Below are 144,179 nucleotides of genomic sequence, written 5' to 3'. Positions count from 1 at the left end.
TTAGCCCAGTCCCAGATCTGTTTGTGCTGTATTAATTCCAACATAAGAATTTGTGCTTTCCAGCGCAAACAGATCTGCGACCAGGCTAGTAAAATGTCCCTTAAGGCATAAATTCTGGTGTCAATTTCCTAGTGTCAAGTTTTTTAAATCTGGAATGTCCACTCTATTGCTGATCAAATGGCTTCAATTAATATCAATTATCAAATTAATCGATACTCTAGCCAGCTATTGTGCTCTGCAAATATTCTACCAACTCGATGGAGTCACATGGAACTGAACTAGATTTTGTCCCATTCCTCGTAAACGTCTAATTTGTTCTGTAAATATTGAAGGTATCAACTTGAATAAAGTTGGAAGATATGTACATACTGAGCGCGTGAAGTACATTTCAGTCATCTGTCCCTCTATTACGAAAGGCACAAAAACTGCTTGTTTGTATTTATGCCGTTTTATTATGTGTCCATAAGAAACACATTGGATATTGAATGTAACACAATGTAACAAATAAAGATTTTAATTAACTTTTTATGCTGTGTGGTTCTCGTCTTACACAGTTGTAGTTAAAATAGTCTGTTTCTATCACTTTTTATGTATGATCAGACTTTAAATAAACAGAACGGGATGAGCAGAAAACAGACAATGATGAACTCATGTTATTTCATACCTTTCTGTGTGGCCTCAGCCTGAGAGTTGACCGACCACGCTTAAACACATTTTTTTAACCTTTCCAAAACGAATAATTGTATTTCACCTGAACTGCCCTACTCAGACTTAGTGGTAGTCACGCCCATAAAAATGTAATTACAGTAGAATTATAGTAATTGTTTCACATAGTCACATGGGGATATATGTTCTCATATGAATAGGCCAATAAAAGTGTAGGCCAGTTGGAATTTATGTTAATCTCCCATTCCAAATAAAGATAGGAATTATAAACCCGTATGCAAAAAACTAGGGTGAGAGTGTCCTGATCTTGATCCTGGGTCAGTTTTGCATTTTCCCACTAAGGATTAAGGTTAGTAATGCTAGAGAAAAGCTGATCCTAGGGGAAACGTTACCCCTGAGGCAACGATCTATCTTTGTGTGACTGGAGCCAGTGGGGGGCAGCAGAGAATCAAGTTGTATTGGTCATTCTTTGTAAACAACATTGAAATGCTTACTTTTGGTCCTTTTACAACACTTCAAGATAGAAATACAAATTAGAAATAGTGAGATGAGGAATAAATACACAGTTAATAAAAACGAGTAAAAATAACATGGCTACAGTGCTTTCGGAAAGTATTCAGACCCCTTGATTAACAGTTTGTTACTTCAAATTTTTATTTATTTAACCTTTAACTAGGCAAGTCAGTTAAGAACATTTTTTTTTTACAATGACGGCCAAACCTTCCCCTAACCCGGACAACGCTGGGCCAATTGTGCGCCGCCCTATGGGACTTCCGATCACAGCTGGTTGTGATACAGTCCGGAATCGAACCAGGGTCTGTAGTGACGCCTAGCACTGAGATGCAGTTCCTTAGACCGCCGCGCCACTCATGAGCAGTCTTATTCTAAAATTGATTAAATTATGTTTTTTCCTCATCAATCTACACACTACCCTATCATGACAAAATGAAAACAGGTTTTTAGACATTTTTGCAAATGTATTGAAAAAACAAAACAGAAACCTTATTTACATAAGTATTCAGACATTTTGCTATGAGGGTGTATCCTGTTTCCATTGATTATCCTTCAGATGTTTCTACAACTTGATTGGCATCCTGTGGTAAATTCAATTGATTGGACAATTGAAGGCACACACCTGTCTATATAAGGTCCCACAGTTGACAGTACATGTCAGAACAAAAACTAAGCCATAAGGTCGAAGGAATTGTCTGTCGAGCTTCGAGACAGGATTGTGTCGAGGCACAGATCTGGGGAAGGGTTCCAAAATAAATCTGCAGCATTGAAGGTCCCCAAGAACACAGTGGCCTCCATCATTCTTAAATGGAAGAAGTTTGGAACAACCAAGACTCTTCCTAGAGCTGGCCACCCGGGGCAAACTCGGCAACAAAAAAAAGCTTGCGTTGAGAGTTTCAGGTTCCTTAGTGTCCACATCACCAACAAACTATCATGGTCCAAACACACCAAGAGAGTCATGAAGAGGACACCACAACCTCTATTCCCCTCAGGAGACTGAAAATATTTGAAATGGTTCCACAGATCCTCAAAAAGTTATACTGCTGCACCATCGAGAGCATCCTGACCGGTTGCATCACCGGCAACAGAGGCGCTAATCAAATGGCCATCAGGACCATTTACATTGACCCCCCCCCCCTCCAACTACTCGCTGTTTATTATCACTTTACCCCTACCTACCTGTACAAATTACCTTTACTAACCTGTACCCACGCAAAAATACTCGGTACCGGTACCCCCTGTAAAAGGCCTCATTTTAGTTTTTTTATTGTGTTTACTTTTTATTATTTTTTAATTTAGTTTATTTACAAAATATTTTCTTAACTCCATTTCTTGATCTGCATTGTTGGTTACAGGCTTGTAAGTAAGCATTTCACGGTGAGGTCTACACCTGTTGTATTCGGTCAATGTGACAAATAAAATGTTATTTGAAAAGTCTTCAATAGACATGTATAAAAGCAACAGATTCCATTAATAAGAAGTGGCTAGAAGCGTCTTATATGGTGAGCTACTGAGTGGCTAGGACAGGCAAGCACCATACATTGTGAAGGACTTAATTCTTCCTGCTGCTGCGGATATGGCTGGGAAATGCCCAAACAAAACTACACAGACAATATCTTCATCAAACACTTTCACGACGCATCAGTGACATGACAGGAGATGTTTTGAAACAATTACTGCTTCAGCTGGATGAGTCAACAGACGTGGCAGGCCTGGCACAGCTCCTGGTATATGTCTGTTACATTTATGGGGGGTCAATTAAGGAAGACATCCTCTTCTGCAAACCACTGGAAACCAGGACAACAGGAAAATGGACTTTGGTGGTCAAGATGTGTTGGTATCTGTACTGATGGCAGTGGAGTGGTAACGCGCGTGCAAGCAGTTGCTACCGACGCCAATTGGGTACGCTACAACATCGACCGAGAGGCTCTTGCTGCCAAGGGAATGCCTGACAGCTTGAAACACGTTTTGGACACGACAGTGAAAATGGTTAACTTTGTTAAAGCAAGGCCCCTGAACTCTTGTGTATTTTCTGCATTATGCAATGATATGGGTAGTGACCATGTATCGCTTTTACAACATACAGAAGTGCGCTGGTTATCAAGGGGCAAGGTATTGACATGCCTTTTGAAATGAGACACAAGCTTAAAGTTTTTTTTACTGACCATAATTTTCACTTATTTGACCGCTTGCATGATGACAAGTTTCTCACACGATTGGCCTATCTGGGTGATGTTTTTTCTCGCCTGAATGATCTGAATCTAGGATTACAGGGACTCTCTGCAACTATATTCAATGTGCGGGACAAAATTGAGGCTATGACTAAGAAGTTGGAGCACTTCTCTGTCTGCAAGGACAACACACAGGTCGTTACATCATTGCATGATTTTTTGTGCGCAAATGAACTCAAGCTTATGGACAATGTCAAATATGATATAGCGAAGCAACTGAGTGAGCTGGGTACGCAATTACACAGGTACTTTCCAAAAAGGGACGACACGAACAACTGGATTCGCTATCCGTTTCAAGCCCTGCCTCCAGTCCACTTATCGATATCTGAACAAGAGAGCCTCATCAAAATTGCAACCTACGGTTCTGTGAAAATGTAATTTAATCAGAAGCCATTGCAGATTTCTGGACAGGGCTGTGCTCAGAGTTTCTTCCCTTGGCAAATCGGGGTGTTAAGACACTGATGCCCTTTGCAGCCACGTACCTAAACTCAGCAAAAAAAGAAACGTCCTCTCACTGTCAACTGCATTTATTTTCAGAAAACTTAACATGTGTAAATATTTGTATGAACATAACAAGATTTGTCAACTGAGACAAACTGAACAAGTTCCACAGACATGTGACTCACAGAAATGGAATAATGTTTCCCTGAACAAAGGGGGGGGGGGGTAAAAAGTAACAGTCAGTATCTGGTGTGGCCACCAGCTGCATTAAGTACTGCAGTGCATCTCCTCCTCATGGACTGCACCAGATTTGCCAGATCTTGCTGTGAGATGTTACCTCACTTTTCCACCAAGGCACCTGCAAGTTATTGGACATTTCCAGGGGTGAATGGCCCTAGCCCTCACTCTCCGATCCAACATGTCCCAGACGTGCTCAATGGGATTGAGCACGACCATGACGGACCCTCCACCTCCAATCAAACCCGTTCCAGAGTACAGGCCTCGGTGTAATGCTCATTCCTTCGACAATAAACGCAAATCCGACCATCACCCCTGGTGAGACAAAACCCGCGACTCGTCAGTGAAGAGCACTTTTTGCCAGTCCTGTCTGGTCCAGCGATGGTGAGTTTGTGCCCATAGGCGACGTTGTTGCCGGTGATGTCTGGTGATGTCTGGTCCTGTCTCCCTGTAGCACTGTTTTAGGCGTCTCACAGTACGGACATTGCAATCATGCCTCCTTGCAGCATGCCTAAGGCACGTTCACGCAGATGAGCAGGGATCCTGGGCATCTTTCTTTTGGTGTTTTTCAGAATCAGGTGTATGTTCATTAATTTTGTATGGTTCATTAAACAAGCATGGGAAACCCTTTACAATGAAGATCTGTGAAGTTTTTACAAATGATCTTTGAAAGACAGGGTCCTGAAAAAGGTCAATTTTTGTGAGAGTGGATTCTCGGCCCTCACTAGCATGAAAACTAAATACAGGCACAGACTGTGTGTGAAAAATGATTTAAGACCGAGACTCTCTCCAATACAACCCAACATTGCAGAGATACAGTGCCTTGCGAAAGTATTCGGCCCCCTTGAACTTTGCGACCTTTTGCCACATTTCAGGCTTCAAACATAGATATAAAACTGTATTTTTTTGTGAAGAATCAACAACAAGTGGGACACAATCATGAAGTGGAACGACATTTATTGGATATTTCAAACTTTTTTAACAAATCAAAAACTGAAAAATTGGGCGTGCAAAATTATTCAGCCCCCTTAAGTTAATACTTTGTAGCGCCACCTTTTGCTGCGATTACAGCTGTAAGTCGCTTGGGGTATGTCTCTATCAGTTTTGCACATCGAGAGACTGAAATGTTTTCCCATTCCTCCTTGCAAAACAGCTCGAGCTCAGTGAGGTTGGATGGAGAGCATTTGTGAACAGCAGTTTTCAGTTCTTTCCACAGATTCTCAATTGGATTCAGGTCTGGACATTGACTTGGCCATTCTAACACCTGGATATGTTTATTTTTGAACCATTCCATTGTAGATTTTGCTTTATATTTTGGATCATTGTCTTGTTGGAAGACAAATCTCCGTCCCAGTCTCAGGTCTTTTGCAGACTCCATCAGGTTTTCTTCCAGAATGGTCCTGTATTTGGCTCCATCCATCTTCCCATCAATTTTTACCATCTTCCCTGTCCCTGCTGAAGAAAAGCAGGCCCAAACCATGATGCTGCCCCCACCATGTTTGACAGTGGGGATGGTGTGTTCAGCTGTGTTGCTTTTACGCCAAATATAACATTTTGCATTGTTGCCAAAAAGTTCAATTTTGGTTTCATCTGACCAGAGCACCTTCTTCCACATGTTTGGTGTGTCTCCCAGGTGGCTTGTGGCAAACTTTAAACGACACTTTTTATGGATATCTTTAAGAAATGGCTTTCTTCTTGCCACTCTTCCATAAAGGCCAGATTTGTGCAATATACGACTGATTGTTGTCCTATGGACAGAGTCTCCCACCTCAGCTGTAGATCTCTGCAGTTCATCCAGAGTGATCATGGGCCTCTTGGCTGCATCTCTGATCAGTCTTCTCCTTGTATGAGCTGAAAGTTTAGAGGGACGGCCAGGTCTTGGTAGATTTGCAGTGGTCTGATACTCCTTCCATTTCAATATTAGCGCTTGCACAGTGCTCCTTGGGATGTTTAAAGCTTGGGAAATATTTTTGTATCCAAATCCGGCTTTAAACTTCTTCACAACAGTATCTCGGACCTGCCTGGTGTGTTCCTTGTTCTTCATGATGCTCTCTGCTCCTTTAACGGACCTCTGAGACTATCACAGTGCAGGTGCATTTATACGGAGACTTGATTACACACAGGTGGATTGCATTTATCATCATTAGTCATTTAGGTCAACATTGGATCATTCAGAGATCCTCACTGAACTTCTGGAGAGAGTTTGCTGCACTGAAAGTAAAGGGGCTGAATAATTTTGCACGCCCAATTTTTACGTTTTTGATTTGTTAAAAAAGTTTGAAATATCTAATAAATGTCGTTCCACTTCATGATTGTGTCCCACTTGTTGTTGATTCTTCACAAAAAAATACAGTTTTATATCTTTATGTTTGAAGCCTGAAATGTGGCAAAAGGTCGCAAAGTTCAAGGGGGCCGAATGCTTTCGCAAGGCACTGTATGTGCATCCTTTCCAAAACACCCTTCTCATTAACCTGTTGTGAGTTATTCACAATTTTAAATGAACAAATAAGGTGTTATATGTAAGATGGTTAAATTATTATTTGTGCCCTGGTCCTATAAGAGCTCTTTGTCACTTCCCACGAGCCGGGTTGTGACAAACACTCATTCTTAAGTTTAATAAATATATCGTATAGTGTGTGTTTGGCAGGCTTACAATGATGACAAAAAACAACATTTGAGAGTGCACTGACCCTGGTGCTAGAGGGGGGTACGCAGACTATACAAGGTTAGGGAACCACTGGTCTATTGGTATAAGACATGCTTAAAAAATGATGTCCAGCAAGTTATTCTAGTCTATCTTTTCCTGCCTGGAACTCCAAGAGCTAAGGAGCGTTTTTTAAGGTTAGGCCAGCGGAGAGTCAAAGGCAATAAGTTAGAAGCCTATTATGCATAACCCATCATTAATTTGACAAATATAAGGCTAATCCTGCATTGAATGCATTACCTGAAAGAGGTAGGCTAGAACATCTATATATAGGGCTATATATCAATCTAGAACAGGAGTGTCTATTTTGGATGCAATTTGAATGGAGTTGACAGAAAGACTGCGAGAGAGTGAACATGCGTGCACTGATTTAAAGCAATGATAGGCTGTTTTAAAACTCTGCAGCTATTATAAAAAAAATATATATAATCTTTGCAATTAAAAAAACAAGGTGACACCTGAAAGTCAGATGGAGATGGATAAATTACACTCAAATGTGGTCTTTATATTACTGTAGCATAGGCTATCACAAGAAAAAAAAGTTACCATGATGAGATGATACTGTAGGTCTACATGCATTGTGAACAGCGCTCCATACAGAGATGGATGTCCCCACCCTGCGCATTGATTCATCATGCATAGAGAAGCCAGATTTAGACATTGCATGTGTTTTAACAGTTACATTTCACGCAATGCTGTTCATATAAATAATTTATTATAATTAACCAGTTTTTCACAGTTATTTATCCGGCAAAAAGGGTTTGTTTTTGAGCGGTAAATCCCGTGGGATCAAGTGAAATGTGAGCTGACACCATAACTGCAATGTATCTAAACAACACGACTTTGTCCTCCAAACAACGCCCCTAACGCATGTTTCTCTTCTCTATGGTTTTTAAGTGGTCCCCGCGGCCTTCTCACACAGCCCTATGCAGCTCAAGAGTGTTAATTCACACTCACAGCAGCTCATAACGCCTAGAATTGGTGTGAGCGGGGGGGTGGCTAACTATGCAGGTAACCTTCAAATAACTACATTCCTTTTTTTATCATTAATTCTGAGCCAGTTGGAATATCGCCAAATAGAAAGACGTAGCATATTATACCGCACAGTTATTTATAAAGCGTTAAAAGGCCTCGTGCTCAATGCATTAATACTGTATGCTCAAAGTAAAGTGTTACCATTAAGGCCATATAACATAGCTGGTAGTTATGTGACAGACAGAATGTGACAGTGTTTGTAGATTAATATAGATGATGAGAGACAGGGAGGCTGCACAAAATGACATTGAGCAGGTACTGTCAAAGGTAAGATTTGAACAAAGCTAAATTGGTAAGATTTAAATCTTTTCATCTTTAGCTGCAATTTTAGTGGCTTATATTTAAGCAATAAGGCCCGAGGGGTGTGGTAAATGGCCAATATACCACGGCTAAGGGCTGTTCTTAGGCACGATGCAACACGGAGTGCTAGGACACAGCCCTTAGCCATGGAATATTGGCCATATATCACAAACCCCCAAGGTGCCTTATTGCTATTATAAACTGGTTACCAACGTAATTAGAGTAGTAAATATAAATGTTTTGTCACATGGTACATGGTCTGATATACCACGGCTTTCAGCCAATCAGCAGGGACCGAACCACGCAGTTTATAATGCATAACATACTCTCTAGCTGTACTTAAAAGCATGGCAATGCTTTCTGTAGCGGAGTTTGGCGAGAAATACTAGAAGATATACAGTCTGTGTCTCAAATATACAGTCTCTATCCCCTATATAGTGCACTACTTTTGACCAGAGCAAGTGCACTATACAGGGAATAGTTAGCTAAATAACTGAATGTTTTTTGCACAGTCAATCTCCAGTGAAACTGATGCCGGAGGAATTTTTATCCACTATTCTTCATATTCTACATGAATACCGGTAACCAAGGTAAACATTGTCAGAGACAACAACTCCCCCTAATTGGGTAAGAAGATGCTGTATCATTTGCTTTTTCAATTTAGGTATTGAACAATCCACCTGGGGACTTCACTATTCCACAGTAGTCTTTACCACCAAATCCAGATTAAAATCCAGAATGTTTCTGTTATACTCCTTATTAGGCTGTGAACAGTACACCTACCTACAGTATCTATCCCAAGGGACATTCAGGCGAAGCTGCTGAGTCATGGTCTGCCTCTTGGGGAGTAGTTTATCGTTATTTACGTTCCTCCTCCACCTCCCTACCCCCCACTGTACGCTCCTGCTGAATGTGCACACCCCTCACCCCGTCTTTCCTGACCCGGTCAACCTCTGTGGCTTGATGTGGCCCCTTCGTCAATGTCAAAACCCCACATTAACTGGCAACCCGCAGTCGACTCCCACAATACCTGGCAACCACAGCAGTGATATAGCTGCAGTGGCGGTGCCTTGCTTTCTCTCTCCCAGTGTGGGGATGGGTCAGCATCTTGGCAAGGTCTGCAAAGGCCTGGGCCAGTTCCATGCCACATCATCTTAGCCCTCCGAAGCACTGCTGCAACCCGTTATGCTACACTTTTCTACCCCCAAATCACCCCTTTTCTTCGCAATGTCAGCAGTGTTTTAGAGGATTTTAAAACTAAGAAGGGGGTGGAAAAATGCCCTCTTTTCAGTTTTATGGGCATAGCTGAAAAGTGGAGGACCACCGTGTTGATAAAACCAGGAGGACAGAGAGGATGGAGGGAAAGGACTGCAATATTACATGTTATAAGCAGCCTTTATAATGTCTTATAATAAGGTTAATATGATACATTTTATGCACCAATTCCTTAAAGTAGAACTGACAGCATTTTAATAACATCAAATCTGTTCATATACTACACCCCCCAGGAAGAATGACACTTTTTATTAAAAAAATTCTGGCAAGCAAGCGCTTAAATATGGTAATTTTCATAAATTCTTAATGTTTGGGAATTATGTATACTAAGACATTTGTGAAAATTCTACAGCAATATAGAGTGGGAAAGCGGCAGTGCGTTTGGACAATTAATAGAAACTGAACTGGGCTGTGTGTTTACAGGCAGTTGCAACAGCGCGACTTCAGATCATTAGAACGCATTCGTCAAAAGCCACAAAATACACCTGAATAGATTTATGTAAATATGTCAGTAACATTTATGCAAAAATGTCAATAACATTTGGGAACTTTACAGTCAATGAAAAGGTAGGCTCTCTCTCCCTCAGTAACGCACAACAAGATCAACAACTAATGCCAGTCAAAGCAAGATGAGCTAAAATCTAATGAAGGAACATTATATAACCTTTTCAGCTAGTTGACCATCAAAATTACACTGATTAACGGTGGGGAAGTGTAGCCTACTCCTCCTTCTGCAGCTTGCCTGCACCCAAGCTAACTAGCTAAAATTGTCTAGCTTGCTAGCTAGCTACTGCCAGACGAATGAGAGAACACCTCACTCTGAACTGTTGTTGCTGTTTACATGTTATTTTTTATTTATTTTTATTTTTTCACCTTTATTTAACCAGGTAGGCAAGTTGAGAACAAGTTCTCATTTACAATTGCGACCTGGCCAAGATAAAGCAAAGCAGTTCGACACATACAACGACACACATGGAGTAAAACAAACATACAGTCAATAATACAGTATAAACAAGTCTATATACGATGTGAGCAAATGAGGTGAGATAAGGGAGGTAAAGGCAAAAAAGGCCATGGTGGCAAAGTAAATACAATATAGCAAGTAAAACACTGGAATGGTACATTTGCAATGGAAGAAATGTGCAAAGTAGAAATAAAAATAATGGGGTGCAAAGGAGCAAAATAAATACATTCATTAAATACAGTAGGGAAAGAGGTAGTTGTTTGGCCTAAATTATAGGTGGGCTATGTACAGGTGCAGTAATCTGTGAGCTGCTCTGACAGTTGGTGCTTAAAGCTAGTGAGGGAGATAAGTGTTTCCAGTTTGAGTTATCTAGAGCGTTTGTGACTAACTATATAAAAAAATTGCCTACATTTACTGACACCTGTCATATTCAACAGGTGTTGCGCGTTCGTAAATTCATTGTCTCTTCCTTGCCCTTTGTGCTGTTGTCTGTGCCCAATAATGTTTGTATCCTGTTTTGTGCTGCTACCATGTGCTGCTACCATGCTGTGTTGTCATGTGTTGCTGCCTTGCTATGTTGTTGTCTGAGGTCTCTCTTTATGTAGTGTTGTCTCTCTTGTCCTGATGTGTTTTGGCCTATATTTTTATTTCATGTATTTTCATTTTAATCCCAGCCCCCCCCCCCCGCCCGCCCCCGCAGGAGGCCTTTTGGTAGGCCGTCATTGAAAATCAGAATTTGTTCTTAACTGACTTGCCTAGTTAAATAAAGATTAAATAAAAATGCATTTTAAAAAATCAGTTATTCTACGCTCAGACAGACAAGAGTTCTCTGAAATCGGAGTAGATAGCCAGAGTGAATTTACAAATGCAGGAGATATGTTAACTGGATAACAGTCTTTCAAGTTCTTGCTAGTTATTAACCAAATGACACCTGCATCTCTAGCTGTGTATACCCACCAAAAAGAGATATTGGGAGGAAAAAAGTCACTCAACCACTCCTCCAATGACATGACATCCTCCTAGCAGCTAGCTAGCTAACGTTAGGCTCTGTGTTTTTAGCTTGCTACATAAATAGATACTCTAGTCTATTAGCCACATTATGACTACTTGTGATCAATGCCCTTACTAGTTTGATTATATTGACATTCCCAGTCTTAGTTACATTTGTCCGTTTTTGTCCAAAATATTGAGTCATTGAAAATGAAACAGTGCATCCCGAATGGAGGCAGCAAACAATTTCAGGCCAGCTGTGATTTACAACCTGATAGCAATATTTTTTGGACTACCAAGAAATGTATTGGTGAGTTATATTAAATCATGCATTGAACTGCATCCATCTATTCTTCCAACAATGCCTTGGTGTACGTCATGGAATGTTGAGTCAAATAGAACTTATTTTTAAAACCTCTTATGTAGTTGGTTTTGTAGCATAAACTGGGAATTTGATATTTTTGACTGATATTACAAGTGTTTGTTTCATATCTGCAAAGTAGTTAAACCGCTGTCAGTTCCACTTGAACTTTTTACATGTTTTTATATATAGATAAGGCAGTATATGGGCTCAAAGGTGGGTCATAGGTGCTTATGACAAGTCTCACAATGCATTATAACGCAGTACACCTGCCTACATTAAAGGGGCCATATGAGTGAAGTGTTACCGTTCCCTTTTCTTTCACTTCTCTATTTTTGTGCCAGCATGGTTAATTAAAGCGCAGCTTCTATTCGTGAGGCCAAACCCTTCTATTTTCTTCATCTCCATTTTATTACATTTGAAAACAGAAGTTCTATGCCTGCCCAAGTTTTTTTGCCTGCCCAAGTATTTTTCTGACACTGAAAGAGGTCCACTGATATTTTATTGAATTACTTATTTGGATTCATTACTGCAATATATGCTTCCCAATGTGTTCATTATAGCAATTCTTGCACCATTACTAGAAGTTTACAATATCTAACAACATTTGAGTAAATAACATATGTGAGGTCTAGATTCATTCATATTCGCGCGGCTCCCGGCGTTATACGCGTCACAGACAATTGGCTGCATGGAGTCGCATGAACACTGGAATGTCTGGTGTAATCTAAACCTCTACTAGGCTGATAGAAATACCTCGTTATTTAGTTCAACCATTTTCAATGTGAGTGTCATTATTTGGTAGAAGCCCACACTTTCTCGTTCTGAACTTCTAGCTGGAGGTGGACTGCTGTGGCTTCGTGACAATGACCATAGAGCAGCCGCTCACTGATTTGACAGCTCCAACGTAGTTACACCTCGGTCATCTCGCCTAAATAAAAGCAATGATCTGCAGGTACCGGTTATCGCGGGTTAAAGCTGAACTGATTGAATCTAGGCCTGAGTGTTTTATGCCTGTTCAAAATAAAGCCATTGAATGCATGTATGTTGTACTATTTATTCTAACTACACACACACATCCACAAGTCCAGTCTCACCTACTGTAAGCCCAAATATGACCACTCTTGCGCATCGTGGCTTCCATTGCAAATGTGAGAACATTTTGGTTTTTTCACCCTGTAAACAGCCTGTCTATTTTACTCCTTCATGTGCACTCTGGCTATGTTGGAGCAGAACAGTATCCTGGCAAAGGATTCTGGGAAAGCAGGGAGGCCATTGGCACCAGCCAGACCCAGCCTGCCACAGAAACAAGAGTATACAATGTGAACATTGGTATTATTCATGTCTTATGGATGTTATTTCCTAAGGCCCCTATTCAATCAAACACTTTGAAACCCATCTACAATAAATACATTTACAGTACTGGGTTTCAGGGAGAAGTCAACAACAATATTCCTCTTGAGCTGCAAAAATGATTGTTTGGATCCATGTTGCCTACGCAACAAAATCATGCTTATTGTGTGACATACAGCTACATACATTCAAACATGTTTTCCTACTGTACAATATCCTGACAATCAGATTGAACCCTGGAACTCCGTTATCTCTATAATAATATGACAGACTATCCACTCAATACCATCGTAATCACAAAATACGTAAATGAGGCATGTATATATAGGCCTACTTGGACTGTTCGGGAACATACAACAGGTTACAGTGAAATGCTTAAGACCTTAACCAACAATGCAGATAAGAAAATACAAAAAAGAGAGACAAAAGTAACAAATAATTAAAGAGCAGCAGTAAATTAACAATAGCGAGGCTATATCTAGGGGGTACTGGTACAGAGTCAATGTGCGGGGGTGTCGAGGTAATATGTACATGTAGGTAGAGTTTTTAAAGTGACTACGTATAAATAATAACAGAATAGCAGCATTGTAGAAGGGGGGGAGCAATGCAATTAGTCTGGGTATTAGATGTTTAGATGTTCAGTAGTCTTATGGGGGATCCCTAGTCAATTGTACAACTGAATGCATTCAACTGAAATGTGTCATTTAGCCCAACCCGTATGAATCAGAGAGGCGCAGGGGGCTGCCATAATCAACATCCATGTCTTCAGAGTCTGGGGAACAGTGGGTTAACTGCCTTTCTCAGGGGCAGAATGACAGATTTTTACCTTGTCAGCTCTGGGATTTGATCCAGCAACCTTTCGGTTACTGGCCCAACACTAACCACTAGGCTTGGGGGTAGAAGCTGTTTGGAAGCCTCTTGGACCTAGACTTGGCGCTCCGGTATCTTGCCATGCAGTACTGTGGTGGAGAAAACAGTCTATGACTAGGGTGGCAGGAGTCTTTGACAATTTTTAGGGCCTTCCTCTGACACCGCCTGGTATAGAGGTTCTGGATGGCAGGAAGCTTGGCCCCGGTGATGTACTTGGCCATGCGGTTGGAGGCCGAGCAGTTGCCATACCAGGCAGTAATGCAACCTGTCAGGATTCTCTCGATGGTGCAGCTGTAAAACCTTTTGAGGATCTGAGGACCCATGACAAATATTTTCAGTCTCCTGAGGGGGAATAGGTTTGGTTGTGCCTTCTTCACGACTTTAGTGTTCATACGCACAAAAAGCTTATTTCTCCAATTTTGTGCACAAATTTGTTTACATCCCTGTTAGTGAGCATTTCTCTTTGCGAAGATAATCCATCCACCTGACAGGTGTGGCATATCAAGAAGCCGATTAAACAGCATGATCATTACAAAGGTGCACCTTGTGCTGGGGAAAATAAAAGGCCACACTGCAGTTTTGTCACAGATGTCTCAAGTTTTGAGAGATAGTTCAATTGGCATGCTGACTGCAGGAATATCCATCAGAACAGTTGCCAGAGAATATAATGTTCATTTCTCTCCCATAAGCCACCTCCAACGTCATTTTAGATCATTTGGCAGTACGTCCAACCGGCCTCACAACCGCAGACCACATGTAACCACACCAGCCCAGGACCTCCACATCCGGCTTCTTCACCTGCAGGATTGTCTGAGACCAGCCACCCAAACAGCTTATGAAACTGAGGAGTGTTTCTGTCTGTTGTAAAGCCCTTTTGTGGGGAAAAACTAATTCTGATTGGCTGTGCCTGGCTCCCCAGTGGAGGGGCCTATGCCCAGCCATGGCTATGCCCCTGCCCAGTCATGTGAAAGCCATGGATTAGGGCCTAATGAATTCATTTCAATTGACTGATTTCCTTATTTGAACTGTATAACTCAGTAAAATCATTGAAATTGTTCCATGTTGTGTTTATACTTTTTTCAATATAGTTTAATCATTACCTGAAGCTGAAGTGGTGATGGCGAATGAGGCATACATAGTTTCCATGGTTACCACCCCCAACCAGCTTTGTATCCAATCTGGAAGAAAAAAACGAACATCATATTCTATTCGATCATTCTCTATCAGTGGCTCAGTACATACAGAGGATCTTCTCAACTCGACTGTGAATCATCACAACCAACGTTCTCTCGCAAAAGAGACTATATGAGCAGACACCTCTTTTCACCAGGCTGTGAAAAGAGGTGTCTACTTAGTAGTTATATAATTGAAAAATGGTTCTGGGAACAGCGTAATTGACTATTACAGGTATAGACGTTATTGTCAGTCCTGTTAGAAAGGCAGTCTGTGGAAAGCAGCTGGTGCATCTGTGGACTGTGTATTGACATGATGGACACCAGTGTGGGTTGGAGTGGAGTCTCACCTCGTCACATCTGGCTGTCAGGGACAAGAGGCACAGAGAGGAAGAGGCCTTATTGTTCACTGGGTTAGTTGTCATGGAAACACAGCCTTACTAGATGAAAACCAAACCCAGCACCTTAAAACCAGGGTGGCTCAAATATCTCAATTTCTCTCTATCACCATCTGTCTTTCCTTTTCTTTCTCTTCACTAGTTACATTTTCATCTCATAGGCGACAGATTGTGAATATTCTAAAATCCGCATAAAAGCAATATGCACATTTTCCCAACAGAGGGGTGTTTCCATCAAACTGACTTGTTGCAGATAAAAGCCTGTGCGTGATGACATAGTGCACATAAAAATTTAAATTTCCATGTGATGAATAAAAAATGGTTCTGCATCGCATTTTCAACTCTACTGATGATTTTGTCGGTACAAATGTGTTATATAGCGAATGTGCCCACTCTGGTCTTGGCAGGTGCACTCTAACAGCTCGCAGATACACTGCAGATATAGCTTACATGATGAGATCGATCATCATGTCACCAGAATAAGACCCTCTGTAGTTATTGGAAAGAAGCGTCAAGCTCATCACTGTGCACTTTCACCACCCTGTGAAGTTCATCATCATTTATTTAATCTGTAGCCTAATAAACTGCATGCTTTCCCCGAGTCGAAGTGGGAGGACCACACAGCATGTAATCCCCTGACTTCAAATTCACTTCGATATGATGGTTATTATATCAACATTTGTGCATAAAGGCGTTTGCACTGCCATTTTTCGCAAAATACATTTTACAGAAAAATAAAATAAAATGTCTAGTGCATTTTGTTTTGTCGACATTTGGAAAGTTTACTGACTAATTAGCTGTTTCCACCAGGAAACAGCTAATTAGTTTCCTTTTTATCCGACGTACTTTACTCGCAGAATAAAGTTGGATGGAAACCTGGTCTTGTCTTTTCTTTCTCCTACTCGGTCTCTCTCTCTTTCGCTCTCTCTATGTGATAAGATACATGTGTGTAGCTACAGTAGGAGGCCTACTATTACCATTAATTGCTGAATAATGCATTACTACTTCATCTACATTTGCATACACTACCGGTCAAACATTTTAGAACACCTACTCAATCAAGGGTTTTTCTTTTTTTGTACTATTTTCTACATTGTAGAATAATCGTGAAGACATCAAAACTATTAAATAACACATATGGAGTCATGTAGTAACTAAAAAGGTGTTATAAAATGTTATACTTGAGATTCTTCAAATAGCCACCCTTTGGCTTGATGACAGCTTTGCAAATTCTTGGCATTCTCTCAACCAGCTTCATGAGGCAGTCACCTGGAATGCATTTCAATTAACAGGTGTGCCGTGTTAAAAGTTCATTTGTGGAATTACTTTCCTTAATGTGTTTGAGCCAATCAGCTGTGTTGTGACAAGGTATGGGGGTATACAGAAGATAGCCCTATTTGGTAAAATATCAAGTCCATATATTGGCAAGAACGGCTCAAATAAGCAAAGAGAAATTAAAGTCATTACATTAAGACATAATTGTCAGTCAATCCGGAAAATGTCAAGAACTTTCAAAACCAGTCGCAAAAACCATCAAGCGCTATGATGAAACTGGAGAGTTCCAAGCCTCAGAAATTGCAGCCTAAATAAATGCTTCACAGAGTTCATGTAACAGACACATCTCAACATCAACTGTTCAGAGGAGACTGCGTGAATCAGGCCTTCATGGTCAAATTTCCGCAAACAAGCCACTACTAAAGAACATCAATAATAAGAAGAGACTTGCTTGGGCCAAGAAACACTAGCAATGGACATTAGACCAGAGGAAATTTGAGAGTCCAAATTTGAGATTTTTGGTTCCAACCGGCGTATCTTTGTGAGAGGTGTGGGTGAACGGATGATCTCCGCATGTGTATTTCCCACTGTAAAGCATGGAGGAGGAGGTGTTATGGTGTGGTGATGCTTTGCTGGTGACACTGAGATTTATTTAGAATTCAAGGCACACTTCACCAGCATGGCTAAGACAGCATTCTGCAACGATATGCCATCTCATCTGATTTAGGATGGACAATGACCAAACACAGTTCCAGGCTGTGTTAGGGCTATTTTACTAAGAAGGAGAGTGATGGAGTGCTGCATCAGATGACCTGGCCTCCACAATCCCCCGACCTCAATCAAATTGAGATGGTTTGGGATGAGTCGGATCGCAGAGTGAAAGAAAAGCAGCCAACGAAGTGCTCAGCATATGTGGGAACTCCTTCAAGACTGTTGGAAAAACATTCCAGGTGAAGATGGTTGAGAGAATGCCAAGAGTGTGCAAAGCTGTCATAAAGACAAATGGTGGCTGTTTGAAGAACCTCAAATATAAAATACAGTTGAAGTCGAAAGTTTACATACACTTAGGTTGGAGTCATTAAAACTCATTTTTCAACCACTCAACAAATTTCTTGTTAACAAACTATAGTTTTGGCAAGTCGGTTAGGACATCTACTTTGTGCATGACAAGTCATTTTTCCAACAATTGTAATTCACTATCACAATTCCAGTGGGTCAGAAGTTTCCATACACGAAGTTGACTATGCTTTTAAACAGCTTGGAAAATACCATAAATATTGTCATGGCTTTAGAAACCTCTGATAGGCTAATTTACATAATTTGAGTCAATTGGAGGTGTACATGTGGATGTATTTCAAGGCCTACCTTCAAACTCAGGGCCTCTTTGCTTGACATCATGGGAAAATCAAAAGAAATCAGCCAAGACCTCAGAAAAAAGTGTAGACCTCCAAATTTCATCCTTTGGAGAAATTTCCAACCTCCCGAAAGAGTTTGTACAAACAATAGTATGCAAGTATAAACACCATGGGACCATGCAGCCGTCATACCACTCAGGAAGGAGACACGCTCGTCTCTCCTAGAGACGTACTTGGTGTGAAATGTGCAAATCAATCCCAGAACAACAGCAAATGACCTTGTGAAGATGCTGGAGGAAACAGGTACAAAAGTATCTATTCTATATCTACAGTAAAATAAGTCCTATATCGACATAACCTGAAAGGCCGTTCAGCAAGGAAGAAGCCACTGCTCCAAAACCGCCATAAAAAAAGCCAGACTACAGTTTGCAACTGCACATGTGGACAAAGATCATACTTTTTGGAGAAATGTCCTCTGGTTTGATGAAACAAAAATTAGACTGTTTGGCCATAATGACCATCGTTATGTTTGGAGGAAAAGGGCTTGCAAGCCGAAGAACACCATCCCAACCGTGAAGCACGGGGGTGGCAACATCATGTTGTGGGGGTGCTTTGCTGCAGGAGGGACTGGTGCACTTCACAAAATAGATGGCATCATGAGGCAGAAAAATTATGTGGATATATTGAAGCAACATCTTAAGACATCAGTAAGGAAGTTAAAGCATGGTCGCAAATGGGTCTTCCAAATGGACAATGACCCCAAGAGAATTGTTGTGGCAAAATGGCTTAAGGACAACAAAGTCAAGGTATTGGAGTGGCCATCACGAAGCCCTGACCTCAATCCTATAGAACATTTGTGCTCAGAACTGAAAAAGCATGTGCCAGCAAGGAAGCCTACAAACCTGACTGTTACACCAGCTTTGTCAGGAGGAATTGGCCACAATTTACCAAACTTATTGTGGGAAGCTTGTGGAAGGCTATCCAAAATGTTTGACCCAATGTTAAACAATTTATAGGCACTGCTACCAAATAATAATTGAGTGTATGTAAACTTCTGACCCACTGGGAATGTGATGAAAGAAATAAAAGCTGAAATAAATAATTCTCTCTACTATTATTCTGATATTTCACATTCTTAAAATAAAGTGGTGATCCTGACCTAAAACAGGGCATTCTTACTAGGATTAAATGTCAGGAATTGTGAAAAACTGAGTTTAAATGTATTTGGCTAAGGTGTATGTAAACTTCTGACTTCAAATGTATATTTAGTTTAAAACTTTTTTGGTTACTACATGATTCCATGTGTTATTTCCTAGTTTTGATGTCTTCACTATTATTCTACACTGTAGAAAATAGTAAAAAATAAAGAAAAACCCTTTAATGAATAGGGGTTCTAAAACTTCTGACCGGTAGTGTATATTCAAAGTTATGAATGACTTTACTCCAAATATGATCTACATTTGCTTGTAATAAATATGCATATTTCTGTAAGACAGGTTTTATGTATGTTACGATATATCATGCTCCATATAGTTTTACTAAAGGATTACCAAATCACAAGTCAGTATTTACCGCATGTGAGCTGATTCCGTCCTTTACCCTTTGGAGATAATTACAAATGATTAAAAAAAAATTGGTTCAACAAAACAATAAGGACTATATCATTAATTAAAAATGCATATATATGTACCAATCACAGATTGCCTCTTTAAGGTCTTAAAGGTAAACAACAATGTTGGGGTGGCAGGTAGCCTAGTGGTTAGCGATTTGGGCCAGCAACTGAAAGGTAGCTGGATCAAATCCCTGAGCTGACAAGGTAAAAATCTGTCATTCTGCCCCTGATCAAGGCAGTTAACCCACTCCCGGTTTGCTGTCATTGAAAAAAAAAAATTGTTCTTAACTGACTTGCCTAGTTAAATAAATGGCTCAATGTAAAAAAAAATGTTATTACTGGTTATTACTAATATTTACTAATAACTAACTTCCCTTTTTATCGTGGTATTATTGCCATATTACATGGTTGGAAGTACAGTATTCCAGATATATCTATAACTATACTTATTCCATTTCAAGTTGTAAAGTTTGACCACAGAGAACATAAATCCATATTTATGCAGAATATATGCATGTAAAAGTCTTGTTCAATTGTTGGTTTTCAGTCCTCAGTTTATGTGCCCACCACAAAACAAACATAATGAATATCGATTGAAGCCCTGGGTCTTTGGTTGTGGTTTATTTTAGAGAAGAGGTCAGGGATGGACTGGGACCAGAAATTGGCACAGGCATTTTTAATATACTGGTCTTATTTTTTTCCTCCAGGCCTCCATTATTAGCCAAATAAATATCATTCTGCTCATCTGGCCTTTGCCCGGAAGGCCACTCAGCCTCTGGAAGAGAGTGATTAAATGTAAAAGGTTGATATAAATTATATTGGCTGACAAAAAAGGTTTAGTACACACACACACGCACACACGCACGCACACACACACACACACACACACACACACACACACACACACACACACACACACACACACACACACACACACACACACACACACTGTGAATTACACCCCTGAGAGACACTGTATCAACCTATAGTAGAAGACTCGGTAGAATAAATTGAATAAAATGCCTCAACTAGCTTACTCTTAGCTTTAACCTCCATTCTACAGTGTATTAGTGCTAACAAATTATGAGTGTGTGGAGGAGATTCCTAGAGGAACACTGTTTTTGGCTGTCCTAGAGCCTGGTGTTTAAATTCAAAGTCATCAACCCCCCTGCCACTGCCGTTTTTGTGACATGACAACAACAAAGATGTTACTACAAACAACAAAACTATTTTAATTCCTCTGACATTATTGGACACCATTGCAGGCGAGATACAACATGAGAGTATGTACTTACTATATGATTATGTCTTTTTTAGTCTTGGGCGAACTGTGGTGCTGTTTCACCTTTTGGGGATCTCAGCTTTAACCATTATTGGTGAAAATGCAAAATTAATCCAAGATCACCCTACTCCAGCTTATACCTCTGGGGGGATGGGTTCTTAAAGAGACTTTCCAGAAGATTTGCATACTTTTAGCCAGTAGTTCTGAAAGTAGCGCTCGAGCTAAAACGGGTCCCAGAAAATTGCATATATATCTGCAAATACTATATATGTGCAGTATGAAACTTTTCTCTCTCTCTTTCTCTCTGCTGTGTTACTGAGCCGTTGGGCCCGACCTGGAACATCATTGGATAATGCGGGGTAGGCCTGGGCCAGCCTTCTTTCACTGTGCAACTGTCAATGTGCATCATGCTAGCTGTCACTCAAATGGCAAGTGACTGAAGCTCATTGGCTGGAACTTGAATTGATAGGGGTCTGGACCACGTGGGCCATGCTTGCAGTACTCAAAATGGCGCTGCACAGCTTCCAGTAAACAGTCGCTTTCAAACTAGGGATTTTGTTGCTAGATGAAACTGTAATGGCGCCCCTATTTTGACGCATTTCCTGCCCTAGAGTGTAAATAATTGTTTAGGTTTCACCTCCAGGCTCCTTATACAGTACCAGTCAAAAGTTTGGACAAACTCTACTCATTCCAGGGTTTTTCTTTATTTTGACTATTTTCTACATTGTAGAATAATAGTGAAGACATCAACACTATGAAATAACACATATGGAATCATGTAGTAACCAAGAAAGTGTTAAACAAATCAACATATATTTTCTATTTTAGATTCTTCGAAGTAGCCACCCTTTGGCTTGATGACAGCTTTGCACACTTTCCCACCCCTCATGAATTTGTGTGGGAAAGAATGTCCTGGTGATTCCCATGTGGACCAGAGAAACATCAACAAATAGGGAACTGGCAGCTGTCAGTGTAGCTAGCTAGCATGCTAACCATAGCTAGCTATATTCCTAACCTTATCTAGCTAGCTAATATCGTCTGTTGTTGCTGTTTTTCTTTTTTAAGTACGTACACCCCATTCAAAAATTAGTCAGCTGGCTACTGGTTCTGGAGCTGGATCTGTCATAAATATAATAAGGAAAACTTTGCCACAAATGGAAACCAGTATCTTTGTCTTCTCCATCTATGGTTATCTCATGTTTTGGCATCTTCCATAAGAGATGTGTTTTTGTACATTGTAAATAATACGCTGTCATCTTTGGTATGTAGGCTGCTGGCAGGCTTCGGCAATAGTGCAGCAAAGCCAAGTCAGCCCATGCTAATGGTTCTCACAGGAAGTGAAATGATAGGCTACAATGACTTTGCTTATGATGCACGTCGCAAATGACATGTGACAACATCTTGAGCGCATCGGACAGAAAACAACATTGCAAATGTAACAATAGTACAACAAAATAAATAAACATGTTCCTTGAATTTTCTTTAGTGGGTGCCTGGTCATTATATGATAGACACTTGGGGCGATGGGGGGAGCAGGGTTGCAAAATACAATAATATCATGCAATTATACCTTTTGTAAAATTGTCATTTTGTGAACATTTACACATTTTAAAATGGATGGTTCATTTTTAGGTAAAAAAGTGGAGGTGTGGGCCTCCCGAGTGTTGCAGCGGTCTAAGGCACTGCATTGCAGTGTTAGAGGTGTTACTATAACCCCGGGTTTGATTCCTGGCTGTATCACAACCGGCCGTGATCGGGAGTCCCATAGGGTGGCGCACAATTGGCCCAGAGTCGTCCAGGTTAGAGGAGGGTTTGGCCGGGGGGCTTTACTTGGCTCATTGCGCTCTATGGACTCCTTGTGGCTGGCCGGGCGCCTGCAGGCTGACCTCAGTAGTCAGTTGAATGGTGTTTCCTCTGACACATTGGTGCAGCTGGCTTCCGGGTTAAGCGGGCGGGTGTTAAGAAGTGCGGTTTGGTGGGTCATGTTTTGGATGATGCATGATTTGACCATCGCCTTAGGCTCATTTGCGACTCGCGAAGATCAACAACTTTGCAGGTGTTTCTGATAAATAAACAATACCATGCTGGTGGGTGATAACATTCAAATAAAACCCAGCCCTGAAAGAAAACGTAGCCTAAAAATAATTTCCACATCATCTCATAGGAAAAGACACAACATTGACATGGATTTGCACGAAGTGGACAGTTCGAATTTGTCACTTCAAGCCCAAATACCTGGTACTTTGACTAAACCGATGACTTATTGACAAATCATTGTGCAACATCATGAGTAAGCTCTGGACATCGTCTTTCAGCTCGAAAAAAGTGGATTTCTTCTGGTGTTAAAAAAAAGTATACTTACAAAGTAGCCAAAGTTCCCAAACATCTCTTTAAGGGCCGTGAATACGGGCAATGACTGTAATTCAAGCACTATAGAATAGTTGTATTATTTGCTTATGGCATTAGTTTGGAGCTTTAGGCAAATTGGGACAGTAACCTACCACATGAACACTAACTTATGAAGTACTTTGCTATTATTGCTTGAAAAAGACTTGTGATGAGTGGTTCTAACCTTGAACATAGTCTATTTCATTCGGTAATATAATTTTTAAAGATAGATTGCCAAACGTGGAGGAAATCATATGTACACTTTTTGTTTGTAGCCTTTAGGCTACACTGCAAATCAAACTATTGACTGTCAGTGTTTACATTGTTTATATATAGGCTATAAGAAAAACATTTGTTTTCACCTAATTTCCTTTTTGTTGTCAGGTGGCCGGAAGACGCTGAGGTAGGAGAATTGTGTTCATTGCAGATTCTTCTCTGCATTTCAATTGGCTTCTCAGAGAGGCAGGGTAGCCTCAGCAACGTGCACAGTCAGGGTCTCCGGCGCTCTACGAATCATTATATACGCCCAGCACTGCGATGATGTTACCTGGTAAAGGGCGGAAAAAATCTCCAAGCTCCACATGACAGTATTTCGGCAGAATGGTCAAGAAATCCGGCAACGGTGGTGTTTACCCGGGTCCAGTTGCGGAGAAAAAACTCAAAGTAGGCTTTGTCGGGATAGAACCTGGGGCTACGGACTCAAACAAAGATGCGGCGCTGCTCATAGCAGGTGCGGACGCCAAGGCAACAGCACGGGGCAGCATCCTTAGCAAACCGAGATCCAGCCTCTCCGGCAAACCCAAGCCTCCAAAGAGAACTGTATTCTACAGAAGACTGCAGAATTTTCTTTACAATGTTTTGGAGAGACCAAGAGGATGGGCATTCATTTACCACGCATACGTGTAAGTATTTGTTTAAATGGGTTAAAAGCAAGACCAGGGTGATAAAAAATAATGCCCCCAGCCACCAACACGGCCTCGAGAGGCGTCTGAAACATCGTTTCATTATTGTCTTCTTTATATAGGCGGTGAAGACATTCAAACGACGGACTCACCGGGAAGTATAGCGCGAGGGTTGTTGGGCGTGCAGTCATTCATGTATAGTTTCCCAACTGGGCATACCACGGTCATTTCAACGTGTATATTGGGTAATATCTGGTTAAGACATTGAGCAATGAGATTACAATTTACAGGTAACTGCCAAAATAAAGGAAACATTCCAGTTAATGAGGGATACAAAGTATTTTGAAAGCATGTGCTTCCTGAGTTAATTAAGCAATTAACATCCCTTCGTGAATAGGGTTGTGTATAAAGATGTCCAGTTGCCCATTATTTTTGTTACCATGGCTAGAAGAAGAGATCTCAGTGACATTGAAAGGGGGGTCTCAAGGAAATGTAGGGGGTTTAAAGGGTGTGTGTGTGTGTGTGTGTATGTGTGTGTGTACAGTACTAAACCTTTTTTTCAACCAATATAATTTATATCAACCTTTTACATTTAATCACTCTCTTCCAGAGGCTGAGTGGCCTTCCGGGCAAAGGCCAGATGATTTAGGGGGTTTTAAGGGTGTGTGTGTGTGTGTGTGCCACCAGATCTCAACCCAACTGAACACTTATGGGAGATTTCTGGTGCAGCAACTGAGATGGTGTTTTCCACCACCATAAACAAAACACCAAATTATAGAATTTCTTGCGGAAGAATGGTGTCGCATCCCCCCAGTAGAGTTCCAGACACTTGTAGAATCTATGCCAAGGAGCATTGAAGGTCTTCTGGTAGCTCGTAGTGGCCAAATGTCCTATTAAGACACTTTGTTTGTGTTTCCTTTATTTTAGCAGTTATCTGTATATTCACCCAATCAAAAAGACAGCTAAAAGTTAGTTGAATTGCCAATGAGTTATCACTATGCTTTCAACCATCTAAAAGCTCAACCAAATTCCAATGGAAAAACAATGTCTGATTTTAGGTTTAGTCTCACTGCACTTTCAACCATTTAAAAGCACAGCAAAGTTTAAATGGGAATACAAAGTCAGATAGTTTGTTTATTTATACAACAGATGTTATAACAGTGCTGCATCTAATAGCAGAACCAATTACCTGGATTGTGGTTGAGGTTCCCTGGGTGGAAGGGATCAATGCCGTTTAAGATTCTGCACATTATTATTATTGCAGCAATTATGAAGGTCCCCACAGACCTGCGACAACCTATGCATGCGATCTTGAACTTATCTTGAATATGATTACAGAAGAAATGTGTAGTTACAGTAACCTAAATGTGGCCATGAATGTGTTACTCATTTTAAGGTTGAATGTTACATTAGTTTGTAAGACTAATTCACTGTATTACAAAAGTAATATTGAAATTGTGTTTGGTTGACAACGCAACCAAATATCAACATTTTAAAGGAGAAGCAGTAGATTCAGTGCATTCGGAAAGTATTCAGACCCCTTGACTTTTTCCACATTTTGTTACGTTACAGCCTTATTCTAAAATTGATTCAATAATCACACCACCTCCACCATGCTTCACGGTGGGAACCACACACGCAGAGATCATCCGTTCACCTACTCTACGTCTCACAAAGACACGGCGGTTGGAACCAAAAATCTAAAATTTGGACTCATCATATCAAAGGACAGATTTCCACCGGTCTAATGTCCATTACTCGTGTTTCTTGGCCCAAGCAAGTCTCTTCTTATTATTGGTGTACTTCAGTCATGTGTTTTTTTTGCAGCAATTCGACCATGGTGGCCTGATTCACGCAGTCTCCTCTGAACAGTTGATGTTGAGATGTGTCTGTTACTTGAACTCTTTGAAGCATTTATTTTGGTTCCAATTTCTGGGGCTGGTAACTAATGAACTGATCCTCTGCAATCCTCTGTGGCAGTCCTCATGAGAGCCAGTTTCATCATAGCGTTTGATGGTTTTTGCGACTGGACTTGAAGAAACATTCAAAGTTCTAGAAATGTACTCGATTGACTGACCTTCGTGTCTTAAAGTAATGATGAACTGTCGTTTCTCTTTGCTTATTTCAGCTGTTCTTGCCATAAAATGGACTTGGTATTTTACCAAATAGGGCTATCTTCTGTATAACACCCTTACCTTGTCACAACACAATTGATTGGCTCAAGGAAAGAAAGAAATTCCACAAATTAACTTTTAACAAAGCACACCTGTTGATTGAAATCATGAAGCTGATTGCAAGAATGCCAAGAGTGTGCAAAACTGTCATCAAGGCAAAGGGTGGCTACTTTGAAGAATCTTAAATATAAAATATATGTTGATTTGTTTAACACTTTCTTGGATACTACATGATTCCAAATGTGTTATTTCACAGTTTTAATGTCTTCAGTAATATTCTACAGTCTAGATAATATTGTTTTACATTTAAAAAAAACTTGAATGAGTAGGTGTGTCCAAACTTTTGACTGGTACTGTGCATTATGCTCCATACATACATACATACAACATACACTGTATGCTACAGTTGAAACGAAAACACGATATACAGAAAATAAGGCACTTACTTTGATAGCAATGCACAGATGTCCAAAGTTATTATTTGTAAGGAAAACTTCAATGGAACAATGTGAGCGCCAGCCAGAAAATGTGCCAGTTCATGAAAGATTGCGCAAATGTCTGCATACTTGATGTGCGGAAGAAATGGGGAAGAGCTCTCCTCAAAAAGGGAAGTTTGTCCGGCTCAGTAAAGCCTCAAACATAAATTGTCCGTGAACACTGAAATGGGCTACTTCCATGTGAATTAATGAGGAGGCGGAACACACCTCAATTCAAACTGTTGTTAGAAAATACAACTTGTTAGAAAATAATTAGAAATGAACAAGTTGAAACATAGCCTATAGATAATGAGCATGCAGCGCTTGTTAACTAACATGTTGCGTAACAATCACGTTTTGGAATAGTGAGTGCGTTCTCACATCACGTGCTTAAAACAACTCATGCTGGGGCGACCATTAGAAATATTTGGAACTCACTTATGAAAAGGTTAAATGAAAGATGTTTGGAACCACCAGGACTCTTCCTAGAGCTGGCTGCCGAGTGGAACTGAGCAATCAAGGGAGAAGGGCCTTGGTCAGGGTGGTGACCAAGAACCCAATGGTCACTCTGACAGAGCTCCAGAGTTCATCTGTGGAGATGGGAGAACCTTCCAGAAGGACAACTATCTCTGTAGCACTCCGCCAATCAGGCCTTTATGGTAGTGGCCAGACGGAAGCCACTCCTCAGTAAAAGGCACATGAAAGTCTGCTTGGAGGCATCTAAAGGACTCTCAGACCATGAGAAACAAGATTCTCTGGTCTGATGAAACCAAAATGTAACTCTTTGGCCTGAATGCCAAGCGCCATGTCTGAAGGAAACCTGGCATCATCCCTACGATGAAGCATGGTAGTGGCAGCATCATGCGGTGGAGATGTTTTTGGCAGGGACTGTGAGACTAGTCAGGATCCAGGGTAATATGAACAGAGAAAAGTACAGAGAGATCCTTGATGAAAATCTGCTGCAGAGCACTCAGGATCTCAGGTCTGGGTGAAAAGGTTCACCTTCCAACAGGAAAACGACCCTAAGCACACAGCCAATACAATGCACGAGTGGCTTTAGGACAAGTCTCTTAATGTCCTTGAGTGGCCCAGCCAGAGTCCGGACTTGAACCTGATCGAACATCTTTGGAGAGACCTAAAACTAGCTTTGCAGCAACGCTCCCCATCCAACCTGACAGAGCTTGAGAAGAGTTGCAGAGAAGAATGGGAGAAACTCCCCAAATACAGGTGTGCCAAGCATGTAGAGTCATACCCAAGAAGACTGCCAAAGGTGCTTCAACAAAGTACTGAGTAAAGGGTCTGAATACTTATGTAAATGTCATATTTCATTTTTTAAAATATTTTTTTTATACATTTGCAAACATTTCTAAAATACATTTTATAAAAAAAATGTATATACATTTGCAAACATTTCTAAAATGCTTTGTCATTATGGGGTATTGTGTGTAGATTGAGGGGGGAAAAAACAATTTAATCCATTTTAAAATAAAATGATAACGTCACAGCCAGTGCGCGTACAGTAGCTAGTTGTGTGATGCAGCACTCGGCACACTTATCACGGCCGAACAGATACTGCCTGATCATGAAAACTCATTTGTGCTATTAGCTAGAATGTCACTACACTAGCTAGCTAGAGGGAGTATTCAGCATTGTGTGTGAACTGGCATTTTTAGCATCCCTTTCATTTTCATTATGGATTGATATGAGACTGGTTCAGCCAGCAAGCAGATGCAGGGTTGGGGAGTAACTGTTTACATGTAATCTGATTACAAAAAAAACTTTAACTGTAATCAGTTATGTTACAGCAAAAATATTGCAATCAAATTACAGATACTTTTGAAAAACTAGATGATTACTTCTTGGATCACTTTTAAATGTTTGCGAAAAAAACAAATACATTATCACACCTTTCTGTTTTCTCAATGACTTTGAATTCAGCTTTGAAAAAAGGTGCAAGTTTAAGTTTGTTAAGTTTTTGTCTTCTTCTAATGCACCTTAAGGGGAAAGTAATCAAAAAGTAACAAAATAATCCGATTACATTACTGAATTTGGGTAATCCAAAAATTACCTTACTGATTACAATTTTGGACAGGTAACGAACTAGTATAGTTTACATTTAGAAAGTAACCTACCCAACAGATGCTAACGTTAGCTAGGTAGCACATAAATACTGATTCTACAACCACCAAACACCTTAGCTAAATGTAGGATTAAGTAGTGAATTTGCTCATGAAAAAAAAATGTTTTTGTGAAGATTAACTCTGACTTTTTTGATGATGAAAGGGGTTTCAGAGGATGATGTTGCCTTGGTGATATTTTTTAGTGTTAGAACAGCACATTGTAGCCACCCTCCTTATGAGCTACCCCATGAGTGTTTGCGAGTTATCAGACAGATCAGTGCAGATGGCCATGAGACAATGACCCTGGATGGGAGACCCAAAGGGTAGCTATAGATCCAGTAGGAGGTACTGCCCAAGTTATAGTTTAAAAAATATATATACTGGAAATAACGTTGAAGATCTGACGTTGTTTCAAAGGTACAAATTCAACATATTTTATACAAGGATTGTCTCTGTTGAAATTTAGTTACAATGATGACATAATGTGGTTAAAATGTCACACTCAAAACAACGGTTTTGACTTTGGATGACTTTTTTTCAAATCCAATGTATTTTCCACTTAGATTCCACGTCACAATACGTTGACAAATGACATTGAAACAACAATTGATCCAACCAGTTTGTGCCCAGTGGGATGGCATGAGCAGAAATCATTTAAATATCATCATACTTTAATTAGGCATGTATGTAGCCTATTCCATACATATCCTTTATACGGGTGTGAATGGTGGTATGGGCTACATTGTTATTAGTTTGTAATAACAATCTAATCTGGGCTACTTGGCATCACTTTGAAATCTGTCATTCCTTGACATTTTTGTTAATGTTGTTGACATAGCCTTTTGATAGTACTTTATCCATTTAAATGGCAACCTAGGCGATCCATGCGATTATGCTTTTAGGAACGTGGATTATGCATTTTTACATCAGATCATAGGCTACTGCTGTGTCAGTGTGAATTCCTTAAATTACACAGATATGTCTCATGTTGAATTGTCAACACTTTACCAGTGGCAGTCACGCCAGAATTTCCCCTCTAACTATAGTTAATAGTCTGTTGATTTAATGTGATTCTAACTGAGCTAATTGAGTGTACTGCTGTAACCCTTCAAGGGCTTTTCCTAATTCAGCACCAAAAGCAACTGGACAGCTCCTCTAGCTCCTACTTTGTGTTCCTGTAAAGCAAAGCACATGGCTCGAACACTATTGCATTTGCGCCTAGAGGCAAATGGTTCCTATGTTAGGAACCAAATGATTGAATCATGATATTAGGCTTTTTTTTCTGTTTGGCTGTTTTCATTTGTTTTTCAATGCAGTATGGATATTTTTTGTAACAGAGTAGAGCGTCTGATCAATGAGCATTTATACACTTTGTCTCTCTGTCTTGCCATCGCTCACATCCTATTTCCTCTATAAGTACTGTTGTGGCCTAAGTCAGAAATATGAGATTCACATCCTTAGGCAGTTTTTCTCTTTCTCTTTACCAATGAATACAGTAGGCTTTTGTCAAGTACTGATATCCAATAATACGCCTATGCTGTTTATCTCTCTTCCTCCTTCCTGTAGATTGAACATAGTATACTTTTATCAAGTCATATGCAGTTAGTCTCTCTCTTTCTCCTTCCCATAGACAATCACAGTAATAGGCTTTTATCAACATTATTTCCTGCAAAAGCACTACGTCTACTCATTTGCAATCTTGGTCCTAGCAAATGGAGTGTACAGCCAATGCATTAGAGTCAGTCTGGGGATGAATAAAACATTGATTAGAGACAAATTAAAAGTCTTGCAAATGATATGGGCGTTTTCACACTGGCACAGAGTTCACCCTGTGGTGAACAGGCTAGTAGGTTCAGACCAATGATTTATATACACACTAGATCCGTGGTTCTAGTGTAGCCCTGAACTAGCACACCTGATTCACTAATCAAGGGCTTATAATAATTTTTAGACAAGTTGAATCAGGTGTGCTACCTCTGGAATAGTTCAAATACATGGAATGGCTGGGGGTCCCCAAGGAGAGGTTTGAGCACCACTGCACTAGACTGACGCTGTTTTAAAGCCACCGTGCCTCCAACTTGGCACTCGCCCACCATTGTAAAAAAATATTTTGCAAGCTCTAGAAATGCATTTATTAATGTCTACATTTGTTTTTGCCACATGTATTATATTGCAGACAGCTTAATTCATACTTTTAAATTATATTATGTCAGCTAAACATAGATATAAAAAATATATATATAACATTTTCCTTAAAGTATAATTTTCAGAGATTGCTAATGTTATTGTCCCCACTACAACAGGAAAATGATTAAAAACATGTAATTTTGTCATTGAAGAATTTCATTGAAATACTATAGAATTCAACGGAAGTTGATGGCACCTTAATTGGGGAAGAAGGGCATGTGGTAATGGCTAGAGTGGAATAAGTGGAAAGGTATCAACAACCTCAAACACATGGATTCCATGTGTTTTGATGCCATTCCATTCGCTCCTTTCCAGCCATTATTAAGAGCTGTCCTCCACTTAGCAGCCTCAACTGGTAGAATTCCATTCAATCCTATGCAGGACTGCTTCTACTTGGGAGTGCCAATGTGGCCTCTCAATGTCCAATACATGGCATCAGCAATCCATGGTTTATATATGTCATTGGTTCAGACTCCTTGGCATTTTCGCTTTGAACCCAGGTTAACCTGCCCAGGGGTGAAATGGTCCATGCGGAAATGCTTATCAAACAGAAAATCTAATGACAAGAATACAGGCTGTATCACAACCGCCCGCGTTTGGGAGTCCCATAGGGCGGCACTCAATTGGCCCAGCGTCGTCTGGGTTTGGCATGTGTAGGCCGTCATTGTAAATAAGAATTTGTTCTTAACTGACTTGCCTAGTTAAATAAATAAAAAACAAACAACATGCCTTTATCTAGCATAAAACTGCTATCGATTCCAAGCTGACAATAACATAACTGTGAATGTTGTGTTGTTTTGTTTTAGTTTTCTTTTGCCAGAACTCTGTGTTGCCGCTTACACTCGTGTGCAAGCGGCAACATGGACCCTTTGCATTGACCAAACAAACACCTATGTATAGCTAGGCGTGTGCGCATACTGTACATGCATGAATTTGTATTGGGTGCTTGCTGTGACCAACCCAATGTCGCCGCATGGTTTATTTTACAGTGCTGGCGCAGTTATGGTCCCAGGGGGCCTTGAGGTCTATCTTGGGCTGTGCTGGGTCTGAGCTAGTGGCGCCTCAGCACTCTACTGATTAATGAGTCATTCGGGAGGTAGATAGTGAGCTCACCTGAGTAGAACTGATAAGACCAAGGCACTGCCTGCCAGCCTGACTATTACATCTGGCTGCCTGGAACACTAACACACCGCCTAGGAGATAACGACGGGACACATTGATTCCCCCTTCAACATGAGAACCGTGCCTGAAAGCCTGATTGGCGTTTGCAGTGATAAAGCAAGAGGAGAAAGAGAGAGATAAGGAATTGTCTGACAAGATTGTTGAGGGATGAGAGGAGAGTTTCACAGCAGTCTCGATACAGGAGACTATTACTGCATCCACAATTAAAGCTTTGAGTGATATAAATCTCTGTGTCCAGGTACTCCTGTCAAATTAGTCCAGGCACTCGATCAGATTAGATGTATTTCTGTTTTTGTTTCCTGATCACCCAATACTGATAAGTATTTTAAAACTTTTTAATGCACACTCAGTCATCCCAAAATATACATTTTGCCCCATTCTGCCTTAAGCTAAAAAAAAAAAAGGAGCTCAAAAGAACATTCAATGAACCCGACTTAGGTTTCATGTCCTTTTTCCACCTTTGGGATTTACATCGGTGCTTGGCCTAAAGATTCAGCCTTTTGTGTTTCCATGACTGAGGCTGGGGCCAAAGAAAAGTATTAGACGGGCCCACATTGGTCCTACTTTAATTTAGTGCCATTGGGAAGTCTTATTATAATGTAGCCGAAGTGTGATTCATTTCAACTAAATTACCAAAATGTACAACAAAAATCTTCATGGGAACCAGGAGGTAGCATTGAGAAGGCGTAATAGCAGCTTGTAGAGGCAACATCTGTCTGGCAAAAGGCTGTGGGCCAAGTGCCTAATGAGGCTGAAAAACAGTGACTGCCATTGGGTAAGGGTGCTACCAGCTCCAGTCTCCCAGTTGGACTGGTGTGCTTGCCGAGCCCAGACTCCAGGCACTCTCACTGCTAACAAGGAAGATGTGTGCAGTATGTTGCAGGTGGTAGTGTGGCAATCCCGTTCCCAGACACTTCTGCCAAATGCTTTGCCCAATAGCCTGGGGACAAGGTTTTGTAGTGTGACAACACTTTACTTAAAGCCAACAGGTAGGTTATAATGCATTATGATGTGGTTATGTTTTGTAAGACTTGTCCTTCGCATATATGACCCTTTTATAATGACTTAGTATCTTTTCATAATAACTAAATGCCGGTCATTTTGAATAACTTAGCAGACGATTTTATCCAAAGTGATTTACAGTCATACATTTTACGAATGGATTGTCCCGGGAATCAAACCCGCTACCCTGGCGTTACAAGCACCATGCTCTACCAACTGAGCTACAAAGGACCACTTTCATTGGTGGACTTGTCGTTAACATGCATGACCGTTTTATAATGACTTAGTGTCTTCTCATAATAACTAAATGGCGGCCATTTTGAATCAGTTGAAGTGCTGATACATACACAGACCAAACCATACAGTATAAGCTTTATTATAACAAGTTCTAAACTATGATAGCTGAAGGCTTTAAGTAAGTGTTAGTGGTAGTTTTACTATACGTAGTTGTGTGTTTGTGCGTATGTTTGAGAGCATGTACAGTCTATGTGCGAGGCTGTACCTCTGAGTGTGCAACCATACTGACATTCGTGTGTTAATGTGTGCGTTCATGTGCGTGATGGCCACAATTTGGACCGCGTGGTAAAACCCAGGCCATTTTAATTTCATGCACGTTAACACTCACTTTGCACTATACACATGGCGATACACATAACATATAAAACACATATATGAATGCATACAATTTATCGGTATGGTCCCGTTTTTGTTTGTTGTAACGCTTTCTCCATACATAACTTTATTGCAGAATGACAAGTCATGACATTTGTTATCATTGTTTCTCTATGTTGAGTGTACGCTTCATTGTTTACGTGGTAACAGTCACTGGTGTAATTTAACGCATCTAACTTTATCATTTAACCATTATTCTTCTCAAACAAACAGTCAAAGTTCTATGTGATGTCTTGTTTACCTCTGTGTTTCAGCAGAGTTACCGGCACCATGCCTGTAGCATGTATGCCGCTGTGTTCTGTCTAGTAAAGGAGGTCCGACCGGAATCCCATTGCCTCTGTTCACCGCAGGGAAATGTGGATAATGAAGATAGAATATATAGTGAAATGGTATGAGAGGAGTATTTAATCAGAATAGGAGTAGCAACTACATTCTGCCTTAAATGTTTTGCTAAAGGCTCTAGCGACAAAATTAATAGCGTTGGGAATAGGCCATCTCCTTGTCTACATCCCCGAAAAATAGGGGATGAACTTGAGTGTATGCCATTAGTAGAAACCATAGCAACAGGGTTAGCATATAACACACGAACCATATCGATAAAATTATTTCCCAAACCAATTTTTTCCAAAATAGCCCACAAGTACTGCCATTGAAGCCTGTCAAAAGCCTTCTCAGCATCTAGACAACACAGCACACGGTGTGTCCAGCTGTTGTGGTTCATGTACTACATGCATTAATCGTGCATTAATTGTCAACTGCAAGGCGACCTTTCATAAAACCTGACTGGTCCATGTGAATCGACTTTGATCCAAATACTTTTCCATCCGTAAGTAACTCCAATACTTTTAAACAACATTTTTGGTCCGAATTAATTAAAGATATCGGACAATAATTTGCACAGTCTGTGTTATCTTTCCCTTTCTTTGGCAGTAGAGAGGTTAATATATATATATCTTTTTTTTTAACCCTTGTCGATGGCCGAATGAATTGACTCCAAAAATACTGGTCCTAAAATGTCCCAAAAATGTGGTAACAGCTCAGGTGGAATGCCATCCGGGCCAGGTGATTTACCCTTTTAGCACCTTTCAGTGCTGACTCCAGTTCTTCTAATGAGATGGGTCGGCCCCGATCCGCAGATTGCATCTCCTCCAATAAGGGCAAATCAAGATTATCTAAAAACTGCTTGCAGTTGTCTGGTTCAAACTGGATAGAAGGTTTATATAACTCCTGGTAAAAAGACTGAAATGTTGCATTCATTTTTCAAATCAAATCAAATCAAATCAAATTTTATTTGTCACATACACATGGTTAGCAGATGTTAATGCGAGTGTAGCGAAATGCTTGTGCTTCTAGTTCCGACAATGCAGTAATAACCAACAAGTAATCTAACTAACAATTCCAAAACTACTGTCTTGTACACAGTGTGAGGGGATAAAGAATATGTACATAAGGATATATGAATGAGTGATGGTACAGAGCAGCATAGGCAGATACAGTAGATGGTATCGAGTACAGTATATACATATGAGATGAGTATGTAAACAAAGTGGCATAGTTAAAGTGGCTAGTGATACATGTATTACATAAGGATACAGTCGATGATATAGAGTACAGTATATACGTATGCATATGAGATGAATAATGTATGGTAAGTAACATTATATAAGGTAGCATTGTTTAAAGTGGCTAGTGATATATTTACATCATTTCCCATCAATTCCCATTATTAAAGTGGCTGGAGTTGAGTCAGTGTCAGTGTGTTGGCAGCAGCCACTCAATGTTAGTGGTGGCTGTTTAACAGTCTGATAGCCTTGAGATAGAAGCTGTTTTTCAGTCTCTCGGTCCCAGCTTTGATGCACCTGTACTGACCTCGCCTTCTGGATGATAGCGGGGTGAACAGGCAGTGGCTCGGGTGGTTGATGTCCTTGATGATCTTTATGGCCTTCCTGTGACATCGGGTGGTGTAGGTGTCCTGGAGGACAGGTAGTTTGCCCCCGGTGATGCGTTGTGCAGACCTCACTACCCTCTGGAGAGCCTTACGGTTGAGGGCGGAGCAGTTGCCGTACCAGGCAGTGATACAGCCCGCCAGGATGCTCTCGACAATTTCCTGTGGATGAGAAAGTAAACCTTTAACTGGTGATTGAATAGATTTTCTAGAAGTACAAGATTCACTTTGTTTCAATTTTAAGGCTAGAAGCCTGCTTGGTTTTCTCCCATTAAAATAATAGTTCTGCCTCACTCTATGCATGATGAACTCAGCTCACCTCCTTATTAAATCATTCAGTTCCAGTTTAAACACCCTAAAATCATTGCTGACATGATTTGAGTAATTCCTTTTCAGGATCTGTTCAAGTGATTCAATTTTTTTTCCAACAACTTGATTCTGTGATTCTTGGCTTTATTAAGGTGAGATGCAAAAGAATATGTAAAGTCTCTGATAAACCCTTCAGTAGCCATCCATGTAAACCTTGGGTCCTCTACAGAGTCCTTTGTTTTTTACATTTTTAAATTTTACCTTTATTTAACTAGGCAAGTCAGTTAAGAACAAATTCTTATTTTCAATGATGGCCTAGGAACAGTGGGTTAACTGCCTTGTTCAAGGGCAGAATTATTTTGCTAAGAATTCAACTACTTTGGCTTGAAATTCAGCCACAAACAATTTGTTTTGAAGAAGGGTCGTATTTTTTATTTACCTTAAAGCTCACATCCACTTGAGTAACCTTGGGATTATGATCTGAAAGCGTGACAGGCACTATTTGCATTGGCGCGACGCACATACTTAGAGTACGTGAGAATAGAAAACAATCAATTCTAGAGTATGATTTGTGATATGCAGAAAAGCAGGTGTAATCTTTGATGCCCGGATTCTGAACTCGCCACACATCAGAGATGATTGAGATGTTCCGTCATTGCGTTCAACGCTAATGATGCTGATTGATGGGCATGTGAAAACGTTTGCGTGGATCTATCAAGCTTGAGATTGAAAACTGCATTCATATCTGCCCCTATGACCAATTTCGTACTCTGAAAGTGATAACAATTCTCATGTAAGCCCAGGGAAAATGCTCTCCTCAAAAACAGCGGGTGCATAGATAGACACAAATGCTACTTTCTTGCCATATATAGACTTGTAAATGTAAGCTAAGCGGCCTGAAGTATCTTTGCTAGTCTTTTCGATAACTAAAGTTTAAATTCCTTTTTATCAAAATAACCACGCCTTTGGACTTAGAGGCTCCACTAGTCGAAGCAGCAACTTTATACACCTTATCCTGTAAGCAAATGAGATTCCTGGATGAATGCAATAGCAATATTTTTGGTCTAAACATTTGAGTTCTCTTAATTTTTGCATTCAACCCACTGACATTCAGGCATAAAAGAGACCGTTTAACCATTGTCAAAAACAATCCTGGTAATTACGAGTTGAACTGAAAGTGGTTTAGATTTACCTTCGATAAGTAGTGACCGAGATTAAGAACCCTCCCCCCACCTGCCGCCAGAACCCCCGCCCTGTTTCTGAGAAGTGTGACATCCACACAACGCAGCTCTGTAGTTCTCTAGAACTCTGGCCTATTCCTCCTAAATAAAATATATTCCAATCAGTTTATCCAACATATCAAAAAAATATTTGAAAGTAGACAAGTTCAGGGTGATATAACCAAGCGAAATGACACTTGTGAAGCTGTGTAGCCAAACATGAAAACAAAGCCTGGCTACAGTGGTTTAGGAAAATAGGGACACAATGAAGTGATGAATGTTAATCACCTCCAAAGCTATCAAACCCTACTAATTACGTTCCAACTTCAACATACCTCAATTGAAATGTTGTTGAAACGTTAGGTAGTCTGATGATTGCTGTAAATCCAAGAGTTCAAACAGTGAAAACATTACCATATTTTCTGTAATCCGGTACTAAATAATAATAATAATGAAGAAATCATATAAAGCATCCCAAATAAAGTCAACAGGTTAAACCAGCCTCCAGCTCCACTAGCCAGCTAATGTTAATCCTTAGCTCCAACAGTGAAGGAAAGCGTCCTCCGTTTTCAGTCCCGGCACTAGGTGAAGTTCCTGTCCAAAATAAAGATACAGCGGGGAGAACAAGTATTTGATACACTGCCGATTTTGCAGGTTTTCCTACTTACAAAGCATGTAGAGGTCTGTCATTTTTTTTATCATAGGTACACTTCAACTGTGAGAGACGGAATCTAAAACAAAATTCCAGAAAATCACATTGTATGATTTTTAAGTAATTAATTTGCATTTTATTGCATGACATATGTATTTGATCACCTACCAACCTGTAAGAATTCCGGCTCTCACAGACCTGTTAGTTTTTCTTTAAGAAGCCTCCTGTTCTCCACTCATTACCTGTATTAACTGCACCTGTTTGAACTCGTTACCTGTATAAAAGACACCTGTCCACACACTCAATCAAACAGACTCCAACCTCTCCACAATGGCCAAGACCAGAGAGCTGTGTAAGGACATCAGGGATACAATTGTAGACCTGCACAAGGCTGGGATGGGCTACAGGACAATAGGCAAGCAGCTTGGTGAGAAGGCAACAACTGTTGGCGCAATTATTAGAAATTGGAAGAAGTTCAAGATGACGGTCAATCACCCTCGGTCTGGGGCTCCATGAAAGATCTCACCTCGTGGGGCATCAACGATCATGAGGAAGGTGAGGGATCAGCCCAGAACTACACGGCAGGACCTGGTCAATGACCTGAAGAGAGCTGTGACCACAGTCTCAAAGAAAACCATTAGTAACACACTACGCCGTCATGGATTAAAATCCTGCAGCGCACGCAAGGTCCCCCTGCTCAAGCCAGCGCATGTCCAGGCCCGTCTGAAGTTTGCCAATGACCATCTGGATGATCCAGAGGAGGAATGGGAGAAGGTCATGTGGTCTGATGAGACAAAAATAGAGCTTTTTGTTCTAAACTCCACTCGCCGTGTTTGGAGGAAGAAGAAGGATGAGTACAACCCCAAGAACACCACCCCAACTGTGAAGCATGGAGGTGGAAACATCATTCTTTGGGGATGCTTTTCTGCAAAGGGGAAAGGATGACTGCACCGTATTGAGGGGAGGATGGATGGGGCCATGTATCGCGAGATCTTGGCCAACAACCTCCTTCCCTCGGTAAGAGCATTGAAGATGGGTCGTGGCTGGGTCTTCCAGCATGACAACGACTCGAAACACACAGCCAGGGCAACTAAGGAGTGGCTCCGTAAGAAGCATCTCAAGGTCCTGGAGTGGCCTATCCAGTCTCCAGACCTGAACCTAATGGAAAATCTTTGGAAGGAGCTGAAAGTCCGTATTGCCCAGCAACAGCCCCGAAACCTGAAGGATCTGGAGAAGGTCTGTATGTAGGAGTGGGCCAAAATCCCTGCTGCAGTGTGTGCAAACCTGGTCAAGAACTACAGGAAACGAATGATCTCTGTAATTGCAAACACAGTTTTCTGTACCAAATATTAAGTTCTGCTTTTCTGATGTATCAAATACTTATGTCATGCAATAAAATGCAAATGAATTGCTTAAAAATCATACAATTTGATTTTCTGGATTTTTGTTTTAGATTCCGTCTCTCACAGTTGAAGTGTACCTATGATCAAAAATTACAGACCTCTACATGCTTTGTAAGTAGGACACACTGCCGATTTTGCAGGTTATCAAATACTTGTTCTCCCCACTGTATATAAGAGTTGAGTAGTCAACTAAACGTTAGCTAGCCGGTTAACTGCATCTTTAGCGCCCAGTTGCTCCCGTTTCATTCTCCGCCTCCTTATCAACCTGCTGTCTGTTGAAAGTAAGTCGCAGGGTAACGGGATAGATCAGAAAAGAGGGTATTTTCTGCGTGTACAACACCCTCTGGACATCTGCAAATGCTTTCCTTCGCTCATTTGTGAAGGCACTGTAGTCTGCATAAAACGTATGGTTCTCCCGGCATCTTGGATGGGCGCATTCTTTCTTGCTTCCCGCACTCCTTGTAGAATAGCATTGCGGTCTTGGTATCTGAGAACCTTGAAGACGATGTCCTGGGGGTTGTCCTTCTTTGCATTTTGGTTGTAGATCCTGTGGGACCTTTCCATTTGAATCGGAGTAGTAACACGTGACGCAATCCATTTCTTGCAGGAAAGCAATTGCATCACCTCCCTCCCGGTTTGTAGTAATCCCCGTGACCCTTGCGTTATTGCGTCTGTTTTGTTCCTCAAGCGACGCCATTTTGAAACGCATCTTCTCAAGTTCAGAAATGCAGATGTTCACCTCCCTTTTTAGGCCCTTTGCCTCAGTTTGAATGTGATCCACTTTTTCTATTAGTGCTCGAACTGATCCCACGTGGGTGTCCAGTTTATCTTGCAAGGTAGCAACTTGTTCCTTCACTCCTTGAATTGCTGCACCAACAGCACGTGTAACCACCTCATCCTCTCTTGTTGTTCAGCTAATGAGATGGCATTGCTAAAGCATCATTAGTAACCTCAGTTTTCTGGTGTTAACAGTGCCTTGCGAAAGTATTCGGCCCCCTTGAACTTTGCGACCTTTTGCCACATTTCAGGCTTCAAACATAAAGATATAAAACTGTATTTTTTTGTAAAGAATCAACAACAAGTGGGACACAATCATGAAGTGGAACAACATTTATTGGATATTTCAAACTTTTTTAACAAATCAAAAACTGAAAAATTGGGCGTGCAAAATTATTCAGCCCCCTTAAGTTAATACTTTGTAGCGCCACCTTTTGCTGCGATTACAGCTGTAAGTTGCTTGGGGTATGTCTCTATCAGTTTTGCACATCGAGAGACTGAAATTTTTTCCCATTCCTCCTTGCAAAACAGCTCGAGCTCAGTGAGGTTGGATGGAGAGCATTTGTGAACAGCAGTTTTCAGTTCTTTCCACAGATTCTCGATTGGATTCAGGTCTGGACTTTGACTTGGCCATTCTAACACCTGGATATGTTTATTTTTGAACCATTCCATTGTAGATTTTGCTTTATGTTTTGGATCATTGTCTTGTTGGAAGACAAATCTCCGTCCCAGTCTCAGGTCTTTTGCAGACTCCATCAGGTTTTCTTCCAGAATGGTCCTGTATTTGGCTCCATCCATCTTCCCATCAATTTTAACCATCTTCCCTGTCCCTGCTGAAGAAAAGCAGGCCCAAACCATGATGCTGCCACCACCATGTTTGACAGTGGGGATGGTGTGTTCAGGGTGTTGCTTTCACGCCAAACATAACGTTTTGCATTGTTGCCAAAAAGTTCAATTTTGGTTTCATCTGACCAGAGCACCTTCTTCCACATGTTTGGTGTGTCTCCCAGGTGGCTTGTGGCAAACTTTAAACAACACTTTTTATGGATATCTTTAAGAAATGGCTTTCTTCTTGCCACTCTTCCATAAAGGCCAGATTTGTGCAATATACGACTGATTGTTGTCCTATGGACAGAGTCTCCCACCTCAGCTGTAGATCTCTGCAGTTCATCCAGAGTGATCATGGGCCCCTTGGCTGCATGACTCGGTGGGATTACACCAGTAATTTGAGATATCACTAAAAGTTACATTTTTTATATATATATAATTTTGATTATATAATTTTGATTAATTTCTCTACAATGTTCTTGGCCATTTGGTTTTTCTAAGACTGTTATTTGTAACAGCATGATTCCATTTTCATGGAGGTATTTTCAGAACTTTTCCTGTTTTGGTTTTAACCTCCATTGTCTTAGTCATACTTTACATCCCAAATGACACCCTGTTACCTACAAAGTGCCTTTCTTTTGACCCAAGCCCTATTGGCCTTAGTCATAAGTAGTACACTATGTAGGAAATAGGGTGTAGTTTGGGAAAAATGCATACTGTTTTCCCTTAAAGGAAAACTCCAAAATCTTTTGATATTTGTTCCATTAGTCAATTTTTTCTCAACATTTTTGGACGAGTGACTAGTGAAACAAATACCACTAACAAATACAAGCAAATGTTCCTTTAAGTGTAGTCAGAAGCCTCAATCAATATTGATTGTTGTTGATATTAACATCATATGGTCAGAGAGGTCAAGACAAGCCTGAATATTGATGACAGCCTTGTCATGGGATGTAATAATGCCCCTCTGTCCTCAGAGGTGGCCGTGTCAAGGAGAGGGCACACACACACCTCAAATGCACATCACCTCAAGGTTTTTGCTCTTATAGCTTAGGGAATGCCAGACAACATTGATCCATGTCACAACATATATTGAAAAAATATATAAATGCAACAATTTCAACAATTTTACAGAGTTACAGTTCATAGAAGGAAATCAGTCAATTTAAATAAATTCATTAAGCTCTAATCTATGGATTTCAAATGACTGGGCAGAAGCCCACCCACTTAGGAGCCAGGTCCAACCAATCAGAATTAGTTTTTCCCCACAAAAGGGCTTTATTACAGGAAAAAAACAACTCCTCAGCACCCCCTCTCCCCCTTCCCAGTTGATCCCGCAGGTGAAGAAGCCAGATGTGAAGGTCCTGGGCTGGCGTGATTACACGTGGTCTGCAGTTGTGAGGCTGGTTGGATGTACTGGCAAATTCTCTAAAACAACGTTGGAGGCAGCTTACGGTAGAGAAATTAACATTCAATTCTCGGGCAACAGCTCTGGTGGATATTCCTGCAGTCAGCATGCCAATTGCACGCTCCCTCAAAACATGAGATCTCTGTGGCATTGTGTTGTGTAACAAAACGGCACATTTTATTGATGGAGAGGCTCCCTTTTATTGTCCCCATTACAAGGTGCACCTATGAAATGATCACGCTGTTTAATCAGATTCTTTATATGCCACACCTGCCAGGTTGATGGATTATCTTGGCAAAGGAGAAATGCTCACTAGCAGGGATGTAAACAATTTTGTGCACATGGAGCTTTTTTGGGAACTTTTATTTCAGCTCATGAAAAATGGGACCAACGCTTTACATGTTGTGTTTATATTTTTGTTCAGTATACATTAGAGATCATCAACTAGATGGGATGATTTCTTTCTTGAGCGCATGGTCGGGGGGCCGGAACATAATGACAAATAATTTGTAAACTGCAAATTGACCGCAAGAAGCCCAAACAGATATAATATTTGATTAAAATGTAATAATTTCGAACCTTGCACACATTTGCATATCATCATGCGTCTCTCTCTTATGGGTGGAAATACAGTTCTTGGGAACAGATCTCACAGGTCTGTGAGAGCCAGAAATCTTGCTTGTTTGTAGGTGACCAAATACTTATTTTCCACCATAATTTGCAAATAAATTCATTAAAAATCCTACAATGTGATTTTCTGGATTTCTTTTCTCATTTTGTCTGTCATAGTTGAAGTGTACCTATGATGAAAATTACAGGCCTCTCTCATCTTTTTAAGTGGGAGAACTTGCACAATTGGTGGCTGACTAAATACTTTTTTGCCCCACTGTATATATATATACACTGTACACCTAATGCATCTTGATACTACAACACTTTCCAAAACAAACCTATCGTACAACTAGCGTTCGATTCAATGTACAGAGTGCTTTGTTTTTTTCTTTGACCATCAGATTAAACAGTTCACTACCACGTTCTCCATTTCCACCTTCCGGCCTATGCTACAACAACCTCACAGCACCAAACCTAGCCGATCGATCGCTCCAGCGAGCAACACTCCCTCGGAGTTCAAAGCGGGCCTCCATTTTAAACCGGGCTGTGTTCCACATGTACAAAAATACTTCAGACAGAAACGTTGGCGGTGGCACCAATTAGCTCGGTGTCCTCAAGTCCAATCAAAGGCTTCGCCAGAGTCGCTGTGCTAAGATGGGAGCGCAAACCTTTAACCTGACACGACGCTCGTATTCCCTGATGGAGAGAGCTTTTCCATGAACTCATTTGCATGGCACATTGCGGCGGAGAAGTGCTCGGCTTACTGAGGGGACTCAGCCAGGAGCTTGTGGCTGTGGCTGCAGTAATTGATTGCTGCTTCACCAGTCACCTGCTTAACCACAGACAGTGTCACAGGGCGAAATTGATGTCTGGGATGACTAAAAACAAACACACCTATGCTCAATCTATTATTTGTATATTTCTTTATTCCATCATTTGACTATTAGATTTGTGTGATTTCTTAGATACTACTGCACTGTTGGAAATAGGAACACAAGCATTTCACTATACCCTTATTAACATCTGCTAAATAAGTGTATGTGACCAATACAATTTCATTTGATACACGCACACATGCGAATACACACGTATTTGTGCCGACATATTTGTGCACAGACACACACAAACGCATTCATGGGCGGAAGACACAAAGACACACACACACACACACACACACACAAACCAAAGTGAGACAACACTGCAGGGCTACCCTGCTGAGGGGGTAATGGATTTTCAGCTGTCTGTTATTTTTTTGGTGCGTTGAGTTGAAATATTGTTTTTGGTCCCCCGAGCTCCTAGCTGGAGGACTGGAACTGGAGCACTGTGGGGGCTTGTGTGGAGTGCACTCACTCTCTTTTTTTCTCTCTCTTTCTCCCCTTGCCCCCCCCCCCCCCCCCCCCCCCCCCCCCCCCCCCCCTCTCCCCTCGGGGCTGGCAGGGATGGAGTGGAGCAGGTCTGAAACAGGCCAGGCTTTTCCTCTGGCTCCTGATCCTTGTACTCCCTGTGCTACTGCTGTTGCTGCCACGGTACTGATTCTGTTGCTGCTGCTGAGTGGGCTGTATTTCTTCCAGCCTGTCTGGCAGAATCTGTCTGAGCCCGAGGCGAGAGGGCGTGACTGCTTACTTTAGCTCACCCCACCGGCACTGTGAGAGAGAAAGAACAGCCTTCTACTACTTCAGAAACAGCCAGAGGAAGTGGTTTATCAATGACCAGAGCCTGGTGAAAGATAACAGAGAGGGGAGATAGAGAGGGAGAGAAAACAAGACCGAAAGAGGGAGAAAAAAAATAAAAATAAAAGGAGGGAGGGAGAGAGAGAGAGAGAGAGAGAAAGAGAGACCATTCTCTAGGACCCTGACTAATACGCTAAGGCAGAGATAAGCGATACAAAAGGAAAGGCCCCATCCGTTAAAACCCTGTTAGTCATCCTTTACAGAGGAGCAGGCCCAGACATGAAACAGAGCATGGCCTATAGAGCTTTAGGCTATATTCCTATTATCTCCCTCCAGCTAAACTTGCAACAAGCTAAGGCTTTTAAATGCTTGAAGGGGAGTGAACGAGTGTGCACTTCTGGAGAATGGTAAAGCCACAGTATCTCTTTTTCAGGGGAGACATGAATTGGTCTGGCTGGTCATGATTTTTTTTTAAAAGGATCTGTTTATCAATGACGGCAGTGCACCGATCCATTATCTTTTGATTTTATTAGTGTAATTGCACTTAGCACCCAGCATCTGTGCCAAGTTATTTGATGTTTCACATCCAAGCCTCTATCTTCTTGGTTGTGGTCCATAAAGTAGACAGTGTTTTCAAAGACAAATGTAAGATTCTTAATAGGCACCAAACGGAAGCAAACAGACTCAAACATGGAATCGAAACTACCTGAACTTGCCCAATAAGACGCTTGTTTTTCAAGTAATTACTATCTTCGGTTTTTAAATGTTTTGTAGCCAACTGGCTACAAAACATTTAAAAACCGAAGATAGTAATTACTTGAAAAACAGTTACATTGCACCACCCTTTGTGGGTCTTGAACCCAGGTCTCCTAGCCTGCGGGCATTTTTGATTCAGTTGAAATGTTGCTACATATAAACATAACACATAATAGTTATTACAAGCCATTGTAAATGTTCATACAGTCTTATAAAAAGTTGATTATATGTACAGGTTTTAACTAGTGTTCTAACTTTTTTTTTTCTCTAGTCGTCCTTGACATAGCACTGCTCATCCAATGATTCATCAGTTTATTTTTCAAATGGTGACAGTGTAAACACACTAACGTGGGATGTTTTTAACGACATACCCGACAACTGTTTCCGAGTAGTCGAGTGACCTATCGGGAGGCCTAATGAATCATCTTGCAGCGACCATGTGCTTGCTAAAGCACTGGCTGTACTATATGGTTACATCCCAATTTGCACGTTATTCCCTATATAGTTCACTATAAATCTGGGAATAGGATGCCTTTTGGGACTCTGCCTCTGTCATGGTGACGAGCAAGTATCCATTTACCCTGGTTTGTAATGTTTTGCGTCACACGTCGATGTGCCAAGGCAAGCATTGTCAGTCATAATAGATACTTCCTAGCAGATTTCTCGCTCAATGTCCTTGAAGGATATGACATTTTGCAATGAAGTCATTTGACATTTTACAATGAAGTCATATGACATTTTACAATGAAGTCATTTGACATTTTGCAATGAAGTCATATGACATTTTGCAATGAAGTCATATGACATTTTACAATGAAGTCATTTGACATTTTACAATGAAGTCATATGACATTTTACAATGAAGTCATTTGACATTTTACAATGAAGTCATTTGACATTTTACAATGAAGTCATATGACATTTTACAATGAAGTCATTTTACATTTTACAATGAAGTCATTTGACATTTTACAATGAAGTCACGCTCTTAGAAAGTCTTCAGAGCAACTTACAATAAGTGTATTGACTGATACTGGCCAGAAGATTCTATCACTGCAAGGAAAACCTTCAAAGTAGCAGCTACAGTGTCTTGCAAAAGTAATCACCCCCTTTGGCGTTTTTCCTATTTTGTTGCATTACAACCTGTCATTTTTATTTGAATTTCATATAATGGGCATACACAAAATAGTCCAAATTGATGAAGTTAAAAAAAAATTGAAATACTTTTTTCAAAAACTATTAAAAAAATGAAAAACGGAAAAATGGTGCGTGCATATGTATTCACACCCTTTGCTATGAAGCCCCTAAATAAGATCTGCTGCAACCAATTACCTTCAGAAGCCACATAATTAGTTAGATTGCAAACAGGCGGACTTTATTTAAGTGTCACATGATCCCAGTATATATGCACCTGTTCTAAAAGGCCACAGAGTCTGCAACACCACTAAGCAAGGGGCACCACCAAGCAAGTGGCACCATGAAGACCAAGGAGCTCTCCAAACAGGTCATGGACAAAGTTGTGGAGAAGTCAGATCAGGGTTGGGTTATAAATAAAATATCAAAATCTTTGAACATCTCACGGAGCACCATTAAATCCATTATTAAAAAATGGAAAGAATATGGCACCACTACAAACCTGCCAAGAGAGGACTTGAAGGAGCTGCAAAGCTCAACAGCGGAGATTGGAGTATCTGTTCATACGACCACTTTAAGCCGTACACTCCACAGAGCTGGGCTTTACAGAAGTGTCCAGACAAAAATAAGCAAACATGTTTGGTGTTCGTCAAAAGGCATGTGGGAGACTCCCTAAACATATGAAAGAAGGTACTCTGGTCAGATGAGACTAAAATTGAGCTTTTTGGCCATCAAGGAAAACGCTATGTCTGGTGCAAACCCAACACCTCTCATCACCACGAGAATCCCATCCATGTGGTGGAACTGGAGCAGTTTTGCCTTGAAGAATGGGCAAAACTCCCAGTGGCTAGATGTGCCAAGCTTATAGAGTCATACCACAAGAGACTTGCAGCTGTAATTGCTGCTAAAGGTGGCTGTACAAAGTATTGACTTAAGTGTTATGTTTTTTTAGTCTTCTTGTTTGTTTCACAAGAGAAAATATATTGCAACTTCAAAGTGGAAGGCATGTTGTGTAAGTGAAATGATACTAATCCCCCAAAAGTCCATTTTATTTCCAGGTTGTAAGGCAACAAATTAGGAAAAATGCCAAGAGAGGTGAACACTTTCGCAAGACACTGTATCTGCCAAAGCAGTGTCAACGAGTAATGGGAAAGTTAATTGCAATTGTTATGGGGTGGGGGCCTCTATTTTAGATCCATTTTGGTTTAATATGTGTTTATGTAAAGCTTAGATCTGCATAAGGTGAAAGCACCACTGGTCGCCCTGGGCACATTTATTTATTTTTGTTGTTGTTGACTAAACGGAGCTGAGGAGCGCAGTGTGGTTAAAAAAAAAAAGGTTAGGGTTAGGGTTAGTACATATGCAATACATATTCTGCTGTACTATCGCGAGTGTAATGACGTCTGGGGGGAAAGAAAATAATGTTCGGTGTTTGTCATAACTTTTTGTTGTAATATCCCGAAACAGACGTGGACGTTTCACAATGTATTTATTTTACCAGAAAGTTCTACACCTGTGGTCTAGTACTCTGGAAATACCCATTCTGTCTTCAATATTTTTCTTATTTTATTTCCTTTGCCTTTTTCAGTTTAGCTTCCTCTCCTCAAATTTCCTTGTCTCCCCCTTGCCCCAACCCCAACCCCGACCCCGACCTTCACATCACTGTCTACTGTAACACCCACTACTCACCATTTAAATCTATTTCACCAAATATTGAAAAATGACATCTGTCAATATATTGACTTTTTCCCTCCTCCCCAGCTCTGATCTATAGGACTCAAACCCTCTTGGGTTCCTAACCGTCTACTGTCAGACTAATCTCTTGTGTCTCCTACAATAGCTCATGTGTCTCTTCATGACTTGGGAGAGGGATACAGTGAAGCTCAGCAATTCCATATTAATCAATTGAATTTGTTAAGCCTCTGAAACCCCATCAGACCTCTCTGTGTGAAATTGGTATTACTTGCAGGTTTATTGACTTGCCTGTGGTATATAGGGGTACTTATAGTAGTTATCGGTGGAGACAGAAGACTATTTGTAATTGAAGTGTATTTTGATTGGATTGGACATGGTACAGATTGACCTTAATATGTTTTCTCTTATCTTGTTATCCACAGTTTTCTGCTGGTCTTCTCCTGTCTGGTCCTCTCTGTGTTTTCCACCATTAAGGAGTATGAGAAGAGCTCTGAAGATGCCTTGTACATACTGGTAGGCACTTTGTCTCCCACTTACTGTATAGTTCATGAAATGTATAAGTAACACTGATGTATAGGGTGCATACAACCATCTCAGCTCTGCAGATTTTGCTGTAAAGAGACAGACTCATTAGATCACTGATTCTGGTATTGCCAGTACGTGGCTTGTTTCTGGTCACAGGTTATTGAATGGCTGAAAAATCACATTTACCTAAAATGAACCCTACAAATAGCACTGTTGGGAGATTTGGAAAGACATAGTCAAATCAATCAACAATATAACAATATTAATCTTTAACTTTAAAAGCTGTGGTTACTATGTGATTAGAAAGGTTAAGAATTTATGTGAAACAGCAAAGTTGAAAAATATATGACACATGGAAATCAAAAGAAGGTGGTTTATGGAGATGGGTGGGATGGACTGAGAGTAGCTGAGGGGTGGGGTTTAAAAGTTCATATTGTATAATAGTAATGAAAAAAAACATGATAGATCATTTATACTATACAGCCCTCAAACTCAACTCTGGACCTTGATGCCAGTTCCACTGCATTTTTTCATTGTTACCATGTAATCAGGGACTGATTAAGACCTGGGACACCAGGTGGGTGCAATTAATTATCATCTAGAACAGAAAACCAGCAGGCTCCGGACCTCGTTTGTGGACTTCAGGAAACAGCAGAGGGAACACCCCCCTATCCACATCGATGGAACAGTAGTGGAGAGGGTAGTAAGTTTTAAGTTCCTCGGCGTACACATCACAGACAAACTGAATTGGTCCACCCACACAGACAGCATCGTGAAGAAGGCGCAGCAGCGCCTCTTCAACCTCAGGAGGCTGAAGAAATTCAGCTTGTCACCAAAAGCACTCACAAACTTCTACAGATGCACAATCGAGAGCATCCTGTCGGGCTGTATCACCGCCTGGTACGGCAACTGCTCCGCCCACAACCGTAAGGCTCTCCAGAGGGTAGTGAGGTCTGCACAACGCATCACCGGGGGCAAACTACCTGTCCTCCAGGACACCTACACCACCCGATGTCACAGGAAGGCCATAAAGATCATCAAGGACAACAACCACCCGAGCCACTGCCTGTTCACCCCGCTATCATCCAGAAGGCGAGGTCAGTACAGGTGCATCAAAGCTGGGACCGAGAGACTGAAAAACAGCTTCCATCTAGAGGCCATCAGACTGTTAAACAGCCACCACTAACATTGAGTGGCTGCTGCCAACACACTGACTCAACTCCAGCCATTTTAATAATGGGAATTGATGGGAAATGATGTAAAATATATCACTAGCCACTTTAAACAATGCTACCTAATATAATGTTTACATACCCTACATTATTCATCTCATATGTATACGTATATACTGTACTCTATCATCTACTGCATCTTTATGTAATACATGTATCACTAGCCACTTTAACTATGCCACTTTGTTTACATACTCATCTCATATGTATATACTGTACTCAATACCATCTACTGTATCTTGCCTATGCCGCTCTGTACCATCACTCATTCATATCTTTATGTACATATTCTTTATCCCCTTACACTTGTGTCTATAAGGTAGTAGTTTTGGAATTGTTAGCTAGATTACTTGTTGGTTATTACTGCATTGTTGGAACTAGAAGTACAAGCATTTCGCTACACTCGCATTAACATCTGCTAACCATGTGTATGTGACAAATAACATTTGATTTGATTTGATTCGTAGGGTGAGAGTTGAGTACCCCTGCTATACCAGTATGTGTTTGGGTACTGTCTATCCAAATGTGATGCATGTCAAGTAACTATATTCTTGCCAGGTAACTACTGTGAAGAAAAGAAAGAGAAGTGACATGTATGTAAAATGTAGAATGCACATGTAACAACAACAAAAAACACACCAGTAACACAGACACATGGGGTGAATGGCATGTATTAGCTGTTCATTAGATCACCTATTCATACCGTGTTGCTTATTGTTTGCCTCAGTTGGCTATATATGCACATGTAAAATATTATATGAATCCACTTACAAAATAACTTTGACAACCTTCAAAATTAAAGCATATACAGTGCCTTGCGAAAGTATTCGGCCCCCTTGAACTTTGCGACCTTTTGCCACATTTCAGGCTTCAAACATAAAGATATAAAACTGTATTTTTTTGTGAAGAATCAACAACAAGTGGGACACAATCATGAAGTGGAACGACATTTATTGAATATTTCAAACTTTTTTAACAAATCAAAAACTGAAAAATTGGGCGTGCAAAATGATTCAGCCCCCTTAAGTTAATACTTTGTAGCGCCACCTTTTGCTGCGATTACAGCTGTAAGTCGCTTGGGGTATGTCTCTATCAGTTTTGCACATCGAGAGACTGACATTTTTTCCCATTCCTCCTTGCAAAACAGCTCGAGCTCAGTGAGGTTGGATGGAGAGCATTTGTGAACAGCAGTTTTCAGTTCTTTCCACAGATTCTCGATTGGATTCAGGTCTGGACTTTGACTTGGCCATTCTAACACCTGGATATGTTTATTTTTGAACCATTCCATTGTAGATTTTGCTTTATGTTTTGGATCATTGTCTTGTTGGAAGACAAATCTCCGTCTCAGTCTCAGGTCTTTTGCAGACTCCATCAGGTTTTCTTCCAGAATGGTCCTGTATTTGGCTCCATCCATCTTCCCATCAATTTTAACCATCTTCCCTGTCCCTACTGAAGAAAAGCAGGCCCAAACCATGATGCTGCCACCACCATGTTTGACAGTGGGGATCGTGTGTTCAGGGTGATGAGCTGTGTTGCTTTTACGCCAAACATAACGTTTTGCATTGTTGCCAAAAAGTTCAATTTTGGTTTCATCTGACCAGTGCACCTTCTTCCACATGTTTGGTGTGTCTCCCAGGTGGCTTGTGGCAAACTTTAAACAACACTTTTTATGGATATCTTTAAGAAATGGCTTTCTTCTTGCCACTCTTCCATAAAGGCCAGATTTGTGCAATATACGACTGATTGTTGTCCTATGGACAGAGTCTCCCACCTCAGCTGTAGATCTCTGCAGTTCATCCAGAGTGATCATGGGCCTCTTGGCTGCATCTCTGATCAGTCTTCTCCTTGTATGAGCTGAAAGTTTAGAGGGACGGCCAGGTCTTGGTAGATTTGCAGTGGTCTGATACTCCTTCCATTTCAATATTAGCGCTTGCACAGTGCTCCTTGGGATGTTTAAAGCTTGGGAAATCTTTTTGTATCCAAATCCGGCTTTAAACTTCTTCACAACAGTATCTCGGACCTGCCTGGTGTGTTCCTTGTTCTTCATGATGCTCTCTGCGCTTTTAACGGACCTCTGAGACTATCACAGTGCAGGTGCATTTATACGGAGACTTGATTACACACAGGTGGATTGTATTTATCATCATTAGTCATTTAGGTCAACATTGGATCATTCAGAGATCCTCACTGAACTTCTGGAGAGAGTTTGCTGCACTGAAAGTAAAGGGGCTGAATAATTTTGCACGCCCAATTTTTCAGTTTTTGATTTGTTAAAAAAGTTTGAAATATCCAATAAATGTCGTTCCACTTCATGTTTGTTTCCCACTTGTTGTTGATTCTTCACAAAATAATACAGTTTTATATCTTTATGTTTGAAGCCTGAAATGTGGCAAAAGGTCGCAAAGTTCAAGGGGGCCGAATACTTTCGCAAGGCACTTTATCAAAGCATTATCATAATATTTAATATGTTTGGGCAACTCTGTGATAACAGGAAGCCTTTGTCTTTAGGAAATAGTCACCATCGTAGTGTTTGGTGTGGAGTACATAGTGAGGATATGGGCCGCCGGATGCTGCTGCAGATACAGAGGATGGAGTGGCCGTCTGAAATTTTCCCGCAAGCCCTTCTGTGTGATCGGTGAGTTTGAATGCAACCACCCCTGTGGTCTTCTGTGTCTCCCCTGCCTGTTCAGAGTCGTCAGTGAGATAAAACTGTCTACTAGTGGTCACTTAACCCTTCACACTCGTGGGAATTGATCTATATGGTTAGGGCTACATTTAAATGTTTCTTACAGAGAAATATTAGCATGGTAGCAATTTAAAAGGGAACAGTTTGGAGAATATGGGAATATTATTAGATCAATGTTGAGGAGACAGCAGTACACCTGACACAAGACTGAATCCAAACATTACACTGTTGATTTTGATATGCATCTTACATTTACTGTACTTTTAGCTGCATTTGTTGATAAAGAAATCTGAAAATACTCTAGATACATTCAGTAACATAAGAATATTCCTGGAAAATGTGGGGTAGGTGCAAAACAAGCATGTTAGGAATGCTCTGGATCGACCTGTACGACAGCCTATTCCAGTTTGCGGCAATATCCAGCAACTTCGCACAGCCATTGAAGAGGAGTGTGACAAAATTCCACAGGCCACAATCAACAGCCTGATCAACTCTATGCGAAGGAGATGTGTCCTGCTGTATGAGGCAAATGGTGGTAACACCAGATACTGACTGTTTTTCTGATCCACGGCCCTACCTTTTTAGGTACATTGAAGTCGGAAGTTTACATACATTTAGGTTGGAGTCATTAAAACTTGTTTTTCAACCACTCCACAAATTTTTTGTTAACAAACTATAGTTTTGCTAAGTCGGTTAGGACATCTACTTTGTGCATGACACAAGTAATTTTTCCAACAATTGTTTACAGAAAGATTATTTCACTTATACTTCACTGTATCACAATTCCAGTGGGTCAGAAGTTTACATACACTAAGTTGACTCTGCCTTTAAACAGCTTGGAAAATTCCAGAAAATGATGTCATGGCATTCAAAGCTTCTGATAGGCTAATTGACATCATTTGAGTCAATTGGAGGTGTGTCTGTGGATGTATTTCAAGGCCTACCTTCAAACTCAGTGCCTCTTTGCTTGACATCATGGGAAAATTAAAAAAAAATCAGCCAAGACCTCAGGAAAAAAATTGTAGACCTCCACAAGTCTGGTTCATCCTTGGGAGCAATTTCCAAACGCCTGAAGGTATCACGTTTATCTTTACAAACAATAGCACGCAAGTATAAACACCATGGGACCACGCAGCCATCATACCGCTCAGGAAGGAGACGCATTCTGTCTCCTAGAGATGAACGTACTTTAGTGTGAAAAGTGCAAATCAATCCCAGAACAACAGCAAAGGATCTTGTGAAGATGCTGGAGGAAACAGGTACAAAAGTATCTACAGTGGGGCAAAAAAGTATTTAGTCAGCCACCAATTGTGCAAGTTCTCCCACTTAAAAAGATGAGAGAGGCCTGTCATTTTCATCATAGGTACACTTCAACTATGACAGACAAAATGAGAAAAAAAATCCAGAAAATCACATTGTAGGGTTTTTAATGAATTTATTTGCAAATGATGGTGGAAAATAAGTATTTGGTCACCTACAAACAAGCAAGATTTATGGCTCTCACAGTTACTTTGGTCCCAGCTCTCTGCAGGTCATTCACTAGGTCCCCCTGTGTGGTTCTGGGATTTTTGCTCACCGTTCTTGTGATAATTTTGACCCCAAGGGGTGAGATCTTGCATGGAGCCCCAGATCGAGGGAGATTATCAGTGGTCTTGTATGTCTTCCATTTCCTAATAATTGCTCCCACAGTTGATTTCTTCAAACCAAGCTGCTTACCTATTGCAGATTCAGTCTTCCCAGCCTGGTGCAGGTCTACAATTTTGTTTCTGGTGTCCTTTGACAGCTCTTTGGTCTTGGCCATAGTGGAGTTTGGAGTGTGACTGTTTGAGGTTGTGGACAGGTGTCTTTTATACTGATAACAAGTTCAAACAGGTGCCATTAATACAGGTAACGAGTGGAGGACAGAGGAGCATCTTAAATAAGAAGTTACAGGTCTGTGAGAGCCATAAATCTTGCTTGTTTGTAGGTGACCAAATACTTATTTTCCACCATAATTTGCAAATAAATTCATTAAAAACCCTACAATGTGATTTTCTGGATTTTTCTTCTAATTTTGTCTGTCATAGTTGAAGTGTACCTATGATGAAAATTGGAGGCCTCTCTCATCTTTTTAAGTGGGAGAACTTGCACAATTGGTGGCTGACTAAATACTTTTTTGCCCCACTGTATATCCACAGTAAAATGAGTCCTATATCGACATAACCTGAAAGGCCGCTCAGCAAGGAGGAAGCCACTGCTCCAAAACCGACATTAAAAAGCCAGACTACGGTTTGCAACTGCACATGGGGACAAAGCTTGTACTTTTTGGAGAAATGTCCTCTGGTCTGATGAAACAAGAATAGAACTGTTTGGCCATAATGACCATAATTATGTTTGGAGGAAAAAGGGGGAGGCTTGCAAACCGAAGAACACCTTCCCAACCATGAAGCATGGGGGTGGCAGCCTCATGTTGTGGGGGTGCTTTTGCTGCAGGAGGGACTGGTGCACTTCACAAAATAGATGGCATCATGAGGGAGGAAACAGGTTTTCCAAATGGACAATGACCCCAAGCAGTGGCAAAATGGCTTAAGGACAACAAAGTCAAGGTATTGGAGTGGCCATCACAAAGCCCTGACCTCAATCCTATAGATAATTTGTGGGCACAACTGAAAAAGTGTGTGTGAGCAAGGAGGCCTACAAACCTGACTCAGTTACACCAGCTCTGTCAGGAGGAATGGGCTAAAATTCACCCAATTTATTGTGGGGAGCTTGTGGAAGGCTACCTGAAACATTTGACCCAAGTTAAACAATTTAAAGGCAATGCAACCAAATACTAATTGAGTGTATGTAAACTTCTGACCCACTGGGAATGTGATGAAATAAATAAAAGCTGAAATAAATCCTTCTCTCTACTATTATTCTGACATTTCACATTCTTAAAATAAAGAGGTGATCCTAACTGACCTAAGACAGTGAATTTTTACTATGATTAAATGTCAGGAATTGTGAAAACCTGAGTTTAAATGTATGCGGCTAAGGTGTATGTAAACCTCCGACTTATACTGTATCTGTGACCAACAAATGCATATCTGTATTCACAGTCATGTGAAATCCATAGATCAGGGCCTAATGAATTCATTTTATTTGACTGATTTCATTATATGAACTGTAACTCTTTGAAATTGTTGCATGTTGCGTTTATATTTTTGATCAGTGCATATGGTGCCTTTTTTGAGATCTCTTAGTTGTGCCGTTGAGGAACTAAAGTGAGCACATTAAGTTGTTTTGTTTGGAACACAACCCTGAATCACCGCCATCACAGAATTACTGTTTACACAATGCAACACTTGACAATTATCAATCGCAATCTTGGTCAGGTGGGCATCATTTGAAAGCTTGTTCTATTGCCAACATGACTAGCAAAGTTATAAAATCCAATCTTACAGTGTTAGGTTTTCACAAGGCAATTCAGAGAAACAGATCATAATTAATTTTGTTTTGAGTGCATTCAGGTGCGTGTGCCGCGGCAAATTTTCTTCACAATAAACAAACAGGCTTGTTCTTTTCAGAACAACCAATGGTTGTAGTGATCATAAACGTTGACGCTGTATATGAGATGAGCTTTATGATATGGAAATGTGAAGTGCACATTTGGACTCTTAGGTGTTTGACTTGCTTGTATGACATCAAAGCAGTATTTATTATAATCTCTTAACGTCTCATCTTTCAAAATACATTGTGTCCTCTTAATATACAGCATTTTCCTTCACTCCAACAACAAAAAAATTTGCAAAAGTTTACCAATTAGCAGGAGGGATGGGGCAACATTTTGTCACATGCGGTGCTCATGTTCAGAACGGCTATCAGTCAATACCCATACAGTCCTGTGAAGCGCAGTCTGAGCTCTGACGTCAACCGACTCCGGAATGCTGGCCTTCTAGGCAGAGTTGCAAAGAAAAAGCCATATCTCAGACTGGCCAATAAAAATAAAATATTAAGATGGGGGGAAAACAACACAGACACTGGACAGAGGACCTCTGCCTAGAAGGCCAGCATCCCGGAGTCGCCTCTTCACTGTTGTCGTTGAGACTGGTGTTTTGCTGGTACTATTTAATGAAGCTGCCAGTTGAGGACTTGTGAGGCATCTGTTTCTCAAACTAGACACTCAAATGTATTTGTCCTCTTGCTCAGTTGTGCACCGGGGCCTCCCACTCATCCCACTCCAGTTTGTGCTGTTCTGTGAAGGGAGTAGTACACAGTGTTGTACGAGATCTTTAGTTTCTTGGCAATTTCTCACATGGAATAGCCATAATTTCTCAGAACAAGAATATACTGATGAGTTTCAGAAGAAATGGCTTTGTTTCTGGCCATTTTGAGCCTGTAATCGAACCCATAAATGCTGATACTCAACTAGTCTATAGAAAGCCAGTTGTATTGCTTCTTTAATCAGAACAACAGTTTTCAGCTGTGCTAAAAGGTTTTCTAATGATCAATTAGCCTTTTAAAAATGATGGACTTGGGATTAGCTAACACAAAGTGCCATTGGAACACAGGAGTGAACGTTGCTGAAAATGTAGATATTCCATAAATAATCTGCCGTTTCCAGCTACAATAGTCATTTACAACATTTATGTTATTTTAATGGACACAATTTTTTGCTTTTCTTTAAAAAACAAGGACATTTCTAAGTGACCCCAAACTTTTGAAGTATATATATATATATATATATATATATATATATATACAGTGCCTTGCGAAAGTATTCGGCCCCCTTGAACTTTGCGACCTTTTGCCACATTTCAGGCTTCAAACATAAAGATATAAAACTGTATTTTTTTGTGAAGAATCAACAACAAGTGGGACACAATCATGAAGTGGAACGACATTTATTGGATATTTCAAACTTTTTTAACAAATCAAAAACTGAGAAATTGGGCGTGCAGAATTATTCAGCCCCCTTAAGTTAATACTTTGTAGCGCCACCTTTTGCTGCGATTACAGCTGTAAGTCGCTTGGGGTATGTCTCTATCAGTTTTGCAAATCGAGAGACTGACATTTTTTCCCATTCCTCCTTGCAAAACAGCTCGAGCTCAGTGAGGTTGGATGGAGAGCATTTGTGAACAGCAGTTTTCAGTTCTTTCCACAGATTCTCGATTGGATTCAGGTCTGGACTTTGACTTGGCCATTCTAACACCTGGATATGTTTATTTTTGAACCATTCATCACCATTCATTGTAGATTTTGCTTTATATCTGTTTTATATCTTTATGTTTGAAGCCTGAAATGTGGCAAAAGGTCGCAAAGTTCAAGGGGGCCGAATACTTTCGCAAGGCACTGTATATAATATGCACACAAATAAAAGTAAAATGTTTCTTTCCCAGACGTCATGGTTCTGATTGCGTCCATCTCTGTGCTGGCGGCTGGAACCCAGGGGAATGTCTTTGCTACTTCTGCCATCAGGAGTTTGAGGTTCCTGCAGATCTTGCGCATGATCCGGATGGACCGCCGTGGAGGCACCTGGAAACTCCTGGGATCTGTTGTTTACGCTCACAGCAAGGTAATAAATGACTGGGTGGGTGCTTGCGTGTGTGCGTACACGTGTATCTATGTGTGCACGTGTGTGAGATTTGATTCATTGAACTGTACCTCGCCACTCCAATCTGGCTCTTTGCCCGCATTGCAGCATGTGTCTAAATCCAATATCTGGACTTGTGCTTCCACAGACAAGTCAAGTCAACTGATACCACATGTCAAGTGTATTTATCCAAGTTCATTGATCACACTGCCATATGACTGTCCCCTCCCCCTAACCAGATTGATCGACAGGCTGCTCAAACAAATAATAACTTCTAGAAACATTACGGCTCTCAGATTGTTCTACTACACCCGTAGCACAGAAAACAACACACTCATCATCGAGCTCTCCACGAGACATGCTGTGACCATTCCCATACCCACTATGACTAAATGTACCCTCCAATTTGTCAAAAGCTCATGAAGTTTAGGTTTGTATTCCAAATTGCATCTTATTCCATATGTACACTAATTTTGACCAGGACCTATATGGCTTTGGTAAAAAGTAGTACCCCATATAGAGAATAGGGTGCCATTCGGGACACACACTTGGTCTGATAAATGGAGCTCAATTGGGAATTAAGAGTGTCTCCCTCTCCCAGTCCCAGAGATGCATAGCAGCAGAATCCCCATAGAGAGCCAGAGCGAAAGAGCAGAGGGCGGTGATGTGCAGAGAACCTAAAGGGATCTTCTGTTAGAGGAGTGTCAGGGCAAAATGGATCAGGTCCGGAGTCTGACACAGACAGAAGCCGAAGCGGCCATGGACTATTTCCTCTTATTGAATTTGGCTTGTCACACCGTGTCTTTCTTCTGTCTGTCTGTGAGATTGAACAGCTAGATTGCTGTGCAGCCTTGTCGTGATCTAATATATTAACAATGATGAAGGCAGTGTGTTTTTACTGTAAGTTGATCTTTAACAGAGCCTTGGGAGTATGAGCAGAATGCACCAAGGCAGGTGGTTGGTAGTGTTCTTACTGGTGTTCTGTCTAAGCTTAATGCATATGGTTGCTAATTGATTACCTCATAATATGCAGTGCATTCGGAAAGTATTCAGACCCCTTTTTCCATATTTTGTTACATTACATCCTTATTCTAAAATGAATGAATTAAAAAAAGTTGTCAATCTACACACAATACCCTATAATGACAAAGCAAAAACAGCTTTTTAGACATTTTTGCAAATGTATTAAAAATAAAAAACATTAATACCTTATTTACTTAAGTATTCAGGCCCTTTGCTATGAGACTCGAAATTGAGCTCAGGTGCATCCTGTTTCTATTGATCATCCTTCAGATGTTTCTACAACTTGATTGGAGTCCACCTGTGGTAAATTCAATTGATTGGACATGTTTTGGAAAGGCACACACCTGTCTATATAAGGTCCCACAGTTGACAGTGCATGTCAAAAACCAAGCCATGAGGTCAAAGAAATTGACCATAGAACTCCGAGACAGGATTGTGTTGAGGCACAGATCTGGGGAAGGGTGCCAAAACATTTCTACAGCATTGAAGGTCCCCAAGAACACAGTGGTCTCCATCATTCTTAAATGGAAGAAGTTTGTAACCACCAAGACTCTTCCTAGAGCTGGCCGCCCGGCCAAACTGAACAATCGGGGGAGAAGGGCCCTTTGTCAGGGAGGTGGCCAAGAACCCGATGGTCACTCTGACAGAGCTCCAGAGTTCCTCTGTGGAGACGGGAGAACCTTCCATGTTGCTAGGTGCATAATAGCAAAGTTCACCAGCATATTGGTGTTGAGAATAATGATGTGGTGGCAGCAGCGGAGTTAGGAGACGAGAAAACATCCCTTGCCTTTAATCGTCTAAGAAAAGTGAGAAGAGAAGAAACCCAAACTTAATTAAGTCTATAATCAATAGCCTAACTGTTAAATGAGCCTGGCTTTATAAATCATCCATATATATCTATATAGCGACAGATCCTGCTCATGTTGCCTGTTTGAGTGTTTGTTTAATAGCCTACTGATATCTTTAGTATTATTTATATTTTATTTAGTGTTTAAAAAAAACTATTAATAATAAATCCTATTTTTTTATTGATCTACTTATTGTTATTATTGCTATTATTGTTGTGATCATCATTTATTATTATAATAATAATAAGTAATGTCATTGTCATTAGTAGGCTAAAAATAGCAGCCTTGTATAACCACCATCGAGCTGTAGGCCTAAGAGCGCATCCTGTTTAGTCTTAAAACAAAGTGTATTCGGAAAGTATTCAGCCCCCTTGACTTTTTCCACATTTTGTTATGTTGCAGCCTTATTCTAAAATAGATTAAATTGTTTTTTTCCCTCATCAATATACACACAATACCCCATAACGGTATTCATTCATCTGTTTAGCAAATGTATAAAATATTAAAAACTTAAATAATATTTACATAAGTATTCAGACCCTTTACTCAGTACTTTGTTGAAGCACCTTTGGCAGCAATTACAGCTTCAAGTATTCCAGGGGAAGATTCTACAAGCTTGGCGAACCTGTATTTGTGCAGTTTCTCCCATTCTTTTCTGCAGATCCTCTCAAGCTCTGTCAGGTTGGATGGGGAGCGTTGCTGCACAGATATTGTCACGTTTCTCCAGAGATGTTCGATCGGGTTCAAGTCCAGGCTCTAGCTGGGCCACTCAAGGACATTCAGAGACTTGTCCCGAAGCCACTCCTGCATTGTCTTGGCTGTGTGATTAGGGTCGTTGTCCTGTTGGACGGGGAACCTTCGCCCCAGTCTGAGAACCTGCTCTAGAGCGCTCAGGACTTCATTAAGGATCTCTCTCTACTTTGCTCCGTTCATCTTTGCCTCAATCCTGACAATTCTCCCAGTGCCTGCCACTGAAACACATCCCCACAGCATGATGCTGCCACCACCATGCTTCACCGTAGGGATGGTGCCAGATTTATTCCAGGCGTGATAATTGGCATAAAGGCCAAAGAGTTCAATCTTGGTTTCATCAGACCCGAGAATCTTGTCAGACACAGTCCTTGTTGCAGACAGAATGGCTGTTTTGGAATATATTTATTCTGTACATACTTCCTTTTTATCATTCTGTCATTTAGATTGGCATTGTGGATTAACTACAATGTTGTTGATCCATCCTCAGTTTTCTCATATCACAACCATTAAACTCTGTAACTGTTTTAAAATCACCATTGACCTCATGGTGAAATCCCTAAGTAGTTTCTTTCCTACCCAGCAACTGAGTTAGGAAGGACACCAGTATCTTTATAATGATTTGGTATATTGATTGAAAGGGAAAGGGATTTTCATTGTCTGCTTTTTTTGTTTGTTTTACACATTTACCAATCGGTGTCTTTCTTTGTGAGACATTGAACAACTTCACTGGTTGAATCTGGGCTTAAAATTCTCAACTCAATTGAGGGACCTTACAATAATATGTATGTGTGGGGTACAGAGAGAGGGTAGTGATTCAAAAAATAATGTTAACCACTATTATTGAACATGGACTGAGTCCATGCAACTTATTATGTGACTTGTTAAGCACATTTTTGTTCCTGAACTTATTTAGGCTTGCCATGACAAAGGGGTTGAATACTTATTGACTCAATCATTTCACCGTTACATTTGTTATTAAATCCTAACATTTTCTACAAACAAAATTCCACTGACATTATAGGGTATTGTGTGTAGATCAGTGACACATTCAATCTCAATTTAATCCTTTTAAAATTCAGGTTGTAACATAACAAAATGTGGAAAAACAAAAGAGGTTTCAATACTTTCTGAACGCACTGTAGACTATGATCTATCAATGACTGATGCAGGCTTTCTTACACGTTGTGTCTTCACAAACCTGGTACAGAATTCCACGTGAACCAGCCCAGAAAGTGGAGGCTATTTTTAGCCCAACTAATTCTGTTGCTAGTTCATTTTTGTTGTCTCAGCAGTTTCCCGTCTTTTCTAAACCACATGGGGAATAGGGAAGCTGTTGTATCAGTGAGAAAAACCCAGTACATTTCTACGTGTCCTTTTTAGGTGTAAAAAAAAATCCCAACTCTGCCAACACTGAAGGGATACGCCAGGGAATCAGGGATAATTAACCACCATGTCTGTCTCTGTGATGTTGAGCTGTGCCTATTTCCACACAGCCATCTGTCAGGGTCATGACTATTTTGCCACATTGATGTTTCACATCCAGGATGCCCCCTCAATCAGTCGAATCAGTTTATTGTTCCTCTCACTCTCTCTCTCTGTTTCTCTCTCTTTCTCCATCTCATCTCTGTCTCTCTGTCACTTATTCTGCCTCTGTCTTCTCCCTTTCGCTTACCTCCTCCCTCTCTCTCCATCTCATCCCCAATTCTGTCTCTCTATCTCTCTCCTCCCCATGGTTAAATATGGACAACAGTGGCATCGGGGGAGCTGCCTCAGCAGCCGGAATGATAGGTAATGCCAGGGAATGCCATTCTCTTTGAAGAGGGGCAGAGTGCCCATTTCTCAGAGTAGCCAACCACAGTATTTCCTTGTGTTGACTTCAGCACCAGTCAGTCCCTCAAACAAAGTGGACCTGATACTCTATCCAGCACTGGATCCTTTATTACCAAATTAGAACCTGACATATTTATAGGTTACAACATTTGCTGGATTGAAAAACACATTTGGTTTCAGAGAATTTCCTGTGGTACAAAATCGGACTTTTAGTTTATGCATTTTGGGTTTACGGACAGGTTTTAATCATGTTAGTCGTTGCTCAGTGATTCCGAATAAAAGGGTTGTTTCTCATCAATAGTAAAAAGTTGAGTTTTACAGCACCTTGACAATTGATATTGGCCTTCATTTCCCTCATGTAGGAACTTCACTAAATGAGGTATTTACTCCTAAACCTCATTCTTTGGGTTGACCGTTTTTATTGAAGGACATGGTCCCTCTGTGTATGTGAGTTGTAGGTCAAACCTATTACATCAGGTTGTTCTTATATTGATTAATCACTAATAGTGTTTACTATACCGTGTACACTGAGTGCACAAAACATTAGGCACACCTTCCTAATATTGAGTTGCACCCCCTTTTGGCCTCAGAAAATACTCAAATTGTCGGGGCATGGACTACGAGGTGTAGAAAGCATTCCACATGGATGCTGGCCCATGTTGACTCCAATGCTTCCCATACATGCGTCAAGTTGGCTGGATGTCCTTTGGGTGGTTGACCATTCTTGACACACACAGGAAACTGTTGAGTGTGGAAAAACCCAGCAGTGTTGCAGTTCTTGAGACTCAAACCGGTGTTCCTGGCACCTACTACCATACCCCGTTCGAAGGCACTTCAATATTTTGTCCTCTGAATGGCACACATACACAATCCATGTCTCAATTGTCTTGAGGATTAAAAATCCTTCTTTTAACCTGTCTCCTGCCCTTCATCTACACTGATTGTAGTGGATTTAACAGGTGACACCAAAAAGGGACCATAGCTTTCACCTGGTCAGTCTATGTCATGGAAAGAGCAGGTGTTCCTAATGTTTTGTACACTCAGTGTATAACCTCATGTAGCTGTGGCATTCTGTTCTCTCAATATTTGATCACGTAGGTGAATATAACAGTGATAAAATGTCTTAGTTACATCAATTGTTTTGGGACATGATACGGTGTGCAATAAATACTTTCATACACATTTGGGACTGGTGTTGGGAACACTTGGAGATGTTGAACTGTCCATTTAGACTATAGGAACTAATTCTTAGTGTATGACTCCTCTGGCAATTTCATTCAATTATAAATCCAATGTAACCACACTCCCATCCTCTTGTTCCATACAAAAAAAATATTAAATTTTTTACTTTGTATCCCTTTCCACTCACAGCCAGTGTCATCCCATAAAGGGTTGAAAATGTCAGATTTTGTCAGTGATAAGTGCCTAAATTGCAATGCAGTGGCTGTACAGTACCTCCATTTCTCCCACTGATTAGGCAACTTCTACACATTTTGTTGTTGTGAGGGAAATGCTGTAAATCAATGTGTTCTGAAAGATGACACGTTGAGGATTATAATAAATACCATACAAACAAACCACACACCCCCGTAAGTCCAAATGTGCACTTCACTTTTCCTTATTTAAAAGCTCATGTGATTTACAGTATCAACATTTATGATCGCTATGTTTGATCCACAGTTACAATGATGACATGCAGACTGCTTGTGCTTTTAATAGTCCTTCTTTTAGAAACGTTTACATTCAGCCCTCTCCATATAGGCCGATTTCCACGAGTGTAAAAGGTTAAGTCAATAATGCTTTGGTACTCTGGTCATAACGTAAATACGCGATACCTGGCACATATTGATTTGATAAAGCAAGGTTTTCCTTGCTGATAAGTATTATTGTTTCGATACTCTGTCCCTGAACTAAATGAAGGAGCTACAGTATATTGTTTAGTCCTTCCTGACACCTTGACGTTTTTGCAGGAGCTGATCACAGCGTGGTACATTGGCTTCCTCTGCCTCATCCTGGCGTCCTTCCTGGTTTATCTGGCCGAGAAAGAGGACAACGACCAGTTTGAGACCTACGCAGACGCGCTGTGGTGGGGCCTGGTAAGTCATCACTCTAAGCCTTGTTTCACCGGTCCTCACAAACCACGCTCAGCAGTTGTTAATAGGATAATGTTAGCATGTCCCCCAAAAAAACACAGTGGCTGGACAGGAGATTGTCAGCAGGTCCCACAAAACACTCAGCGCTAATTTTTATAAGATCATTTCTGCGGGTCTCCACAAAACATTCAACACTTGTTTAAAGCCAAATATCTGCATGTCCCCATACAAATATCCAGTGCTTGACAGAAGAATTTCATCATGTCCCCACAACCCAGCATTTCTTAATAGGATCATTTCTATAGGTTCTCATAAAACACCCAGTATTTGTGTGAAGTCTAAAGGATACTAGTGTGATTCAACTTTGGGACTTAACATGCCGGTGGTATTTAACCCACTTGTGTCACACTTCCACAATTACCATGAAAGTGAATTACATTCAATAGCTATTTTTTTATTAAACTAGGCAAGTCAGTTTAGAACAAATTCTTATTTACAATGACGGCCAAACCCGGACAATGCTGGGCCAATTGTGTGCCGCCCTATGGGACTCCCAATCACAGCCTGAATTCAAACCAGAGACTGTAGTGACTCCTCTTCCACTGAGATGCAGTGTCTTAGACCGCTGTGCCACTCGGGAGCCTAGATGAAGAAACACTTTGAATATTGATAAAAGATGTAATTCAAGATGTCTGCCGATTGCCTTCTCAGATCACCCTGACTACCATTGGGTATGGAGACAAGTTTCCCATAACGTGGAACGGGCGTCTTCTGGCCGCAACCTTCACCTTGATTGGAGTGTCTTTCTTTGCACTTCCAGCAGTAAGTTAAAGACTATTGATTTGTGAAGAAATGGCTGAGCTAACTTATTCATGTGCACTGAATGCAAGGAAATGGAGTGCTGATAGGAAACTCAGAATGAGTGCCTGAAGCATCTGCAATTTGATAGTCAAGTGTTACTCTGAAGTAATTCAATGGACTTGGCAATTTTAATTGTGAATCGATAATGTTTTCCAAAGGCTTGTTGTTGTGACTAATGGTTTCTCTGTATCTTTAAGGGGATCTTGGGCTCCGGCTTTGCCTTGAAGGTCCAGGAGCAACATCGACAAAAACACTTTGAGAAGCGTCGGAATCCTGCGGCAGGGCTTATTCAGGTGAACAAAGCAGGGCGCTTACCCTCTAAAAAACATTTAGAGTGTTGGTATCCTGGTGGAGTACCTTAGACCATTACTGGGAATTTCACAATAACTCTTTGATCTACAAGAGCTGAAAATAACGGTTTCAGGGTCCACTTTTCAAGACGCATTGTACATGATGTTTCCATGCTCACTTGTTTATATGTCGCAAAAAGTCCCATGTGGCACACACCTTGTCACAATGCCTGGTACTCTAGTCCTTGGATCCTGGACCCACCTCTTAGTCAACTTCTATAATTCATTTTTGGGCAGTATTCTTTTTTCTTTTACAAAAACCTAACACCCTTGCCTTTCTTGCACTGACACTCATGCCTTGTCTTTTCTAGCACTGACTTTGCTGATAGCTGCTTTATTGAAACGTTTTTCTTGCTATGACTGGGATATGTGGTTGTCACACCTCGCTACCTTAAAGTAACTGTCCAGCGTTTCCAGATTTCTATGAAATACGACCTGTAATTAATTGCAATACTAGTGAAATAGTTTTCCTTCCAAAAAAAGGTAATACTGTACACGTAAAGATTTGTATGATCTCGTTCATTTCAAAGCACTCTCAGAGCACCGAGATAGATAGCAGCAAAGTGAACATAAAGAAACCGCTGTATTCATTACCTACCCTTCAAAACCATGACCTGCTCTCTCTCGCTCGCGTTCTATTTTTCTTACTCCCATTCCCTCACTCTCTCTATTTGTCTCTATCTCTTCCATGTATTATTCATCCATCTCTCTATCCTTCTCTATTTCACCTCTCTCTCTCTCTCTCTCTCTGTCGCTTTCTCTCTCCCCCCTCAGGCCGCGTGGCGCTTCTACGCCACCAATCTCACACGGCCAGACCTGGAGTCGACGTGGGATTATTACGAGCGCACCGTGTCCGTGCCGATGTACAGGTATTGATCATATAGCAAATCAGCGGCAAGATTTACATTGGGCCTGTCTGCACCTCTCTAGTGTCCAGGATCGATCCCAGCTTTAACCTTTTCCCACTGCTTTTTCCCCCTCAAACTGAAGGTTAATGAAGCTGTCCAATCAGGATCTGCGTAGGGGCTAAGGGGCTGATGGATTCCTAGTCCAAGCCAATAGACATTTACCTCATTTATAATAATAAATTCCATTTAGCAGCTTTTATCCGAGGTAACTCACAACAACCGTGCGCTATCAGCTCAACCACAAAGGACCATGTGAATTCATTTCTAAAGCATGACATTATTATTATTATTATCATTATTATAGAAATACAGTGCTTTCAAAAAGTATTTAACAAATCAAATCAAATCAAATGTATTTATATAGCCCTTCGTACATCAGCTGATATCTCAAAGTGCTGTACAGAAACCCAGCCTAAAACCCCAAACAGCAAGCAATGCAGGTGTAGAAGTACGGTGGCTAGGAAAAACTCCCTAGAAAGGCCAAAACCTAGGAAGAAACCTAGAGATGGGGTGGCCAGTCCTCTTCTGGCTGTGCCGGGTGGAGATTATAACAGAACATGGCCAAGATGTTCAAATGTTCATAAATGACCAGCATGGCCCAATAATAATAAGGCAGAACAGTTGAAACTGGAGCAGCAGCACAGCCAGGTGGACTGGGGACAGCAAGGAGTCATCATGTCAGGTAGTCCTGAGGCATGGTCCTAGGGCTCAGGTCCTCCGAGAGAGAGAAAGAAAGAGAGAATTAGAGAGAGCACACTTAAATTCACACAGGACACCGAATAGGACAGGAGAAGTACTCCAGATATAACAAACTGACCCTAGCCCCCCGACACATGAACTATTGGAGCATAAATACTGGAGGCTGAGACAGGAGGGGTCAGGTGACACTGTGGCCCCATCCGAGGACACCCCCGGACAGGGCCAAACAGGAAGGATATAACCCCACCCACTTTGCCAAAGCACAGCCCCCACACCACTAGAGGGATATCTTCAACCACCAACTTACCATCCTGAGACAAGGCCGAGTATAGCCCACAAAGATCTCCGCCACGGCACAACCCAAGGGGGGTTAACCCCTTGACTTTTTCCATATTTTGTTGTTACAGCCTAAATTTATGTGATAGAAGATAACTGAGAATATATAAACAACATTGTAGTTACTCCACAATACTAACATGTATGACAGAGTGAAAAGAAGGAAGCCTGTACAGAATAACAAATATTACAAAACATGCGCCCTGTTTGCAGTAAGGCACTAAAGTAATACTGCAAAGAATTAGGCAAAGAAATTACATTTTGTCCTGAATACTATGTTTGGGGCAAATCCATAGAACATTTTATTTGTCACATGCTTCGTAAACAACAGGTGTAGACTATCAGTGAAATGCTTACTTGGGGGCCCTTCAAAACAATTCAGATAAATAAATAAGAGAAATAATAACAAAGAATAAATACACAGTGATAACTTGGCTATATGCACGGGGTACCAGTACCGAGTCGATGTGCAGGGGCATGAGGTAATTGAGGTAGATACAGTTGAAGTGGGAAGTTTTTACCTTAGCCAAATAAATTTAAACTCAGTTTTTCACAATTCCTGACATTTAATCCGATTAAACATTCCCTGTCTTAGGTCAGTTAGGATGACCACTTTATTTTAAGAATATAAAATGTCAGAAGAGTAGAGAACAGTAGAGAATCATTTATTTCAGCTTTTATTTATTTGATCACATTCCCAGTGGGTCAGAAGTTTACATACACTCAATTAGTATTTAGTAGCATTGCCATTAAATTGTTTAACTTGGGTCAAACGTTTCGGGTAGCCTCCCACAAGCTTCCCACAATAAATTGGGTAAATTTTGGCCCATTCCTCCTGACAGAGCTGGTGTAACTGAGTCAGGTTTGTAGACTTCATTGCTCGCACACGCTTTTTCAGTTCTGCCCACACATTTTCTATAGGAATGAGGTCAGGGCTTTGTGATGGCCACTCCAATACCTTGACTTTGTTGTCCTTAAGCCATTTTGCCACAACTTTGGAACTATGCTTGGGGTTACTGTCCATTTGGAAGACCCATTTGTGCCCAAGCTTTAACTTCCTGACTGATGTCTTGAGATGTTGCTTCAATATATCCACATAATTTTCCTGCCTCATGATGCCATCTATTTTGTGAAGTGCACCAGTCCCTCCTGCATCAAAGCACCCCCACAACTGCTTCACGGTTGGGATGGTGTTTTTCGGCCTCCCCCTTTATCCTCCAGACATAACGATGGTCATTATGGCCAAACAGTTGTATTTTTGTTTCATCAGACCAGAGGACATTTCTCCAAAAAGTACGATCTTTGTCCCCATGTGCAGTTGCAAACCGTAGTCTGGCTTTTTTATGGCAGTTTTGGAGCAGTGGCTTCTTCCTTGCTGAGCTGCCTTTCAGGTTATGTCGATATAGGACTTGTTTTACTGTGGATATACATACTTTTGTACCTGTTTCCTTCAGCATCTTCACAAGGTCCTTTGCTGTTGATTTGCACTTTTCGCACCGAGTACGTTCATCTCTAGGAGACAGAACGCGTCTCTTTCCTGAGCAGTATGACGGCTGTGTAGTCCCATGGTGTTTATACTTGCGTACTATTGTTTGTATAGATGAACATGGTACCTTCAGGCATTTGGAAATTGTTCCCAAGGATGAACCAGACTTGTGGAGGTCTACAATTCTTTTCCTGAGGTCTTGGCTGATTTCTTTTGATTTTCCCATGATGTCAAGCAAAGAGGCACTGCGTTTGAAGGTAGGCTTTGAAATACATCCACAGGTACACCTCCAATTGACTCAAATGATGTCAATTAGCCTATCAGAAGCTTTTAAAGCCATGACATCATTTTCTGGAATTTTCCAAGCTGTTTAAAAGCATAGTCAACTTAGTGTATGTAGACTTCTGACCCACTGGAATTGTGATACAGTGAAATAATCTGTCTGTAAACAATTGTTGGAAAAATGAAATGTGTCATGCACAAAGTAGATGTCCTAACCGACTTGCCAAAACTATAGTTTGTTCACAAATTTCTTGTTGAGTGGTTGAAAAACGAGTTTTAATGACTCCAACCTAAGTGTATGTAAACTTCCGACTTCAACTGTATGTAGATATGAAGTGCCTTCGGAAAGTATTCAGACCCCTTTACTTCTGCCACTTTTTATGTTACAGCCGTATTCTAAAATTGATTAAATAAAACATTTTCCTCAGCAATGTACACACAATATCTCATAATGACAAAGCGAAAACAGGTTTTTGAATTTGTATTTTTTTTAAAATAACGGATACCTTATTTACATGAGTATTCAGACCATTTGCTATGAGACTCGAAATTGAGCTCAGGTGCATCCTGTTTCCATTGATCATCCTTCAGATGTTTCTACAACGTGATTGGAGTCCACCTGTGGTAAATTCAATTGATTGGACATGATTTGGAAAGGTACACACCTATCTAAATAAGATCCCACAGTTGACAGGTCATGTCAGAGCAAAAACCAAGCCATGAAGTCGAAGGAATTATCCATAGAGCTTCTACAGCATTGAAGGTCCCCAAGAACAAAGTGGCCTCAATCATTCTTAAATGGAAGAAGCTTTGAACCACCAAGACTCTTCCTAGAGCTGGCCGCATGGCCAAACTGAGCAATCTGGGGAGAAGGGCCTTTGTGAGGGAGTTGACCAAAACTCGATGGTCACTGACAGAGCTCTATCGTTCCTCTGTGGATATGAGAGAAGCGTCTAGAAGGACAAACATCTCTGCAGCACTCCACCAATCGGGTCATTATGGTAGAGTGGCCAGACAGAAGCCACTTCCGTAAAAGGCACATGACAGCCCACTTGGAGTTTGCCATAAGGCACCTAAAGACTCTCAGACCATGAGAAACAAGGTGTTCTGGTCTGATGAAATCAAGATTGAACTCTTTAGCCTGAATGCCAAGCATCACTTTTGGAGGAAACCTGGCAGCATCCCTACTATGAAGCATTGTGGTGGCAGTATCATGCTGTGGGGATGTTTTTCAGCGGCAGGGACTGGGAGAATAGTCAGAATCGAGGCAAAGATGAATATAGGAAAGTACAGTGATCCTTGATGAAATCCTGCTCCAGAGTGCTCAGGACCTCAGACTGTGGGGGAAGGTTCACCTTCCAACAGGACAACGACCCTAAGCACACAGCAAAGACAACGCAGGAATGGCTTCAGGACAAGTTTCTGATTGTCCTTTAGTGGCCCAGCCTGAGCCTGGGCTTGAACCTAATCCAACATCTCTGGAGAGACCTGAAAATAGCTGTACAGCAATGCTCCCCATCCAACCTGACAGAGCTTGAGAGGATCTGCAGTGAAGAATGGAAGGAAACTCCCCAAATACAGGTGGGCCAAGCTTGTAGCGTCATAGCCACGAAGACTCGATTCTGGAATCGCTGCCAAAGGTGCTTCAACAAAGTAAAGGGTCTGAATACTTATGTAAATGTGATATTTCAGTTTTTTATTTTAAATAAATAAATTAGCCTGTTTTTGCTTTGTCATAATGGGGTATTGTTTGTTTGATAAGAAAATAATGATGTACTGGGCCATACGCACTAGCATCTAGGACCTGTTTCAAATGGTCACTTTTATGCTCAACATAAACACTTCATATGCGCACATGCTCCAGAATGGGAATAATATCCTTTCTATTTGATTCAGCTAAGTTCAGTTATATTGTTTTTAATATACATCATTCAAATCAATCAAATGTATTTATAAAGCCCTTTTTACATCAGCCAATGTCACAAAGTGCTCTTCAAAAACCCAGCTTAAAACCCCAAACAACAAGCAATTCAGATGTAGAAGCACGGTGGCTAAGAAAAACTCCCTAGAAAGGCAGAAACCCAGGAAGAAACCTAGAGAGGAACAAGAGTCTGAGTAGTGTCCAGTCCTTTTCTGGCTGTGCCGGGTTGAGATTATAACAGTGCATGGCCAAGATGTTCAATCGTTCATAGATGACCAGCAGGGTCAAATAATAATAGGTGCCGTAGAGAGAGAGAGTCGATAACAGCATGTTCGGGACAAGGTAGCATGTCCGGTGAACAGGTCAGGGTTCCATAGCCGCAGGCAGAACAGTTGAAACTGGAGCAACAACACGACCAGGTGGACTAGGGGCAGCAAGGAGTCATCAGCCCAGGTAGTCCTAGGGCATGGCCCCAGGGCTCAGGTCCTCCGGGAGGGAGAGAGAATTAGAGGGAGCATACTTAAATTCACACAGGATACCGCATAAGACAGGAGAAATACTCCAGATATAAGACTGACCCTAGCCCCCCGACACATAAACTATTGCAGCATAAATACTGGAGGCTGAGACAGGAGGAGTCAGGAGACACTGTGGCCCTGTCCGACAAAACCCCTGGACAGGGCCAACCAGGCAGTATATAACCCCACCCACTTTGCTTAATGACACGCCCCCACACCACCAGAGGAATATCTTCAAACACCAACTTACCCTGAGATAAGGCAGGGTATAGCCCACAAAGATTTCCCCCACGGCATGAACATGAGGGGGGCGCCAAACCCGGACAGGAAGATCACGTCAGTGATTCAACCCACTCAAGTGATGCACCCCTCCTAGGGATGGGATGGAAGAACACCAGTGACTCAGCCCCCATAATAGGGTTAGAGGCAGAGAATCCCGGTGTAGAGAGGGGAACCGGCCAGGCGGAGACAGCAAGGGTGGTTCGTCGCTCCAGTGCCTTTCTGTTTACCTTCACACCCCTCGGCCAAATCGGAGAGATGGGTAGCAGCAAGCCCATGTAATGTTTTGTAGGTTAGCAGTAAAACTTTGAAATCAGCCCTTGCCTTAACAGGAAGGCAGTGTAGAGGCTAGCACTGGAGCAATATGATCTAATTTTTTGGTTCTTGTCAAGATTCTAGCAGCCGTGTTTAGAGCTAACTGAAGTTGATTTACTGCTTTATCCGGGTAGCCAGAAAGTAGAGAATATCAGTAGTCTAGTCTAGAAGTGACAAAAGCATGGATTAATTTATCTGAATCATTTTGGTTCCCTATCCACCGGATGTGTACCAATGAAACATACAGTTGATTTGTCAGAGGACAAACCATCTACAGAGACAAACTGATATCTTTCCAACAGATAAGATCTAAACCAGGCCAGAACTTGTCATTGTAGACCAATTTGGATTTCCAATCTCTCCAAAAGAATGTGGTGTCAAATGCAGCATTAAGGTCTAGGAGCATGAGGACAGATGCAGAGCCTTGGTCTGACGCTATTAAAAGGTCATTTACCACCTTCACGAGTGTCGTCTCAGTGCTATGATGGGGTCTAAAACCAGACTGAAGCCTTTCGTATAAATTCTTTGTCTTCAGATAGGCAGTGAGTTGCTGTGCAACAGCTTTTCAAAGGTTTTTGAGAGGAAAGGGAGATTCGATAATGTTTCATTTTCTGGGTGAAGTTTTGGCTTTTTCAAGAGAGGCTTTATTACTGCCACTTTTAGTGAGTTTGGTACACATCCGGTGGATAGGGAACCATTTATTATGTTCAACATAGGAGGGCCAAGCACAGGAAGCCGCTCTTTCAGTAGTTTTGTTGGAATAGGGTCCAGTATGCAGCTTGAAGGTTTAGAGGCCATTACTATTTTCATGAATGTGTCAAGCGATATAGGATTAAAAAACTTGAGTGTCTCCCTTGATCCTAGGTCCTGGCAGTGTTGTGCAGACTCAGGACAACTGAGCGTTGGAGAAATACGCAGATTTTAAAAAGGAGTCCGGTAAAATAATGGCACAGGACTTATAAGCATATCTTTTCAGCTAAATGAACAAGCCTATGGCATTGAGCATTGCCAGATAACATACAGTAGACCAACTCATATTCTGTTCTTATAAAATAAATTGTTATTCATATCATAATGTTTCTTTAGACCTGAATAAATAAATAATGGATTTATTGTGATGGTGTATATTAAATAGATTTATTCAACTTTTTAAATGTAGATGTTCTAAAGGTGCACATCGGCGGCTTGAATGCAGCTTGTATGGGTGGAGGCCTGTAGATACTTAACTTGTTTATGTTAATTAACAGGCTATTACCGTGAGACCGCCACAGCCCTAGATGGAGCCAGTCAAGATGCTCTCAATGGTGCAGCTGTAGAACTTTTTGAGGATCTGAGGGCCCATGACAAGTATTTTCGGCCTCCTGAGGGGGAAGAGGCATTGTCGTGCTTTCTTCACAACTTTGTTGGTGTTTGTGGACCATGATAAGTCCTTAGTCATGTGGACACCGAGGAACTTGAAGCTCGCAACCTGCTCCACTACAGCCTTCAATGTAGATGGGGGCGTGCTCGGCCCTCCGTTTCCTGTAGTCCGCTATCAGCTCCTTTGTCTTGCTGACGTTGAGAGAGAGATTGTTGTCCTGGCACTACACTGCCAGCTCACTGACCTCATCCCTATAGGCTGTCTCATCGTCAGTGATCAGGCCAACCGTCATCAGCAAACTTTATGATGGTGTAGGAGTCTTGCGTGACCATGCAGTCGTGGGTGAACAGGGAGTACAGGAGTGGATTAAGCACGCAATCCTAAGGGGCCCCCGTGTTGAGAGTCAGTGTGGCGGTTGTGTTGTTGCCTACCCTCACCACCTGGTGGCCCTGTCAGGAAGTCCAGGATCCAGTTGCAGAGGGAAGGTGTTCAGTCCCAGGGTCCTGAGCTGCTTGGAGGGCAGTATGGTGTTGAATGCTGATATTACAGAATGGGAGAGGTTTAAAATGTCAGTGAAGACACTTGCCAGCTGGTCAACGCATGCTCTGAGTACGCATCCTGGTAATCCGTCTGGCCCTGCTGCCTTGTGAATAGTAACCTGTTTAAAGGTCTTTCTCACATCGGCTACGGAGAGCGAGATCACACAGTCATCCGGAACAGCTGGTGTTCTCATGCATGGTTGCTTGCCTCAAAGCGAGCATAGAAGAAATATAGCTTTTCTGGTAGGCTCACATCACTGGGCAGCTAGCAGCTGGGTTTTCTTTTGTAATCTGTGATAGTTTGCAAACCCTGCCATATCCGACGAGCATCAGAGCCGACGTATTAGGATTAGATCTTAGTCATGTATTGATTTGTATGAACATGCGGTCACTGTGGGGACGACGTTGTCAATGCACTTATTAATGAAGTCGGTGACTGATTTGGTAATGTTATCAGATGAATCCGGAACATGTTCCAGTCTGTGCTATCGAAATGGTTCTGTAGCCTAACATTCGCTTCATCGGGCCACTTCCATATTGAGCGCGTCACTGGTACTTTCTGTTAAAGTTTTTGGTAGACCTTACTGTGAAATGCTTACTTACAAGCCCTTAACCAACAATGCAGTTTTAAGAAAATATAGTTAAGAACTGAGGTTAATGATCACTGTTCTGATGTCCAGGAGATGTTTTTGGTCATAGGAAATTATGGTAGAAATATTATGTGCAAAAAAAGTTAAGATCAGCATAAAGAAAGCACACAAAATAGCAGAATTGGTCAGCTATCCACTGCAGCACCATCTTATCATATTTGATATCCAGTAGCGCACGCACACAATCACACTCACTGTCGCTCTCTCTCTCTATCTTGCTCTCGCTTTCATGGCATAGCACACACACACACAGCACGGCATAACATTACACACAGACAGGCAGACAGGCAGACAGGCAGACAGGCAGGCAGGCAGGCAGACAGACAGACAAATGAAAAAGACTGATGTTTTCCAATTGAATGAATTCTGGTTCATAATTTTAGTTAGTTTGTGACTATTTGGTCCCCTGTGTGATGTCACAGGCTTGTCTAAGTGTATTGGTAGTGATTAGTCTTTGTTAATGTGAATGTTCTATGCCAGGTGTATAGATGGCTAACTTGAGCTTGAGTATTGATTGATTGCTGAAGGGAAAAAGGCAAACGGGACTGCAACTGGGCCATATCTGATTGTCGCATAGTGGGCCCAAAGCCGAAGGACTAGGTACTTTTTATCTCATCTGCAGAGAAAGGTTTCCATTGGATAGGTACTGCAAGTCTTCGATAAATTAATGTGCCTGTCTCATAAAGAACAACAAGCTACTTTGAAAGTTGGGGTGTCAAATTGAATTCAAAGGCTGTATGACTCCAGTGAAGTTGAATGAAACATTATATTAGGTAAGACAAGTATCTTTTACAAAACTTTGGACGATTTATGAATGGGATAGTAATTGCAGTGGTTTGTTACTGTGTCACATTCTCTTATCTGCATTCCCCCCAAAAATATGAAAATGCCATCTTAGTTCTGGTTACAGGGCAATTGAAAACATCCTCACAGAATTCAAGCTCTTGGTAAGGAGGCATTTGAAATCAAGTAAAATTGAAATCTACTACCTACTACCCATAAATGGCCTACTACCCATACATGGCAGTAAATGCATCGGGAATAATATACGTTCATATAGAACATTTGAAACAAAACCAAGCCATTCTATATGCAGTAAAGCTGTGCTGGGGTATGTTTTTCTCTTCTTCCTTGTAACACCAACACATCTTTTGTCTTTTATTTATAAGTAGACTGATCCCGCCACTAAATCAACTGGATCTACTAAGAAATCTGAAGAGCAAGTCGGGACTGTCATTCAGGTCAGAAACTAAATCTGAATTCATCATTCATGGAAAATATAGTGTGCTACTATATCTATAAAAATTATAGCATCAATACTACTATATCAGATTTGACAGATTATTGACAATATAATGTACTCTGTGTGTGTGTGTGTGTGTGTCTTTTGTGTTTCCTGACCAAACAGGAAGGAACCCCAACCGGAGTCCTCCCCAAGGTCAGTATCAAAACATAATTTTACAACGAGGTCAAAATAATCTATTTCACTCATCTCCAACCCAAATTTCTGGTCAGTTCCAAAGTCGACACTGAACCTGAAGACTGTTCAAAACAGTCACCAACGTTGAGAGTACCAGACATGTCACTGAGGTGACCAACACTCGACCAAACAAGTCCTACTCTTTCTAGTTTATCACATATGGACTATTTCACGGTTATATGGTCAGGTGCAGCAAAGAATAACATAAGAAAGCGTTAGCTGGCCCAGAATAGAGCAGCACACCTTGCCCTTCACTGTACTTAGTGGGTTCATATCAACACTATACAAATTTAACGCAACGCACAATGTTACAGTGCGTTCACACCTCTTGACTTTTTCCACATTTTGTTGTGTTACAGCTTGAATTGAAAATGGATTAAAATTAGATTTTTTTTTATCACACACATTACCCCATAATGTCAAAGTGGAAGTATGTTTTTCAAAACATTAACAAATGAATAAAAATGTAAAGCTGAAATAACTTGAGTCAAGTATTCAACCCATTGTTGTGGCAAGCCTAAATAAGTTCAAGAGTAAAAATGTGTTTAACAAGTCGCATAATAAGTTGCACTGACTCACGCTGTGTGCGATAATAGTGATTAACATGATTTTTGAATGACTTTCGCATCTCTGTACCCCACACAAACAATTATCGGTGAGGTCCATCAGTCGAGCAGTGAATTTCCAACACAGATTCAACCTCAAAGACCAGGGAGATTTTCCAATGCCTCGCGAAGAAGGGCACTTATTGGTAGTAAAAATTTAAAAAGCGGACATTGAATATCCCTTTGAGCATGGTGAAGTTATTAATTACAGTCGTGGCCAAATATTTTGAGAATGACACAAATATTAATTCACACAAAGTTTTCTGCTTCAGTGTCTTTAGACATTTTTGTCAGATGTTACTATGGAATACTTTTATTGACAATTTCATGAAATTGATGCAAAGAGTCAATATTTGCAGTGTTGACCCTTCTTTTTCAAGACCTCTGCAATCCGCTGATGGCAGCCCATTCTTGCATAATCAATGTTTGGAGTTTGTCTTAATTTGTGGGTTTTTGTTTGTCCACCCGCCTCTTGAGGACTGACCACAAGTTCTCAATGGGATTAAGGTCTGGGCCACTTAGTTATCACTTTTAGTTTCACTTTTGCCTTATGGCAAGGTGCTCCATTATGCTGGAAAAGGCATTGTTCGTCACCAAACTGTTCCTGGATGGTTGGGAGAAGTTGCTCTCAGAGGATGTGTTGGTACCAATCTTTATTCATGGCTGTGTTCTTAGGCAAAATTGTGAGCCCACTCCCTTGACTGAGAAGCAACCCCACACTTGAATGGTCTCAGGATGCTTTACTGTTGGCATGACACAGGACTGAGGGTAGCACTCACCTTGTCTTCTCCGGACAAGCTTTTTTCCAGATGCCCCAAACAATCGGAAAGGGGATTCATCAGAGAAAATGACTTTACCCCAGTCCTCAGAAGTCCAATCCCAGTACCTTTTGCAGAATATCAGTCTGTCCCTGATGTTTTTCCTGGAGAGAAGTGGCTTCTTTGCTACCCTTCTTGACACCATGCCATCCTCCAAAAGTCTTTCCCTCACTGTGCGTGCAGATGCACTCACACCTGCCTGCTGCCATTCTTGAGCAAGCTCTGTACTGGTGGTGCCCCGATCCCACAGCTGAATCGACTTTAGGAGACGGTCCTGGCGCTTGCTGGACTTTCTTGGGCGACCTGAAGCCTTCTTCTCAGCAGTTGAACCGCTCTCCTTGAAGTTCTTGATGATCCAATAAATGGTTGATTCAGGTGCAATCTTACTGGCAGCAATATCCTTGTCTGTGAAGCCCCCTTTTTGTGCAAAGCAATGATGACGGCACGTTTCCTTGCTTGACAGAGGAAGAACAATGATTTCAAGCACCACCCACCCTCCTTTTGAAGCTTCCGGTCTGTTATTCGAACTCAATCAGTATGACAGAGTCATCTCCAGCCTTGTCCTCATCAACACTCACACCTGTGTTAACAAGAGAATCACTGACATGATATCAGCTGGTCCTTTTGTGGCAGGGCTGAAATGCAGTGGAAATGTTTTTGGGGGATTCAGTTCGTTTGCATGGCAAAAAGGGACTTTGCAATTAATTGCAATTCATCTGATCACTCTTTATAACATTCTGGAGTATATGCAAATGTCCATCATACAAACTGAGGCAGCAGACTTTGTGAAAATTAATATTTGTGTCATTCTCAACTTTTGGCCACGACTGTACACTTTGGATGGCGTATCAATACATAGAGTCACTACAAAGATACAGGAGTCCTTAACTCAGTTGCCAGAGAGGAAGGAAACCTTTTGTCATGAATACAAAGTGTTATGTTTGTGGCAAATCCAATACAACACATTACTGAGTACCACTCATATTTCCAAGCATAGTGGTTGCTTTATCATGTTATCGGTATGCTTGTAATCGTTAAGGACAGGCACATTTTTCAGGATGAATAGAAACGTAATAGAGCCAAGATCAGGCAAATTCCTAAAGGAAAACCTGGTAAAGTCTGCTTTCCACGAGACAATGGGCGATGTATTCACCTTTCAGCAGGACAATGACCTAAAACACGAGGCCAAATCTACACGAGTTACTTAAGAAGAATGTTGGCCATGTTACAGTTTTGACTTAAATCTACTTTGAAATCTATTGCAAGACCTGAAAATGGTTGTCTAGCAATGATCAACAACCATTTTGACAGAGCTTGAAGAATGTTCACAATCCAGGTGTGGAAAACTCTTAGAAATGTACCCAGAAAGACTCATAGATGTAATCACTTCTAAAAGTGCTTCTACAAAGTATTGACTCAGGGGTGTGAATACTTATGTAAATGAGATATTTCTGTATTTAATTTTCAATACATGTGCAAAAATGTTTTTGTAGATGGGAGAATGTTTTTTCTCAATTTAATCCATTTGGAATTCAGGCTGTAACACAACAAAATGTGGAATAAGTCAAGGGGTATGAACACTTTCTGAATTCTTTTTATATAGAGACATGGTCACATGGAACTCCCATCTCATTTTACAATCTGCAAAATGAGCTTTAAAAAACAAATAAAACAGTACCACTTGACCCACGCCTCTCCCCGCTCTGACCTAAATAACTTGTTTGTATATACAGTGCACCCCTTAACTTTTAACCACATTTTGTTACATTACATCCTATTCTAAAATGTATTTTATATTTTTTTGCCCTTCTCAATCTGCACACAATACCCCATAATGACAAAGCGAAGACATGTTTAGAAATTTTTGCAAATGTATTGCAAAGAAAAAACAGAAATAGCTTATTTGCATATGTTTTCAGACCCTTTGCTATGAGACTTGAAATTGAGCTCAGGTGGATCATGTTTCCATTGAACATGGTTGATGTTTCTACAACTTGCACACACCTGTCTATATAATGTCCCACAGTTGACTGTGCATGTCAGAGCAAAACCCAAGCCATGAGGTCGAAGGAAAAGCTCCGAGATGGGATTGTGTCAAGGCGCAGATTTGGGGAAGGGTACCAAAAGAATTCTGCAGCATTGGAGATCCCCCAAAACACAGTGGCCTCCATCATTCATAAATAGAAGAAGTTTGGAACCACCAAGACCCTTCCTAGAGCTGGCCGCCTGGCCAAACTGAGCAATCGGGGGAGAAGGGCCTTGGTCAGGGAGGTGACCAAGAACCCGATGGTCACTGACAGAGCTCCAGAGGTCCTCTGAGGAGATGGGAGAACCTTCCAGAAGGACAACCATCTTTGCAGCACTTCACCAATCAGGCCTTTATGGTAGAGTGGCCAGACGGAAGCCCCTCCTCAGTAGAAGGCACATGAAAGCCTGCTTGTAGTTTGCCATAAGGCACCTAAAGGACTCTCAGACCATGAGAAACAAGGTTCTCTGGTCAGCTGAAACCAAGATTGAACTCTTTGGCCTGAATACCAAGCGTCACATCTGGAGGAAATCTGGCACCATCCCTATGGAGAAGCATGGTTGTGGCAGCATCATGCTGTGGGGATGTTTTTCAGCGACAGGGACGGGGAGAATAGTCAGGTTTGAGGAAATGATGAACAGGGTCAAAGTACAGAGAGATCCTTGACGAAAACCTGCTTCAGAGTGCTCAGGACCTCCAGATTGTGGCAAAGGTTCACCTTCCAACAGGAAAACAACCCTAAGAACACAGCCAAGTCGATGCAGGAGTGGTTTCGGGACAAGTCTCTGAATGTCCTTGAGTGGCCCAGCCAGAGCCTGGACTTGAACCTGATCTAACATCTCTGGAGAGACCTGAAAATAGCTGTGCAGCGACACTCCCCATCCAACCTGACAGAGTTTGAGAGGATCTGCAGAGAAGAATGGGAGAAACTCCCATACTCAAGAAGACTTGAGGCTGTAATCGCTGCCACAGGTGCTTCAACAAAGGGACTGAATACTTATGTAAATGTGATATATATATACAGTATTTTGTTTTTGTTTTATATATTTGTGATAATTTCAAAACCTGCTTTTGCTTTGTCATTATGTGGTATTGTGTGTAGATTGATGAGGGGAAAATAAACAATTTAATACATTTTAGAATAATGCTGTTATGTAGCAAAATATAGAACAAGTCAAGGGGTCTGAATACTTTCCGACTGCATTGTAGATGTTGAAATGTATATATGCAGAATGGTATGCTGATGTGTGTGATATAGATATGTATGCTGATATGTACGCTACCGTTCAAAAGTTTGGGGTCACTTAGAAATGTTGTCGTTTTTGAAAGAAAAGCAACATTTTTAGGCGTACAGAGGCCCATTATCAACAACCATCACTCCTGTGTTCCAATGGCACATTGTGTTAACTAATCCAAGTTTATAATTTTAAAAGGCTAATTGATCATTACAAAACCATTTTGCAATTATGTTAGCACACCTGAAAACTGTTGTACTGATAATAAAAAAAACAACTAAAACTGGCCTTCTTTAGACTAGTTGAGTATCTGGAGCATCAGCATTTGTGGGTTCGATTACAGGCTCAAAATGGCCAGAAACAAAGTACTTTCTTCTGAAACTCGTCAGTCGATTCTTGTTCTGAGAAATTAAAGCTATTCCATGCGAGAAATTGCCAAGAAACTGAACATCTCGTACAACGCTGTGTACTTCTCCCTTCACAGAAGAGCGCAAACTGGCTTTAACCAGAATAGAAAGAGGTTTGGGAGGACAAATACATTTGAGTGTCTAGTTTGAGATACAGACGCCTCACAAGTCCTCAACTGGCAGCTTCATTAAATAGTACCCGCAAAACACCAGTCTCAACATCAATAGCGAAGAGGTCCTCTCATGAACTCGTGGCCATGCTCATAAGCAGTGCACATACTTACTCAGGAGATTTAGTCATACGGTCACCACTATGTTGAGCTTGTGAGTGTGAAAAGGCCTGGGTAAGGTGTTTGTGTTTTAGACAAGTCCAATAAAATGAGATTTATTGAAAGGCATATTTTAACTGATTACTTACTGCCAAGTAATTAGAGTAACTTGTCTGTTGTGGTACTCCGACAATATTCAGTTGGGGCTGAGTGAATGCAATACCAAAACATTGTACGGCTAGTAAACCACTAAACTTTGCAACATCAATAGCATCTGATTACCATAACTGCAAGTTGGTAAATAAAGATCTGCATGAATACACAGAACAAAACTGACCTGTATTGATTGAGTGGCGATCACATGACATCTCCTCTCAACGTCTCTTGATCCCCTGACCCCTCCAGTCAGAAGGTCAGCCTGAAGGAGCGTGTTTTCTCCAGTCCCCGGAGCTCAGGGACCAAAGGGAAAGGTTCACCCCAGGGCCCCAGTGGACAAGGCAGCCAGGGTCAAGGCCAAGGCCAACCCATTCACAGGTCCCCCAGCGCCGACAACAGCAATGAAGACAGCCCCAACAAAGTGCCCAAGAGCTGGAGTTTCGGAGAACGCAGCCGGGCACGTCAAGCCTTCCGCATTAAGGGCGCCGCCTCGCGCCAAAACTCGGAAGGTAGGAGTATCTTTACACAGTGTGTTCTGTGGTACTTGATATGTTGAGTTCCATCTAGCTTTTGAATGATGTGTTATTCTTTGTGGCTTTAGTGTTGCAATGTCATCCAAGCGGCCGTCTTGGAAATTAGTTTGTTGTGTGGTGTGATGTGCTGTGCTGTGAGAGTTCAAATTGCATGTTGTGTTATGTGCTGTATCTATTGTGGCCCTGTTCTTTCCCGGGTGTCACACTTTTTTGTCTATTATCTGTGGTATCTTTGTTACCTTTCTGTTTGGTTCATTTGAAACAGACCTGGAACAGTACAATTAGAGAAAGACATACAGTGTGGTGATTATGTTCTGCTGATGTCGTTGATGTTTTAAAGTGACAGAGACAAGTTATAACAATGGTCATAATGCCACTTAATGCTATCATAAGGATTTGGTTGGCTACATTACTCTGACTATAACAGGTTATAACAAACCTTTGAACTGATGATGACAGTGTAAAAACGGCTGTCCTCTATATAGCTCTATAAAACAGTTTCATGACGAACTCATGAGTTCTCATTACCTGTCTTATAACAATCCTAGTGGTAGTATATTCTGAGCATTGTCACCACCCCTCAAAGTATTTAGATGTTCAAGTCTTAAAGTGTTTAAGTGTTACTGTTAATTAAGCATAGATGTTAATCATGAAGTAAACAGCATGGCAGCATATGCTTGCCCTACACGAGGCAGTTCTGTTAAACATGTCCGGTCTGTTTTATGTGTCTGTGTTCATGCAATTGTTGCTCTCGATGGCGTTTTCTCTGTACGTTGACAGAAAACAATCATTTGATGCACGCTAGGCAAAACGCAATCCTCATCGATTCCTTTTCGTTTCTCTATTTGACGGTGTGCTAAAGTGCTGATTGAGATGCAGGATGAAGAATTCAGACAGAAGAGCTCACCAGGTCAGGCAAACAGAGATGCGTGTTTCAACATCCACGATCAACACACCGTTAAGCAATATAGAAAGGGATTTATTACCTCATGCTATATGCTATCATGTTTTGTTTTTGGTTTGGTGTGCATTTTGGGCTGATTTCCCAGACACAGAAGCCCAGTCTCTGACTAAAAAGCATGCTCAATGAAGAATCTCCATTTTTAAAGTGTCTTCCAGTCCAGGATTAGGCTTGATCTGTGTCTGAAAACCCAGCCCATGTTTGGAATTAGTTTTTTTTTATTTGTTCCATTTGGCAAACAGCTGTAAAGACGTTAGAATATAGTACAGGATAACGTCTATTTTTATTTGCTCGCAATGGCATCACCTTCCTGTTGTCTGTTTGATTTACTTTGTTTTTGAATATGATAACATCATCATAAACCATGTACTGTCAATACTAATCACCAGAACTCATGCGAGTAATCAGATTTAGACATATTTTTCTAATTTCCTGTCCAAATTCTCCCAAAGTGTCTAAATGTATTGTGTAGCTCAGTGGTTCCCAAACTTTTCTATTGTCCTGTACCCCTTCAAACATTCAACCTCCAGCTGCGTACCTCCTCTAGCACCAGGGTCAGCGCACTCTCAAATGTTGTTTTTTTGCCATCATTGTAAGCCTGCCACACACACACTATACAATACCTTTATTAAACATAATAATGAGTGTGAGTTTTTATCACAACCCGGCTCGTGAGAAGTGACAAAGAGCTCTTATAGGTCCAGAGCACAAATAATAATCAATAATTGTGCTCTTTATTTAACCATCTTACATTAAAAAAAAACGTATTTGTTAATTGAAAATTGTGAATAACTCACCACAGGTTAATGAAAAGGGTGTGCTGGAAAGGATGCACATAACTCTGCAATGTTGGGTTGTATTGGAGAGAGTCTCAGTCTTAAATCATTTTTCACACACGGTCTGTGTCTGTATTTAGTTTTCATGCTAGTGAGGGCCGAGAATCCACTCTCACATAGGTACGTGGTTGCAAAGGGCATCGGTGTCTTAACAGCGCGATTTGCCAAGGCAGGATACTCTGAGCGCAGCCCTGTCCAGAAATCTGGCAGTGGCTTCTAATTAAACTCAATTTTCACAGAACAGCTTGTTGCAATTTTGATGAGGCTCTCTTGTTCAGATATCGGTAAGTGTACTAGAGGCAGGGCATGAAAGGGATAACGAATCCAGTTGTTTGTGTCATCCGTTTCAGGAAAGTACCTGTGTAATTGCGCACCCAACTCACTCAGGTGCTTCGCTATATCACATTTGACATTGTCCGTAAGCTTGAGCTCATTTGCACACAAAATTATGTAAACAATGATGTAAACATCTGTGTGTTGTCCTTGTTAGTGCAGACAGAGAGAGCTCCAACTTCTTAACCATAGCCTCAATTTTGTCCCGCACATTGAAGATAGTTGCGGAGAGTCCCTGTAATCCTAGATTCAGATCATTCAGGCAAGAAAAAATATCACCCAGATAGGCCAGTCGTGTGAGAAACTCATCATCATGCAAGCGGTCCCAAGTGGCATCGGGAGCAACTGCTTGCACGCACGTTACCACTCCACTATGTCTCCTTGTCATATCTTTTGCGCCATCAGTACAGATGCCAACACATCTTGACCACCAAAGTCCATTTGATGTCACAAAGCTGTCCAATATCCTCTCCTGTTGTCCTGGTTTCCAGTGGTTTGCAGAAGAGGATGCCTTCCTTAATTAACCCCCCATAAACATAAAGGACATATACCAGGAGCTGTGCCAGGCCCGCCAAGTCTGTTGACTCATCCAGCTGTAACGCATATAATTCACTGGCTTATATGCAAAGCAGTAATTGTTTCAAAACATCTCCTGCCATGTCACTGATGCGTCGTGAAACAGTGTTGTTTGATGAAGATATTGTCTCTATAGTTTTTTGGGCCTTTTCCCCCAGCAGTTTCCCAGCCATATCCACGGCAGCAGGAAGAATGAAGTCCTCCACAATAGCATGGGGCTTGCCTGTCTGTAATGGGTGCGTACTGGCGGCAGAGAAGTCAGACGCAGGAGAGCAAAAACTGTGTTTCCAACGGCGCAGTTTAATAATTAAAACAGGTAACGAGTGGAGGACAGAGGAGCCCCTTAAAAAAGAAGTTACAGGTCTGTGAGAGCCAGAAATCTTGCTTGTTTGTAGGTGACCAAATACTTATTTTCCACCATAATTTGCAAATAAATTCATTAAAAATCCTACAATGTGATTTTCTGGATTTTATTTCCTCATTTTGTCTGTCATAGTTGAACTGTACCTATGATGAAAATTACAGGCCTCTCTCATCTTTTTAAGTAGGAGAACTTGCACAATTGGTGGCTGACTAAATACTTTTTTGCCCCACTGTTTGTAGAATTACTGATGCCAGCATTGGATGTGCTCATGGAAGCAGAACAACTTGTGTCGTCGACAGTGATAGTAGCAGTACTACCAGTAGAGCTGGTATGTCTCTATGGACGCGGGCCTTACTTTTTTTTACCCATTTATCAATTTTCGAGCAAAAGGAATGAGCAGCAGCTATGTTTGGCTACATACGGATTTCCCACGAGAGAGTAACGGTTAATTTGATTGGATGTTAATTATTTGACTAGGCTACCTGTATTTGACATTGTGTTGTTATTTCGGCTGAAAACTAGATGGTTTAATTTTATTTTTGGCAGTGAAAAAAGGCTACTCAGGCGAGAGAGAAAAAACTCACCCAAGTGTATAGCCCCGTTGGAAAATATAAATGGACTGTTTGAAAATGTGAATAAAAATAAAACATTTTTTGTTTTTTTGTTTAAAAAAAGAAAATAATTGTGAATCACATTTTTACTTGGTGTACCCCTGATGTACCCCTGGGGGGTTAGGGAATACCTGGTGTAGCTCAATAAAGTTACTTTATTTGTGCCCTGGTCCTATAAGAGCTCTTTGTCACTTCTCACGAGCCGGGTTGTGATAAAAACTCACACTCATTCTTCTGTTTAATAAAGGTATCGTATAGTGTGTGTGTGGCAGGCTTACAATGATGGCAAAAAACAACATTTAAGAGTGCGCTGACCTTGGTGCTAGAGGAGGTACACAGCTGGAGGTTGAATGTTTGAAGGGTTATGGGACTATAAAAGTTTGGGAACCATTGAGCTACACAATACATTTTAGACACTGGGAGGATTTGGACATGAAATGAGAGAAATCTGTCTAAATTTTGATCAACCAGATCAAAATAACGCTAAATGATGCTTAAAACAATTTTCTAAAGTTATTATATGGAGTTAAATTAGTGCCAAAAACCGAGTGTGCATGTAATCAGTGTTGTGCACATATCAGTCTCTCATTGATTTCAGTCTCATGCCATTAGCTGATAACTGTTGCAAAATTATTTGGCTAAATTACAGCAATCATTTAATAGCATGGTTAAGGTATCATCTCAACCTCAGTAACAAGCCTTAACAATCTGTCAGTTTATAGTAATGACTGTTACTGACCTCTGTTGATATGTCTGTTACGTCATGATAATTATTAGCTTGGTAAAACAGCAATTCATTTTGGATTCCCAGGCTAGTAAAAAAAAATACAAAAAATTGATAGGACTCAAGTTAACTGTTACATTTCAGTTAGCCTGACAACGATGCCTCTATAACACGATCATGACAAATTTTAGTGTCAAAATGATGACATAAAGCCTGTCACGATATGTCATTACCATTTTGCAAAGTGACATAACACTTACAAAGCGAGAACTGTAAGACATTTTAATCTGATTGTATGTTTCGACACTTCATAATGCCATCTGGGCTTACATGTAATGGCATACTGTAGCAGGCCTTATACCACTTCTATGGCAGCCTTATGAAGGCATTATGATGCTGCATTTACTGATTTCCACTGCCTGTAACTCTAATGCAGCAACCCGTTGTGACTTGGGAGGAATCCTCAACTGCACACCTTTGGAAAACAAAAGATCCGACATGCTTACATGTTACAAAGTGCAGTTGTGAGAGACCTACTGATCATTTATCACAAAACCTACAAATATGTTTCATAGCTGTAACACTGTTCAAGTATGTGACATTAGATTGATCCATCCTTTGGGGAAATACTTTTGCATATATACTGATTTGGCACTATTTGACTATTGTACAATTTATCACATCTTGTCATATCTGAGCATTGGAATGAATTCAAATCTGACAAATATACCAATGTGTATACTTGTAAATAAGTTGGCTGCTTTACAGAGTTGCTGCTTTAGCCTCATTTTGATACTGTGTCAGTTGGGTCATGTTCATATGAAGCCTTAGCTTAAACGGCTTTGGAACCTTGTTTTCAGAGTGACATTTTAATTGAGTTTGCGTGGTAACTTATTTTAACATCCCGATGCAAATTTCCACAGCTTTGTCACTGGTTGCTGCATGACAGTGTAGGGTTTTCACTGTCAAATGACCATTGTCACAACATTCCTTTTCACAATTTTGCTTTAGAAACAGTGACTGCAACTAGTATGAAAATCTTGGTAACACTTTCTGTGAATGCCCTAATCATGAGGAAATGTAAGCGCCTAAGTTTTGCATTATAATGGATTTTGCGTATTTCTTAAGGGGTTATTAAATCCTGTTGCAGCAGTCCTTTCTTCTTCAGTCCATTCCACTAATTACTGTCCCAAACTACATTTGATGCCCATCATTTTTTACTCATCACCCTTCCCTTTCACGATGCAGATCTGGCCAATACCCCTGCTGTCCATATTGCATTGTACCTTCAGAGAGATTCTGTAATACATGACAAGATACCCACTGAGACAACTGAATATCACCACTGCCCTCGGGTTCTTTACATCATGATATTGTATATAATTTCCTAATAAGCCTGGTTTTTGGTGATTGTATTATGATTTTATCCCACAATTTAACCAGGTTTATTTTATTGTCTTTTCCTTCTCCTCTCCACCTCCTTTGCAGCAATTGAGGGGTTAATCAGTAAGAAACAAATCCCATGTCTGCTTGGGGGATGGCCACCAGATCAAAATGAATAAAAACAAGTGTTTATATGATTGAAGCAATATAATGCATGCCCAACTGTAGACCCATTCCATGAGCACAGTAATGGGTGGGCCCCATCATTTTCATAATAGCCCACTCCAACTACAAGCAAGCAGCCCGAAAGCCATGCACTCAACTCAAAATGGCTGCCGCTGTTGCATTCTAACCTGCATGAAGGAAGCTGTCTGATCTGTCAGTTGGCCTTCGGCGCCCACTAAGGGTCTTTTAAGCACAGCACTATAGAACCGTGACACTAGATCCCCTCCCCTAAAAATGGAAGCCATGTTGGGGAAGACGTGATGCAGTTTCACGGCTCTGTATTTTGGCATTAGGCGCACAATGTTTTTTGTCTGTTGGAGTGAAACTGGGATAGGTCAATGCTGTGGCCCAAAATTATTGACACCTTCAGGCAAGTTCAAGCTCTTTATATGTCAATACAGATATCTACCTCAAATTTCTTGAGCTCAGAGTTCACATACTTGAGCTCATAGACATACTTGATTATGCTGGATACACATACTACATACACTAGATACACAGAACTAAAGATGAACAAAGCCTCTTGCACACCATAAACCATTATGGTCTTGAAAAGGGAGAAATCCTTACCATCTCAAATACAACACCAACATTGAAATATATAGGGAAAGATTTACTCAGCCTTGTCACCAGTCTGAACCTCCTATTTCTCTGATGCAAATTGCTGCCGACTTGAGTCTGGCCTTTAGATCCCAAAAATAGAAAAGCAACTATTACAATAATTGAAAGTTAAATGTGTGACTGCACAAGCCAATATCCAAACTCATTCTGTGCTCCCCCCTGCCAGTCAAATTTACAATAAATCCAGTGACTCAGCCACACATAAAAAAGTTTGATATTGAAAGGAGAATATTTTATGCCAAATATAATGAATTATATACAGTAGGACCGGTTTACAGTGTTACACTGTTTCCATTATTAAGTTTACTTTCAAGATATAGCTAGATATATTGATTGCGGAGTTAGCTGTCCTGCTATGGCTTGTATATAGATGCTTATTGAACATCCATGTTTTGTACTGTTACGTCTCTGCATTGAACCTCATATAGGCACATAGTCCCCCTTCTGCCATAATAGGCATTCAGCAGTTTTGAAATACTGTATCCCACTCTGAATAGGCCTACACCTTGAACTCAAGTGTCTCAAACTGCAGATTGACTAGGCTGTGGTCCACTGCAGTGGCCTGTCTGCTGACTGTCTCAGTGTCATGCACAACGATGCTAGCTGCTAGCGTAGCTTAAGATAAGAGCACACTGGCTTCGACACGCCACGTCACGCCTCCGTATTTAATATTTTTGGGCCACAGTAGTCAGGTGAAGCCATTAACCTCAGAAACGTGTACCGCTATGTCCCCCCCTCCCCCTCCCCCTCTACCTCTTTCCTTTTCCTTATCCTGCATCAGCCAATGAGATGAACCGACACTGCCATTAACCTGCCCTCAATTCGACGCACAATCCCACACTGTAACCCTGGGCTGTGCAAGTTAATAGCCGTGCCTTCGCTTGGTTCCTTGCAGACTGACATCCTTAAAGACTGAATGAGTCGAGGTTAGGGGAGAGTGCAGGTGACAGTTCAGTGTTTCCATCCGCCCCATGCCACAGGAACACGCTAACACCGGAGCTCTCGTGTGCTTGTTGTGTTTCGTAGAAGCCAGCCTCCCTGGAGAGGACATAGCAGACGACAATAAGAGCTGCCACTGTGAGTTTGTCCCTCAGGACCTAACTCCCGGACTCAAGGTCACTATCAGGTCCATTTGGTAAGCCAAGACAAGTTTTGTCTTTCAGAGTGAGTCTGGGTCAGGTCAATCTCTATTTCTCATTATCTGTATGATTTATTTTACCCAGCGCTGGTATATTCAAGTTTGGGATATTCTTATCAACCTCCTGCTCTTCAATCTCAATCTGGGGAAATCGGTTTACACTGTTATACAGACATGTCAAAAGTTGAATTGAGATATCTCATGGCCCACATAGTTGTCCCCAACCCAATATAATGATCGATGAAATGTCCCATTAAAATATCCTATTGAGGTTGTGTTCATATCGCAAACGTCTCTCTCCTCAGCATTATGAGGTTCATGGTCTCCAAGAGGAAGTTCAAAGAGAGCCTGCGGCCGTATGACGTGATGGATGTCATAGAGCAGTATTCAGCCGGCCACTTGGACATGCTGGCCCGCATCAAAAATCTCCAGTCCAGGCAAGATACTCTCCCTCTTATTCTCTCTCTCTTATTTCCTATCTCACTCTGAGACCTGTATTGATTGCGTATGTCTTCACACCGCAGGGGTAATACTGGGTGGAAGCACCTTTTGAAACAATTGCAACTGTGAATCATTTTGAAAAGATTCTACCAACCTTCACAGTACATCAAAATTGCTCAAGCTCAGTACATTTAGATGGGAATCATTGATGGACAGCAATATTCAAACCACGTCTCCGATTTTCAAGCAGATTTAAGTCAGAACTCAGACTGAACCACTCACGAACAATCAATACCTCATGGAAAGCCATTCAAAGGTTTGGCATTAAAATATGTGTAATTGTCCTGCTATTTTAACTCTATCCCAGGGTTAGGTTTTCAGAAGACTACGGTGGGTTTTTTTTCTAACTTTTTACCTGTGCTTTGCTACTTTCAAATTTCTTCTGATCCTGACAACCTTCCCAGTCAATTGGACTGAAATAGGTGCCGGTACTATTTTGACTGCTATTATGATTGTCTGTGTATTTCATATCCTCAAATAGTTAAAATACTGTCAGTTCCACAAGCATTTGGCTACACCTGCAATAACACCGCTAAAACACGTGAAGGGGACCAATAACACCGCTAAAACACGTGAAGGGGACCAATAACACCGCTAAAACACGTGAAGGGGACCAATAACACCGCTAAAACACGTGAAGGGGACCAATAACACCGCTAAAACACGTGAAGGGGACCAATAACACCGCTAAAACACGTGAAGGGGACCAATAACATCGCTAAAACACGTGAAGGGGACCAATAACATCGCTAAAACACGTGAAGGGGACCAATAACATCGCTAAAACACGTGAAGGGGACCAATAACATTTGATTTGATTTGAATGCTAAAGACACACCAGAATGGCTTTGCCAGAGGTTTTGAGTGTTCCTGAGTGTTCCACAGGGGCGTGGGCGTGGGTGGGCAAAGGCCCAACCAATCAGATTAAGCAAAGAAAATACATATAAAAAATATAAATTATTTTGCTCTACTTGTCAGTGTTATTTGTATTTTTTACCAGGAGCTCACCGGAACTGAGTACCTTGTTCTTCTGCTTGACTTCTTGCACCTCCTATAGAATATTAGCTCAAAAGTATTGAGGAGTTTCTGCACCTAAATATAAACGGTACAGACACCTATTTCAGTCCAAGTCAAGCACTAGCCTAAACATGCACAGCAGTGGGATAGGGGTGGGGAAACAAAAAGGGATATGTATTGACAATAATAATACTAAATTGTATTTGGCAGATGCCTTTCAGGACACGCAAGGACTTCTTTCATAAAATCTAGTGCTGTACTTAAAATCTATTTAATTTAGGGCTATGTATTGAATTTGAAGTATGCTTGATTATTTACCTGGAAAAAAACAGTAAAAGGAAGTTGTTAAAAAACACTATAATCTTATCAATTTCAAAATAATGGGTGGGTTCACTTCGCACTGATACAATATGCAGTAAACAGTAGCTATCACTGTGTAGGCTAGGCTACACTGTGTAGGCTACTCACCGTTAGCTTGTTAGCTAAATGTCCAAACAAAGCTCACTGTTAAACATTTTAAAAGGATGTTGAAGAATTTGCGAAGTTACGTGATATCAGTGATTTTACCATGAAGGCCCTCCAGTCCCCCTCTATATCGATCACTGATTGCATTGATCTAATCGAGGGCCTTAAAGACAGTGTCAGAATAATCAGAGACCATGATCAGCATCCCAAAGGCCAGCATCCCATCGCCTCTTCACTGTTGACGTTGAGACTGGTGTTTAAGGAAGCTGCCAGTTTAGGACATGTGAGGCATCTGTTTCTCAAACTAGACACTCTAATATACTTGTCCTCTTGCTCAGTTGTGCACCAGGGCCTCCCACTCCTCTTTCTATTCTGGTTAGAGCCATTTTGCGCTGTTCTGTGAAGGGGGTAGTACACAGTGTTGTACGAGATCTTCAGTTTCTTGGCAATTTATCGCATGGAATAGCATTCATTTCTCAGAACAAGAATAGACTGATGAGTTTTGGAAGAAAGTTCTTTGTTTCTGACCATTTTGAGCCTGTAATCGAAACCACAAATGCTGATGCTCCAGATACTCAACTAGTCTAAAGAAGGCCAGCACAGTTTTCAGCTGTGCTAACATAATTGCAAAATGGTTTTCTGATGATCAGTTAGCCTTTTAAAATGATAAACTTGGATTAGCTAACACAGCATGCCATTGGAACACAGGAGTGATGGTTGCTGAAAATGGGCCTCTGTACGCCTATGTAGATATTCCATAAAGAATCTGCCGTTTCCAGCTGCAATAGTCATTTAGGACATTAACAATGTCTACACTGTATTTCTGATCAAGTTGAAGTAATTTTAATGGACATTTTTTTTTTGCTTTTCATTCAAAAATAAGGACATTTCTAAGTGACCCCAACTTTTTTGAACAGTAGTGTAATTACAAAAAATGTGTAGACAATCACATGTACTGTATGATGCGTGGGAATACTTTGAAACAGATTTCCAAAATGAAATCAATTTTCTGGTGTTTTACTGTCTTTTATGTCCAACAATAAAAAATATTCAGGGGCCAAATAAAATACTGTTACTTTTACTTAACCAGGTAAGTTACTGAGAACACATTCTCTTTTTATAATAACAACCTAAAATAATTATACTTGAGTCAGTGCCATGCTTTGCTGTCACACAATTCATAGCTAAATTCAATTCCTTAAACCTATTGTTGACTATGTTATGATAGTCTGTCAATCAAATATTCCTAAACCAAATGGCATGTTGTTAATGGCGTGAGCAAACAACAGCCCCTGTTGGCTGGAATCATTGGATGATTTATAATTCATGATATTCCTGAGTCCCACCCACATCACTGGATAGGCTACTGTACCTCAAATAATTACAAGAAAATATCAACTCACAATACGGATGATGATTCAGTGACGATAAGTGGTTATTTCAATGAAACGTTGATGTAGTCTGTTTCTTTCTAACTGTCCCGTATGCATGTTAATACAACTCTTATCAAGTCAATTAGCATTTGGCCTGACCTGCTTCATGCATATTTTATGATGTTAAGAGACTTACCATAAAGGGTCCAATGTCCAGAGACACAACCCTGATAACCATGACAAAGCTCATTTTCCATGAGGTTGTTCTTACCAAGTGAACCCAGACATGTTTTTGTTGTTGCAATTATGGAGTTGTGAGTTTTGTTCCCCCAAAGGTCAGAACGCATTGAATCTGAATTCAACGTCTATACGCATTACACAACAATAGTAAGTGTCTGTCCACCATGGATGACACAAGGCGAGATCTTGAGCATTCAGTCTCATCTCAGGGGCATCGTTGTCAAATAAGTACAATATATGTTGTGAGTTTACAAATGGTACCACATATATGTAAATATATTCCTACTTAGAAGATGAAAAAAAAATACTTTAAAATCTCCTCACTTTCTTAATATGATGGCTTCACTGTCATATCATACAGCTACAGTATAGTGGCCAATTTAATTTACCAAATGAAAACAGCAATTTGCTGTTTTACTATTGGCAAATATGTCTGGAATATATTTTCACTTATTTGTCCTTGTCTTTTGTCTCCTGGTTCTGTTGTTTTGGTTTCGTTCATTTGATGTGTGCCTGTCGGACTGGTCCTTGTTGCGCCGTCATCCTGCATTGTGCTGGTGTCTTCTCTATTCACTTTGCCAGGATAGATATGATTGTTGGTCCCCCTGGACCCTCAACTCCCCGCCATAAGAAGTATTCAACTGATGGACCCAAAGAGTCACCAAAAAACTCTCCTAGGTTAGGCCTCACCAGACTACATCTCTCTCATCAAGAGCTTATCCCATAGTTCATTATCGATTCTCTTGACAAGCAACGAGAAACCTTTTTTTGTCTCGGCCTACTGTGACAGCGTGTGACTAGTTGTGTCTATATCGCAATGTGATGCAGTGACTTGATCAAAGTAGCAAGCATCTTGCAGAAATTATTCAGTTATTCTCAGCAAATAATCACTCAAACTCAGTGATTCATAGTCTCTTTGACGCCCTTTGAGTGCTGATCAGCTTTATATACGTGTGTATACACATACACTGAATGTACAAAACATTAGGAACACTTTCCTAAAATTGAGTTGCACCTGCTTTTACCTTCAGAACAGCCCAATTCGTTAGGGCATGCACTATACAAGGTGTAGAAAGCTGATGTTGACTCCAATGTTTCCCACAGTTGTGTTAAGTTGGCTGGATGTCCTTTGGGTAGTGGACCATTCTTGATACACACAGGAAACTGTTGAGTTTGAAAAACCCAGCAGCATTGCAGTTCTTCACACACTCAAACCGGTGCGCCTTGCACCTACTAGCATACAATGTTCAAAGGCACTTAAATCTTTAGTCTTGCCCATTTACCCTCTGAATGGCACACATACACAATCCATGTGTCAATTGTCTCAAGACTTAACAATAATTTTTTAACCCTTCATCTACACTGATTTGAAGTGGATTTAACAAGTGACATCAATAAGGGGACATAGTTTCCACCTGGATTCACCTGGTCAGTCTGTCATGGAAAGAGCAGATGTTCCTGATGTTTTGTGCACTCGGTGTATCGAACACGTAAAATTCCTATTTTTCTTGCACTATACTGTGACAATCGAACTAGAGAATTAATGGAAAGTACAATTAAAGTAAAAGAAGACTAACATGGTTTATCCAATAGTTAAGAATATGGTAAATGCTCCTGTAGGACATAGGAGAAGTGAAGCTCATGGGTAAGTAGTCAAGTCATGTAGCCGAGCAAAAAAGGGTTGCGCTGCAGATGTAAAAATGTCTTTATAAATACATTTGATTAATTGATATTGCCTGCAACACATTGACAATGTGAAGGGCTTATATGTAAAGATAGCAAAATTCATTTACAGCCTATGACCTGTGAGGTGCCTATGAACAATACAGTAAATTCTTCGGTTTTGGATGCATGTTGGCATGAAGTGTATTGAAGCATGCCACATGATGCACAATCAACATTTTAGAAGTTGCATATTTTTCTAATCTTGGCCGATTCGGATGTTTGCAAAATTGGTAAGCATGTTTTGCCTGACCATGGAGCCGTTCTGTGAATATTTTTTTTCTAGGATATTGCTCTCTTATTCAGATGTTTAAAATGTCTAGTTCAGTGCCAACTCTCTTATAAATAGGCCTCAGTCAGTTTTCAATCTTGCATAGATGTTATGGATGGTTTTTATACGGTTCATGGTGCTTTACAACCTGGTCTCAGAGCATTTAGTATTATTCTGTATGTAAATCCGGAACACTCCGTTTAGTATAATATGTTACGTTTGTCTGGTATGTATTAATCTGTGGATGTGCATCATCCATTTCGTATGATATGTTGCGAATGACAATTTGTTTTATGTGTTACAATTTTCTAAATGTACAATATGTTACGAATTTGCAAACTTACATGTTACCAATTCCAATTTGTTGTAGCTACATTAGCTACCTGACTAATGTTAGCTAGGCTAGAGGTTAGGGTTAAGTTTAGTAGTTAGGAGTTAGGTTCAAGGGTTAAAATTAGGGTTAGCTAAAAGGGTCATGGTTAGGCTTAGGGGAAGGGTTAACTAAAATGTAAATAGTTGCAAAGTATCTAAAAAGTATTAACGTTAGCTAGTTTAACAATAAACAGTGCCAACAATGCCACAGTGCTGGGAGCTAACCAACCATGTTCAATGTTAGCTAGCTAACATTAGGCTCTAACTAGAACAGCACACAGATCTGGGAAAAGAATGTCAGCTAGGGAGCCAGCCAGCTAACGTTAGCTAGCTAGCTAACAGTACACTTTAGCTTAAGACATATAGCTTGCTAGCTAGGTAAACAATGTACCTAGTTAGGTAAACAAAGTGTAAGTTCACACACGTCACAAAACGTTAACTAACGAGCCAGCCAGCTAACGTTAGCTAGTCAAACAACAATGCCACAGTGCTGGAAGATAACTAACCATATTCAATGTTAGCTAGCTAACATTAGGCTCTAACTAGAACAGCAAGCGTCTCTGGGAAAAATAATAATAACATCAGCTAGGGAGCCAGCCAGCTAATGTTAGCTCTAAATTAAACCCCTTTCTGTCAAAATTAGAAAACGTGTAATATCTGAAAATGTCATGTTAGCTAGCTATCGCTAGACTATCTTACCTGTATACATCATTGTGCATGGATGCGTCTCCCTGTCAGGAATGCCATGCCACGGTTGCCCTTAGTTTGAAGATGAAATCTGGAGACAGGTGTTTCCTCCATCTCTTTCGCTATCATACTCGAATTCCACTGATTTAAAAATGTGATCCTCCAGAAAGTGGAGAGCCACACTTATGCAGCTGCACACAATACATTTTTTAAAAGTTGTGTTCGAGAGAATTACCAACCCAGACTGACGAGCTTCTATGGCAGACCAATCCAAACTCCTCTCTCGACATGTCCAGCCCACGCATTATCTCAGCCAATCATGGCTAGTGGGAAGGTTGCTAACTTTTTCTGTGGCTTAACCAAAAAGGCTTGTAATTTAACCATTTTATTCGTATTTACAGATGATATACAAGTTTGTTATTAAGGCACATGAAAGTTCGCATTTCTGTCAAGAAAAACACATTTTGATTTTAAAAAATAATAATTATGCTCAAACGACTCTCGTGTTAAGTCATGACTTGCGACATACGCCTAGTTTCCTGAATCTATTCATATTTGAGTATCCCGGATTTACATTTACTATGTTACTTCTAGTCTGAGACCAGGCTGTGCTTTAGGGCAATAAGTATAGCTGATCCAATATGTCCAAGCAATTTTTCAGTGACACTTTACTTGAAACAACCTTCCCTTGAAGTGTAAACATTCGATTCACACTTTACTTTCAGAACGCGTACAGAACCTTTGTCATAGCAGTCATAGATCCCTTGTCATGACTGATTGTGACAACTTGTTTTACACTTCTGACAACTGGCATAACAATGTTATAAAGCAGACCGTCTGTGGCAACTATATCACCATCCCTGGCAACTTCATAGGGTGTTACGTCCTTTGTTAGAACCTGTAATACCCACTTAAGACAGGTATTATGTCATTCTTATAACAGCTTTAAGTAGGCATACAAACGTAAAGTAATGTATTGCTGTATTGTCTTGCTGGGTTCAAGAGCCAATGAATGGCAATGATGAGTAGTTGAAAGAAAAGATGACCCTAACCCTGCACCCTGTAAGGCCCTGGGTCCTCCTCCTCCATCTCTCCGTATGCCATCACATGCATGTGCCCATCCCACTCCCACTCCCACTGTGCTCAGCGCTAGGCAGGTGAGAGATATACCTGAGTGTGTGGTGCTCTCCTCTCTAAACCTGCACTCATCTACCTATTGCAATAGGGTCAGAGAATGTCTGGGGTTATATACATCCTTTTTCTTTACAATTGTGGAGATAACTTTTGAAGGTTGATTTTTAAAAAAAATTGCCGGCTGTGTCAATTTCAAACAGGTTTTATTCAACTCTATTGGCTTTATTCTAGACATTTCCCGTTTTGTGTTTTGAACCGGTAGAGTTGACCAGATTGTTGGTCGAGGTACTCCGATCACAGATAAAGACCGTCCCAAAGGAACCACAGACGGGGGGGTTGAGGAGGACCCAAGCATGATGGGGCGTTTGGGGAAAGTGGAGAAAAAGGTAAGGTATTCTATTTAGCAATTAATGGCAGTATTGACTGTGTCAATGTCTGTCCCTTGGGCTTTCCAATTCTCCATCATGTCATGGTGTCTTTCCTTCTGGGCAGGTCATGTCAATGGAAAGAAAGCTGGACTTTTTGGTGAACATCTACATCCAGCGCATGGGCATCCCCCAGTCGGAGACTGACGCCTACTTTGGGTCCAAAGAGCCCGACCCGGCACCGCCCTACCACAGCCCAGTGGACCACATGGCGAAGAGTGGCTCCATCACCAAAATTATCCGCTCCAACAGCTCGGCCGGACAGAAGAACTTTGACCCCCCACCAGCCTGTTCCGGCCTAGGGGGACACTGCCCCCCCTCCACCTCCTGGCAGCAGCACCCCGTCAGCGAGGTACACCAGCGCAGCCAGGACAACTCCCCCTCCCCCGTAGGCGATCCCTCCCTGGTCCGCATCCCTCCTCCACCGGCCCATGAGCGCTCATCTGGAGGCCACAGTGGGAGCAATCGGGGGTCCCACCGCAACAGCGGTGGTGGCAGTGGTGAGGGGTATAGAGAGGGCAAGGCAGACAGCGACACGTCCATCTCTATCCCCTCGGTGGACCACGAGGAACTCGAGCGCTCGTTCAGCGGCTTCAGCATCTCCCAGTCCAAGGAAAATCTGGACTTCCTGAACAACAGCTACTTCAGTGTTGTAGCCCGCTGCGCCAAAGTAAGGCCCTACATCGCAGAAGGTGAATCCGACACTGACTCGGACCTCTGTGCCCCCTCGCCCCACTCTGCCACCGGGGAAGGCGCTTACGGGGGCAGAGGGTGGTCAGGATCCAAGTAGGCCGAAACTGGAACTGCTCATATAAATGGTCACTCTGCCTTAGAATTCAGAGTTGACTGCCCAATATGCTAGGTGTTACCACCTTTGGTACTTGTGAGAACTGAAAAACCTGGCTCCTCTTGAATGACGGCAGCAGAGAGTGAGAAAAAAGGTTATCAGACCACGCTCCAACGGTTTTTGCTGAGAAAGCGCCTGTAGTTTTTCATGCTGGGAATGTTTGCGGCAACTTGACTTAAAGCACATACATTTGTTCTCAAGTATTCGCACACTCATTAACTCAAGGTTAAATCTGTCAGTGATTGTTTTGATCTTTTACTCGGGAACGGAATGCATATTAATTGCCAACCTTATATTATCATTGAGATGGTTACAGATTTAAAGAAGGCACTTGAATTTGTTCAAAACTATGACATCCATATTCTTTTGTTGCATTTGATAGTTTTTTGTGGCATAAGAGATTCCCAATTTCATCTAACTTGTCATGTATTGTATTTACATCCCAAATTACTTAGTTATTTACAGTGGATAACAGATGACATGTTTTGCTTTATGGTTGATCAGCTAAATATGTTTATTTCAAAGGAATGTAATATTATAGTCAACATTATGGCTCGTGTCCATAAACCCTATTGGATATAGGGACATGTGATAACCAGTTCTATGTGCACTATTTTAGCAGTAATTGTGGTACACAACCCTTTAAGGCTTCTTTGCATAAATGTGCACAAGGCACAAACGCAATGACGATGTTCACATTACACTACTCACTATAGAGATTGTACATATTCGATACCCACAATATTATATTTGTGATATCCACAAAGATGCTTTCTTTGGCAAGTGGTGGAGTACAACCAATATTGGAACATTTTGTTTGGTCTTTATGATCTGTAAAGATGTATTTTATTGATTTTTTTTATATCACATAATTGTAATTATATTTATTTGTTTATTCATTTGCTGGAAGACAAATGTGTGACGTTTTTGGAAAACAAGCTGCATGTGCAAGCACAAACACCTTGCAGCTGTTTGCCAAATAGTATTCAAATGCACTATTTGCCAACTACATCCATAATATGACACAACTGGAAACATTAACAGAATTCACTAACATAAAATTACAACAGCAATAGTTAGATGAACGCTTTATATTTTGTTGATTGCATCACATTTTTATGAAAGTATATAATATCATTTCATGATGATAGAAATGTTAACAAAATATTCAGGCATGCTATTTAATTAACATTTAATCTTTTTTGCAAAAGCCTTACTCACAGGCTTTGACATGATATTTGATTTAAGCCAAATGGGGGCATTTAACAAACTGTTTTATCCTTTGAAAAGCCCCTTTATCCATTGATATTTCAACATATAATTTTTTTCAAATTAATTGTGTTCCGTTATTGTCCTTTCCAAGGCAAAAACATTTAAGAATGTATGTGTAATGTTTTACTTTTACTTTATGATTATTTTAGTCAAACTTCGCTCTGCCAATATTTTTGCTGCTGTTTTCCCTCCATTTTCTCCAGTGCCGATCAGAATATCTAGACAAATATTGATGGCAAAGGTACACACGTATGAATTACTGACAGCAGACATTTTGTATTCACACTCTTTATTGTGGATACACAATGATTGAACAGATACATTCTGCAACTGGATCTAAATAGGTTTATCCAGAGATGAAATGACTCCATAAATTATTAAACGAATCATCAAATAGAGAGCTACCTTCAAACCCTTTTAAAATGCAGACTTGCATGAGATAAAATGATCTTTTCAGCAACTGCCTTGTAAATGTCCTGGTGACATATCTTCACTCCTGTCATTCTAGATGAAAAGACCCAGAAGACGCAAAGCAATTATATTTCCTAGGTTCAACTGGCAACACAATTTACTGCAGGGAAGAATACACATTTTCAACAATTATCATCTCCGCAAAAATATCAAGAAATATCCTGTTTGTTTTGTTTGTTACATATTTTCACATCTACGCTGCCTTGCTTGCTTATTTACATTCAATTATTTTCCAAAGAGTATACTTCTCAAATGCCTTGGATGTCTTTTATGGATTTTTTTTACAACCTTTGTTACAGGCCACGATTGAAAGAGCTATTCTGAACACAAAATATGCTTGTGAATGTATTTTTGAATGTTGTCTCACTCAAGGTATTACCATCACTGTTAGCGCACAGCATGCTTAAACAGTTATTTGGAGCAAGACAGAAACAAATAAGTATTAGAAAGAGTTCTGAAAAGGACTACAGACAGAGCGATACTTCATGGCACTTGTATTTTGCAACCCATGCAAGCTTACATTTTTTTTGAGAGGGGGGGGGGGGACTTATATGTGTTTACAGGATATATTAATTTTATTTTACTGAAAGTATCAATTTCACAGTCACATGGATTTTGTGACATGCTGTAAGCAATCAAGCAGCCCCCAAATGTTTTTATGTTTTTTTGACACACCAAAGTTTTTAGAAAAAAAAAGACGAAGAATTCAGCAAAAAAAAAATATATAATCTGTATTTCTACAAATAAAAAAAGAGGCATGTGATTGTGTCTCAATGTAATCAAGCTATGAAATTATTGTTATTTTGAAATGCAATGTATTTTTGTGCTTAGTAGTGGTCAATTTGCAGTGTACAAGTGTATTATTATTTTCCTTCCCCCCCGACCATTCACTCTGACAAAAATCGGGCCACAGCTGAATCTAGTTGCCTAACACTGCTGTAAGCATTTCAAAGCTGTTATGAAAATGTTGACTCTATGATTTCAGTCATTATTGTTTTAGTTTTTTAACTGAAATACTCCATCTTTTGGAATTAATGCTTGCTAAACTGGGTGGTTCGAGCCCTGAATGCAGTTTGGCTGACAGCCGTGGTATATCAGGTATGACAAAACATAGATTTTACTGCTCTAATTACGTTGATAACCAGTTTATAATAGCAATAAGGCCCCTCGGGGGTTTGCGGTATATGGCCAATATACCACGGCTAAGGGCTGTATCCAGGCACTCCGCATTGCATCTTGCTTAATAACAGCCCTTAGCCGTGGTATATTGGCCATATACCACACCCCCTCGTGCCTTATTGCTTAAGTATACCTTGAATATATATTTTACTTATTATGTAGCATTGCCATTAAGTAACACTCTAATCCGTGAACCTAATGAAAACTGTATAATAAACGTTGTTTATCATAAGATTGTTTTCATTGATTCGATCAATATGGTGCGAGTACAGTGAATGCTTCAGTCTCTAACTAACCAGACTTAATTTATAAATCAAATCAAATGCTATTGGTCACATACACATGGTTAGCAGATGTTAATGCAAGTGTAGCGAAATGCTTGTGCTTCTAGTTCCGACCATGCATTAATATCTAACAAGTAATCTAACAATTTCACAACAACTACCTTATACACACAAGTGTAATGGAATGAATAAGAATATGTACATATAAATATATGGATGAACGATAGCCGAACGGCATAGGCAAGACGCAGTAGATTGTATAGAGTACAGTATATACATATGAGATGAGTAATGTAGGGTATGTAAACATTATATAAAGTGGCATTGACTAGTGATACATTATTACATCCAATTTTTCATTTTTAAAGGGGCTAGAGATTTGAGTCAGTATGTTGGCAGCAGCCACTCAATGTTAGTGATGGCTGTTTTAACAGTCTGATGGCCTTGAGATAGAAGCTGTTATTCAGTCTCTCGATCCCAGCTTTGATGCACCTGTACTGACCTCTCCTTCTGGATGATAGCGGGGTGAACAGGCAGTGGCTCAGGTGGTTGTTGTCCTTGATGATCTTTTTGGCCTTCCTGTGACATCGGGTGGTGTAGGTGTCTTGGAGAGCAGGTAGTTTGCCCCCAGTGATGCGTTGTGCAGACCTCACTACCCTCCTGGAGAGCCTTGCGGTTGTGGGCGGAGCAGTTGCAGTACCAGGCGGTGATACAGCCCGACAGGATGCTCTCGATTGTGCATCTGTAAAGGTTTGTGAGTGTTTTTGGTGACAAGCCAAATTTCTTCAGCCTCCTGTGATTGAAGAGGCGCTGTTGCGCCTTCTTCACCATGCTGTCTGTGTGGGTTGACCATTTCAGTTTGTCCGTGATGTGTACGCCGAGGAACTTAAAACTTTCCACCTCCACTACTGTCCCGTCGATGTGGATAGGGGGGTGCTCCCTCTGCTGTTTCCTGAAGTCCATGATCATCTCCTTTGTTTTGGTTGACGTTGAATGTGAGGTTGTTTTCCTGACACCACACTCCGAGGGCCCCCACCTCCTCCCTGTAGGCCGTCTCGTCGTTGTTGGTAACCAAGCCTACCACTGTAGTGTCGTCTGCAAACTTGATGATTCAGTTGGAGGTGTGCATCGCCACACAGTCAAGGGTGAACAGGGAGTACAGGAGAGAGCTGAGAACTTACCCTTGTGGGGCCCCAGTGTTGAGGATCATCGGGGTAGCGATGTTGTTTCCTACCCTCACCACCTGTGGGCGGCCCATCAGAAAGGCAGGACCCAGTTGCATAGGGCAGGGTCGAGACCCAGAGTTTGGAGGATACTATGGTGTTAAATGCTGAGCTGTAGTCGATGAACAGCATTCTTACATAGGTATTCCTCTTGTCCAGATGGGTTAGGGCAGTGTGCAGTGTGATTGCGATTGCATCGTCTGTGGACCTATTGGGGCGGTAATGTAAGGGCGTTCGTCTGTAGGAGGAAGAGAAGCGGACCAAAGCGCAGCGTGGTGGTTATTCATGTTTTAATAAATCACTACACATGAACAAACTAACAAAAACAAGAAATGTGAAAACGCAAAACAGTCCTATCCTGTGACAACAAACACAGTGACAGGAACAATCACCCACAAACACACAGTGAAACCCAGGCTACCTAAGTATGATTCTCAATCAGAGACAACTAATGACACCTGCCTCTGATTGAGAACCATACTAGGCCGAAAACGTAGAAATGCCCCAAAACATAGAAAAACAAACATAGACTGCCCACCCAACTCACGCCCTGACCATACTAAATAAATACAAAACAACAGAAATAGAGGTCAGAACGTGACAGTACCCCCCCCCAAAGGTGCGGACTCCGGCCGCAAAACCTTGACCTATAGGGGAGGGTCTGGGTGGGCGTCTGTCCGCGGTGGCGGCTCTGACGCGGGACGCGGACCCCACTTCACCATTGTCTTAGTCCGCCTTATTGTCCGCCTCCCTGGCTTACTCACCATGACCACCCCTCTCAATGACCCCACTGGACAGAGGGGCTGCTCGGGACAGAGGGGCAGCTCGGGACAGAGGTGAAGCAGCTGCTCGGGACAGAGGGACAACTGCTCGGGACAGAGGGACAACTGCTCGGGACAGAGGGGCGATAGCAGCTCGGGACAGAGGGGCGATAGCAGCTCGGGACAGAGGGGCGATAGCAGCTCGGGACAGAGGGGCGGCAGCTGCTCGGGACAGAGGGGCGGCAGCAGCTTGGGACAGAGGGGCGACAGCTGCTCTGGACAGAGGGGCAGCTGCTCGGGCGGCCCCTGGCTGACTGACGGCACTGGCGGCCCCTGGCTTACTTGCGGCCCCTGGCTGACTGGCGGCACTGGCGGCCCCTGGCTTACTGGCGGCCCCTGGCTTACTGGCGGCACTGGCGGCCCCTGGCTGACTGGCGGCACTGGCGGCCCCTGGCTGACTGGCGGCACTGGCGGCCCCTGGCTGACTGGCGGCACTGGCGGCCCCTGGCTGACTGGCGGCACTGGCGGCCCCTGGCTGACTGGCGGCACCGGCGGCCCCTGGCTGACTGGCGGCACTGGCGGCCCCTGGCTGACGGGCGGCGCTGGCGGCGCTGGGCAGACGGGCGGCGCTGGCGGCGCTGGGCAGACGGGCGGCGTTGGCGGCGCTGGGCAGACGGGAAGCTCAGCTGGCGCTGGGCAGACGGGAAGCTCAGCTGGCGCTGGGCAGACGGGAAGCTCAGCTGGCGCTGGGCAGACGGGAAGCTCCGGCAACGCTGGAGAAAAGGAAGGCCCTGGTAGCGCCGGAGAGGCGGGAGACTCCGGCAGCGGTGCCGGACAGGCGGGAGGCTCCGGCAGCGGCGCCGGACAGGCGGGAGGCTCCGGCAGCGGCGCCGGACAGGCGGGAGGCTCCGGCAGCGGCGCCGGACAGGCGGGAGGCTCCGGCAGAGGCGCCGGACAGGCGGGAGGCTCCGGCAGAGGCGCCGGACAGGCGGGAGGCTCCGGCAGAGGCGCCGGACAGGCGGGAGGCTCCGGCAGAGGCGCCGGACAGGCGGGAGGCTCCGGCAGAGGCGCCGGACAGGCGGGAGGCTCCGGCAACGCTGGAGAAAAGGAAGGCCCTGGTAGCGCCGGAGAGGCGGGAGACTCCGGCAGCGGCGCCGGACAGGCGGGAGGCTCCGGCAGCGGCGCCGGACAGGCGGGAGGCTCCGGCAGCGGCGCCGGACAGGCGGGAGGCTCCGGCAGCGGCGCCGGACAGGCGGGAGGCTCCGGCAGCGGCGCCGGACAGGCGGGAGGCTCCGGCAGAGGCGCCGGACAGGCGGGAGGCTCCGGCAGCGCTGGAGAGGAGGGAGCCCCTGTAAGGATGGGCCGGAGAGACAGCCTGGTACGGGGGGCTGCCACCGGAGGGCTGGTGCGTGGAGGTGGTGACGGATAGACCGGACCGTGAAGGCGTACTGGAGATCTTGAGAGCAGGGCTGGCACCAACCGCCCTGGCTGGATCTTCACCCTAGCCCGGCAGATGTGGGGAGCTGGGATGTAGCGCACCGGGCTAAGCACGCGTACTGGGGACACCGTGCGCACAACTGCATAACACAGTGCCTGACCAGCACCACGCCCGCCACAGTTAGCACTGCTAGGAGCACTGTAGTGCTGAGATGGCACAGGACGTGCAAGGCTAGGGAGATGCACAGGAGGCCTGGTGCGTGAGGCTGGCACAGTCTTCACCAGACCCCTCGCACGCACCTCAGGATGAGTATGGAGAGCTGACCCCGGTGCCATTAAATCCCTGACACGCTCCGTCGGGCGAATGTCGTGCCTCATGCACCAAACCAGCAAGTCCCTCATATCACTCTCCTCCAATTTCCCCATTAACTCCTTCACAGTCTCTGCTTCGCTCACCTCCAACACCAGCTCTGGTTCTGAGCTCCTCCTTGGCTCCTCACGATAAACGGGGGGAGTTGGCTCAGGTCTGACTCCTGACTCTGCCACACTCCCCCTGTGCCCCCCCCAAGAAATTTTTGGGGATGACTCTCGAGCTTCCGTCCGCGCCGCCGTGCTTGCTTCGCCAACCTCATTCTCCTGTAACCTTCCGCGCACTGTTCCATCGAATCCCAGGCGGGCTCCGGCACTCTCCCTGGGTCGACCGCCCACCTGTCTATCTCCTCCCAAGTTGTGTAGTCCAGATTCTGCTCCCATGTCCCAAAATCCTGATCTCGCTGTTGCTGTTCCTGCTGCTGCTGCCTCTGTTCCTTCTCCTGCTGCTGCTGTTGCTGTTGCCCGTTACCACGCCGCTTGGTCCTGTTTGGGTGGGTGATTCTGTAAGGGCGTTCGTCTGTAGGAGGAAGAGAAGCGGACCAAAGCGCAGCGTGGTGGTTATTCATGTTTTAATAAATCACTACACATGAACAAACTAACAAAAACAAGAAATGTGAAAACGCAAAACAGTCCTATCCTGTGACAACAAACACAGTGACAGGAACAATCACCCACAAACACACAGTGAAACCCAGGCTACCTAAGTATGATTCTCAATCAGAGACAACTAATGACACCTGCCTCTGATTGAGAACCATACTAGGCCGAAAACATAGAAATGCCCCAAAACATAGAAAAACAAACATAGACTGCCCACCCAACTCACGCCCTGACCATACTAAATAAATACAAAACAACAGAAATAGAGGTCAGAACGTGACAGGTAAGCAAATTGGAGTGGGTCTAGGGTGTCAGGTAGGGTGGAGGTGATATGATCCTTAACTAGTCTCTCAAAGCACTTCATGATTACGGTGAGTGCTACAGGGCAATATTCGTTTAGCTCAGTTACCTTAGCTTTCTTGTGTACAGGAACAATGGTGCCCCTTTTGAAGCATGTGGGAACAGTAGACTGAGATAGGGATTGATTGAATATGTCCGTAAACACACCAGCCAGCTGGTCTGCGCATGCTCTGAGGACACGGCTAGGGATGCTGTCTGGGCCTGCAGCCTTGCGAGGGTTAACACGTTTAAATGTTTCACTCATGTTGCCTGCGGTGAAGGAGAGTCCGCAGGTTTTGGTAGCGGGCCGTGTTGGTGGCACTTTATTGTCCTCAAAGCGAGCAAAGAAGTTGTTTAGTTTGTCTGGGAGCAAGACATCTGGGTCCGCGACGGGGCTGGTTTTCTTTTTGTAGTCTGTGATTGACTGTAAACCCTGCCACATTCCTCTCATGTCTGAGCTGTTGTATTGCGACTCTACTTTGTCTCTATACTGACGCTTAGCTTGTTTGATTGCCTTGCGAAGGGAATAGCTACACTGTTTGTATTTGGTCATGTTTTCCGGTCGCCTTGCCCTGATTAAAAGCAGTGGTTCGCGCTTTCAGTTTTGTGCGAATGCTGCCATAAATCCACGGTTTCTGGTTGGGGAAGGTTTTAATAGTTGCTGTTGGTACAACATCACCGATGCACTTGCTAATAAACTCACTCACTGAATCAGCTTATACATCAATGTTGTTGTTCGACGCTATCCGGAACATATCCCAGTTCACATGATCGAAGCAATCTTGAAGCGTGGAATCAGATTGGTTGGACCAGCGTTGAACAGACCTGAACACGGGCGTTTCCTGTTTTAGTTTCTGTCTATAGGCTGTTACAGAGAAACAAGACTCGACATGTGAAAACAAACAAAATCACAGAGTGCAAGTTATTCCAAATTCATCTCATGAAGGTGAGTTTCACCACATCCCAGAATTAGATTAGACACATGATTAAAACCTGAAGATATGCTTCTGACCAATGGCACAGGAGCTGGAGCCCCGCCAATTGTTAGAAGCAGGTTAAATGGTCCTCCCCAATAAATAAATGAATAATTTTGAAAAACGAGTCGCTGTATTCCTCGAGGGACATTTATTTTCAAAAGGCATCTGCTGCTAGAAAGTGAGTAACTTCTCCCGCCTCCACTGACTGCTTCATTCTCACTCTTGGTTGGTTGTTACCAGCAGTGAGGCAGTGTGTGAGTGAGAGAAAAAGCACTGTGCTGGATAAAATTAAATTATATTTGTAACATGCTTTGTAAACAACAGGTGCAGAGAGGAAAAAGAATGTAACAATTACTGCATAACACGAGGAGTAAATACACAATGAGTAACGATAACTTGGGTATATACATGGGGTACCAGTACTGAGTCGAGGCAGATAGGTAGGGATAACGTGACTAGTCAACAGGATAGATACAGTGGTTGCGAAAGTATTCACTCCCCTTGGTATTTTTCCTATTTTGTTGCCTTACAACCTGGATTTAAAATAGATTTTGGGGGGGGAGTTGCATCATTTGATTTACACATGACTACCACTTTGAAGATGCAAAGTATTTTTATGTGAATCAAGCAAGAAATAAGACAAAACATACAGAAAGCTTGAGTGTGCATAACTATTCACCAAAGTTAATACTTTGTAGAGCCACCTTTTTTGCAGCAATTACAACTGCAAGAATCTTGGGGTATGTCTCTATAAGCTAGGCACATCTAGCCACTGGGATTTGTGCCAATTCTTCAAGGCAAAACTGCCCCAGCTCCTTCAAGTTGGATGGGTTCCACTAGTGTACAGTCATACCACAGATTCTAAATTGGGTTGTGGTCTGAGCTTTACTAGGCCATTCCAAGACATTTCAATGTTTCCCCTTCAACCACTCGAGTGTTGCTTTAGCAGTATACTTAGGGTCATTGTCCTGCTGGAAATCTCTGGAAGACTGAAACAGGTTTCCCTCAAGAATGTCCCTGTATTTAGTGCCATCCATCATTCCTTCAACTCTGACCAGTTTCCCAGTCCCTGCCGATGAACATCCTCACAGCATGATGATGCCACCACCATGCTTCACTGTGGGGATGGTGTTCTCGGGGTGATGGGAGATGTTGGGTTTGCGCCAGACATAGCGTTTTCCTTGATAGCCAAAAAGCTCCATTTTAGTCTGATCTGACCAGAGTACCTTCTTCCATATGTTTGGGGAGTCTCCCACATCCATTTTGGAGAACACCAAACGTGCTTGCTTATTTTTTTCCTTTAAGCAATGGCTAGCCCAGCTATGTGGGGTGTACGTCTTTGCAGCTCCTTCAGGGTTATCTTTGGTCTCTTTTGTTGCCTCTCTGATTAACCCTTGCACAAACACAGTGCCTACAAAGTTATGTCCAGAATGTGAGCAGTTTATTTTTGAATGCAATGTTCAGATATTCACAGGAGTATCTATAGCATAACACAATCATCCAAATCGGGAAAATGTAGGCTACATTTGTCCTAGCGCTAACTGAGGAAAGATTGACGCAACACAAGCGGTTATATTTTATAACTCTTGGCTGACATAAACTACAATATGAATTAGCTAATAGCAATTGCTATTTTGTCATGTCCTGACCATAGAGAGCCCTTATTTTCTATGGTAGAGTAGGTCAGGAAGTGACTGGGGGTTAGTCTAGTTTATTATTTCTATGTGGGGTTCCAGTTTTGTTTTTCTATGTTGGTAATTTTGTATGATTCCCAATTAGAGGCCGCTGCTAATCGTTGTCTCTAATTGGGGATTATATTTAAGTATATTTTTTTCCACCTGTGTTTGATGGGATATTGTTTTGAGTTAGTGCACGTAGCACCTCTGTAGTCACGGTTCGTTGTTAGTTTATTGTTTATTTGTTTTTGTCTTTGCTAAGTTTCACGTTATCGTTAAATTATGTGCAACTCAACATCCGCTGCGCCTTGGTCCGATATTTATTCCAGCGAACGAGACATATTTATAATTAATCACATCCCATCACGCTCACCATTGATCTAAATAATTGAGTAAAACATTTTCTAAAAATCGAAAGTAATCCGACGATGATTAGTTTCAGCACGCCGCCATGCTTTTTTTCCTCACAGAAATCAAAGATAAGAGAAGACAAGATGAGTTTTGTCTGTTTATAGCAGGGGTGTCAAACTCAAATACCCAGTGGGCCAAAATGTAAAACCTGAACAAAGTCACGGGCCAACATTGAACAAATTAACCTTTTAATGTGGACCCAAACAAGTTTTGCTTTAACATTGAATATGGAACAAGCATCGCTTATTACCATACAATATATAATTTAATAGTGGAGACATGCAAAATCGAATTTCAAATGAAAAAACACATCAATGGCATTCATTTATTAAATAAATAAAATTTAAATAAAAATTGTATGCCTCTTTTCTATTTGCAGCCTTCTGATTTAAATACCAAAATAAACTTTTTCCACTGGCTAATAATTTTACAAATAAAATGTATAGTATGCATTTTGAAGGGGTGTGTCGTCTACCATCGCTCACATCCCACCATTCACTTCCTGAAGTTCTCAAAAAATTAGTGAACCCTTACTCACCTCATTTTGTTATAGCATCTTTGGTTTGACAGACGATTACGTGAAACCCAGAATGCATTGTATGTCAACAAACATGGCTCCACACATAGCTGGAATTAACTCAGCTCATCATAATCAGTAAAACCTTCAAAAAACTATTTTACACACATAATATGTGCCCATTACAATATATGCAAGAATCGGAATGCATGATGTATCACCGTTACTTGAAAACGTGAATAAAACAGTAATTATATAAATTACCACACTAAACATTTTCTGATAGTGATTTATTGATACAAATAGTGCATGCATGCAGTCAATCACATAACCTCTCATTCTTATTCACCGGTTCCCATGCTTTTAAAATAACGGTTCTGTTATTAGTATTGATCATTTTTGTTCTTGGTTCTGATTCTGTTGTGTGTTCTTTTCTGGTTTTCAGTTCTGTGCCCTGAACCGGTTCCAAACCCTGATTATAAGTTGAAAATATTACATTTTGTTTCAACACATACAGTATGTAGAGCAGCAGTAGTAACAACCTGACAACAGGGAAGTGAAAAAAATACTAGGAAATGAATCATACAGTAGCAGACAAAGAGTACAAAATTGTTGCTTAATTGAATATATCCACATTACCCTTTGATGTGTATGATCACATATCAAATCAAATCAAATCAAATCAAATCTTATTTGTCACATACACATGGTTAGCAGATGTTAATGCGAGTGTAGCGAAATGCTTGTGCTTCTAGTTCCGACAATGCAGTAATAACCAACAAGTAATCTAACTAACAATTCCAAAACTACTGTCTTGTACACAGTGTAAGGGGATAAAGAATATGTACATAAGGATATATGAATGAGTGATGGTACAGAGCAGCATAGGCAAGATACAGTAGATGGTATCGAGTACAGTATATACATATGAGATGAGTATGTAAACAAAGTGGCATAGTTAAAGTGGCTAGTGATACATGTATTACATAAGAATACAGTCGATGGTATAGAGTACAGTATATACGTATGCATATGAGATGAATAATGTAGGGTAAGTAACATTATATAAGGTAGCATTGTTTAAAGTGGCTAGTGATATGGCTAGTGATATATTTACATCATTTCCCATCAATTCCCATTATTAAATATTTGTGATCATTGTTGAGTGGTCCCTGCAGCATCGCAAATATGTGATTAGAACAGTAACAACAGAACGTATGATGCAACACATGTATCTAAACAGCATTGTTGTCTGAAAAGCATCTAAACAATGTTTTGTACTGAAGATCTTTACAACTTTATTTCATTTTTTTTGTAAAATATAAATTCAAACTTCATCATCAAAACATCACACGGAAAACATCCACAGCCAAACCACTCTAAATAACAGGTTGCGGGGACAAAATAAATAACTAAACATAATATAAAATTGTTTACAATGTACCACATCTGTGGTGAGCACCACTCGGAAATTAGTATTGTTTAGAAAATAGATCAATTATTTATGATAGCAGCCATGTTTGTTTATGTTTGACAAGCAAAAACTCCCTAATCCCAGAATGCCATTCACTGTAAGACGCAAATAAACAAAGTCAAAGTCAAAAATGGCTGTGTCCATTGCCTGAAAAATATGAATTTAGTTTGGCCACTTTTCAGCATATTACGAATCTCGATGTACAGTATAGTCAAAAGTTTGGACACGCCTACTCATGCCAGGGTTTTGGAATTTTCTACATTGTAAAATAATAGTGAAGACATCAAAACTATGAAATAACGAGGCCAGGTCATCTGATATATGGAATTGTGTAATAACCAAAAAAGTGTAAAATAATAAATAAAATAAAATACAGCCAACCGCTGTGTCTTTGGGAGACGCAGAGTATGTGAACGGATTATCTCTGCATGTATGATTCCCACCGTGAAGCATGGAGGAGGAGGTTTGATGGTGTTGTTTTTTTGCTGGTGAGTGTCAGGGATTAATTTAGAATTCAAGGCACATTTGACCAGCATGGCTACCACAGCATTCTGCAGCAATACGCCATCCCACTTGTCTTGCACTTGGACTATCATTTGTTTTTCAACAGGGCAATGACCCAAGCTGTGTAAGGGCTATTTGACCAAGAAGGAGAGTGATGGAGTTCTGCATCAGATGACCTGGCCTCCACAACCACCCGACCTCAACCCAATTGTAACAGTTTGGGATGAGTTGGACCACAGAGTGAAGGAAAAGTAGCCAACAAGTGCTCAACATATGTGGGAACTCCTTCAAGACTGTTGGAAATGTATTCCAGGTGAAGCTGGTTGAGAGAATACCAAGAAGGTACAAAGCTGTCATCAAGGTAAAGGGTGGCTATTTTGAAGAATCTCAAATATAAAATATAGTTGGATTTGTTTAACACTTTTTCTTTGGTTACTACATGATTCCATATGTGCTATTTCATTGTTTTGATGTCTTTGTATTATTCTACAATGTAGAAAATAGTAAAAATAAAGAAAACTCTTGAAAGAGTAGGTGTGTCCAAACTTTTGACTGGTACTGCATATCATATTGACAGGTGTGTGCCTTTCCAAAACATGTCCAATCAATTGAATTTACCAGAGGTGGACTCCAATCAAGTTGTAGGAACATCTCAAGGATGATCAATGGAAACAGGATGCACCTGAGCTCCATTTTGAGTCTCATAGCAAAGGGTCTGAATACTTATGTAAATAAAGTATTTCAGTTTTTGTAATTTTTTTATACATTTGAAAACATTTCTAAAAACCTGTATTCACTTTGTTATTATGGAGTATTGTGTGTAGATTGATGAGATGTTTTATTTAATCCATTTTAGAATAATGCTGTAACATAACAAAATGTGGAAAAAGGGAAGGGGTTTGAATACTTTCCGAATTCACTGTACCTACATATGGTATGCTACAGTAGATAGGAATGCAAAGTTATTATTTATAAGGAAAACAACAATGAAGGCAATGTGGGCTCCAGCCAGAAAATGTGCCAGGGGGAAAAGGTTTTTGCAAGGCCTGTTCTGACTAGAGATGTGCAAATGTCTGCATACTTGATCTGGGGAAATGATGGGGAAGTGCTTGGGCTTTCGTCAAAGAGAGAAGTTTGTGCAATCTCTAGCGTAGCGCTCTGGAGGGGGTTCTCGGGAAGCCGGGGTTGGGGAGACTCTCTGCTGACAGTGGGGTTGCTGGGAGGGTACTGTTGTGTCTGGCTGCGTAATAGATAATCCGCAGAAATGCTCCAGCAATGTATTGAAAGCGCAGTCATGGCGTTCCGCCAAGGTCTGGAATCCTTCCATAAGATTTTGAAGTAACTCCTCGTATTTTCCAATGGTGGCTCCTTGGGAGGAGACGGCGTTGCGGAGCTGGTCCGAGTCTGCTGGATCAGTCATGGCCAGATGTTTATTACAAAACGGGGCAGGCAACCGGCAGGTCAAGGGCAGGCAGAGGTCAGTAATCTAAGGCAGCATCAATCAAGGACAGAACGGCAGGCAGGCTCGAGGTCAGGTTAGGCAGAATGGTCAGGACCGGGAAGACGACAACTATGTGTTGTGTTACATGAACAATAATTCTTAGAATGACTATACTTTAAGCAGAAAGAAATCAATGCCGGTGATGTTTGGTGAGGACCTGCCTTACAACAGGCCTACAAACCCTCAGTCCAGCCTCTCCCAGCCTATTGCGGACAGTCTGAGCACTGATGGAGGGATTGTGCGTTCCTGGTGTAACTCGAGCAGTTGTTGTTGCCATCCTGTACCTGTCCCGCAGGTGTGATGTTCGGATGTACCAATCCTGTGCAGGTGTTGTTACACGTGGTCTGCCACTGCGAGGACGATCAGCTGTCCGTCCTGTCTCCCTGTAGCGCTGTCTTAGGCGTCTCACAGTACGGACATTGCAATTTATTTCCCTGGCCACATCTGCAGTCCTCATGCCTCCTTGCAGCATGCCTAAGGCATGTTCACGCAGATGAGCAAGGACCCTGGGCATCTTTCTTTTGGTGTTTTTCAGAGGTAGTAGAAAGGCCTCTTTAGTGTCCTACGTTTTCATAACTGTGACCATAGTTGCCTACCGTCTGTAAGCTGTTAGCGTCTTAACGACCGTTCCACAGGTGCATGTTCAATAATTGTTTATGGATCATTGAACAAGCATGGGAAACAGTGTTTAAACCCTTTACGATGAAGATCTGTGAAGTTATTTTGGATTTCTACTAATTACCTTTGAAAGACAGTGTCCTGAAAAAGGGACGTTACTTTTTTTGCTGAGTTTACATGTCGACTATTACTCAATTCTTCACAATATTGTTTTCTGAACAAAATGCTCAAGCTTTCAGAGCAGCATACAGGTGAGTGCGTATATTACATGTTGTTTTCTAGTTGTATTGTCACAAAATGGAGGGTTAGTCAGTCTTCCTCTTCTCTGAGAAAAACAAAAACTGTTTTTCCTTATTCTCAAGCGCACTCTGTGATGTTTTCACCTATAGCTGTGAACAAAACTGTAGTATGCCACTGTTTTTGCTGATGGAAAGACTTGGTATACTCTAATACTGCAAATGCATGACTCCTATCAGGACAATACAGAACATGCCTTAACAGTGACATCATTTCTTGTTGATGTACAGTAAAGATGGACTGAACAATATAATTTGTGCAATATACATTCAAATGAACAGTTTTGACCAGGGAAATACATTTGTTGAACACATGATCAAATATAAATTGTATATAAAATGTTCCATCTAATTAAAAAAAGTATTATATTGTATGAAAAAATTTAAAAAATATTAAAAGGGATGCATTTTCAATAGATAATGGCAAGCATACAATACAGTACAATGTACCAACCCATTTGAAGTGATCGTGTAAGTGCCTTAGGGTTGAGTGTCCTGGGTTGAATGAGGACAGGGACTGGCAGCATTTGTCTTGTGTTTTAGTGAAAGGCAGTCAGTCCCCTCTATAGTGTACAGAGAGAGCGAGATGATCTGACAGCGTGGTGACACAAAGTGACAATCGATGGCAGTCAGTTTTTTGTGTCACCTGCATTTTGTGCTAAAGAGGAGTTTGAATTCCAAAGGAATGTAGTCAAAATAAAATCAACATACAAAGGGAGATGACACTCATGAAGAGTGAAAAGAGAAAATATATCACTAATAATAATGTGAATGTATCATGAAAAGAAATGGCACAGAAGGTGAACATGTAAATATTTGAAGATGAGTGGATGGAAGCAAATCTGGGTAAAAAGAGAAGTTCATATAGTCGAGAAAATGTCTTCGGTAGTGTTATCATCATGTAGGAATTTTAATGGTCTCTGCTTGCTCTTCAAGGTAAGTCAGTTTGAAACAAATGTGTTATTGATATCTTTATGATAACTGTGATGCACACAGACATTGTAGAAAGTACTAAATTTGAATAAATGTGGATTCTACTTTGTCTTGTGTTTAGTATACTGGTGATTTACTGTATAACAATTTCAGAAATTATACTACTGCTTATAGTTACTAGTGAGACAGACTCAGAAGTTTCAGTGGCTCTCATGACCTTTCCCCAGTTTCTCCCCGTTTTCTCTACAAATCCTCTCAACCTCTGTCAGGTTGGATGGGGAGCGTCGCTGCACAGCTATTTGCAGGTCTCTCCAGAGACGTTAGATTGGGTTCAAGTCAAGGCTCTGGCTGGGCCACTCAAGGACATTCAATGACTTGTCCCGAAGCCACTCCTGGGTTTTCTTGGCTATGTGCTTAGGGTTGTTGTCCTGTTGAAAGATAAACCTTCACCCCAGTCTGAGGTCCTGAGCGCTCAGGAGCTGTACTTTGCTCCATTCATCTTTCCCTCGATCCTGACTTGTCTCCCAGTCCCTGCTGCTGAAAAACAACACCACAGCATTTATTTTTTACCTTTATTTAAATATGCAAGTCAGTTAAGAACAAATTCTTATTTACAATGACTGCCTAGGAACAGTGGGTTAACTGCCTTGTTCAGGGGCAGAACAACAGATTTTTACCTTGTCAGATCGGGATTTGATCTAGGCTAAATTAATGAAAACGAATGATACTGACATGATGTGACAAAACACTCATATCTGGTGAGAAAGGGAAAAAAACATGTGTTCAGCGTGTCTCCTATCTGGAAGCTGTGATCAAATTTGAAGTAACGAGAGGCGGGAAGAAGCAAAAGGTAGTAGAGCCACCACGACGACAAGGTTTCTCATCAACCGAGGGATAGTGAAATGCTGCATGTTAAAAAGGGGGACTTTGTATTATTCATTTGAATGGTCATAAACTGTACAACACAAGCGGAAAAGAAGTCTAAGAAAATTGGAATCATTGTGAATGCCGCTGAACGTTTTTGGGGCTGTGCAATAAATTCTGTCGGTGAATGTAGCCCCATCACAGACCCCTGAGCCTGTGTAGGGATGTATTTTGGAGTGGACAGTGATTGAAGTATGATGTTTTATTTTATTTATTTATTTAAACCATTTTTAGTTAACGTGTTTTATTTTGTTTGAAGTCGTTTTACCCCTTTCCCGGAATGTATTTTTGTTGTTTCTTGTATAATGCCTCGTCCAGCTGCCGGCGGAAATGGATCATTAACATTGGATGCCAACCGCCGTTAAACCCCATCGAAGAAGAAGTACCACAGTGCATTGCTCTACCAGCTACTTCCTAAATACTGATGGCCACCTTGTTTACACCCAAATTAGTTTAGATAAAATAATATCCATCTGTCAAGGTAGCTAGATGACATTTTGTCGACATAGCTCATCCCTTTAGCTTGATTTCCTTATGCAGTTTGTAAGTTGCTGAAGGTTGTCCGCTCGCAAATCTCGTTTTACACGCAGCAGCACTAACTTGAGCTAGACAGTTAACTAACGTTGGCTAGCATTAGCAAGCTACTGCACTGTAGCTAGCCAGGTATTTGTGCCTTGATTGGCGCATTATATTTCACTTTAGTATTTGGTGGCAGTAAGTCAGCTAGCTAGTATCGATTACGGACAAATAATGTTAGCTTGCTTGCCTCAAACCACAGGCAAATAGCTAGTCATAACAACAGCTAGCTAACTTGACTTTCTAACGTGGCTAGCCATACAGCTGAATATTTCCACAATGTGAGTTGTCTATTGCCTTGCGCATCATCAGCAAGTGTTTATTTTTTGTATATATATAAAAAAAAATATATATATATATATATATATATTTTTTTTTTTACAATTCGAAGATGTACACCTTATTATCTGGTCTGTACAAATACGTGTTCCAGAAGGACGAATACTGCATCTTGATCCTAGGACTTGACAATGCAGGAAAAACCGTAAGTCTGTCTCATAGCAGTTTTCTCTCGTTGGAAGAGCACACTGAGTACCGCGCATTGCCCTTGTTTGTCTCTGTTGGATGAACTGCTGCTGCTTGTTTGATTTAGTCATGTATGTTCTACACACAGACATTTTTGGAACAGACCAAGACCAAGTTCAGTAAGAACTACAAGGGAATGAATTTGTCCAAGATCACCACTACAGTTGGACTTAACAGTAAGTATATCCAACCAGTAAGACTGAGCGTGTTGTGTTGCATTCAATTGTAGCACATTAGTTTTCAGGAGTCCATGCCATTCTAATATGTTCTTCTGACTGCTTCCTTCACGCAGTCGGCACAATCGATGTGGGCAAAGCTCGTCTAATGTTCTGGGACCTTGGTGGTCAAGAGGAGCTTCAGTCGCTATGGGACAAAGTGAGCAGCACCGACAAATTACACACACACACACCATATCTAGCTAAATGTCATGTCTGTTTTTGTCATTCAAGTACAATGATTTGAGGTTGACTACTGAAACATGGCTTTGTGAATCCACAGTACTACGCCGAGTCCCACGGTGTGATCTATGTTATAGACTCCACCGATGAGGAGCGACTAGCAGAATCAAAAGAGGCATTTGGTGAGTTCCTCACTAGCTTGCCTGAAACATTTAGAGAAGAATGCCAAACGTCAACAGGGCACATAGAGTGGTATTTGTCATGGGCTACAGTCTGATTGACTAACTGAATGTACACTCCACATTATGGATGTAAAAGGAATATACTGGTGTGAGAAATATGGTGGAAACTCCCTAGCCCCTGCTTGCACCAATATAACAATTTTAAAGGGATAGTTCATTCAATCGTTTAGTATTTTATTCACTGTTAATACAATCAGAGAGAGTGTGAGATTCACAATTGGATAATCACAAAAAACACATCACCATAGCTAGTGGTTGTGAACTTCGAGGGAAGTGGGAATGGGGTGGGGCAGCTATGAGCAACGACTATGAGCTGGTGGCTGGGGCGCCGTCGGCTGTGTAGTAGCCGATGAGGGATGCCTGACAGGGGCAGCCAATTACCAAAGTGCCGCTATAGCCGGCTGCCAAGTCTTGCCTAATCCTACCCAATGCAATGCAGCGACCCTAATTGTGCATGTCAGCAGTCAAGTTTTCAAGATCGAGCAGTACAAAGCAAAAACGGTGATGTTGTGTTTTAGCATCTCATGAGAGGGAGTCAGCAAATCCAGTCAATCGAGTATTGAACCATAGCTTGGACTGACGGTTCCATGTTTCTTTTTTCCAGAGAAAATGATCAGCAGTGAGGTGTTGGAAGGTGTGCCTCTCCTGGTGCTCGCCAACAAGCAGGATGTGGAGGTAGGCCTATATAATCCAGTGTGGGGTTGTTTTGAAAAGAAGTCTAAACTAACCATGCCTTGTATAAACTAAAATATGACAAGGCCTGTTGCCAGAAGAAGTTGTTTGGCCTATAGTATGATATATATAATACAACAAAGTAGTCCTCCATCCCTCATGTATACTTTTCGTAGATGACTCTGTGTTATAATATGTTACACCATACCCGTACTATACACTGAGTGTACAAAACATGAAGAACACCTGCTCTTTCCATGACAGACTGACCAGGTGAAAGCTGTGATCCCTTGTTTATTTCACTTCAATCAGTATAGATGAAATGGGAGGTAACGGATTAAAGAAGGATTTTTAAGCCTTGAGACGTGGATTGTGTATGTGTGCCATTCAGAGGGTGAATGGGCAATACAAAAAATGTAGGTGACTTTGAACGGGGGATGGTCTTAGTTAGGTTCCAGGCGCAGCGGTTTGTGTCAAGGACTGCATCACTGCTGAGTTTTTCATGCTCTACAGTTTCCCGTGAGTATCAAGAATGGTCCGCCACCCAAAGGACATCCAGCCAACTTGACACAACTTTGGGAAACATTGGAGTTAACATGGGCCAGCATCCCAACTTGTGAATAACCCGACAAATTGAGTCTGTTCTGAGGGCAAAAGGTGGGGAGGGGGGTGCAACTCAATATTAGGAAGATGTACCTAATGTTTGGTATACTCCGTGTTCAAGCTCACCTTAATGCAGCGTTATTGTACTCTTGAAATAAATGTGATTGACAATTTCCACCACATACAGCTATCCCTTTGCTAGGTCAATTCTGTCTCTTTGAAAATCTATAAGATCATATCCATTTAGGCATATTTCTTTGTGTTTTTTCGGTAGAACTGTATGTCTGTGCCGGACATCAAAACCGCTTTTAGCGACTGCGCTCCAAAGATCGGTAAACGAGATTGCCTGGTGCAGCCTTGCACAGCCCTAACAGGGTAAGAACAGTTTTCTATTCCACTTTACTCTCTGTTATGCATCTGGTCTGAGAGAACTCCTGTGTGTGTGTGTGTGCGAGAGAGAAATGTGAAATTTACTCTTTGTCATCTTTGCTTTAAGAAAAGCAGTACTCTTTGCTCATAATGAGTTCTCTCTCAGGCAGGGGGTTAACGAAGGCATCGAGTGGATGGTGAAGTGCGTCATCAGAAACATTCACCGGCCACCGAGACTGAAGGACATCACATAGAGCAAGCCATGGCTTCCCCACTAGGGCTCCCGAAACCGTGTCCTATTCATTAGGCACCAAATGGTAGAAAACGTACTGAAACAAGAAGGGACTACTTAGACTGCCAGTCCAATAAAAATCATTTTCAGTTGAAATATGCTTTAAAATATTTTTCTATGTTCTACCCTGTTGAATTAGACCCAGGCGCCCGTTTTGCTACAGTGTGACTTTCAGAAACCGAGATGGATTCTATCCATGCCCTGGCAATGAACTTCTCTCTCTCTCTCTCATCCTATTTGAGTGGGTGCTGTGAACTCAAGTCTATTTTTCAGATACAGCTTAGCATCAGGGGTAAACAAATGGGAAACTATTGATTATTGTATGTTATTTGGATATGTACTCTGATTTGGTTGAAATGTTTTTTGAGGCATTCTGATCTAAGCATAACAGTGTCAAGTCGATCAAGTCTTTATCTGGCTCAAGTACCTCCGTTTCCCTTCGGTAGTATAATCCGTATTCATAAAGCGTCAGAGTAGGGTGCTGATCTAGTATCAACTTTCCCTTTTAGATAATATGAATCAAATTGATATGGATTATTTTACTTTTCATCCCAATGCTTATTTTTTTAAGTAAGAGGATGAACCTTGGCACAACCTTGAGTTGTTATTTATATTATGCAAAGATGCTACATGTAATGGAATTGTACAGAGGGTCAACGATATATAAATGACTTCCCTTTCATTGACAGGACCTGTTTAAATACTAGTTTTATAGTTTGAAATTGTGTGTGTGTGTGTGGTGTATGTGTACAGTCGAGTCCCAAATGGAACACTATTCCCTATTTAGGGAATAGGTGTCCCCCCAGCGGCATCCTCTCTCTTTTTACTCTGTCTAACCTGGTGACGTATGCAAAGTATCTCCAATGATCAGGCTGAAAGCCTATTTGAATGACATTATGAAGATGTAATAAACAGTTGACACTTTTGTTTGACTTGTTTCGCTTTTAGATGTTAGTGTGGTGAAGAAATGTAAAGAAAGTCAGCTGCTTTCTATTAATCACATCAAAATTCTGTTTCCTTTATTCATATATTAGTTGTTAACAAAACTGTAGGAAAGTAGAGTGGGTTACACATGAAGAGAGGAAAACAGACATGAAAGGAGGATATTCAAACCCTTGTCACCAGGGTGGAGTATGGTATTACGTCATCTGTGGTTTGTTTATTCACAAAAAAATGGACTTACCTGAATGTAATACCCACCGGAAAATGTAATAAGTTAATACATTATCTGTTCACGTTTACTACGTTATCTGTCAATGTTTTACATGAACTAGTTTGATTATATTATAAAAGTTATTACATTATGCCAAGTTGTTATGGTATGCGGTGTTATTACATTATCTGTTCCAGGGTGTAAATCTGATTTGGCCACCAATCTCTTATTACAGACCTTAAACAAATGCATGCGTTTCTAAACATTGGACTGAGGAAAGGAGTGGTGGTCTCCCATCACTTCCTAACTTAGTGGCAAGACAAAGTATGCGAATCCTTTGGAATTACCTGGATTTCTGCATAAACTTGTCATACAATTTTAATCTGATCTTCATCTAAGTCACAATAATAGACACACAGTGTGCATAAACTAAACACAAATTATTGTATTTTTCTTGTCTTATTGAATACATCATTTAAACATTCACAGTGTAGGTTGGAAAAAGTATGTGAACCCCTAGGCTAATGACTTCTCCAAAAGCTAATTGGAGTCAGCTAACCTGGAGTACAATCAATGAGATGAGATTGGAGGTGTTGGTTAGAGCTGCCTAGCTCTATAAAAAACACTCACAAAATTTGAGTTTGCTACTCACAAGAAAGGTTGACTAATGTGAACCATGCCTCGAACAAAAGAGATCTGAGGAGACCTAAGCCTTGATGTTCATCAGTCCACAGTAAGACATTGTCTATAAATGGAGAAAGTTCAGCACTGTTGCTTCTCTCCCTAGGAGTGGCCGTAAGGCAAAGATGACTGCAAGAGCACAGCGCAGAATGCTCAATGAAGTTAAGAAGAATCCTAGAGTGTCAGCTAAAGACTTACAGAAATCTCTGGAACATGGTAACATCTCTGTTGACGAGTCTACTATATGTACAACACTAAATAAGAATCTGTTTGACCTTGCAAATCAATATTTCACACTTACCCACCCATGCAACGATGACAAATGTATTGCATGTTATGGAACCCACCGTATAAAATGACCAAACCATTGTGGTGTGTATCACATCTAGTGTGCTACACGTCAGTCACAGTGGTGTGTGGGCATTTCAGGAAGTGCTGCTGCAGTATTTATGCTGTGGATCAACAACCACTAGATTGTTACCATATCAACAATGACACTACACTTCCTTTGTCAGTTTTGGCAGAATTTAAACCTAGAACATAGGTTTCACAAAAGGTGAAAATAGAGCATAGATTTCTTAGAATATGAACTGTTGAGATACTGTCCACCACACCTGGGGGTTGGCTTTGCAGATAAATCTTGTTTCCTTTACCAGGAAGGAATGTAATCAATGTGAGGTCATTCTTTGCTCACATGCAAAACTGGCACAGTTATATAATCATAAAGTCAGCAAAACATTGTATAATAAAAAATCCAGCAAATAAAAAAATATATATATATTTGTATTTAAAGCACCCTTGGGAAAATCTAATGTATTTCAACAGAATTCTCACTATTCTATAGTTACTGCTTTAAGGTCTTTACTCATACTAGGGTTGGACAGTACCAGATTTTCATAACGTCATACCATTTCTTTTCCATACTGGGGTTTACAGTATTACCGGAAGTGCACACAAGGGGCACTATTTCAACAGCAAAAAATTGATGCACAAAACAATTTAGGCAACAGGGATCTTGATCCAGGAGGGATTTGAATGTCTCTGCTGTAACCAAGAAGCTTGATCTTGACATCAGCCACTTAGCTAGCAAGTTAACAAACCAAATGCACAGCTGGAGTCCTGAGTTGGATGTCATTTATTTGACACATCTTAGATTTCTTATAGTTATACGCAACTTCTAGTTAAAAGCAGTGGCGTAGCACTGATCCCTGCGAGGTGGATTTGACCAATTTAAAAAATGTATTTGTATACCTTAATTTATGACCAAAAGGCTAAAATAGTCATATTTACTTAATAGTTACTTGGAAATAACTTTGACTGACAAGTAAGAGCATGTCACTAAGGGATGACACAATACAGATAAGCCACAGGTGTGTCAGAAGGGTTAAAACATGCTTTGACGGGCCTCCCGGGTGGCGCAGTGGTTAAGGGCGCTGTACTGCAGCGCCAGCTGTGTCATCAGAGTCCTGGGTTCGCGCCCAGGCTCTGTCGTAACCGGCCGCGACCGGGAGATCCGTGGGGCGACGCACAATTGGCCTAGCGTCGCCCGGGTTAGGGAGGGAGCTGATAATTTTATCAGCTAATTATTACAGTATATTGTTCCTCTAAATAAGTTCAGACACCTTAAGGAATTTGAGTTGTATGAGTAGGTTTGAGTTGTGTGTAGACTTATTCATGCTTTGTGTAGACTTGTGTGTAGACTTATTCATGCTATGTATGCTTACCCACTGGGCACAGATGTCAATTTCAATGTCTATTCCACATTGGTTCAACTTCATTTTATTGAAATGACGTGGAAACAACGCTGATTCAACCAGTGTGTGGCCATAAGGGTAATGCTCTTACTGGGATTGATAGTTGTATTGAATTGAAGGCACAACCGGTTTCAATTAATCAGAACCAGGGGCGTCATGCATGCATTATTTTAGAGGGGGCGCAGAGTATATGAGGTTGAAGAATTTGACATTTTCTTAAACACCTGAAACAGTTTTTTCCTGCAATCTAGAGCCATAATCATTTAGCCTATTTCTATGTATAAATACATAAATATAATTCTGCATAGGTAATTTTAATGACAGTGTCATTCTGACTGTTGTAAATCACACATCTCAATATAATGCACTAACATGCTTAGAATATTACATCCTAATTACAACACAGTACATGGGATAATAACACGCATCATCAATACAGGCACATATCATGGCATCATAATTGATACACAAATATCATGATATTATAAGGTGCCAGATAACATTTAAACCAAGTATTTTTCTGCATATCCAAGCATACCTCTTGAGCTGTCTGTATCCTCCTGACTGGTGGTTCTTTTTTTAAAGAAACAAAATAGGCTTCTCTGCATCGTTGCTAAAATCGGGGTAATAGATTGAAAGGAATGTGAGTCTTATTCTGTGCATTTAGTAATTGCTTGCTTTTCTAAAGTCTAGCAACCTTGCCAACAGGCATGCCGGCTAAGATGGTTAGACAAGCTACTCTATCTTGATTGATAGCCTGAAATGGCTTGGTTGCTAGTTATGAGGTTGGGAACCTATCTAGCTGGCTGGCTTAAACCAACTTTATAAATTGCTAGGTGGCTAGTATTACAAGGAAACAAAACATTTTCATTTGATTTGTTCATCAAGAAGGAATCAATAGGCTACATAGCTTGATCAAAACTAAATGTACAAACATACCTCCTGCAAGTCCTGCCCATCACCAGATCTCCTACTCCACCGACGATACTGTCTGCATGCACTGGAGTATCTAGCATCCTGCCTAGCATATCTTTGCTCCATGGTGCACCTTGGAAGGAACCACTTACTGGGGAGAATGAGGGGGGGGGGGGGGGGCTTTGCCTGGTCCAGTCAGTGTGACCCCTCCGCAAAATACTGTTGAGTGATATTTTTATAAATAATTGTGATAACTTACGTTTAGTCATTAATTTTACATCTGGAAGAAAAACATCAGAGGGGGTGCACTTGCCCTTGTGCCTCCTATGGGTATGACATCTTTGATCAGAACCCGACGTTAATGTATGTCAAATAAACATCTTTGTCAAATGGATATTAAGAACCATATAAATGTCATGCTCCGTTTTCTCTCGTGGATTCTGTCTGTGGTAGACTTACACTGACTGGCATTAATAAAGTACACGTAATGCAGGAAGTGGTGTTGAGAAGCCAGTAGAGGGCATCCTCCCTCTAGTCCAAGTACTATAGATCCCAATTCACCCATCTCGGGATGACGAGGGCTGACATGTGGCCTCAGTCAGGCCTTGACTCACGGAAGTCATAAATCAAACTGTAGCAGGACTAACCCTCAGTGCACTGGCCAAGGTCTAATAATCACACTAATAATAACGTGGCCCCTAGTCTACAATACATACAATCATAATCATTCCTCTAGCATATTATGTGTATTTATCAACTTCATTGGAGTTATTACAACACACTCCTTGATGATCCGTCCAGACATCGCCGAGAACGTCATAGCAGATTTTTTAACAGGGTTGTTACCAATTTAGTTTTCCGAGTATTTTCACCGCCTACCTCGCGCAAATTCTAGACGTTGGATTAAAACAAGACTATAGCGTCCATAAAGTGACCATTGGACGTTAAACATTTAGGATGACTAAGTTTGTAGGTGCAACAGTTTTTATTAAATGTATAATTTATTACTCTCACATGCACGTTTCCGTCCAATAAGAACCAGTTCTATCTAACTGGTTTGATGCTGCTTTTTGGTTATCTTTTCAACAGTATCAAAAATAAATTAGATTGGAAGAATAGGCTGATTGAGCAGCAGTAAGGGCTCTTCGATATTGCACGGTACTGTCTTTCCAAGCTAAATCAAATCAAATTTTATTGGTCACATACACATGGCTAGCAGACGCTAATGTGAGAATAGTGGAAAAACTTATGCTTCTAGTTCCGACAATGCAGTAATATCTAACAAGTAACCTAACAATTCCCCAACAACCACCTAATACACACAAATCTAAAGGGGTGAATGAGAATTCGTACATGTAAGTATGTGGATGAGCGATGGCCGAGCGGCATAGGCAAGGTGCAGTAGATGGTATAAAATACAGTATGTACAGTGGGGCAAAAAAGTATTTAGTCAGCCACCAATTGTGCAAGTTCTCCCACTTAAAAAGATGAGAGAGGCCTGTAATTTTCATCATAGGTACACTTCAACTATGACAGACAAAATGAGAAAAAACAATCCAGAAAATCACATTGTCGGATTTTTAATGAATTTATTTGCAAATTATTTTGGAAAATAAGTATTGTGTTAGTATTGTGTGATATGAGTAATGTAAGATATGTAAACAATATTAAAGTGGCATTATTTAAATTGCCATTGTTTAAAGTGACTAGTGATCCATTTATTGAAGTGTCCAATGATTGGGTCTCATTGTAGGCAGCAGCCTCTCTGAGTTAATGATTGCTGTTTAGCAGTCTGATGGCCTTGAGATAGAAGCTGTTTTTCAATCTCTCGGTTCCAGCTTTGATGCACCTGCACTGACCTCGCCTTCTGGATGATAGCGGTGTGAACAGTCAGTGGCTCTGGTGGTTATTGTCCTTGATGATCTTTTTGGCCTTCCTGTGAGATCAGGTGCTGTAGGTGTCATGGAGGGCAGGTAGTTTGCCCCCGGTGATGAGTTTTGCAGACCACACCACCCTCTGAAGAGCCTTGCAGGTTGAGGGAGGTGCAGTTACCAAACCAGGCTGTGATACAGCCCGATAGGTTGCTCCCGATTGTGCATCTGTAAATGTTTATCAGGGTTTTGGGTGACAAGCCACATTTCTTCAACCCCCTGATGTCACAAGATAGATACAAACTTAGCCATTATGGGTCATATCTTTTGAACAGTAAGGGTTAGAATCAAGCCGCATTCTCTGAGCAAAAGAGGGAGACTGGGTAACATTGGCTACAGAACCTGTCTATGAAATGCAGTGAGGAAATTGGGAGGGTTGACTGAGTCTACAAATTCGAAACTGGTGACTGGTTAGCTACAGGGAAGCAAGAGAGTCGCCTGCGCGATGTGGAGCCAGTGTGGCTGTCTGCCCACACTCATCGCTTGCTCCCCCGCAGCTCACCAGCGGATGTAGGCTGTGTGTGCCGGGTGTGGCGTGTCCTTCCCACTGCTTAACAGAGCTGTGCTGCACATCTGTGCTGCTAATATTAATTGTGCGTATCACCAAAAAAACTGTCCATGGAATTTCATTAGTGAAAACTAATGTATCTAAAAGTAGAGCATGATATGAAGATGCTCATCCTTCATGTTGAGTTGGCTATGAAGGAGGAGAGAAACACATGCTCCACTACACCTCTGGTAGTGAGCTTGGTTGTATCATTGTTGCTCAGGTCCTATTGCATGAAAACAGGGGGTGAACAAGAAGTTGGTCTGTGCATACCCACTGTCACCAAGTATGATTCCACTATGTTGTCCTCCTCCAACCTGAGCATACAAAGAGGATTTTTGGAAAATCCTTGAGGCATGAGTTCCATCTTTACAATGTGCAACAATGTTGGAGAACTGCAAATTGGGAGTGCACACACTTTGTACATTTATTGAGAACCAGTTTTTAAGATTCCTGTGCTCCTCAGCATTTGCTGTAGAGGGACACTTGATGAGAATATGACATCCATCTACGCAATCAATGACTCTCGAGAAGTTCCCATATTCATATAACTCTACCTTGTAGTTGGTTTGGGCAGCAGCATCAGGGAACTTGATGTAAATGTCCTTCAGTTCACATATAGCATTGAAAACATAGTGACTATTTATTCTGCATACAGTCCATTCACTTACACCACACAAATTTCCTTTTTTACGAAGGAAGGTTCCAGATTCCAAAAATCTCAAGGTGACCAGTACTTGTAGGGAAGGAGGGATGGGCCGTCCCCAAAGAGAGTCAGATGAAAGCCTTGGCTCAAACAAACAAATGTCAGCCGTGTTTTCTTTGTACGTACAGACACGGTCATGTAAATTGATTTAATCAAAATCATTCAATGGGTTGCTCCTTAATCTGAAGCTAAACCTGCCTCTGGCCAGGTTTAATTTAAGACTTCAGTTAGATCTAGGTTTACTCTAATCATCCTTCTGGAAATCAGACTTTTAAAATCAGACTTTTAAAATCTAGACTACGGCAAGTCTGAGACTATTTTAAACCAGAAGGAGGCTAGTATCAGCTACATTTATGCCTTTACTTGACTATGGGGATATTTTATATATGAATGCTTCCGCTCAGTGTTTGAGATCAATTGACACCCTTCACCATGGCACTTTGAGATTTATTTTAAACTGCAAAACCCTTACGCACCACTGCACTTTGTATACCAGGGTTGGCTGGCCTTCTCTAGTCACTCGTAGGCTCAGGCACTGGTATACTTTAATTTACAAAGCCATTTTGGGTTTACTACCTTTTTAATTGGGCATTTTTATTGTTCAGAAATGTGGTGGGTACTCTCTTCGTTCGCTGGACTTTATCCTGCTAACTGTTCCAAATGTCCCAACTGAATTTGGTAAAAGGGCTTTTATGTACTCTGCGCCATCGTCTTGGAACACCTTACAAAATACTTTTAAACTGGAAGAACTTGTCCCGATTGGTATTTTTAAATCACTGATGAATAATCTTGAGACTGATTCCCTGACCTGTCAATGTTTTTAATTTGCTGTTTTTGAGTTTGTTATACTCTTGTGAATTTTATGGTTTTTACTAGCATACTTTTAGTTTTTCATGTTGTTTGTCTGTAATTTTTGTAATGACTTGGTGCTGCCTATCTTGGCCAGGACGCTCTTGAAAAATAGATTTTAAATCTCAATGAGCCCTTCCTGGTTAAATAAAGGTTCAATTAAAAATTTAAAACATGTCTAAGAAATGCAATTTCAGGCAGTCCGGTTTAAAAATGAAATTGAGTCTAGGATTAGGCTTAATCTGTGTCCAAGAAACTGCCCCTATACAGAAAATAGGAGTGGATGAATTGATGATTGATTGACAGTATGTTTGAGGCAGCAGAGCCCACAGTGGATTAGCACTTCCGTTTTAATTTTGCTTAATCCAGGCAAAAATTACATTGTCTGTCAATTATAGATGGCTTACAGTTTTGGTTCCAATACAATCCATGTTTAAAGACATGTAAAAAGTGTAGTTCCACTTCTATTTTAAATGGATTGAATGTGGAATGTTCAGTGCAAGAAAAGTTAACATTAAGCTCTGTGGTTGCAGACGACCAATCAAAGTTTACCAGAATACCAATAACAGTTTATTTTAATCTCTTTAATAGGCTTGTCAAAAGCAGCAGAAAGACAGTCACAAACAACAATGAATAAGTAGTACAGACTTTTCTTTGGAAAAACAGGTGAAGTGAATCACGTTAAGATTTCTAAATACTCCAACATTTCATGTAGGCTACAGTCTTTGTCATTTCCTCCACAAATGGTGGTGCTGAAGCACAGCTCCGCAATTCATCCAATTATAAAAAATGATCTCACTGACTAGACACATCACTTATCTAAATGTCCAGCGCTTATATTTAGACTCACAATGAAGTGGTTTATCATTTTATTGTCAGGACAACCACGGCTACAAGTAGAACACAAAACAATTAGACATAAACAGTTGCATTTAAGAGTGTTATTGACAAATGTCAACAACACAAAAATAAGGCCCACCAAAGCGAAAACGTAATAAAAAATAAAAACAATTATTTGACTGCTGTAAGTACATAAATTATTTGCTCAATGGGAAATTAATATAAAACTTAACAACTGTTTGGAGTTTGTGACAGCAACTGTGAGCTCATTATAGACACTATGTCCTTGGATTTCCTTTGTAGAAGAACCCTTTACCTTCTATTTACAAATTTTATTTTTACCTCCTTTTGCTCCCCAATTTCGTGATTTCCAATTACAATCTTTTCTCATTGCTGCAACTCCACAACGGGCTTGGGTGAGGTGAAGGTCGAGTCATCCGTCCTCCGAAACATGACCCGCCAAAACGCGCTTCTTAAAACCCCCCTGCTTAAACCGGAAGCCAACGCTCCAATGTGTCGGAGGAAACACCGTTCAACTGATGACCGAAGTCAGCCTGCAGTTGTCCGGCCCACCACAAGGAGTCGCTGGAGCACGATGAGCCAAGTAAAGCCCCCCGGACAATGCTGGGCCAATTATGCGCCACCCTATGCAACTCCCGGTCAACTTCGAACGACTCTTGTGTAGCTTGTGAGCGTCATAGAGAAAAACATGTTTGTGTTTGTGAGTCTCATCTTTTCATAGATAGTTTGAGCTGCAAACTATTAAAAACTATTTGTACTCAGTAAAAAAAGACCCGGCCCCGGGCATGTCATGCCAAATAATGTCCACTTGCGAAAACGTTCCCTCACCTGGTCTTGTCTACATTGAAATAATATGTTTTCAGTAGTTATGTTATGATTTTTTTTGCATATATTATTAGTACAACATTGTGGTTGCATATATTACTGAGTTTATAAGGTACACCCATCTAGAAGCGGGTTGGACTCTTTTCCTCCAGAACAGCCTGAACTGGTATCAAGGGACCTAACGTATGCCAGGAAAACATTCCCACACCATTACACCACCTCCGCCAGCCTGTACTGTTGACACCAGCCAGGATGGGACCATGGACTCCTGCTGCTTATTCCAAATTATGACACTGCCATCAGCATGACTAGACAGGAACTGGGATTTGTCGGACCAGGCAATGTTTTTCCACTCAATTGTCCAGTGTTGATGATCGCGTGCCCACTGGAGCCGCCTCTTCTTGTATTTAGCTGATAGGAGTGGAACCCGGTGTGGTCGTCTGCTGCAATAGCCCATTCATGACAAGGACCAACGAGTTGTGCATTCCCGAGATGCCGTTCTGCGCCGTCATTTGCCTGTTTGTGGGCCACCTGTTACAGTAGCTTGCACGTTTTCCTCCCATCCTCCTTTGATCTCTCATCAATGAGCTGTTTTTGCCCATGAGGACTGCACACTGACTAAATGTTTTTTGTTTGTCGCACCACTCTCGGTAAACCCTTGACACGGTTGTGCATGAAAAGCCCAGGAGACCGTCCGTTTCGGAGATACTGGAACCGGCGCACCTGGCTGCCGCTTAGGTCACTCGTTTTGCCCGTTCTAACGTTCAATAGAACAAACAGTAACTGGATTCCTGTCTGTCTGCTTTATATAGCAAGCCACGTGACTCACGGGCTGTAGTAGTGAACCCTTTTCGTGAACGGATGGTGTAACTAATAAACTGGCCACGGAGTGTATATGTGCCTATTTCAGGTCCTAGGATACAACAATAACAATGTACACCTTGTGAAACAGCTGTGATAACCAACCTGGCAATATTTAAGATTTAAACACTGAATATAAACTCTGATCTTTTTGTGCAGATTTTTTCTTACACTCACATGGCAATCATAGACTCAAACACTCAATTATGGTGTGTGGAATAGAGAGGAGTAGGGTGCTGTGTGGGTGGGTGGTGTTGTGTGGGTGGTTCTGCCTGTCACTTGTTCTCAACAGGCAGCCAGTCTTGGTAGGAGGGCTTGAAGAAGGAGCCTTTGAAGTCCAGGCACTGCTGCTCTCCGTTCTGAGTGTTTGCAGTGCTAGTGTTTTAGTGCATCTCACATACTGTATTATGTGCCCAGTATGATAAAGCAAGCCAGCTTTCTTAGCAGATAATGCCAGTAAGAGTAGCTGTAGATTATATAATGAAAAGTTGGAGGGTGGTTGGTAATGGGGGACATCAGGTGGATCTGCATCTGGGTGTTAGGCTGAACCCCTAGCTCCTGGAGAATAGGAGCAGAGTTAAAAGGGAAGAGACAGAGATGCAAACACACAGGTTACAGGTAGATCAAGTATGTAAAAATACAGTTATTGATTGATTTAATTTAAACAAAGTCTTTAATTAGCCATGCAATCATTTTAATGGCATAGAAAAAAAAGAAAGGATACCGCATAAAGAGTTAGGAAAACTAAAACTAGCTTCAGGTCATTTTGAGTGCAAATAGTTATTATCTGAGATTTTAATATTTACCTTCATTTAATAGATGGTGACCCCAGCTAGGAGATAAAGAGCAGCAAGGTTTCCCAGGTCTCGCCATTCTTTGGTCCTTCTTCCAAACCAACCAAAGTCATTCGCACGGATGTCATAGCACTTGGTCTTGATTCTCCTCCGGTAGCTCTCCTGTTTCTCCTGGACCGTGTCGACATTCAGTCTCACCTTGATTGATAGAAATAAATGCAATACATTTCATAAGATTAAAAAGACATCTTACATTTCTCTTGCAGGGCCAGAAAATACATTAACAGCAGACAATCAATTTTGCATAGTCAAAAACCTCCAAATTATTTACAAGTTAATGGCAAGCTAATTACAGAAAATTGCGACGAAATAAAAGCAGGCCTTTCTTGAAGACAATTTTAGAACTTGGACTCTGTCTCGTTGGCCTAACGTTATATCCTAATTTGACTTTGGTGCAGGTCATGTTGTTCTTCACATTACCATCTCTGGTAAACACACACTATATCAAATAAAATCTATGTTTATTTGTCACATGCGCAGGATACAGACAGTGTAAACAGTACAGTGAAATGGTTACTTGCATCGTGCAGGGATGCAATCTAGTCACCTTTTGACGAAATTTGCCATTTTGAATCCAAAATAGGTGACCTACTTGATTCATGTAGATCCGATAATACGAGACTACGATAATACGAGACTGAAGAAAGAAGAGAATCAACTTACTAGTTACAGCATCAGCACGCGTTCTGGAAAGGTAGCTTGCCAGTTACAGCAGCGCGTCCCCTGAACGATAACAAAGAGGTAACATTAGGTGAGAAGCCTGACCTCGGAGACCGGGGTGAGAAGGTGAAGAAGCGTACTTCATGAGCTGTAACCGAAAAACTACTGCCATTTTGAAAGTTTGAGGTGAGGGAGAAAGTGTGGTGGAACAAGTATTAGCATTGTTAAGTATCTTGTTAGTTGGATCGAATTCTTCGTTAGCTAGCCAGAGAAATGCTGAGCAACATTAGCCAACTTATCTGATCAAATAATTGAGTTTATGGTGTGAAAATTTGCTTGCTAATAAAGTCAGACAGCTAGCTAACGTTACAACATCAGATGAGCTAACATTAGTAACCAATTTTTTGCTGTGTTAGGTTCACATTAACCACTTTTTTTTATTTTACACACAGACTGATCATGTGAATCATATTCTTTGTTGTTTAATTAGTTAAAACCTGCATTTCCCCCTTGCAGGGATTTTTTGCATGTTTCAGTGCAAAAAAAAGAAAGTGTCACGTTTTTGGGCCCCCACCGGTTTGCTGATAGTGGAGTCTTGTTTAGACATGTACCTAGCTAGCTAAACAATGAACCATAATCTCAACTCATAGCGTTACTACCCTGCATGAATCTACAGGTAGCTAAAGCTAACCAACTAGGTTCCATGTTTACTAGCTAGCTAACATTAGGCTACAACTAGCAATGCAAATGGCTCTGAGATACAAATAATATTACTATACAGATCATACACATAACGTTAGCTAGAGAGCCAGCTGGCCAGCTAACGTTAGCTACCTAACAATACTCTTCAACTTGCAATGAAAATGACTGACAAAAATTCAAATGTATAATATCTGAAAATATAGCTAGCTAGACTCTCTTAACTGTATGCATTTATGAACGCTTCTCCCTCTCTGTCACGGATGCCATGGTTGCCCTTAGTTTGAAGATGTAATCCTGGGAGACGTGTTTTATACAACAGCCTTCAGTGTGTTCTCTTCGACTCCCTCCTCATATTTACAATCAAACCTCTATATTTTCTCCATCTCAATAACTATTATACTCTGCTTCCACCGGGCATTCCACTGATTTCAAAACTCAGTCCTCCAGAAAGTGAAGAGCATTAGCAACACTTTTGCAGTTCTTTGTGATATCTTTCAAACAAGCTGCGTTAGAAAGGATTACCTGCACATACTGAGCAGCTCATGTTGTTATAGACAGACATGTGCTACATGGCATACCAATCCAAACTCATCCCTCGGCATGTCAGTGGGAAGGTTCCTGTCTGTTTCTGTGGCTAAACCAACTATACTCGTAATTTAACAATTTTATTCGTATTTACAGATGGCATACAAGTTTTTTGGTAAAGCACGTACGTGACAGTTCACATGTTCCAGAAGGCATTTTTGCCCAAAAATAAATGTTTATTTAAAAAAAGGTTTAAGTTCAAATTCTACTCCTGTGAAGTAGTGACGCGTGCAGTGGCGATTTTAGCATGTAAATCTTGGTGGTGCAAAAATAACAAATGCATGCCAGAAAAGCCAGTACACAACACAACACTAAACATTAATACATGAATTGCACTATAACAGTGACAAACGGTGCCCACAAACTGTTAGGGCCTACATAAAGCTGTCCCAATAGCAGTCCCAACATCTTACCACTGCTACACCTGGCTATCAGCGGAGCCTTGTCTGGCAGCGAAACAGTTAATTCAGCCTCATTTACTGCATTTAAAAAAAAACATAGCTGATATGGTTGACTTACTTAAACAAATGTGGTTTCTAATGGCAATTGAGATGTACAAACTATGGCACACGAGGACAAGTCCATAAGAGGCAATCCATAATTTTGATTAAGACATTAACAAGCAAGCTAGGATGGGCACTTTTTAAATGTACAGCGACAGAATTCAGAATATGGGCCGTTCTTACAGTGTTCGCCCTGTACACCAAGTCAGAACAGTAAGATAAAGGGGGAATATAAACAGACAATGTTTGTATTTTTCAATGACTACATTTCTCTAAAACAGGTTATAGGCTACAGTAAATGTGCACCACCAAGTTAGAACAGAAGGCGAAATTAAGAGGGGTAAATATACCAAATTGTTAGGGTGAGCCACATGGGCTACTAACATCTTACTACACGATATACACTTAGTATTACTTTCTTAGCTACAGTACAAATACAGTTGAATCAGAAGTGTACATACACCTTAGCCAAAAACATTTAAACTCAGTTTTTAGGATCACCACTTTATTTGAAGAATGTGAAATGTCAGAATAATAGTAGAGATTATGATTTATTTCAGCTTTTATTTCAGAAGTTTACATACACTCAATTAGTATTTGGTAGCATTGCCATTAAATTGTTTAACTTGGGTCAAATGTTACGGGTAGCCTTCCACAAGCTCCCCACAATAAGTTGGGTGAATTTTGGCCCATTCCACCTGACAGAGCTGGTGTAACTGAATCAGGTTTGTAGGCCTTCTTGCTCGCAGATGCTTTTTCAGTTCTGCCCACAAATTTTATATAGGATTGAAGTCAGGGCCTGATAATGGCCACTCCAATACCTTGACTTTGTTGTCCTTAAGCCATTTTGTCACAACTTTGGAAGTATGCATGGGGTCATTGTCCATTTGTGACCAAGCTTTATCTTCCTGACTGATGTCTTGAGTATATATTGAAGCAACATCTCATAATTGTCTTTCCTCATGATGCCATCTATTTTTGAAGTGCACCAGTCCCTCCTGCAGCAAAGCACCCCCACAACATGAGGCTGCCACCCCCGTGCTTCACGGTTGGGATGGTGCTTTTTGGCTTGCAAGCCTCCCTTTTTACTACAAACATAACAATGGTCATTATGGCCAAACAGTTTTATTTTTGTTTCATCAGACAAGAGGACATTTCTCCAAAAAGTACAATCTTTGTCCCCATGTGCAGTTGCAAACCGTAGTCTGGCTTTTTTATGGCGGTTTGAGAGCAGTGGCTTCTTCCTTGCTGAGCAGCCTTTCAGGTCATGTCGATATAGGACTCGTTTTACTGTGGATATAGATACTTTTGTACCTGTTTTCTCCACCATCTTCACAAGGTCCTTTGCTGTTGTTCTGGGATTGATTTGCACTTTTCGCACCAAAGTACGTTAATCTCTAGGAGACAGACCGCGTCTCCTTCCTGAATGGTATGATGGCTGTGTGGTCCCATTGTGTTTATACTTGTGTACTATTGTTTGTACAGATGAACGTGGTACATTCAGGCATTTGGAAATTGCTCCCAAGGATGAACCAGACTTGTGGAGGTCTGCAATTTTTTTCCTGAGGTCTTGGCTGATTTCTTTTGATTTTCCCATGATGTCAAGCAAAGAGGCACAGAGTTTGAAGGTAGGCCTTGAAATACATCCACAGGTACACCTCCAATTGACTCAAATGATGGCAATTAGCCTATCGGAAGCTTCTAAAGCCATGCCATCATTTTCTGGAACTTTCCAAGCTGTTTAAAGGCACAGTCAACTTAGCGTTAGCGGAATTATAAGTGAAATAAGCTGTCTGTAAACAATTGTTTGAAAAATGACTTGTGTCATGCACAAAGTAGATGTCCGAACCGACTTGCCAAAACTATAGTTTGTTAACAAGAAATTGGTGGAGTGGTTGAAAAACTAGTTTTAATGACTCCAACCTAAATGTATGTAAACTTCCGACTTCAACTGTAACTTCCTGGCATATTACATAATTTATGCAGTATGTGGTAGCAGAATTAGTTAGTTAACATTGATAAATAAGATGTTTTATTTACATAATAATGCTTATGTGGGAAAAGTTACTTGGGCCCCAGAGAGGGGAGAGGTCAGGCTTGTCTTCTTATGGGAATGTGCCTGTAACTATTACATGTCCCCTCTGAGGTTGCCCTTATCTTGATTTAGTATATGGCCTAGGAGGCTCACTGTCTTTTCTGATCTTGTCCAGTGGCGGGTATATTTAAGACATGAGTATCTAGAATTGACTATTGATATGTGCCATTGGATGAGGTAATGTTTTGGTCCTAAGTGGTACCAAGAATGAGATAAGAACTTTGTTTAGGAGACCAAACTGAACAATAATTTATAGCTAATGCTATCTAGCTATGGGATACTCCTCCTCAAGTAAATATTCCTTTGTGTAATGTTCCTAAGATCTGTTATTCGTCATGTGAGTTGAGATGGGTGTGTCTTGGCTATAAATTATACTAAGAACTGTTTTGTGAGCACTCTCAGTGAATTCATTTATAGACACTGAATTGATCTGAGAGTCACAGGGCTATGGTGAAGCTCATATAATTAAAGATGGACTTTATGATAACTCTGACTTGTGTGTGGTTTGCTCTCTCATGATTTGGTAATACAGGAAATTTCCACGACAAGTAGCATACAATACATTTTTGGATTCACCTTTTTGTGCTGTGCTCACTTGAACAGGAAGGTGATGCGGTGGTTCTTCGTGGGCAAATTGTGTCAATGTCTGGCATTGTCTGGATTTATGGTGCTTTCAAAACAACTGGGAACTAAAAACAAGGTCCAATCACAATGACGTCATTGATCTTCAGGTCAAAGCTCTAGAAAGAGGCCGGATTTACATTTCCAATTTGTATGACCATTCAAAACTTATTTTCCCAGTCGGAGCTTGTTTATTCCCAACTTCCCAGTTGTCTTGAACTCACTGAAGTCAGGTTTTTGCTGTGCCGAGTTAACCGTTGTTTTGAGAGTGGCACAAATCATGCTTCATTGACAGCATGGTAACGTTGGAAAAGAGCCCCTTAATCCCAGATTTGGAACCACACAGGCCACATTTGCAATTTCCAACTTGTTGTGTAATGTCCAATGGCCGATAAGCACCGATCCGTTTTCTCTATAATTTCTCTTCATATGACAATGATTAAAAAGGATTTGCCAGTAGATTGTCGACTTGATTCATAATGATGACTGCTAGCTAAGATTTTGGAAGTATGATGTTGACATGATCAGTCCAATCTAAGCTATTGTACATATAACGTGATTTGGCGTCATTTTATCTATGGCCAATGACCTTGAGCCTTCTTGGATCGGCATTTCTAATGTAACTCTATGGCAGCACCCAAGGGGCTAGAATTTTCGAGGTCTAACCTTAGACTTGGCGTTGAGGTAGTGTCCCCATGACTGACAGAACACTGAGTCAATCACGGCGCAACGCTCCGTATTTTCTGCTGGTTTGCCCCACCACCACAGAAAGCACTGAGCTAGGCCGATACACCTGTATTTTGGAGCTGCCTTACTCAAGAAAACAAAAAAGAGACCATGTCCATATGAGGCTTTATTAACTCAATGATATATATTTTTTATTTTTACATTGTTTGCAAACTGATATGTGTTAATGCCAAAATATCATTGAGTTTTTCAAAAAAATGTGGGGCTCAAAAAGGGTGGGGCTCACCTACCCTGAATGACAGGTCACCACTGGACGCGCGACATACGCGTAGTTTCCTGAGTCGATTTGGAGCTGCTGACAGATGCAGGCTTGTATCAGGTGGAATGGCGCACTTATAACTCAAGTCCGTAAAACCACGAGAGGGCGTGCAGGGCCGTATGCAAACGGTGGTTTCCTAAAACACGTGCTGATCAACAGTGGGCTTTTCCACAGTATGAATGTCTTTAAATCTTCAAGGTCCTTGATCTCTTGAGAACCACACCACCGATCAAATAGACATGCTTTTCCCCTTGCGAATTCAACATTACTTTGCAATCTTTTTTTTTTCGTAATAGGGAATTGTTGTCTGTGTGCCTCGGGGACACACTTGTAATTCTTGCGGACACACTTGTAATTCCGAAGGATAGCAATGTACACTTTCTGAGCTTTTCCCATAAGAACACTTTGGAGGAGCAGTGACCAGGTATCGCACAGCCATTTTAGGAATGTTGCAATCCGCTCCAACAGAGTAAAATCTATGTGCGCCTCCTTTTCGTTGAAAGGAGGTACAAGCTGGCTGCTCTAACCAATATTGAATTCTGTCGAGGGTGCATGATGGCCTGACTGGTTTTGGAGTGCCTCCAAATCTCTTAATCAAAAGGCATGCTCACGTTTTTGTTCTTGTTTGGCTGGTCGCTCTTTTTGTCTTTCCCTGTGCTCCAACTCTAATTTCTGTTTCTCCATCTTTGCCTTTAGTTCTAACTCCCTCAGTTGCACATCTAAGGGAGCAACCTTTTCATCCGTCTCTCTCATTGGGAGGATTTCCACCTCCACCAATGCAGCAGCGAGCAACTCTTTGACTACTGCTTTTGACTGGGCAGTGGTTACATTGATGTCAAAATGCATGGTAATGACGATCAGGTTTGCCGTAATACATTTATCTAGCATCTCCCAACTTACATCTTAGTACATTGTTTTGTGTTTTTGCAACTGAAAATGATTTCACCAATCTTATAACCTCTGAGTGGTTGTCAGTGACGTAAACTGTACCACAAAAGTGTATTTTGAACACTAAAATACAGTATCAGGGCACAGTAGCGCTTCAGAGTAGGTGATTTATTTATTGTACATTTCGGGGGTGGGGGGGTGTAGATCAGCTTTAATACTGCAGATAGATTGAGGCTTCCATCAATGTGATTGTCTGCATAATTCCCAATCCCCACATATTATTATTTCACCCTAACCTTACGCTCCACTCAACCCCTCCCATCTATCTCTGAACACCACCCAGTGCTGTGATGCCTCACAAAAGTTCTGAACATTTCTATTTTAATAGATTCTACATCTTGTAAATGAAAAATAATTATTTTTGCTGAGAATGTTATTACTTTTTTTAAATCACCCAGCAGTGCTATTTGCAGAGGGGGACATAACTTGGCAGGGGGTCTGGGGTAAGAGTTTAAATGATTGATAACCTGAACTAGATCCATGATAATTCAATATTGTTGCACATTTAACCAATAGCCTAACAAATGAACAACTCTTACAAATAAAGTACAAAGACAACTTTTGATTGTCTTTTTAGACATCCTCTATATCAATTTTCAGCCAGACGGCCCAGCCAACCTGAGCCGCCTACACACCCGACCCCCACCAGTCTACTCAATAACTCAACTCTCTCCCCAACACAACTTCCTCTTTTTAATGTCTCAAGGGAAAGGTTTGGAAATCAAAAGTTGAATGAAAAATCATGCACATACACATTAACACACAGAAACATTACACCCTCCATATAATTCATATCATAGGCCTAATAGTACTGCAGAGCTCTTTTTACGTGGGATTGCCTAAATCTCTCCTGATGTTTTCAATAACAGACTCTTTTTTTTTGTCACACAGTATTCCATATAAGGCATCCAGACAACAATACATCATGCAAAGCAGCCACAACTGTCAGTGAGAGGGTCCATGATTGAGTCTTTGAATGAAGAGACTGAGATAAAACTGTCCAGTTTGAGTGTTTGTTGTAGCTCGTTCCAGTAACTAGCTGCAGCGAACTGAAAAGACAAGCAACCCAGGGATGTGTTTGCTTTGGGGACCTTTAACAGAATGTGACTGTCAGAATGGGTATTGTATGTGGAGGATGAGGGCGGCAGTAGATATCTCAGATAGGGGGGAGTAAGGCCTAAGAGGGGTTTTATAAATAAGCATCAACCAGTGGGTCTTGCGACGGATATACCGAGATTACCAGTTTACAGAGGAGTAGAGTGCAGTGATGTGTCCTATAAGGAGCATTGGTGGCAAATCTGATGGCCGAATTCTAAAGAACATCTAGCCGCTCGAGAGCACCCTTACCTGTCGATCTCCGTAATCTAGTATGGGTAGGATGGTCATTTGAATCAGGGTTAGTTTGGCAGCTGGGGTGAAAGAGGAGTGATTATAATAGAGGAAACCAAGTCTAGATTTAACTTTAGCCTGCAGCTTTGATTTGTGTTGAGAGAAGGACAGTATACCGTCTATCCATAATCCCAAGTACTTGTATGAGGTGACTACCTCAAGCTCTCAACCCTCAGAGGTAGTAATCACACCTGTGGGGAGAGGGGCATTCTTCTTACCAAACCACATTACCTTTGTTTTGAAGGTGTTCAGAGGGTAGAGAAAGCTTGTTGGACACTAAGAAAGCTTTGTTGTAGAGCATTTAACACAACATCCAGGGAGGGGCCAGCTGAGTATAAGACAGGCAGTGGCTGAGACAGCAGATTCTGACTTTATACACTGCACTCTTTGAGAGAGGTAGTTAGCAAACCAGGCCAAAGACACCCCAGAGACACCAATACTCTTTAGCCGGCCCACAAATCAAATCAAATTTATTTATATAGCCCTTCTTACATCAGCTGATATTTCAAAGTGCTGTACAGAGACCAAGCCTAAAACCCCAAACAGCAAGCAATGCAGGTGTAGAAGCACGGTGGCTAGGAAAAACTCCCTAGAAAGGCCAAAACCTAGGAAAAAACCTAGAGAGGAACCAGGCTATGAGGGGTGGTCAGTCCTCTTCTGGCTGTGCCGGGTGGAGATTATAACAGAACATGGCCAAGATGTTCAAATGTTCATAAATGACCAGCATGGTCAAATAATAATAATCACAGAAGTTGTCGAGGGTGCATCAAATCAGCACCTCAGGAGTAAATGTCAGTTGGCATTTCATAGCCGATCATTAAGAGTATCTTTACTGCTCCTGCTGTTTCTAGAGAGTTGAAAATAGCAGGTCTGGGACAGGTAACATGTCTGGTGAACAGGTCAGGGTTCCATAGCCGCAGGCATAACAGTTGACACTGGAGCAGCAGCACGGCCAGGTGGACTGGGGACAGCAAGGAGTCATCATGCCAGGTAGTCCTGAGGCATGGTCCTAGGGCTCAGGTCGTCCGAGAGAGAGAAAGAAAGAGAGAATTAGAGAGAGCATACTTAAATTCACACAGGACACCGGATAAGACAGGAGAAGTACTCCAGATAAAACAAACTGACCCTAGACCCCCGACACATAAACTACTGCAGCATAAATACTGGAGGCTGAGACAGGAGGGGTCAGGAGACACTGTGGCCCCATCCGATGATACCCCCGGAGAGGGACAAACAGGAAGGATAAAACCCCACCCACTTTGCCAAAGCACAGCCCCCACACCACTAGAGGGATATCTTCAACCACCAACTTACCATCCTGAGACAAGGCCGAGTATAGCCCACAAAGATCTCCGCCACGGCACAACCCAAGGGGGGGGGGGCGCCAACCCAGACAGGAAGATCACATCAGTGACTGAAACCACTCAAGTGACGCACCCCTCCTAGGGACGGCATGAAAGAGCACCAGTAAGCCAGTGACTCAGGGGTTAGAAGCAGAGAATCCCAGTGGAGAGAGGGGAACCGGCCAGGCAGAGACAGCGAGGGCGGTTCGTTGCTCCAGAGCCTTCCCGTTCACATTCACACTCCTGAGCTAGACTACACTCAATCATATAACCCACTGAAGAGATGAGTCTTCAGTAAAGAAGACTGAGAGGTTGAGGATGAGTCTACGTCTCTCACATGGGTAGGCAGACCATTCCATAAAAATGGAGCTCTATAGGAGAAAGCCCTGCCTCCCGCTGTTTGCTTAGAAATTCTAGGGACAATTAGGAGGCCTGCGTCTTGTGACCGTAGCGTACGTGTAGGTATGTACGGCAGGACCAAATCAGAAAGATAAGTAGGAGCAAGCCCATGTAATGCTTTGTAGGTTAGCAGTTAAACCTTGAAATCAGCCCTTGCCTTAACAGGAAGCCAGTGTAGGGAGGCTAGCACTGGAATAATACGATCACATTTTTTTGGTTCTAGTCAGAATTCTAGCAGCCGTATTTAGCACTAACTGAAGTTTATTTAGTGCTTTATCCGGAAAGTAAAGCATTGCAGTAGTCTAACCTAGAAGTAACAAAAGCATGGATTAATTTTTCTGCATCATTTTTGGACAGAAAGTTCTGATTTTTGCAATGTTACGTAGATGGAAAAAAGCTGTCCTTGAAACAGTCTTGATATGTCTCAAACGAGAGATTAGGGTCCAGTGTAAGCCGATGTCCTTCAGTTGACTTAATGAAGTGGTGATTAAAGAGCTCAGCCATGTGCTTCTTGTCAGTAACAACCACATCATCAACATTAAGGGACATGGGCAGCTGGGCAGGGTTTATTCTCCAGGTCTTTAACCATTTTCCAT

At 41.4% G+C, this 144,179-nt stretch overlaps 2 protein-coding genes across 4 annotated transcripts; both read left to right on the top strand.

Moving 5' to 3' along the window:
* The first annotated feature begins 23,996 nt into the window (after positions 1–23,996).
* LOC139369696 (potassium voltage-gated channel, KQT-like subfamily, member 2b) lies at positions 23,997–99,892 on the top strand. The gene is made up of 16 exons (XM_071108953.1): positions 23,997–24,324; positions 48,969–49,059; positions 52,812–52,938; positions 58,350–58,525; positions 64,968–65,093; positions 65,802–65,912; positions 66,149–66,244; positions 67,076–67,170; positions 76,764–76,835; positions 77,003–77,032; positions 82,840–83,099; positions 90,784–90,892; positions 91,201–91,332; positions 95,074–95,169; positions 98,940–99,063; positions 99,170–99,892. Exons 1-16 carry the CDS (start codon positions 24,023–24,025, stop codon positions 99,890–99,892), a joined length of 2,670 nt encoding a protein of 889 aa, XP_070965054.1. The 5' UTR covers positions 23,997–24,022.
* An 18,204-nt stretch (positions 99,893–118,096) lies between these two features.
* On the top strand, positions 118,097–122,705 carry LOC139370648 (ADP-ribosylation factor-related protein 1-like). Of its 3 annotated transcripts, none has more exons than XM_071110247.1 (8): positions 118,097–118,575; positions 118,686–118,778; positions 118,908–118,995; positions 119,112–119,194; positions 119,318–119,399; positions 120,064–120,134; positions 121,009–121,109; positions 121,270–122,705. In XM_071110247.1, exons 2-8 carry the CDS (start codon positions 118,686–118,688, stop codon positions 121,355–121,357), a joined length of 606 nt encoding a protein of 201 aa, XP_070966348.1. In that variant the 5' UTR covers positions 118,097–118,575; the 3' UTR covers positions 121,358–122,705. The 3 variants fall into 3 exon arrangements, with proteins under 3 accessions (XP_070966348.1, XP_070966347.1, XP_070966349.1); XM_071110248.1 differs by having other exon boundaries at positions 118,104–118,575; positions 118,728–118,778; positions 121,270–122,701; XM_071110246.1 differs by having other exon boundaries at positions 118,098–118,778; positions 121,270–122,321.
* The last annotated feature ends 21,474 nt before the right edge of the window (positions 122,706–144,179 follow it).

Source organism: Oncorhynchus clarkii, chromosome 17, assembly GCF_045791955.1.
Source record: "Oncorhynchus clarkii lewisi isolate Uvic-CL-2024 chromosome 17, UVic_Ocla_1.0, whole genome shotgun sequence".
NCBI classification, from domain to species: Eukaryota; Metazoa; Chordata; class Actinopteri; order Salmoniformes; family Salmonidae; genus Oncorhynchus; species Oncorhynchus clarkii.
The sequence above is the reverse complement of the archived record's forward strand: the minus strand, read 5'-3'. Positions and strand labels throughout refer to the sequence as shown.

Coding starts and splice junctions, on each gene's coding strand:
- LOC139369696 (XM_071108953.1), top strand. CDS start 24,023: ATGGTCAAGAAATCCGGCAACGGTGGTGTTTACCCGGGTCCAGTTGCG. Junction 90,893..91,200: donor GTCACTATCAGGTCCATTTG/GTAAGCCAAGAC, acceptor CTCTCTCCTCAG/CATTATGAGGTTCATGGTCT. Junction 99,064..99,169: donor TGGGGAAAGTGGAGAAAAAG/GTAAGGTATTCT, acceptor CCTTCTGGGCAG/GTCATGTCAATGGAAAGAAA.
- LOC139370648 (XM_071110247.1), top strand. CDS start 118,686: ATGTACACCTTATTATCTGGTCTGTACAAATACGTGTTCCAGAAGGAC. Junction 120,135..121,008: donor CCAACAAGCAGGATGTGGAG/GTAGGCCTATAT, acceptor TTTTTTCGGTAG/AACTGTATGTCTGTGCCGGA. Junction 121,110..121,269: donor CCTTGCACAGCCCTAACAGG/GTAAGAACAGTT, acceptor GTTCTCTCTCAG/GCAGGGGGTTAACGAAGGCA.